We start from the raw sequence: 144,179 nt of genomic DNA, 5'->3' as shown, positions 1-144,179 counted from the left end.
GCTCTGAAAACTCAGCGGCGGCGATAGCAGCGAACGTGCTCGGCGGTCGTCGACTAACAGAATGCCCGCCGCTCTTAGCCGTGCTCGATTTTAAAGGCGGCAAGGAAAGTTCCAGAGATAACTCTGGTCGCGTCTCGCGTCCCAGAAAATTGATAATGCGGCGTGCCTGCCGCGATAAGAAGATCCCCCAAGCGAAGCAGCGCCGGGGGGTGACTGAGCCAAAAGTTCGCCCCGCGAGCGAGAGCAGCAGGTTCCAGACAAAAAGCAAGCTTCGCGGCAATATGCAGGCTTCGGACAGACAGACAACCGCTTTTCGGCAGAGTGGGAGCGCTAGGGCACTAAAATAGCAACCACAGGATTTGTTCATTCAAGACTCGTGGAGTTGATTATTACCATTATTCAGCCCAATTGCTGCATTTAACGAACCATTTGATTCTGAAGTGGCCTGAATAAAGTTTTACTTTACGCGACAGCAAAACATGAAGCCTCTCTGCAGCGGAAAGCCGGCATCACACTGGGAAAAGGCACTAAACAAATAAAAAACTTCATAGCTGGGGGAGCAGGATCCGAATCCGTGGCAGTGCTAAAATATCATTTCCGCTGGCCACTGCTTCAGACCAATATGCCATCACCACAGCTTTTTTTAAAGCATGATATCTATTACAATGAAAATATATTCCATTTACCTTACATTAGCCGCCGCGGTGGCTCAGTGGTTAGGGCGCTCGACTACTGATCCGGAGTTCCCGGGTTCGAACCCGACCCCGGCGGCTGCGTTTTTATGGAGGAAAAACGCTAAGGCGCCCGTGTGCTGTGCGATGTCAGTGCACGTTAAAGATCCCCAGGTGGTCGAAATTATTCCGGAGCCCTCCACTACGGCACCTCTCTCTTCATTTCTTCTTTCACTCCCTCCTTTACCCTTCCCTTACGGCGCGGTTCAGGTGTCCAACGATATATGAGACAGATACTGCGCCATTTCCTTTCACTCCAAAACCAATTATTATTATTATTATCCTTTCCCTCACGGCGCGGTTGAGGTGTGGATTGAGAAGTGAGAGAGTTACTGCGCCATTTACTTTCCTCTAAAACCGCATTTTTTTATCTCTCATGCTGCCTCGATAGAGCATCCCTTTGGTAGGATGGGCGACACTGATCGATCGGGAGGCGCCATTCTGAATCACAAGGATTACGCCAATTCCAATAATGAAGGCGCTTCTAAATTTAATCTGAAATAAGATTTTCATGTCTGGAAGAAGAACTGGACGCTTTGCTGAGTAAAAAAATTGTAGGACGCTTAAGCTTCGCTTATAAGAGGAGGATGCGACAGCGTGTTGCAGCATTGCCAAGGAATCCACGGAAACGCCATCGTCTTTCGGTGCCAGACCTTGCCCGCACAATTTAAGGAAAGGAAACATATCTTGGTAGACAACCGAACCGGGCCGTAAAAAAAAGAAATTGAAATTAAAATTGGTTTTAAGGAAAGGAAATGACGCCCGTCTCACAATCCTCGTTGGACACCCGTACCGCGCCGTAAGGGAAGGAAAATTTATTCCCTTACGGGGCGGTCCAGGTGTCCACCGAGATGCGCCATTTTTCGCTCACGGTCAAAGACGCCGACGACACCGGCTTGTGTGCGACACGAGCTTCTTAACGCTGTCACGTTAAACATTACTTAAGCTCCACGTTAAGGGTATGACGCGATAGCGTAGTATGTTAGGCTTTCCATCCTGAGCAGTTTGACACCTTTGGACGCATTTTTCATTCCTTAAAATTGTTTCAGTTAATTAATCGATGAATTGCACACACTAAATTTTCTTAATTAGCATCATCAAGCATTGGCTTTTCATTCTGACCATATTGATACCTTTGAACCACCTTTTTTCCAATTTTGCCATTTTCTTATTTCCTTAATTAATCATTAAATTACAATGATTTCATTAACTCGTCATTGCCAATCCCGCACCAATCAATCCTCAATCACTAGGACCACAAATTACCATGCTACGATTTTTTTACGTAGCCCCCGATTGTTTCCGACACGCTGTGCCGACTGCTACTACGCCGACGGCTTTTAGACCGAACGAGCTGTATACGCTATCGCGTAATGCGCGAATATGATGTTAGGCTCACAGCCTCGAGGGTGTAGGAGAGTGGAAGGCACGGCGAAAGGAGAGACATACGAAAGCGAAGTGAAATTCTACATTGTTGAGCTGAAAGCACTGAAACGACACTAAGTTCCCAAGCCGAGACATGCATGTGTCGCTTCGGAACGTTAAACTCATATATACAAAATTACTTATCTTTCCCATGCGGAACCATTTGGAAAGACATAGCGAGGAAAGGTGAGTTCAGCCGAAATCACCTCCATTATTCTTAGAAATACGAGACATTTATCGGGTCATTGGGTTTTCAACCCTAAGATGTGGCGTTTCCGCTCTCGTCGCCAGGTAAAGAGGATGAGCACGCGGGCAGCTTACCTCTGCAGTTTTATAGATTAAGTCGCTGATATATTGGCAGCGCGTGTTTGGTAATAGGGACAGCGTAGAGGGAGTGCGCGCACGGGGTAAACGGAGTGTCATACATCGAGAACAATACGGTCATGCCACTCCTTCCAGCGACTGCATTGCTAGGAAATTACATCATTGAAATGTTCTTGCGGTATCGCTTAGTCTATATATATATATATATATATATATATATATATATATATATATATATATATATATATATATATATATATATATATATATATATATATATATATAAAGGAAATGAGGGGCTCGTTTGACAAACATATTAAGGAAGCCAACAGTCACGGAAACCAAGGGGCATAGGGGAATGTTTTTAATCTTTTTTATTTGTAGTGCCAATCAATTCTTTAAACCGATTGATTGGCACTACAAATAAAAAAAAGATTAAAAACATTCCCCTATGCCCTTTGGTTTCCGTGACTGTTGGCTTCCTTAATATATATATATATATATATATATATATATATATATATATATATATATATATATATATATATATATATATATATATATATATATATATATATATATATATATATATAGCATTTACCACCTAAGAGCGTAGCACTTTATCAGCAAATGGATATTGGTCAGAGAGTAAAGACAATTTATTCCAGATCATGAAACAATAGGAGACGTTGTGAAACGATGATGACAGGTTTTTGATGTAGCACAGAGTACACACAAACATAAACACAGTTTTAAGACATTGTACACAACGTGCAGGATTGAGGTCTCCTTCAGTACTGCTGGTCCTGTGAGGTTTGTAAGACGACGGTGTTTGTCCTCCGGCTACTGAAATCCGACAACACTGGCCTAGCATAGAACTTGCATAAATTTATCTTCCTAACGAAACGAAGGACGATGGACATTATTACTAATGAAGGAATCGAGTTGTATATCCCCAATAGCACAAAGTTTGTGAGATGTGGGCAGAAGCATATCATATGATAAGGGCCTGTCAGGAAAATTCGCAACTAAAGAGAGTAAATGAACCAAGGAGAGAAGGCTGGGAGCAGACCTTGTCCGGCTGCTTGGACCTGGAGTCCCAGAGGGCTCTGGTTCAAAGAGCGCGGGCAGCGGCTACCGCCAATGGTGTCCCGGAATGAGGACTGCCACCCAGACAAGGGAGAGGTGAAACACTCCACTCTCCTCTAAAACCCGCCCCATTGCATCCAATAAAGCTTTACCGCTTACGCCGCTTCACAAATATCCTCCAGCAAGATTTTTTTTAATGCGTTTTGCGGAAGTTGAGTTATCTGTAATAATAATAATAATTGGTTTTGGGGGGAAAGGAAATGGCGCAGTATCTGTCTCATATATCGTTGGACACCTGAACCGCGCCGTAAGGGAAGGGATAAAGGAGGGAGTGAAAGAAGAAAGGAAGAAGAGGTGCCGTAGTGGAGGGCTCCGGAATAATTTCGACCACCTGGGGATCTTTAACGTGCACTGACATCGCACAGCACTTAGCGTTTTTCCTCCATAAAAACGCAGCCGCGGTCGGGTTCGAACCCGGGAACTCCGGATCAGTAGTCGAGCGCCCTATCCACTGATCCACCGCGGCGGGTAGTTATCTGTAGGCAAAATTTAAATTTCCGCGTTTTCTCGCCTTTCTCTCTCCTCCCGTCACTTGTGCGCGCGGAAATGTCGGCGCTCCTCCGGCGGTCTCACCCACTCGGCCCTTCCGCTACATTACCTCCGCCGACTGCCGATGCTCGCGGGAGCAGTTTAATTATAGATCCGCGGGAGTTCCCCGAGGGGTGGAGTTTCCGGCCACGGCCATGGTAGCTGCTGCGTGATGCCAGAAAGAGTTGGCACGGCGAACCAATGATAGCCCTCCGCTGCTGACGTAACGAGCGCTGCAGGGACCCTCGACCACATAATCTGGGAATGCGCTAGCTCCCCAGGGGCTAAAGCAAACATAAATTGTAGAGAAGCCTGGGATCCCTGCTGCGGAGCGAGGTCTCTGCTCAACAGCAACAAGCCATCCGGCTGGCGACAGAAGCCGCGAAGAGTCAAGACCTCTTTGCCTGCTTGTGATCGCGGAGGTCCCCGCCCCCGTCCTCTAGGCCTGGGTCGGGGGGTAGGGGGCCTCCTTATCTGGTGGAATATTAAAGTTGTTATCATCATCATCATCATCATGACGCATTATGCCGTAATTCGGGCGAAAGCCTGGGACCCGAGGCGTAGAAGTGCGAATTTTCAAAAATATATTGTAAATGATTGGCTCGCTTTTGAGGTCTTGTACGCGGCATGAACGCTGGTGGCCTACACTCTAGATAATGCAAACGTATTATAACCAATCTCAAACATCCCTTTCAGGGACCCGTTAAAGGGGTCATGACGTCTTATTTTGACCAGTTGTTCCGAGATGCATACTGAACATGCAACAAAAAGCTTGTCTCAAAAATTATAATAATGAAAATAATAATAATAATAATTGGTTTTGGGGAAAAGGAAATGGCGCAGTATTTGTATCATATGTCGTTGGACACCTGAACCGCGCCGTAAGGGAAGGGATAAAGGAGGGAGTGAAAGAAGAAAGGAAGAGAGAGGTGCCGTAGTGGAGGGCTACGGAATAGGGGACACAACCTGGGCCAGAGGGCGCTGCGGATGCCAGTAAACAGCGCCCAGATCTCCGAGCGACTCCTCCTAGTTGATCGGGCAGGACGACGAGCTTCGCCACTGACTTGTGTGCGTTGCCTCGCCCGCACGTGAAGGAAACTAGTCAAGTTCGCGCGCTCGTTCTTTCTGGCTCGCGCTTCGGCGTCGTTGTGAGAGGAGCTTGCTTCGCGCGGGCTATGCTCTCTCCGCTCGTGCATGGACGCCGTTATGAGAGAAGATCGCGCCTGCTCGAGGGTTTTCCTCGCGCTTTGACACTGCTGCGAAAATTTTGCGCGCGATTTCGTCCTTTAGAGAGGGAGCAGCTAGTGTGCGCGGCGTCAAGCAAACAGTCCAAAAGGGCGCTGTTTTCGTCACGCCCTAGTTTAGTGCCCAGAGCGCATAACCACGTGGTGTACGAAGTGAAAACTGATATTTAGCCTACCTTCGAACGAAACTGCGGCACGAATGCGCTTCGCGTTTTTTTTTTCTTCGTGTCTTCAAATTGTGCTAGCTCGGCTCGATCTGCTTGCTTCCGCCGTGCGTGCTGGCGGCATGTTTCTGCTACCTTTTTCTTTTTCCTTTCCGCGGTATTCCAGTGGCTTTGGCGCTAGGCTGCTCACCCCAGTGTCACAGGCCGAATCACGCCGCGTTTAGATTTGTGCGAAATACGAAAGCGTATTTCGCGATGTCGCTGCGCATTAATGGATCCCATTCTGTTGAGCTTTAAATTGAGAGTGTTAGCGTGGGCGTGCGGCTGATGCGACCAATATAGTAACACATTGCCGTTCCTATCGGTGTCGCGCTTGCCTAGCCGCTTCTGCGATATGGTCATATTTACAGCAGATGGCGTATTTACCATACGGATACCTAAAAATAATATCTCTTATTCCGGAGCCCTTCAAAAACGGCTTTGTGCACAATCTGCGTACATCCTTAGGGCGTTAAACTCACAAACCACTGGCACAACTACGTTCTGGTGCGCATCGACGGGGCCCGTAACACTATATTGCGCGGCTGCCCGAGGTCTACAGTCTGTAATTTGCAGAGCCACACTGCTATGCGTGTGTACGACAGAGACACAAGGTCAGTTCACATGTGGAATCGTGTCTGCCATCTTCGCCTTCGCAGTTGTATGCGCTGCCACTTCACATGGTGTCGGCCGAGTAAGTGCACATATATTAAGTGCCCGCCAGCGCTCTCTCCTGTTGCCGCCGATGATGGATAAGTAGTACTATTTTTAATCAATACTGCAGCGCGCGATGATGCACCGGTACTTCGCATTGAACGATTCCTGCCACCTGGGCAATTTCTGTTGACAGCACACACGTCAGTAAGCAAATGCGTCATTCCATAGAAGTCAAGCAAGACGCTTCCCCACCTTTATGCAACCACGGTGCCACTTCGATCACCGCGTAAAAACCGCCCAGTGATGGACATGAACGGCGCACTGTGCAGTCGCCAGGCTGTGCTCGCATCCGCCGCGAGGAGAGGAGCACGCGGGGGGAGAAAGCGCGCGCAGCACACGAACACGGCCAGCCAGAGCGCCCCGGCGCCGTCGTGCATGTGGTGAACTAGAATACTGGTCTAGTGGCGCGAACGGAGGCGTGCGGCAGAGGGGGCTTAGAGCTGATAACTTCGAATTACAATTTCTAGCTCAAATGCGCGTGTACAGCTCTCCTCCTTTTTTAAGTACGCATAATAAGTTCGTGGCTAGTAGCTGCAATGTCAAAGCACGATTTGTTGGTACACCATACCATCATCCCTTTAAAAGCGGAGCTTAATTGTCTCCTCAATCTTTTTTCCTTGATCGGTCTGGTGTATGAGTCGAGAAGGAAAATGTTGAGGTCGTTTTAATCGGTGATATCTCTCCATGGTTATATATGCTAGATAAAAGGTTTTTGACCGAGGATCATAGGCGATGCAATATCTATCAGAAATTCATCTTTTTTTTAACCCTTAGTGGACAGCGTTTCATATGCCCCTTTAAGAGAGTGCGCGCCATTCCAGGTGCGTGCACCGCGGGTTGGCCGCAAACATGGCATGGCCGCCTGTTCGCGTCGAGACAGGCGACTGCCCACTGAAACAGCCCGCCAAAACTTCTGTCGTCTGTAAGGCGCCCTCAACAGAACTCATCTTGTGAAGTGCCCTTTTAACACGATATATCGTTAAGGGTTCCGTGTCGCAGAAAAACTGGCGCCGTCGCCTGCGTCGTTGGCCGTGAGCGAAAAATCTCCAGAGAAGCAACCCAGGTGGCAGGTGGGCCACCTAGGTCACGTTACTCACGTACAATCTTTGTCAAAAATATACAGCCCAAGGGGTTCGCTTGCAAGCCGTGTAGATGGTAGTACACTCTGGGGACTTTGGGTTTTGAAAAAAAAAAAATTGTAAGTGAGGGCATGCGCCACTCCAAAGTAATCGACTGCTCCACTGAAAGAGATCCCCCAGTTCCTCCTCTGGCTTGGCGCAGGCGAAAAAAATTTTTCTTCCTTTGCGTCGCCGTGGCATGCAAACTTCCCCGGCGCGCGCACTATCTCCGTTTACATGGGTCATATGCTCGTCGCACGCATGTAGTTGCGTGCCACCGTCCGCAGTGGTGCCCCGCAAGAGAAATGTGGAGGAGACTGGGAGGGAGACTCAGCGAAAACAAGACATTTCTGTTTGCACTCATTCACATCATGGTCTATGCTCTTTCACAACAACGTGCTCTTTTGCGTTGAGCGTGGTTTGGCTGGTGTCGTTCTAGCTAACGTTCTAGCTAAAAATAAGCTAGAACGACACCCCCTAGATAAGCTTTGCTGATTGCACGCCAGCTCGTGAGTCGCGAAGGCTGCTTGATGCATGGTACTGCGGCCATGATAGTTAATACTGTGTATATATTTATTTTTATAGCCTTTCTGTGTTTGAACCAACCAATACAAAGTATTTTTGGTTTCCAAAGGTTAACAGGTTGTAAACAAATACGTACGATGCGCATGTAAACGTTTTAGAGCGATGTCTATAACGACAACAATACGACAACGATCTGCGCTGCCGCAGGAACATTAAACTTTGCTGTTTTAGATCATAACAATAAAAACATTCAGCAAAGCCTTCAGCGGAAGCAATAACAAGCATTCAAGCAATTCATTCGTTGGTTCAAAGAGGCTGAGAGGTGAGCGGCTCTCCGCGACATGAAGCCCGATCACGTGTTCGTGCCTCAAGTGATCAAATTAGTGTTCTAAAATGTCCTTTTAAGTTTTGGTCAAACCTCTTCCCACTCGTTTACAACGCACCATATAAGCCTAAGCATTGCCTGCCGCGGAACCGAACCATCGGACGCAGCAGCCGTCACGACGAGGAAGGAGCCGAGCAGTCAGGAGGCATGTAATGGTGGCGTAATCACGTTATCGAAGATGGCAGCCCCCCGTGATAGGATGCCCTACCCATGATACGGCGCTGTAAATTGTCAGCCCGCTCCAGATGATGTCTTCTAGGAACCAGGGTAGTGCACAGGACAAAACTGCAACCCCCCGTGCTACCCGGCCCCGTCAACGTCTATTAGGGAAAGGGGTGTCCTCATCTCTTTGCTCGCCGCGTTTCAGAAGTTTCGAGAACCAGATTGTTTCTGCCTGAATACTTCTTTCTCCTTGAGAGCTGAACTTGTTTCGACCTACGCAACAGTAGGGCGCCCGGCGGGCTGAGAAAATTTTGAAAACGCTTAATTACGTAATGAGGTTTCGGTGCATGTAAAGGAACCGGACTCACTTGGAACTAATTTGAAATGGTCCACCATAGCGTCCATCAAAGCCATCAGTGTTGCTTCGGAACATAAAAATCTGCGAATAAATCATAAGTGTTGTACAAAGCCGCTTTTTTTTTCAACTTCCCGCGCTAGGTACTGTTGATGTCGTAGTGACTGCGCATTTGTCGCGAGTTGCAGAACGGAAGAAATTTGTTTCACCAAATCCAGGAAGGTTTATATTCACATTGCAGGCACACCACTCCATCTAGATAACGTAACGTTGCAGTGGCTGCAGTGGGTAGCAGGGTGCTGCTAGCATAGCTATATGCCGACATCCAGGCCAGGCACCCCTGCATACCATCATAATCGCTGTTATGCTTGCTAATGATCACAAATCCTGCAAAAATATCTATCCTACAGCAGTACAACCATTAATACATACTGAATACAAATATCAGTTGCCACAGCATGCTGTCATCTTATCCGCTACCATCATCATCATCGTAGAGAATCCGCAATCAGGCGCTATTTGTCGCGTTGTTTGCATGGTGTCGTGCGTGGTTGTACTACTTACATGCGCCGAGCCCCGCGCCCGCGCTGCAGTTCGTGCTTTCGGTACTTGCGAGTTGCGCGCATAGTTGCACTGCAGGGTTTACAAGTATTCATTACCAAATTCTCACCGTTGGTATTCTGAGACATGGGGGAAGTGGCACAAGAAAGCGAGTCGACGCCAGTTCAAGAAACTCAAGAGCCGCGGGTAACCGCAAAGACTGAGAAAAAGAAAGTACGCCGGCGCAAGAAAAAGCTTTTCAAAAGTATACGGGATCAGGTGAGTTGCTGTGAGCGGTACCTCTTCGTGAAATGTAAAGGTTTTGCCTCTTTTCAAAGTTTTCTTCGATAAAGTTTCCGAAATAACGCCGAAATCAGACAATTTTCTCCATTGTTCTGAATTTGCAGATGGAGTTTTATTTCAGTGACGCCAACCTTCGTAAGGACCGTTACATGAACGAGCTGGTCCAGAAGAACAAGAAAGGATGTAAGTGAACGCATCCAAACATAACTGAGAGCTCTATTTTCGCTCGTGTTTTCTTTTGTATTCAGAGACATCGTTTATGGGTGGCGAAAATGAAAGGGAGGGGGGAGGTGTAAACAGAGTGCGGAAGATACAAATTTAACATGAATTTGCCACAGCTAACTTTGTGGAACTATAGGGTATGTAAACTAAGCGTGTGACATAACTTGGTATGTCCAAGGTATCAGTTTCTGCCAATTCCGAGGCTTTTCCCGCGCAACTTGCGTGATTTCCGCTCGCTGACTTTTCGTCTGTGTTTCTTTCGTTATAGATGTCGATCTTGAGGTTTTCCTGACTTTCCACAAGATCCGGGCTCTTACTGCGGATGTCAAAGACATCGCAGGTGCCATAGCCACGTCTGAGTTGCTCCAGGTGAAAAAGTTATTTCTGCAGTTTGATTTTTGCAGAAGAATATTACGTTATTACCAGAGTGCTTTCAACACAACTTTGTGCCTCCTCCGTGTCCTTTCACATATGCATGAGTCAGTACTGGACAGTAACAAAGGAGTTGCTGAATTCCCCGTCTCTGTTACAACACTTCATATCTTTGCGAAACTTGTGCATCATCAGCATTAATGTAAGCAAACCCTGATGCCAATTTACTCAACCGTAACCTCACAGGTGCTAGCTTCTGGTTATGTTAAACAATGGTGCGTTACAAAACTTATAGATGGGTCGTCTTGATAATAATGACGCTAATACTTTATCCTGCATTTCTGGAAGGTGGGCTTGCCAACCGAAACCTGGAGCCCAGAAATAGTGTGTGAAGAAAGGGGGAGGAGGAAAGAAGGGGTGGTAAAGAGATTATTTTGTGGGAGGCGTACATGCTTTACTTAAATTATCGTAACTGTTGTGCAGCATTCACAACAGCAGGGATATCACAGTCTTAAGGAAATGTCCAGGTGACTGTTGCAGGCAAAGCTGCTGCTGGGAGACTGCATGGGGTAGCCAAGAACTCTCATGGTGCACTGTGTATGCCAGAAGGGGTTGCACATTGCCAGTCCAACAGTTTGGTCATGGATCATCAGCCAGTCTGATGACGAGGAGTAATAAGGTGGAAAAGAAGACTTATGGTGACTGTTCGCATCCTAGAGAGGAGTGGTGACCATGATGAATGCCGGAGAAAGGCAGCAGATGAAATTTGCGCATATGGCAGTCACCATACAGTTTACTGAGGCAGTAAGCTGTATATCGAGCACAACGCTCAACACTGGTTCATAAAATATTATGGCTTATTATATCTTGATTAAATTTGGTTTCTTTACCTGTTCTGTTTTCTGCATGTCTGCACAATGAAACAAGGAGCTAAGGCTCTAGCTGAAAATTCAGTCATGGGGCCTCGTGATGATGAGGCAGGTACTAAAATAATGAACTATGCAGTTCCTCTAGCTTCATTTTTGCTCTCATGAGGGTGCAGTTCTTTGATTTTTTTTTCCACACTTTCATGCTCAACTTGATTACAGAGCGCTTTTCAACAAACCACGTCACTGTCATTGTGCTTTGGGTGACTGTTATGCTGATATGCATACTGAGATTAGAATGTGCAGCTGTTGTTCTAAAGCGGTGCATCATTTTAAGATGAGATCAAGTGGTCCTTTTTAATGTACCTGTTCTGTGTATGCTTTGTGAGTACTTAATTGACATCCTTCCGGTGACTGATGGTTGACTGGACTCTGGGTCACTTTACAGTGTCTTAGAATAGCTGTGTACACCGGTGATCCACACTGCTTGTGCTAATTGCATTTCTGCACAACTCTTTCTCAGCTTGCCTTATGTGCAGGCCGAGTGTGTATTTCTGTGCAGCAACCACAACCTTGCCATAGTTGTACGTGCCACCTATTTTTAATGTTCTGTATCAGTTGCAGCAGTGTACCCTGCCATTTTTACGTTGATTCTAAGCGTGTCTACCATTTTTTGCACATCTCTCATGCCTGGGCACATTAGTGTTTTTGCCCTGTCTTGGTGCATCACAATGCTTGAATGGCAAACCCTGCTTTTGATCTCCTATTGGTATGCTAGAGCACGGATTGTTGCTTTTCGTAACGGGGAACACTGTGTGCCACCCTACAAAAGACCCATACTATCTCGTGTTCGTGTCTGCGAGGATGCAGCAACTCTATTCTGTTGTACTGCATTTTCCACCATGCACAACGATCTGGCATTAGTCATCGTACTTGAGCACCTTCTGTTTCTGTCCTGTACTAAGACTGCATTTTTCTATAAGTGCACATTTGTCAGCAGTATGACGAATGTGAATTATCATGCATTAGTGTTGCACAGGTAACGCGTGGTCATAATAATCAGCTGAGCCTTGCTTAATTCATGAGATTTGTGCATTACACTTACCTCCTGTGTTTGCTTTCCACATGTAGATTAAGTTGGGCTGGTGCCTGGATTAAAAATTTGTATTCAGTTGGCACTCAGATTATATGGCTTGCACTTGTATTATTTGAGGCGAATTAGGTTCGTTCCATTCACCTGCACTTGCCGCATGAGTTCTGTCAAGTTGTGTGGCGGTGCTGTGAGCGTGCAGTGCCAGTTCTGGGAAAGTGCTGCTTGGCTTTGGCTGCTTCCAAAATGAACGAGTGCAGGTCTGGTGGTCTGCTAGTCTTGGCATCAAAGTAAATTGCAGCCAACTTTGTGCCGCCCACCTCTACAGCCACCAACATCCCGAACCACGTCAAGAATTTTCAAACAGCACATCGCAGCGAAGGGTTGCCATGAGCCAGCCTCGATGAAAGCTCACTGCAACTGACGTGAAATGCACGTGTGTTCTTTTACTGAACATACTGAACAACTAAGGTGTGCGCGCACCAAGTTACATCACATTATGCGGTTTTTGCAACAACGTGCACCATGATGCATGCACATGTCTGCTTTTTAGTTAACTTGCCTGGTGTTGAGTATTGTTATAACTTTATTGTTTCTAAAGGAAAGACACCAGTGACGGGTCCGTCGAGAGGTTAAATTTGCCGGTGAAGAGCACAGTCACCCTCCCTCCATCGCCGCTTAGTGAGCCCTAATTAACGAGGCTGCAATGACGTTCTGTACGGGTCAGGTTTGAGTGGGGCACCGTTCTTGTCGATGAGTGGAATAACTTGAGTCTCTTCGGCCTTTATCGTAACGCAACTTGTGCAAACCATCGTCTGCTTCCATGGCTGCTGCAGCTGCACGATTTCGATATAGACCACTAAAGAGATGCAGTTTTCCTAAACTTTTCCTGAACTAGACCTGCACGGCATCTGCACCTTTCTGAAACTAATTGTGTCGTTCAAAGGGGGCGCCATGTTGCGCTGCCGAAACAAATGGTGAAGTGCAGCACTGCGAGAACTAGTTCATGTTGTGCAGGCAAATCGAACGAACGGGCCTATTCAGGTTAAATACATTAGCACTTGGAATAAATGCTTGGCAATCAGATTAAAGCGACCGGTTTATAGATTAATGTGGCTCCCACCCAGATTATTTTAGCTGGCAACTTGGATTGAGAAATTTTTCTAATTCTTGAGTTGGTTTCTTCGCAGTGCACTGTGCTCAACCAACTGCAAAGCAAGCAGTTTCCAAGCACAAAATATAGGCATAGTTTGTGTGCTTTTCAACACAACAGATGTTCGCATGGTTTCACTAAGGACACCAAGGGCACTCCTTGGGCACTGGCATGTGTAATCAGCATTTCATCTCAGTCCGACTTCTGACATTGGTGCCATTAGTTGGGCGAAGTGCATTGCAGAGAAATCAACTTAACAATTTGGAAAATCTCTCATTAATTTTACACAGTTCCATAAGAAACAACCTCAAACGGAACTTCAGCAGAACTTGCCATTCAAGAAAATATCAAGAGTAAGAGAAAAATATGACAGCTACACCGAGTTTTATATGGATAGCTTGAAAACCGCAGTTAACGTTGAAGTGCAGCTTAGCTTCCTCAGCTTCCTCATGTTAAGCTGCCTTGGTGGTCTTTGTAGAGAAGATAAATGAGAGTATCGAAAACAGTATTGTCTACACAGATTCCTTCAGCATACTTGCAGCACTGCACTCCAGAAATGCAGTCATGTCACTACAATAAAACCTTATTGATATGTTCCCGGTTCATACGCTCAGAATTGCGGGCAATAAAACTGTCCCATAGAATTTCACTATTTCTCTTCTGGTTAATACGTTCTCGGATAATGCAATTTTCCAGCTACTTCATTCAAAATTTTGGCAAATTCTGGTCATGTAATGCATTTAGCAACCAACTGCACATGTGCAGACACATGAGTGGGCCGAACCTGGGGGCACGCAGAATGCTGTGTCATGCAGTGGCAGTCCCCCTCCATGGTGGCTTCTTTGCAGATCCCTGATGCAAAGGGGCGAAGCATGGAAAAAAAAAAGCACTGTGTTTACATTTGAGTGGGCTGTTCCCATAAGGATGCGACATGAAGAGGAGAAATGCAGCAGCTTCTTCGGAATGTTTGGGGCAAGGGGACAAAGCATCTGAGAACTACAACGATGCGCTTACGTACGAGCCGGCCGGGTTGGGGGAACAGAGCTCAGAAACGCTGCTACAGCCAGCCACAGCCACGGCTTCTCCGCAGTTCATTAATGTAGGAGGGCGAAGCATCCGTAAACTAGGAAGAGCGCTAATTTTGTCATTGCCGTAAACGAACCGGATGCATATTGCAGTTTCTTCCCTGCCAAGGACAGCACAAATGTGGACAGATTTCTGTGAGCACTGAAAAAGGAGCCGTTCTGTCCTTGTGCCAAGGAATGCTAATCGAGATTTTTATGAAGTGAATATATCTGTAAATGCCTTTGTATCTCGTTCAACAGTAATTTTTCAAAATTGGGCAGTTTATGTCACATGTTTTCCTGCTTAATACATTTTTTTTTTGGCATTCTTTAAAAACGAATAAATGAGGTTTGTGGTGATTAATACATCATATAACATGGTTCACAACATAAGGAATGACATCAAATTCTGCTGGGTCCCAAGCCATATTGGAATTGGTAGCAGTGAGAGAGCTGACGTGTGCACTGCACAAGGTCACAACAAGGAAATCAAGAAAGTAGACATACCTTATAAATAATGCGTGAAGTTAGTACACTATGGACTGAGGGATAAATGGCAGTCTGTGTGGAATAATTAAGTAACTAATAAGCTACACGTGGTAAAACCCATCTTGGGAGCATGGAAGTCATGCACACATCAACAGAAAGCCACATTCTAATTACATGCTCCAAACTTGGGAAACTATGAAAAAAATATTTTACTGTATTTTACAAGGCTTACATTCCATGCCATGCCAGCTTACTCTTGGGAGAGAATGCAATTGTAGGCATGTCATATGTGTTTCGATTCCTAAAGGAAGGGCAGTTTTAAACTAACTGCAGTCGGGCTTCTTTAATGTGGGCACTTTGTTTCCCAAGCAAAAGTTTCCACAAAGCGAGTCATCCATAATAACTAATTTTAAAAAAATGTTCTGAAAAAAAAAACACCACTTTATTGCTACCGACTGCTCCTTTGCATTGTAGCAGGCAGTGAAATGGAATTTGGGCAATCTGGGAAGCTCCAGGTGATTCTTCAGGTCGCCATTATCTTTAAGGTGATGCGTTGCAGGTTTTAGCACGTTTGGAACGCCTAGTGACCCATCAGATGCGTGATGGCACCTCTTGTTGTGATGAAGTACCTCCTGAACTGTACACATCCCAAGAACTCTGTACTCACTTGGCTGACAGGTGGTGAACATGGTTTTCAACGTAGCGCGCAGAAAGAGTTTTTTGTAGCAAGTGCTACACTTGGCTACCTGTTGAACATTTCGCTGTGGTCCGGAGAGGCTAGTTGTGCGCATGTGCCGTTACCATGGCAACCGGAGAGGAGCAGCAGGTTCGGCGTGTGCTTCGCCGTCGCCGCGGCCGCGCGCCCGCTCCACATCTGAGTTGTGCGTGACGTCACGTGGATGAGCAGTTGTGCACTTGCGCCGATACCATGGTAACCGGAGAGACCCCACTGGTGCGCTGCGCGCTTCATCGCCACCTTGCCACACGCCGCTCTATCACCCGAACCACGCGTCGCATGCGCAGCATTGCATATAAAAGGCGGAGATGTAATGGGTGGCTGTATCACAACGTTTGACATGGATGCAGAGGAGAATCCAGTCGCTGCTAAACGGCGGTATAGACAGTAGAAGATTAACTCTTCTGATCCTGAGGTTGTCGCCTGGCACTTGGCTACTCAACAAAGAGAGAATGAGCGTAAGAAGGCAAAGAGAGCAGCGGAGACACCCGAACAGAGAGAGGAATGGCTTGCCAAACGGAGATGCCAGACTGCTGAGTGCAATAGATGGCGCATAGCCACCAAGATGGAGCCCAATGTCTCTCATTGCTAAACGTACAGTGACCACGACAAGCTCGGCCAGGGAAATGTACCTCTCGCTACGTATATCTTGGCATAACCAAGCTAAGCCACTGCCAATTTTTTTTTCGCAACCATTCATCCATTGTGACAAATGGCAATCTGTGTTGACCAGGCGCCTTGCCACTATCAAGCATGAAACCAGTCGCACACAGGCCGTTACTACGGCATTTGCACTTTTTCACTGCCTTTCGCTGATGTTCTGCACTCAAAATACAAGGGGTGGAGCACCTGGCAGAGGCACTTGAGATTTTGTTCTCATAGCTGTCCATATTAACTGGACAAAAATTTATACGTGTCCCATGGGCTTCATACCTTTTCACCCTGTCCATTTTCCGGATGGCAAGTTTCCATATTAACGAGGCGTAAATACATTGAAAAAGTGTGGCCCTTAGAAATATTGTCCATAATTTAAGTCATCCATATTAACGGGGTTGTATAAGCAAGGCATGACTGTATAGCTTTTAACACTTTCAGTTCCTTTTTTTTAACAAACATACATTTTAACCTCATGTTTCGTGCATGTTAGCCTTAGTTGCTTATGTGTCAGAAAACCCAACACAACACACACAACAAATCTCCTGTTAAGTAAGAAATCCTGTTGTGTTTGCATGCCATCATAGAAGAATGAGGATAGCTGTTGATGAAACCAGTGGCTTTTTGCATCGGTGTCAAGCATATAGCATATTGCCACCTAGTGTTGCCAGGTGGCGCAAGCTGTCCGCGAAGACGATGAGGTTGCGATCGTGCTATCGTGGATCGGCCGCCATTACCGTCTCCTCTTGCCGACTCCAGCTGTTGAAGCGTCTCTCCGTGAGAACTCCGTGACAATTTGGTGGAGGTGCGGGGTAATGGGTAGACGTCCTTTTTAGTCACATTGTTTAATTTACGGTAGTCCACGCAGAATCGAAGTGTTCCATCCTTCTTTTTAACAAGGACAACAGGCGAAGACCACGGGCTTTGGGAAGGTTGAACGGATGATGGACACTGTCCTCACCGGCCTCAAGTGGCAAAGTTGTCTTGTATACCTGGACGACGTTGTCGTTTTTTCAGAAACTTTTGAACAGCATCTCGTGCGCCTGCGAACTGTCCTCAGAGCCCTCCATTCCGCTGATCTTACGCTGAAGCCCCAGAAGTGCCACTTCGGTTACACAGAGCTCAAGTTCCTCGGTCACGTTGTGAGCGCCGACGGAGTTCGACCCGACCCCGACAAGACAGCCGCCGTCGCCAATTTTCCTACTCCGACTGACAAGAAAGCTGTCCAGCGTTTTCTGGGTCTGTGTGCATATTACCGACGGTTTATTGCGGACTTCTCAAAGATTGCAGAGCCGTTGACGCGCCTCACCAGGAGCAACACCTCCTTCGTTTGGACAATAGACCAAGAGCCGGCTTTCTCTTCGCTCCGCCAACGCCTTCAGACATCTCCCGTTCTTGCACACTTCGACGAAGAGGCCGACACCGAGATCCACACCGACGCCAGCAATATCGGTCTTGGAGCTGTCCTTGTCCAACACCAAGAGGGCATTGAGAGAGTTATAGCCTATGCTAGCCGTACTCTCTCCCGCGCCGAACGCAATTACTCTACGTCAGAGAAGGAATGCCTTGCTGTCGTGTGGGCCACCATGAAATTTCGCCCTTACCTTTACGGCCGCGCATTCAAAGTCGTAACCGACCACCACTGCCTATGCTGGCTGGCTAATTTGCGAGACCCGTCTGGACGATTGGCCCGCTGGAGTTTACGGCTCCAAGAATTCGACATTACCATCGTATATAAGTCGGGCCGTAAACACGAAGACGCCGACACGCTGTCGCGTGCACCACTCGACTCTTCCGGTCCCGAAATCGACGACGACAGCGGTTTCCTCGGTATACTTAATGCATCGGACATAATAGCCCGGCAGCGGGCTGACACGGACCTCCGACCGCTGATTGACAACCTTGAAGGTCACGCCATGCCTCTACCACGACACTTCGCTCGACGTCTCGGCTCTTTCTGTTTGCGCGAAGGTATCTTATACAAGAAGAACTCGAGAGGCCAAGAAAGAGCTTACCTTCTGGTACTTCCGGCCGATCTTCGCGCCGACATTTTATTGGCATGCCACGACGAGCCCACTTCAGGCCATCTGGGTTTTTCCCGGACGCTCGCCAGGATACGCAACATGTACTACTGGCCCGGACTCTCGGACGATGTCCAAAGGTACGTAAAAAGCTGCCGTGAATGCCAGCGCCGGAAGACGCCACCGCTTAAGCCGGCGGGTTTTCTCAAGCCCGTTACTACACCCCGCTCTCCGTTCGATCAAATAGGAATGGACCTTCTCGGTCCTTTTCCGTTGTCACTCTCAGGAAACAAGTGGATCATAGTCGCTACTGACTATTTGACTCGCTACGCCGAGACCAAGGCGATACCCTGTGCCACAGCTTCAGAGGTCGCCGACTTTTTCATGCAAAACATCGTCTTGCGGCACGGAGCCCCTTCGTGCGTTATTACCGACAGAGGCACAGCGTTTACAGCGCAGCTAATCGACCATATATTTACGTTGAGCTGCACTAGCCATCGCAAGACCACAGCTTATCATCCGCAGAGCAATGGGCTAACCGAACGCTTAAACAAGACCATTGCGGACATGCTGTCAATGTACGTAGACGTTCAGCACAAAACTTGGGATGAGGTGCTACCGTACGTCACATTTGCGTACAACACGGCCCTCCAGGAGACTACACGCTTTACTCCCTTTCGTCTTGTATATGGACGTGAAGTCCAGAGCATGCTTGACGCGATGCTACCATGCCTCGATGACGACCAACTCGCACCCGATGTTCATGAAATTGCCCAACGCGCTGAAGAAGCCCGTCAGCTTGCCCGCGTACACATCGGCCGGCAGCAGGGCACTGATGCGCGCCGTTACAACCTTCGACACCGACAGGTCGACTACAATCCCGGTGAACAAGTTTGGGTGTGGACACCTGTCCGCCGCCAGGGCTTGTCCGAGAAACTACTCTGCCGGTACTTTGGCCCCTATAAAGTGCTACGGCGTATCAGTGATGTTACCTATGAAGTGGTTCCCGACGGTGCCGCGCAACCGAGACGTCGACAGCCCAACAGCTCTGACATTGTGCACGTCGTGCGGCTCAAGCCGTACTATGCCCGATAACGGCTTAGCGGCCCTCCGTTGTGACTCTGTGTGTGCTCCGTTTTCCTCGCGTTCTTAGCGCGCCTACGCTGCTGGCGGCACCACTGCGATGCCCTTCTTTTTCGGAGGGGGGAATAATGCCACCTAGTGTTGCCAGGTGGCGCAAGCTGTCCGCGAAGACGATGAGGTTGCGATCGTGCTATCGTGGATCGGCCGCCATTACCGTCTCCTCTTGCCGACTCCAGCTGTTGAAGCGTCTCTCCGTGAGAACTCCGTGACAATATACTCGACCAATGTTCATCTTCGAAAACACCTGGAAGTCCTGTGGCGTTAGTTAAGGTGCACCTATGTGCCATTCAAGTGGCACCGAGCGCTGGGCAATGGAGTAGTGGTTCACTCACACAGAAACATGCCCTGATCTGAATGCTAGCAGTAGATGCTCAAAGGCAGTGAAACTCTTTGTGAGGTACTTGAGGATGACATTTATTCATCCAGTCTCATCATAATTGACATTCATTGCTGCTGCTTCTACTGCCAATGTTGAAACGGCTGACCCTGCAATTTGTGCCCAACACAGCTGTAAATGGGCATTCAATGAGCAGACGTCAGGCGAAAGCAACAGCAGTGACGATGGTCTGTTCTTGTTGTTTGACTTCTGCACTGCTTTTGTACACCGTTAAAAGCGCTGTCACTGCTTTCACAGCACTCCTGTATTACCATAGCTTGGTCTTTTCTATTTAATTCTGGTATATACTAAATTTTTTTCTGTCTTGCTGACTGTATTTTAGGTCAGTAGAAAAAAAGGTGTAACATTGGCTTGTTGAATATATGGACACTTATGTTTTTGTTCTCTTCTTATGGCTACCATTTGTACAGATAGATGAAGAACGCAAGCGAGTGCGGCGGTGTGCTGAGCTTGCAACAAAGCCCGATGTGGACGAGTGTACCTTGTATGTTGAGCGGCTACCACTGCATGCTGACCACACATGGCTGAAAGGTGTCTTTAGCCGTCACGGACGGGTGGTCTACGTGAGCCTTCCACGGTACCGCCACAACAACCGTATCAAGGGATTTGCCTTTGTTGAGTTTGCCACTCCAGAAGACGTCGATAGGGCCTGCCAGGTATATCTCAGAGTTAAAGCCACACCTTTGTTTTGGGTTTTTTGGCACCTTCTGTCTTGTTGGTGAATCTCATGCCTTTGTCATGTTTTCTGTACCTTAATGCGTAGATGGCACATTGCAGCCTGCAGGTGTACTAATTGCTCCATGTGTGTTGGTCAGCAACTACTTGCATTCCAGTTTTGCCATTTGTTGTTAAGGTATTCTTAAGTTTTAACTCTATGTCAGATGGCATTAAGATTTGAATGCATTCATTGTTTTCTGCCCACCAGCTTTATATACTAAAGATGTTGTCACCTTTCTTGGGATTGCAACATCTGAGGCGCAATTGGAAACGGTTCGTAGAGTAGTGGTAACACTACTCATTGTAGCAGAACTATGAATCTACTGCTTTCTTGTCTGGTTGTCACCATCGTGTTCGACCTATTGTTGTTTTAGCATAGCATAACCATGGCACCTCTTATCGCATATTGCAAGTCAACAGGTAGTCAAATGATACAGTGTCTTTTCAGCAAAGCCAGGTTTTCATCTTATAGCAATTATATTTATAATAATTGCTTTAAGGTACAAGCTTGACTTTGCTTGACTTCCTTTCTCTGTCATTATGGATGGTAATTCATTCAACAGTCAAACCCACCAATTTTACTCTTAGGTTCTCCAAACTGTTGTCTGTATTGAATAACTGATATGTGCCCTTGAGGATGCCATTTAAAATAGGGGTGTGAAACCTCTAGATCAAACTCACATTTGCTGTTGCATTCAGTACATCAAAGTACACATTGCACAGACTCCTGTGGGGTGCATTTTCCCTTTGCATGGTGTCATATCAGGAGGCTTGCTAAACCTGCATTGGATGTGTGATGATTGCGACAAAGGCACACCACACATGGCACACATGCATTTGCTTGCCTGCAGAAAAATTGCCCGTAGCTCGGGGTTTAGACAAGCCGTGTTCATGCATCAGTGCTATGCTGATTTGTCAAACTCAGCAGGAACATGCTTCTGAAGCTGGCTCACACATTGATTAGGGCTATAGATGTGCACATGTTCTCTTTATATGTAATTGTGTAAGGAATTCCCTCACCCCTTCCCCTCCTTTTTCTCTAGATAGCAGCTTTGTGGTTTATGAAAGCCTTGTACATCAGTATTCACTTGTGCTTCTTGTTTCTGGTGTTTCATGCACAGCACTTTGGCTACAACGATGGGAATAGCAAGAAGCCTGAAGTGGCTGCAAGGTCCACTGAAAATGATGACAAGGCTGTCCCCTCAGAGGAAGTGAAGGAAGAAAAGTCTGACGACGATGGTAAGACAATAGGCTTTATTTTTTTCTATAGTTCTTGAGCAGACTTCTTTTGTGAAGCACTGAACGCAGGAATGCATATGAGCTTTGATGGTGGAGTTGGCTGCACGTTTACTTATCAGCACAAAGTGCAGTAGCTGCGGCATGACAAGGTTCTAGGTTAGTACTTGCTTGGGCGTTTAGTATGTAATAGAGAACAAGGCGTGGGCACTTTTCTGCAGGTTCATCCTCTACTTTTGAACCATAGACCAAGACTCACCTTTTGAATGCATGTCATTTTGCTTTAGCCCTTGCAAGGGTGTGTATAATTTCGGCTTGAATGAATGAGTGTTGAGCACATCAAATTCAGTCGTGTATATAATAAAAATTGTGCTGTGAATGTAGATGCAAAGAGAGCATTGTAAACAAAAAGAAAAGATGCCCAGCCAGTCTTCTCGTGGAATATTTTGCAATCAATCATTGGGGTAAGTGATATAGAGCCAGAATACCGTATTTACTCACATAATTTGCACACCCCAAACTTTTTACCCAAATTTTTGAAAAAAAAAAAAAAAATTTGCACGTTTTGCACTTTCTACTATGCCGGTGATCAGCATGTACGCCGGTACGCGCAACGCAGGCTTGGGAAAGTCGGCATGGCCATGTGCAGTTCCGAAAGGTGCGAGTGGCGAGAGAATGAATTGTGCAGCATTTACCCAGCTCGCTTGCGCTGGCGGTACTTTCCTGGACGAACAGTTGCCTATGTGCCTGAATCCGGAACTACAGAACCCCGTTTGCTTTCGGTATGCCACTAGTCAGCTGGGCCGCATGTGAGAGCACTGTTTTATCACCAGTTATCTCCTTTGCCTTCCACTGCTGGCTTCGCGATTGTATCATTGCACGTTTATTGCTTTGAGCTGCGCACGCACTGTCATGCCATCCCGCAGGGAACTACATAATGTGGAGCGGGTGAGAGAGGGTGTGCATCTTACGTTTGCAGCCGACTTTTTTTTGGGGTGGCCAGCGAGGGGTGCGAGATTGGGGGGTCTACGTATAGGTGGCAATATACAGTATATATTGTGCGTTATGACCTATGTAGCGGTTTTTAGGACATGTTCAGAAAATTTTTGCATAATTTGCGCACCCCTTTTTTGAAGCCTTAATCTAAAGAAAAAGAAGTGCGCAAATTATACGAGTAAATACAGTAATTAATCAAGTGCATCAAACAGGCTAGATCAAAATATGAACCCAAGAAAGGCATGCATCACATCTTTCTTCCTTGATGTTTCTGTGTAGCTTTTTCTTGGGCATTTTTTTGCATTATTTTCATTTCCATGATTATTTAATAATTCTGGTGTGTGGCTGGCAGAATAGCCCTTGGAGTGGCAAACATGAGGCTATTTCTGGTCACTTTCAGTGGGTGGTGACAGGTTATGCTGACCAGTTGTTTGAGCACACAAATCCCTGGAAGTGTGCAGCCTAATTTGATCTCCAGTTTTTTGGAGAATACTCAGTTTTATAAATTAGCTTGTTGCAGTACCAGTTGTGGAGTTGCCTGTCTGGGAGCATGTAGTCTGTTTCTAAGGAGTGAAAAATGGTTCAGGGAGTTTTTTTGTTGCTGTGGGATTATAGTAAGTGGACTTCGAGACATGCTTAGAAAACAAGTACAGCATTTGGTATGGTCAACAACTCGCATGCTACAAGTTACTTAAGTGCATCGCACCAGAGCCAAAGAGAAAAACTACAACCATGTTGTTGACCACTGTATATAGTAAGAGTATTTCTGTATTTTGATCTATTGCTCAGTATTGGCAGTAAGACTGATGTGAGGCCATTCTGGTTCTCGGCAAGCTCATAGGAGGTCAAGCTGTGAACTGTGCATGCACAGACTTGAGAACCACAGCATGTGGGACGATGCTTTTGGCAGTTGCTTCGCCTGATGCAGTGTCATGATTCCTGGCTACGCTATAAGAAATTTTATGATGTCACTGTGTTTCTGCTGCTCTGTTCTGTCAAATTCAGCATGCCTAGTGTGTTTTTCTGGCTGTGCGGAGTTCTCATTTCATCATCAAAAGCACCGTTGCAACTTTTCTCTAGGTGTGCCAAACAGGTGTAGCTGCAATGAAAATGTCATCCTCTTAAACAAGGCGAACATGAAAGCAGTGATGTTTTGTGCTGTGAAACCTCGTTATAGCGAACTGGTATAAAATCGTAAAATAGTTGGGTATAGCCAAAATTCACAATATATAATGTCATGAAAAAATTAGCTATGGAGAAGCTAATTAGTCGGCAAAAGAACCGCAGCTGGTAGAGACCTTTTCCGTAGTTTTAGCACCGTTTCGAAGCCGCACAGCACCGCAGCACACGGCAGCTGATCAAATGCCAGCCAAAGGTGACTTCCTCGCATTACAAGTGTCGCATAAAAAAAAATCAAGCCGCCAGGACGAAAGTAATCACCGTTTTCACCACCTCTGTTCGTGATAGTCGACGTGAGCAGAGAATGGCTGCTGGAAAGCCACAACCGACCGAGTCGCTGCCTCCGGGGCACTATCATCAGGTGCAAGAGGTGCAAACGGGTTCTGACTGCTTGGCTAGCAGCTTTTCTTGGTGCTATATCTTGGCGCTTTGGCAAAGCGTGAACGCTTGCTGCTCCACCACCACTCACCTACGTAGTGAGGAAAAGCCTGCTGCCTGCGATCCGACCGGACACAGATTGGCGCTCGGCAGTTCGATTATCCATTCTGTGGCAAACCGCATTTGATATGTAGAGTAAGAAATGCATATGTTTGTTGAGAGTATTTAAGAACAGTTCGATATAGTCAGTAATATTCCGAACTTTGACAAATAGTTTGCAAATACATTAAACTCTCGTTAGTTCGAACTTCAATGGACCAGAGAAAATGTGAGAATTATTCATATTTCCCAATTAATGGGGGTCAAACTAACAAGCTTTTACTGTAGTATTTCTTGTTCTATTTGATTCGTACCACACTTCACTGTTCTAAGTATTCGAACCTTCTAAACATTTGGAAATTATAAAATTCCAGTTCATCTGAACTCGTGGCCAAACATCACAGCATATACAAACGACGCCCACTAGGTACAGTAACTCACCTCTGTCACATTTCCTCATAGAATCAACGCCCAGCACGTGACAAAAGTCTTGCGTAAAATCAATGCACTGATACCACCGTAGTGCAGCACTGCGCGACGCGTCATTGCGGTGTGCCAAAACGCAGTCAACGACAAGCTGTGAACGTGTCGAATATGAAAGAAAACAGGCACCATCAGTCTTCTCATTTTCGATCAAACAATTAAGAGACGCAGCACACACGGAAGCAGGACTTGCGGAGGATAGCAGAATGGTCAGAGCTGTGTCCTTCGTACCTTTCTGCACTTGTTTCCCGGTGACCGCTTTTACAATTTTCATCTGTCAGAATCTAGACACTGCGTATCTTTGGCCATAGAGAACAAGAAAGCTTACGAGTAAGGCCTCTAGCATTTTGCAGATTTTACCATTTTTCGCGGAATTGTGTGTTAGGAGCCACATTCTTTTTTTTTTTTTAAAGATATTGTGCTTGTTGTCATTAATAGCATTAATAGAATGATGGTAATTTTATTATTTTAGTCATCTCAGTTTTCTCAAGAGGGAGAACCTGGTAATGAACGAAGTTCTGCCGATGCCTTGACATGCTTTGCTCCCCCATTCGCTCAAGTAAGCTAGCATATCAAGCGCTGCGGCTCTCAGCAACATACTTGCATGCTTTTATGGGAAGAATCACTATCGTGTAGCGCCTGCCGAAATCACTCCTACCGTATTGGCACGAATATGACGCTAGTTTTTTTTTTATCGCATTATTCAGAAAGTGCCTCGCATTATATTTAGAACTGAGCTACGAATATTGCAAAAAAAATTTTGCGCTGCTCTTTGGGATAATCTGAGAGACTTCACCCACCAGACTCATGAGCTGCGAGGAAAAGAACTTCTTGACAACCTTGGGTCATGGAGGCAAAGCGTGCGACATGCATTGGCGGGAAAGAGTTGCTATAAACGTGAAAAGAAGGCGGCACGAGTCGTTGAGAAAGAAAATAAGGCAGGGAAAGAGCCGCAGAGAAGGTGAAAATGGACGAACGGGCACAGAACTATGCTGCACAAAACACAAATTATCTAGACAAGAAATGGTGGCGCGACACCGCTGCTTCTTAAAATGCTTCCCATGGAATATTGCAGATTCTGTTTTCACTTTGCAGAATTTAAAATTTTCTGCTGCAGAAAATGAGGGGCCTTACTTATGACCACGGAGCAAGACTATTTAGGAGGTGAAACTCCCGTCAGTGCGAGCGAGCGCAGGCGATTAGATAAGGTCACAAATTGTATGCGCCGACAGGGCCGTATGTAGTGGCGGCGCCATGCAGCACGTCGTAGAAGAAAAAAAATGTAGCGCTCGGGCAGGCAGCTCCGGCGCGCGCTCCGGCAGTGCGCGCTCAAAGCAGACGACAAGCAGGCGACACGGGTGTTTGCTTCAGCGGGCACGCCATGACGTTGTATTTCTGTGCCCTTAAGTCAAACAGCAACAGTTCTTGTCGGAGTCTGTTCGAGGGCCGTGACATTAGCAGCGCTGCTACACGCAGTGTGGCCTCCTTCGGAATTTGCTAGACTAAGATGGGACGCAGGTGTTTTGTTCGAAATTGAAAAAACGGTTACAAGTGTTGCAGGGAGAAGGTGAGCAAAATGAGAAGTTGTTGCCGCTTGTTGCCTTCTCAGCTGACGTGTAGTCATAAACGCTGCACCGTACGACGCCCGCGTTCTCCTTCAGCAGATGAAACTTAGCGTGGTCACATACTCGACGAACGTGAAAGCATATTTGCCTTCGACGAATGCCAGCAGCGCTTATAGTACCCATTCAATCAAAGTCATCGCGCGGGTGTCAAACAAAAGCCCTGCGTACAACGAGAAGTTACAGATCATCTTATGGACCTCCTTCACCCCGCGATGTCACGAAGATGCGGTGGCGCTGATGTTAGCAGCGACTTTCGCATGGTAGGCAAAACAGGTTCCGCTTGCCCGTGCCTACCGCAGCTGCCGCAGCTACCGCGGCAGCTGCTTCAAGCCTGTGCACTGCAGAAGCAGCATGTATTGACCAGCTGCGTCACTGCTGGATCCGCGTAGTAGCATAAAAAATATTAAATTAGCCTCGATAGGTTTCTCGCGCATAAATGCCGCATTCGGAAACTGGCCAACAGGCATTGGGCCACGGTAGTAAAGCGCGAAGTCTGGGATTCGATAGGCACTGCCACTCAATGCACCTATAGCATGCAAGTTACTGCGTTCATTCACCTGAACTTCAGGATAGTAGGCTAATAATTGCTCAAGGAAAAAAAAGACATGCAGCTGCACACGTACTTATCACCTTGAGCCGGAGTGCACGGGGCGCCGACAGGTTCATTCGCACCCAAGGAATGCGTTTTTTTGTTAATAGCACACCATGTTTTAATGGCGCGTTTTATGACATTTAATATTTACTTGAAACTGTTTCTTGATATGACGACGTAATTATTTCATTCGAGTAGAAAGAAGTCTGGTAAGTTGTGTCAATCTTGCGCGGTCGCGTTGCTTAGAATAGCGTACCTTAAGTGTGCTAAACGCCATATGTTTTTTCATTGCATCTTGCATGTGTCATGTTTCATGAGGTAGTACATGATCGCGAAGGTTGTTTGGAAAGAAGCAGCCGCAGGCGTGCTACTAAGAGACACGTGGCGAGATTGAGAGGGGACGCGGCAATGAAAAGTGTTTTCGTTATTCATGCATGTGATATGTAACTAAACTTGGTGCAAATATCAAATTCCTACGCTAGTTTCAGTAATTCCTTTTATTTATAGCTATACCTGGTGCAGTTCTGGGTAATTATAATTAACACCGTCGTCAAGTTCCCGCAAGGTCTCAAATAATTGAGTAGATAGTGCGCAGTTTTTTTATGCCAGCATGTACATAAAGCCCTGTTCTGTACGATGACGCCATTAGTTCTTTTTCTATATGATCAGTACTTATGCATGCATAGTTACATGAAAACGTTTCTTACAAGAAATAACTAACACAGTACTGCACGTGTAGGGAAAAAAATCGAGAGGTTTATTACGCTCCTCAACGTCTCAGGAATAGTTTGCGACAAATGGAATCATTTGATTTTCATGCGAATTACGAAGGTGAGTGATCCAGTCGCAGAAAATGTGAGAGGTCACAAAACGAACCTTAAAGTTTATGGCATTTTCGCTTTGGTCAAAGAAATGCGGCACTGAAATCAAAGAAATTACCTCACAATTTTTGACGACCACACTTCTAAAAAGCTTAATTTATAAATTTGTACTCAATATTTTGCCATAATTTTTCGTCACGAAACTAGACTTCAGGGCTAAGAAAGAAATAATTCTAGAAATCAAAAATTTTCACCAAATCGACCAGCTTAACAAGAGGACAAGTCGGCCTGGCTGGTGCGTGGTCATGCGGCTAAAAACAGCGCTAAGCGAGACAGAGGAGATCAGGGACACGACGCTGTCCCGGCTTTTCGCACAGCGCGACACGTACATATGTCAGCAGACGATGAGCGCACGTCTGCTCCGACGAAACAAGGCCAGCACTTCCCCTCACTATTGTCCCGAAGTAAAATCATTCTGGCTAGTGCAGAGTGTCAAAACTTGTTTTATTCAATGCCTGGCGCATAAATAAACGGCAGGAACGCTTTCTACATGTTTACTACTAACCATATATACAATACAGTGGCAAACTATTTCTCTTTATAGGCCGCACGTGGCCGACGCGAGCTCGTGTACTTCAACAAATTACTAAGTTGGAAGCATCGACCATTGCTATGATTCGCAGAAACTGGAAACGCGCCTACAAGCCTTGAAAACCCGCGCTCAACACCTACCCGCGACGCCACTCCCCGACCTTTTGCCTACCACGAGCTCGCTAGCGACTGCAGCGCCACCTCGTTTGTTTACAAACATGCAGGAGGTCCATAGCGGTCATGGAAAAGAACGCATTTTATTTTTTACTGTGCTCAAACGGTTGAAGCTTAGCACCAGTTGCTCTTCGGGCTACCAGCGGTAAAGAAGCGCACGAGAGTGCCCTCTATAGAAGTCAGGCGCGCGGCCGAATGGGAGCAACACGCTCGACCGGTTGCCTTGGCAACCGAAACGGCGGTAATTTCTTTCCAGGCCACCAGGCGCCGCCAGCATGATAGTGGCTCCACGGGCTTGTGACCTTTTCTGGTCGCTGCAGGCAGCAGAGTTTCCACCCCTAAATAGTCTTCCTCCATACTTATGACAGAGACGAAAACCTCAAAGCCAGCCTGCGCAACTGTACATTGTACACTGCAGCCCGCACTCAGGGGAAACGAAACTATGTCAACCATGAGGTTGCATTCCATTTGCATACACTTGGGATCGTTAGGGTACTGAAGGGGTCAGATCTCGATTTATATATTATGTCCAGCAAATGTCGCTGTAGCATGGAACCAACGTTTGCCTGAGTGATTCCGGCCTTTCTGGCTGTAAGAAGAGTTGTATCCAGCCCGTCTACACTTGCAGAGGAACTTGGCACAGACTACATTTATCTGGTGGCCGCATCTTGCGACACTGCTGAAAACTCTTAGGTAATACTTGGTGGATCGCTTGAATGTGTTATCATTTTCTGTTGCTGCTGATTCTCTTGTAGCTAATGGCTATATATAAGGAATTGGTCATTCTCTGCTTTATATTGATTGCTGGTTGTCGTCATTCCAACCCAGGTGCAGTGGTTAAGCAATGTGCCACTGCCCCGGCAGATGGCTGTTTCAAACGCAGCCACCCATGGGGATTGTGAACCCAGGTTGCTCTTCCTGAGTTACCTCTCGTGACTAATCATTAATTTAACTGCCACCTGCCATGGTCGGCAGGTTGTGATGACGTCACGTGTGATGGTGGTCGCTATTTCCACTTGCACAGACCCTTCTAATGCTAACGCATTAAATAAAAAATGCTAGCAATAGCTAGCGCTATTTTCTGCAATGGAGGCATGCGAAGATGTAGCAGCTGCAGCCACAATGGTGTCATTAATGGCTCAGAGTCTGATTTTTTCAACAGCGACTCAGACTAGATGAAGTGTAGGTGTTCTGTGAAATAAAGTTTGCTCGTGGTATGAAGCTTGATTTTTTTTACATATCTATCGTTTTATATACGAGTTGTGCATGGTGACCTTTGTGGACAAGTTTTTAGGATATTTTCATGGAATCTCCACGTAATTTGCGTGCCTAAAAAAGGAAATTGTGCAGATTGCACGAGTAAATACAGGACTTATTCAAAAATATTCCATTCAGTTGTCAAAATTGGTCATTGTTTGATTATTTAAAAAAGAAGTTTTGTCCAAATTTCTCTCCATTCTTTCTCTCATACTTTGATTCCCGTCAGTGCTCTTGACTGCAGCATGTTGTTGGATTGATGCCAGGTGAAAGTGTGTCAACCTGTGTATTTCTTTAGCCATGCCTGCTTGCAGTGTAACAGCCATTTGCTGCATTCTGAAAGTGATATTCTCGAAAGTTATGCTTCTGGAATGTCTCCAGCATCATTCTGTGCATGCTTGCAGAGCCCCCACCAGCGAAGAGGAGGAGAGAGGTCAGTCCAGAAAAAGCAGGGCACGGGGCACCCTCCAAAGACGCCAAGGCAACGGGAGAGGGGGAGAGGGTGGAAACCACTTCAGATGCTGAGAGCTCTGATGCTGCAGTGGACAAAGCTGAGAATGGGGACTCGGGCATGGAACTTTCAATGTCTGTGCCATCCAAGAAAAAGAAGAAAATGCGCAAACGCAAAAAGAAGACGCAGCATTCAGAGACCAAAGTGCAGCACTCCCTCCTAGTGATGCCCAAGTGAGTACTCGCCACTGATCAGTTCTGTACTTTTATAGCATATGAGGGACTTTTGTGCGGGTTTTACTGTGTCGTGCATTGACATGGCATGTCGTCATGACTGAAGATGAGGATGGAAAAGCATAGAGGCACAGGGATGACACCAGAGAAGTGGACAGGACGAGCGCTACTAAGAAGCCCAAATTACTACTCTTCTGGTTCATGACTGATGCCTCCCATGTTCCTGCTCTCTTGTGAGAATGTGCCTTAGGGATTCCTGGCCCTTGTTGGCACTCTTGCAGAGTCCCCACTCATGCCAGAACATGGTTCTTAAATCTGACCTAGTTGGTACAATAGAACCTCATTGGTACATTTCGGTTGATTTGGTTTCCTAGTTCATATGCAGAAAATCGTGAGTAGTAAAAGTAAATGACCCATAGAGTTACACTGTTTTTCTTCTGGTTAGTAAATTTCCAAATAATAGTTTCTTGTTAAATGCATAGTTTTGCCAAATTCTGGTTGAGTGATACATTTAGTGACCACCCATAGGAGCTTAAACATATGAATGGGCCGAACCTCGGTTCATGCAACATCAGCAGAAGCCCAGTCGTAGTCAGCCACCAAATCAACTTCTTTGCAGTGTATAAGTGTAATGGGGCGAAGCATCTGAAAGCAGCACCGATGACAACGTGGAGATCCTAGTTATACATCCTCCCTTGCCGTCACCAGACTGGACACATAAAAAGATTTTTTTGCACTTAAGACAATAAGAACGCGGACAGAAGCTTACAAGCATCAGAAAAGCTTTTCAGATCTTATGCCAGCAAGCACTGACCAGCCATTGAGGGAAGTAAAAGTGCTTGTTTTTGTGGTTGTCACATTCTTCAAAATCTTCGGGGTTTTGGATGTCACATTTTCCCAGGTAATACATTCCCCCCCCTCGGCATTGTTTAGAAAGCTTATCAACGAGGTTTTTACTAGTTGTCGAATGCATTTCCCAGCACAAATATGAGCTCGCCGGAGGGAGTGATATTTCATGTTTGCTAAATATGAAACCCTCACTTCTTTCATGTGCACTTCTTCAGCGTACTGAGCATCCGGTTCAGCAATAAGAGGCAGAACCACTGTGTCTTAATTGCTTGTGGTTTATGAATGGACTACAGAAATGTGACCAAGAAATGTAAACATTTGGGCAAGTTGGCTAGACGTTTCAACAACTGGTGTAACAGAAAACAGGAACATGAAGACTCATAATCAAGTCGCACGAAGTTGGCACTGTATGTGTAGTCTTCATGCCCCTTTAATTTTCTGCTGTACCGGTGGTCGTTGCAGTCAGTAAAAGAGGTGCTCATAGGGCCATAAAATTCCTGTGAAAGGTGTACATTAGACGTAAAGGTTTCTGAATACTATTCGTAACTTATGAGTTGACATAATGTACAGATGTGCTGTTGTTTAGGGGGAACATGTGAACACATCACGCAGTGCAGTTCATGGAGTGTAGCGACGGCGTCATTTTTGCTGTGAGGCTTGAGCTGTTCAGAGGCTTGGAACATTCACAGCTGTTTTTCGCTATGGTAGCGCATGGGGCATCACAGTAAAAAGGTGCATGCAGGATGCAGATGGCCCAAATTCCCCACACTTGTTGAGCAGTAGGAATCGTGTCTCATCTCGTCATCATCTTCAATGCTTTTGTCATGTTTTGATCATCTTTGAACGTCTTCTAAAGCATTCTTTCTTTACCTGTCTTCTTACTTTTGTAAATGTTATAGGCACATCTCAAAACAGCCACCACCATTATTGCCGTAGACATGTCATGCTATCATCTTGTGGGTTGTGCTCATTGTTGGATTCGAATTGCTTGACATGCTCAGTGTTGCAATTTTGGCAGTGTCATTGTGCACGCACTGGCAGCATGCAAGCAAGGAATGTCTCTAGACATACAAGAGCCAAAGCCCCATTGTGAGGACATTGGCACTGTTACTAGGTTGCATTGATTGTACTTAGCAGCATCCATTCGTGTGCTTCCTCTAATGAATTGTTTAACTCTGTAAGGTTATAAAACTCGCCGTTTCATTGTTCAGATTTTTCAGAGTGGTGATGAGTATGGTTTAGCCTGTCGGGAAGCATCTTTTAAGACAAGATTTTATGCAGATTTCACAAACATTACGATCGTACACAAAGCCAAAACCAAACTATGAACAGTCCGGCATCATTACCATCACAGTATGCTAGTTAAGCCTTTGTGCACTGGAGTTCGCATGGTTGGCATCTTGGAGACGTGGGCGGAACTACCTACTGTTGTGATCGGAGGCCCCGACAGCGGGAACAGACGAGCCCGGCAGGCGCCATCGAACTATGTTTGACCAAAGGTGCTGTCGTCTTGAGAAGAGGATTAGGAACGGCTCCTGGCGACGGCGAGCTGTGACGAAAGGCCTCTAATCCCTTCCTCCGGAGTATGGAATGCGGCGTTTCCCCCGAACTGCGCCCTCACGTGGACCGGCAGAAAGACCCGAACAAAGGCGCCGGAACCTCTCCGCTCGCTTGCACCTGCGCGGCCAGACAAAGCTGGGGCGGACACGGCTGATTCATCTTACCCTCTGGAATTCACGGGGCCGTCAGGACGCATCTTTCCCACGGAGGGGATCACCGCCTGCAAAGCCAATGACCTTATGCACCTGGTCAACCCGTCAGAAACAGCATTCCAGGACCTCAAGGCGCCAGGATTCCTTATCGCCTGTGCACATGTTTGTGAGGGCGGAGCGGTCACGGAGTTAGGGCGGAGACTATGAAGAGTGTGTCTGCCCATTGGACGCTTGATCAGCCACCGGTTTCCCTAGCTAGGTGCCTAGGGAATATCCACTGTATTTAAGCCGCAATTTGGCTGGTTTCACAGCACTTCATCTCTGACTTTTGGTCTCCCTGCTTCTCTTGTAAATATGTAAATAAACCTTTAAGTTTACCAACCCTCCTGAAGGCTTCCCTCCGTCGTCTGCAGAGTTCATCGTCATGCGGTGAAGACCTCGGTCCCGATACCCAAGCATATCAACGTACTATATTGCCGCGTATAAGTCTACCTGCTTTTTTCAGAAATGGCCATCCAAGATTGGGAGGGGAGGCAAGTCGCGGTCCCACCAGGATGCATGGAGCTTCATGTCTAAAAAAAAAAAAGTAAAGTAAAGTAAATTCATATGCAAATCGGTTCCTCTAACGAAAGTTCAAACCGCATTACAGTGGAACCCCGTTCATGCGTTTTTCACCGGACCGCAAAAAAAAAAAACGTAACAGCCAGGAAAACGCAACAGTGAGGAAAGGTCCGAAAATTAATTAAAACAGTGCAGCTTTGCCTTGAAACAACTTATTTCGACATCAAGTGAGCTTAGGTCTTAAAAAAGTCGAGAATGGTCGATTGCCGTTTTTTCCGCTCGCTGGAAAACACCACGCGTTTCTCGATGGCCTGGAAAGCCGCATTGCTCTCAGCGTCACTTTGAGGTGCGACGTACCTGCGGAGGTCGTCCAGAGCCGCGACGGCTTCTCCAAAGCTCAGGTCCGCCAACTCCCCGGAATCATGCGGCTCATGCTCCTCGTCGTCATCACAGTCTAAGGCTTCACTCGCGACCAAGTCTGCAACGATCTCGGCGATACTCTTACACTCAGACGTCACGACAGCAGCATCCACGGCGACGTAGTCGTCATACGTGACTCCCGTGGCACCCAGCGCATTCAAAGCTTCACTCAGCTCTTGACCATGAGAGGCTGCTTCCGTCTCTTCAACTTCTGTGACAGTTTCCTCTCCACCGTCCATGCGAAAGCCACACCACGCGAAGCAGTGCTGTACAGTTGACGCACTTACTGCAGTCCATGCTGAAGCGACGTAGTGCATAGCGTCCAGTATTGACTCTTTCCGCGCTGGCTGCCTGTCGACTGCGTTGAGAACATCCAGCTTTTCCTCGAGGGAAAGCGCCTTGCGCTTGCGCGACGCCATCAAAGGACGACAAATCGCTCGCGGTGTTAGTGAGGCCCGACGAGGCGTAGGCAGCGTAGGTGTTGACGGAAGGACACGGACGACTCGGATGGGTTGAACCGCACAAACAAGAAAGACTGGATTGCTGCGGGCCCGCGGGTTTTACTCGCTTCTGCTGACAAGGCAGTGGCCATCTAGTGGCAATCTCTCCAACTCGCGTGCGGCTTTTTATGGCCTCCGAGATTACCCACGCGCGTGCAAGGGGGTGATCACGGAGGCCATGGTCTTGTAGCCAATTCCGTAGCCAAGCCTGGCCAAGACTCGTCAAAATGGCAGTTGGCGCGCGTTGCCCAGCAGGGTTCGGGGTGCCAGGTTGCGACGTATCATGCGGAAATGTTTTCACAGCTACAACGTAACAACGGGGTACCCAATACATTGGGTCCTATGGGAGCTATGCCGGGACCGGACGAAAACGACGTAACAGCCGGGAAAACGCAGCAGCGAGGAACGTAACAGCGGGGTTCTACTGTATTTACCCAGCTTGCTCGCAATGGCAGTCACTCTCCCAGACGAGCTGTAAGTAGCGCAAGAGAAAACTTCCGGTTAGTGACTTTACTTCCAGTAACAAAGCATGTGCAAATAGCGGTTTTTTGGTTTGAAGCAAATTCGAAGCGAATAGTAATTTTCTTCAAATAATTTTGAAGCGAATATTTTTAATACTTCTGGCACGTAAAAAAGGTTGAACAGCAAAATAAGCATTTTCAAAATCATGTATTTTTCAAACACACAAGGTCATTTATGAAAAAAAGAGAGAGTGCATTGAAGCTTTGTCAAACTCATTGAAGTAGTGTCGACTTCCGACAAAAATTTCCATAAAAAACTGGGGGAGTTGATCTGTATGCAGAGTCGGTGTATTTGTGAGTTGTGAGACCGCCGACTGCTGGTCTTAATTGCGATTCCGTTGTTGCACAGCTATTGCTTTTAAGCGACAATTCCATGAACACCCGCTAGGCATACACACCGCACGCCCAACACCCAGCACCCCGAGTCAGGCTTAGGGAAGGGGCACCCATTTCTATGTGCCTTGTGCTAACTCCCCTTGGTACTCGTGTCATCGCACTAGATATGCGAATTTCACACAAAGAAGAGTGACTGCAGCACCTGCCGTCAGCTCAGACTCGTTCCGCGAAAGTCAAGGGAGCCGTGCGTCCTCCGATAAGAGAGATTTAGGATAGCGCGATCCACTGCCGCTATTGCGATCCGGTTCTGCGGGGAGCCACTGCACATGCGCAGATCGTCTAAGGACACCACAAGGCACCAGGCGCCGGCCAGCTGTTTGCACGCCTACTCCGTCAGGACCACTCAGAGTCTGCACACTGACGGCACGCAGAAGCGGATCGCACTATGCTAAATCTCTCTATTGGTGCATGCCGCCGTGCTGGTTATAGAGCGTGCGCACCGCGGGATGCGCGGCCACAGACTTCTGGCAGGTACAGATCTGGGCGTCATGCTTCTGCCTGCTTGCGTCCCTTGTCACGAGTATGCACAGATCGGCTCTGGCATATGCGCGGGAGTTTAGACACGCAGCACAGAGTCGGGGCTTTGGTTGTGCGCGTGCCTCAGTGCCATCCTAGAGCTGTTAGGCTGAACCGAAACCACACAAAGCAAGCGTTCCAGAAATGTTTCTCTCTTGAGATGAATACTTCTAGATTCCGAATACCAAACATTCAGATCAAATATTTAAAATTATTAAATATTCGCACATGCCTACCAGGAACCTCCAGAGCATAGCTTCTTGCCGTTGCCCAAAGCTATGTAACTGTTTGGAAATCGGTTTGTCTCTTAATATGCTAGTCAGCCAGGCTGCAGGCGAGTGTGAAAGGCATAGAAGCTGCACTGTATTATTGCTGTTGATATCCATATGCCTTCAGCTGCAGTCCTTGCAATTGTGTTGTATTGTGTCTGTTGATTTGAGGTACACTCGCTGTGAAGGCAGCTAAGAATCGTTTGGAGCAATGAGAAGCAGCGCAGAAGCAGATATGAGCGTTGCTTCAGGCATCTGTACAAATTCTGCTTTTTCCATTTTCGCGAATATGAAAGTCAGGTGTGCGTTAGTCGGGTAATTACGGTATACGACCTTGCCACCAGGTACCCCCCAATTTTCGAATCAGTACAAGGTTTCCCACTGGCCTGATGCTTGGCTTCTGTAGGATTAGCCAGGTTAGCCATGGCACCCTTTGGTCAAGCTGCCCTTGCATTAGAATCAAATCAATGAAATCACTGCTCTGGCAGGTGGCTGTTTGGAAGCACCATTGATGCTTGTGGCCCAAGTTGTTCTACCAAATCAATAAAAAAAAAATTATGCAAGCTTGTTGTTATGGTCTTTTGCGAGAAGTGCTCCCTGTGTGTTACTATGTTTGCTGTATTGTTGTATGTACATGTGGTAAGCACAGAGGAAGTGATAGTGCAAGTATTTCACATGTTTTGATTCTTGTGTGTAAATGTTGCAAAGGTCTGTGAATTTTTGTATCTTTATGAACAATCATTATTTTCATTGCACTGTAGCCTGTTGACTGTTTGCACTGTGGCATTAACTGGTCTGTTGCCATCCTTCGTGCAGGTGTGAGTGGAAACGGCTGAGAAACAAATACCTGGCTCTGCAGAAAGCCACGATGGCGCAAATCAAGCGTTCACTGCTGCTGCCGCCATCAGGGGGCACACCTTTTTCGTCCCCAAGCCACACACTTGGCTCTCCAGCCCATTCAGTGACAGTGGATGACACTGACAGTGCTGTTCCTAGTTCAGAAAACAGAGAGTGCACTGAGTTTAGCCAAGGGAATGGGGAATTGTGTGAGAAGGAGACACAAGCTCCAGTATTGCAGTTCCAGCCCGGGGTCATTGTCAAGATGCTGACCGAGAAGCCAGTCTCCAACACATCAGAGTTCAAGGTGCCCGTTCCTTTTATTTTTAGTTATTCCATTGGAAGGTCCTACTGTGTTGAAAATAATGGGACAAACAGAGTGCTGTGTGTAGAGATTTTGCAAGAACATAATACTCTGAACCATTTTGTTGTAATGGACTCACTATGGTTAGAATGAAATTCCAAAGTGTCATTGCAAAGTGACTAGAGTGGTTCCAAGAAAAATCGTCAAAAGAATTCTTAAGTGAGCTTCCTAGTGACATGACATTGGTCTGAAAACAACTGTTATGTGTGGTCATCGCAGATGTCTTTTCAAGCACTGAGTGGAGTTTTGAGCGGAGGTCACAGTAGAATCTGGAGGCTATCTTACTTGTTTAGTCTTGTCAAGCAGTGTTTACCAACAGGCAGTGGATGAGTCTTATGATCAAGTCATGACAAACCAAACCCTTTTATTGATGCTCTGATCAGTTAGACACAGTTGGGTACATGGCATTGATGAATACATTGAAAAGCAGTCTTCAAAGGTGTCAATAAAAGGAGGCTTCCTGCTCGTACTCAAAAATAGATTGCGGTGTAGTAATGCACTGAGAGCCCCGAGTGGCGGTGCGGAGCCTGCACATCACCAACGGCTCATCGCTGGTTGTTGAGTAATGTATTGTGAGCATAAAACAGTGGTGTGCAGCTGTAAATGAATATCATCAGTCTCAAACAGATTAGTGAATGCATATCTTGTGCTCCAGCCTGTGGGTTTTGCTCATTTCATGGTACAACAAAAACGCTTCTGCATGCTACTAGAAAACAGTCAGTGCTTTCTCATATTCACTCCGTAACAGTCCTTTCTCTTAGGTTAATAATTAAAAATACGACATTTACAAGTATATAACGCACAACAAATATAACGCGAGAGGGGAGATTGAGACTGCATGAAAATAAAAAATAGTATTAATGCTTTCAGCCAATTCAACCTAACTACAGCCGAGGACATGGAAAAAAAAAGGTACGGAAAATACGGAGCCAATAGATGAGTCGTTATTGCAGTCGCCAACCGATTTTTCAGACTCAAAGGGGCCCGAAAAATGGTCCGAATAATTGAACAGTCCGAAAAATCCGTGAAGAACAAAAAAATCACTTTATTGAGATGAAATCGTCTTAAAGTCACTGATTTTACCTTGTGGAAAATTTCTCTTGCTGGCGACGATTTGCGCCAAAGTTTTGCTTTCACTGTACACTCTAGACAGCAAGGTCACGGCGTTTAGCTGAATACTTCCCACGCTTCTTTGAAGGCACCGGCGGGGCCATGTTGTCCAGTACTCGAGTATGCAAGGCACTTTTCGTTCAAAGCAGTGGAACCGCCGGACTCAATCACAAAACGGCAAACGGATGTAACTTCGTGAAGACGGAGCGCCACTCAGTCGACGCGGTTGGAGAAACCAAAATGACGAAACGGCGAAAGGCGAACTTTACCCGCCGCGATGGCTCAGTGGTTAGGGCGCTCGTTTACTGATCCGGGGTACCCGGGTTCGAACCCGACCGCGGCAGCAGTGTTTCGATGGAGGCGAAATGCAAAGGCGCCCGTGTGCTGGCTGTGCATGTTAAAGATCCCCAAGTGGTCGAAATTATTACGGAGCCCTCCACTACAGCACCTCTTTCTTCTTTCAGTCCCTCCTTTATCCCTTCCCTTATGGCACGGTTCAGGTGCTTGCCAGGTGTCTGCAGAGATGTGACATATACTACGCCATTTTCCTTTCCCCAAAAGCCAGATTACCAATTTTCAATGTGTGGGACAAGCCATAACTGCCCGCAACAACGTTGGCAACAAAAGCAAGTTGACGGCGATGACAATCTGACTGCCACCTCGAAGTGGCAGAGATCGCAGGGACCTCTACTGGCAAAAATGAGGTACCAAAAGTATGTCAAGCCAATCCAACTGCAGAGTAAATCCACCTAAATCCAAGATGGCACATTTTGTCCCGGCGAAAAGTCGATTAGATAGCCGATTTTGGCCCCCAGGCGACTGAAATTAGTCCGAAAAATCGAACTTTCTGACTTTTAAAGTCCGGAATATCCGTCGCGAATATGTATGTGCTTCTATGGGATGACTGACGGTGCCTCATCGAAGTCCGAAATATCCTACAAGTCCGAATTGTTGGAGTCCGAATTATTCGTCGGCTACTGTATTTTAAAGGCAGCACTGCAGAAGTGCGCGCGACATTATCAAGTGCAGCAAAGCCTTCGACACATTAATGCATGCAGTCTCCTATTCAGCAGTGGCTACCATCACCACCATGCCACCACTGATGATTTGCCCTCCTTTCCTCCTTTCCTTTCCCTACTTCGCGCAACTTTTCAGTGCCTTCTATTAACGGTCCGTGTCACCTTTTTCCACGTTTATAGCCACCCTGTATACTTTCCCCGCGTTCGCCACGCAGCTTCAAGCCTTAGCACAGTGATGTGATTGCTGCGGTAATTGTGCCAAACTGCGCCAAAAGGCGAAGCCTGCTACATGCTGCTACATTATGACAAATTACAAGTAATCTGTGCTAAGCCTGCGCCAAAACTCCAAATTTGCTTAGGAACAAAATTCTAGGGCGCCACCTTATATCCTTCATGAACGCATGTATGCTGCGCATCATGCTGGCAGGGCACGTTGTCACCCCGCTTAAGAAAACAGAAAAGCGAAATAGGCCTGCAGCACCTGAGTCGCAGCCCTGTCACCTTTTAAGCAGCAGCACACCGGGCAAATGATCTGTTTGTTCCTACGCAGAACGTTTGAGAGCACTGCAATCGTGGCGCGCTAGTGGATATGTCACGTGGTATTTTTTGCATTTCGTGGGCATCTGCAGAGAGCGGAAAAAAGCCAGAACGTAATAGATGGAAAGTCAAAAACTGTTCAGTTGGACGTTTCGCAGACTGTTCTACAACTTTCTGATTGGACTTTTTCACCTATCTTCACTGCTTGCGAAGTTGGTTAATTGATCTCAACTAATTATGCAATTAAGCACAATACAAAAAATATTGTGAGTTGCTCCATACAATAGCCAGCAGCATACATTTGGTCACGCCATTTTAGAGTGCCGCGGCATATTTTTAAACCCTGACTAAAGTTAGCTGGGACGCCCTGTATATCTGATATTTGCGTGACAGCCCGTAGAAAACAGTGATTCCTGAAAAGGAAGCCTTAAAGTGTGCCACTTAGTACAAAGATTCTAGGTTACAATGCATGCATAAAGTCATAACTGGAATATAGTTGGGCCTTGTGGGACCCGTATTATAGTAAGTATTGTGCAGCTTGAAAGCATTCAGAGAAAGGCAGTTTATTAATTTGCTTGTTTCCTTGTTTTTTGTCTTTTTGACATACTGCAGTCTAAGAAGACCAATCAAGTGGGAAGGTACAAATAAAAATACAACGTACTACCAATGCTTAGGGAAACATACTTGAAATGTACGCTTGGTTACAGAGAAGCAGTCACTAAAAATGACAATTTACCAAGTGCAGCAGAAAAAAACATTCAACAAGAAAAAAGTTTCTCAGATCAGATTTCCACAACAAAAAAATGTAAAGAAATGATGAACAGTAAGAGCCTCAAATACGGAACTGCGCTTGCCCAAGAAGGTTAGAGAAGTGTCGCAATGAAATGTCAAGCTAGTATCAGGATTGTAATGCACTGGTCAAAGCATACTCAAAGTTTTCTATAGAAAAAAACACTGGAGGCAGGTCATTCCGCTTGCTTATGGTGCGTGGAAAGAATGAATACTTCAGCAAGTTTTTGCGCGTGGCATATGGGAGTAAGTTGTGGACATGGAAGGATGCAACAAAAATGGCTTAACATAAATGTTTTAGTTAAGATGTTCAGGCTTTTTGCAAGCAAAAATTTAAGTCATGGGAAGTACAAATGCCTATATTCCTTTTTTCATTTTAATGAAGCTGAATAATATACAGATGGTAAAAGCCTGAAAAAGCGAGTTGTCTTATATCCCTTCATGACAGTCTTTCCAGAAAAATAACTTGACCTTCCCAGAAACGAGGACAGTGCAACATAATCATGACTATCCATTAGCCCCAGTTTTTGCTTGCACAAACACGTTTAATTATAGTTTATTTTTACACACATTCTTGGAATGGGATTCTTGGCCAGCAAACATTTTAGGTTTAGGTGTAATAATTTTTAAAGAATTCCAGTGCCTTATTTTACATCCTTCCCCTGTCATGTTTTGCCTAGGCACTTGGCAAGGGGAATTATTTTGCGATGAAATTACGTTCATATCGTCTGCGAGATGTGTTGTTGTCTTTTAATGGGCAATAATTTTGTAAATTGTCTGTGTTGTCATATTGCGCAATTTTGTTTTTCTATACTGTGTTCCCTTTGTGTTCACGTCTTTGTGTTTGTTTGTATTTTTGTATGTTTCACACCAAGTCCCTCCTGCTTGGCCCAAAACATTGTGGAGTATCTCCAAATAAATAATGTGAATTTTTATAGGTACACTTATCTTGTACTATCCCATGAGATCCGTATCATCGAGATTCCACTGTGATGATGCTGACCTACCCGGTGCCATCACTAGGTAGTCACTGCTGATGGCAAACATTTGGATGATTTACTGAAAGCCTTGGCTGTAGAATGCTTCCTTTCATACGTATTAGTAAAAGATTGTTCTGTGTTCCTTGATGATAAGCAGAAACAAAATGTATACTTGCTCTGACCCACTTTTTTTCTTTTTTTCCTCAGCAGTTCTTGATACTGAAATCATCATTTGTTTCGAGTTCATGAGAGCAATAAGCCCTGTAAATAGCACCTGTTTGCTTTTTGAGTAGCAAAATAGATTAAATAATCCTTTTTTTTTTTTTTTGGGGGGGGGGGGTGCAAGTTTAGTTGGGAACTAGTGCTTTTTTTGTTGCTTTTAATTTGTCTATTTCTAGTTGATTTATTTTGCTGTTTAGATTGAGAAATTGATAAAATTGGTAATTTTTTAATGCAAGCTTTACTGCTGTTGGAAATCATTGCTCGCCTCGTTGCCTTTTTTTTTGTGCTACAGGTTTTGCAAGCAGGTGTCTGTACACTTACACGGTGACATTGCATGCTGAAAGAGCTGGGCTTTGTGTATAATAAAGTGCATTGTAATTGTAAATATGTGCGAACATGCAGAGCAACATCCGGCAGCTGGCGAATGTGGCATATGTGGACGTCATGGAGGGAGACAGTGTCGCCTATGTGCGCTGTGCTGATGCTGAAGGCGCCCGCCAGTTCATCGAGAACCAGAAGGAGTCCTTCTGTGGCTCTCTTTCCCTGCTTTCAGGTGCAGTACCACGTCATTTTTACTCCTTCTTTTTGAGTATGAATTGGTTAGAGGCATTGCTATGCGAGTGAAACTGAAGGAGGCTTTGCAGCGAGGCTTAAGAAATCTCCACCCAAGGTTCTGCGAGCTGGGGGCATTAGAATGCTAGCCTGTTAGTAAAATTGTGACACATTTGACATTGTACACTCGCCACAGTGGCTCAGTGGCTGTGGCATTTGGCAGCTGATCCCAAGGTCGCGCAGGGGTTCGATCTCGACCGTGGCAGCCGTACAGTGATGGAGGCAAAATAGAAAAACACCCTTGTGCTGTGCAATGTTAGTGCACATTAAAGAACCCCAGGTGGTCTAAATTAATCAGAACCCTCCATTACGCCATCCTTCATAGCCCGCGTCTCTCTTCAGGACACTAAACACCACAGTTTACAGTTTATGTTGGACATTACTGTTTTAATGTCAGTCTGAGTAAAGAAGGTGTGGTTGCTTCATTCAGAGTATTGATATGTCATGTGATGTAAAGGAGCTAAGCTTCTCTGTGTATGATCCCCGCAGGGGGGCAGCTGCAACTTGCAGGCGTTGGTGAGTGGCGACACCACAGGTTTCCGAGCATCCGTAGGGACATCCCCGCAGGGGATGATGGTGAACAGTGCATCACCACGGACCCGAGCACCCGCGCCTCGCCGTGCGTGGCATCGCCGTGTCCGGGGAAAAGGGGATCCTGGTGGTTGAGCCGATGCCGAGCGTTTGGACCTTTAAGGCCGCTCGGCGGAGGCAACACACCACTTTGGCCCCAGCTTCCTGTAGACGGCACCTCCGGCCTGACCCGACCGGCGGAAATCGGCAGTCGCCTTTTCCTGTCCTCCTCTACATCTTTTACTTTCCAATCTTCTTTCTGACTACTGTCCTGTCTCCTCGTCGTTTCTTGGTTTTTTCATTTCTTCATGGGCGGCTAGGGTTAACCTTGTGTGGCGAACTACCCTGGGTATCGTCATATTTGGTTATAGTTGAGGTGTACAGCTGGCATGGGCAGGACTTGCGTGCAAGTTGCTGTCCCGTCCCCATTGTTGGGCTCCGTGGTGGGTGGCTGGCACCGTGGCTGAAAAATTAAATTTTTTTATGGCTCCCCTCCATTCCCAACCTGATTGCTCTCTAAAAAGAGGGCGGAACGATGAAGATTATTTTCAAAAAAAAAAAGTGTCATTCCCAAAATTTCATGTCATTCACAGCAAAGCTGAAGAACAACAAGCAAGACTGATTTCCCATTCTTGGTAGCAAAGTGCCTGACAGATACCTTGGGGTTTGGGTACAAGGTATCAAAAATGGCTAGTGGCGACTTAGTGCTCGAAATACGTGACACCGTCCAGCACTCGAAACTTGCAAACATTGTATCGATAGGGGAGATTCCTGTCTCCATCACGTCACACCGATCTTTGAACACAGTCCGAGGCGTCATATCAGAAATTGATTTTGTTCACCTCTCTGAAAAAGAAATGCTTGAAGGCCTCATCGACGAAGATGTCGTAAATGTTCAGCGGATAAAGATCCGGAAGGATAACAAGGAAATAGATACGAAACTCATGATCCTCACTTTCAACACCAGCACACTACCTGAAAGCATTGAAGTCGGCTACCTGAAAATAAATGTAAGGCCATATATACCCAACCGATGCAGATGTTTCAATTTCCAGAGGTTCCGCCGCGGCTCATGGAGTTGTCGAGGCTTCAAAACTTGCGCGAAATGCCCTTCAAAGGACCACCAATCCAGTGAATGTGTTGCTGCCCCACGGTGTGCAAATTTATTCAAGTTACTCACAGGCTCCTTTACATTGGAGCATTGTGTGAGTGGGGCAGTACATAGAAGTTAGAGAACAGCGCAAAAAAAAAACAATTGTGAAGGAGACCATGCTGCATACTCCAGGGCTTGTCCGTCCTGGAAAAAAGAAAAAGAAATAATTACTCTGAAAACCACTGAAAACATTTCTTTCAAGGAAGCGAGAAGGTGATGCGCCGAAACAAACCGATTCTCCTTCACTGCGAAAACAACCTTCGCTGATGTGGTGTGTGGGCGCGGCGCATCACACCAGGCTTCAGCACCTGTCCAGGCCGCACGCAGTGGGCCTATGGCAGGGCCATCCGCGCCCCCTGGTGGAGTAGCTGATACTACTCCGCCAACCCCAAAGCAGGCTGCGCAGACTCCCGGGTCAGCGGGCCTCAAGACCTCTTCCCACAGGTCGAGGTCTAACTCAAAAGTCAGCGTGCATCCTGCACGGTCGTCCAGCGCCTCTGCTGAGGCGATGGACACGACCCAGGGCAGCCCCGTGCCGTCCACATCGGACGGACGGCGGAGGTCTTTGGATCGATCAAAAAAATGTGAGGCTCCGAGTCAAGGGGCCAAATCAAAGTTAATCTAATTTTATCTGCACACACGCACACAACATTAAGATGGCTTTCATAATACACTGGAACTGCAGAGCTCTCGTAAATAACTATAACGACATAAAAGACATTTTAAACACAATTTCTCCTGTTGCTTTATGTGTGCAGGAAACCAGTCTAGGCCCTCAGCACACAAAGGTGCTAAAGAAGTATACTGTCTTCCGCCGTGACCGAGAGGGGGCGAGCAGACTCTCGGGAGGCGTAGGAATCATTGTGCAAACTGGTGTAGCAGCTAGCGAGATCAAACTCAAAACTAGGTTCGAAGCCGTAGCGGCCACCATGGTTGGTTACAAAACCATTACAATTTGTAGCGTATATCTTCAACCACATCTCGAAGTAAGACAGCATGAATTAGAGAGCCTTTTGCAACGGTTACCGGAGCCATACTTGATAGTTGGCGATTTTAATGCACACTCTTGTTTCTGGGGCAGTGAGAAAACCGATAGCAGAGGTCAGGTTATTGAGGATTTTATACTATCCAACAATATTTGTTTATTGAACACCGGTAAACCTACTTATTGCTTCCCTAGTTCAGGAAAAATGAGTGTTTTAGATTTGTCTTTTAGCTCTCCTTCAGTTTTTAACGATTTTAAATGGGATGTCTTAGACAACCCGTACGGAAGTGATCATCTCCCTGTTAAAATCTGCTTGTCATCCCCACCATCAGTCACCCAGACAAAACCACGGTGTTGGAAGCTCAGTTTAGCAGACTGGCAGCTGTTTAGAACAGCAGCCACGTTAGAAAATATTACGTTAAAAAATCTCAATGTAAATGAAAAGTTCACAAATTGCATTCTTTCTGCCGCACGCTTGGCTATCCCCCAATCTTCAGGAATAGTACAACGCAACCATAAAATGTGGTGGACACGAGATTGCAAAGAAGGAAAAAAACAACAAAATAAAGCTTGGGGTATATTTCGCCGATACCCCACACAGGAGAACCTTATAAACTTTAAAAAAGCAAGAGCAAAAGCGCGGTACATACGTCGAAATGCCGAAAAATCGTCCTGGCAGCGTTTCATTTCCTCGATAAACAGCCAAGTCTCTTCGAAAAAAATGGGGGAGGCAGTACACAGAATGGTTGGTCGCTACTCTCCATTCACAGTTCCTCTTCTGACCGCCCCTGGTGTACAGACAAATATAAAAGAACAAGCAGACATATTAGGCGAACATTTTTCCACTGTATCTAGTTCCTCTAACTATACAGAATCATTTTTAAAATATAAAAACACAGCCGAAAAAGAAAGACTGCCGATAAAGGGCAGTGCTCACGAAGCATATAATAGCCCATTTACACTACAAGAAATTAACAGCACACTTTCTTCCGGTAAACAGACTGCACCAGGACCAGATGAAATTCATTACAAAATGCTCGCCCATCTATCTGAACCCACTGTAGACTCACTTCTGAAATTTTTTAACAAAATATGGGTATCAGGAGAGATACCGGAGGCTTGGAAAGAAGCCATTATTGTACCATTGTTGAAGTCGGGAAAAGTACCTACCTCCCCTGGCAATTACAGACCTATAGCCCTAACAAGCGTACTTGCCAAATCTTTCGAAAGCGTCCTTAACATTAGATTAATGTTTATATTACAATCCCGTGATCTTCTTGACATCCATCAGTGTGGGTTTAAAAAGGCGTGCTCTACAACCGACCATCTAGTCCGCCTAGAGAACACAGTCCGAGAAGCATTTATACACAAGCAACACTGCCTTGCGGTCTTTTTCGATTTAGAGAAAGCCTATGACACCACATGGAGGTTTGGCATACTGCGGGACCTTGGAGACCTCGGAATCCATGGTAGAATGCTAAACCGTTCATTTCAAGTACACCTGGGTGCCACTCTTTCTAAGAATTTCATTCAAGAGAATGGCGTGCCTCAGGGGTGCATTTTAAGCACCACGCTTTTTATAGTAAAAATGAATTCCCTAGCAAAAATAATCCCAAAGTCTATCATGTATTCTGTCTACGTCGACGATCTCCAGATTGCTTGCACATCCTCTAGCGTTACATCGTGTGAGAGGCAAATACAGATGACAGTAAATAAACTAACAACATGGGCAGACAGAAACGGTTTCAAGTTTTCCAGGCAAAAGTCAGTAGCTGTTCTTTTTTCGCTTAAAGGAGGACTGCACACTGATCCCCCCCTGTATTTAAATGAAGTCCCACTACCAATTAAAGATGAGCACAAATTTCTAGGAATGACTTGACAAAAAGCTCACATTCCTACCACGCAAAAACTTACTCAAAAAGAAAGCTTCTAAATCTCTGTATATACTAAAAGTACTTTCACGAAAACATTAGGGTTCCGATAGGACTTGTCTTTTACGGATTCATCGCTCTGTAGTATGTTCTACATTAGATTACGGATGCATTGTTTATGGATCAGTGAGGCAATCGTACGTTAAACGGCTAGACCCAGTACACAATTTAGGCTTGTGTCTTTCCACCGGTGCATACAGGACGTCACCGATAAACAATCTTTATGTGGAAGCCAACGAGCCGTCGCTTACAGAGAGAAGAACCATGCTCACTTGCTCGTACGTTTTAAAAATCCGTTCACTACCTAAACATATCTGTCACCAAATAGTCACAAAGTGCCCATCTAGAACACTATTTAACAACAAACCATTAGCTATAAGGCCACTTCTCCTGCGTTTTGAAGATATGTGCAAAAACCTCGGCGTAATGGATGCATTACCTGGCGTTGCTCGAAGACGTGGTCCACTGCCTCCATGGTTCAATTTTCCTGTAATCTGTGACCTCACTCTTGCACATTTCCGTAAAAAGTGAACTCCACAGCAACATATATTACAAGAATTCCGTGCCCTTGAAGAAAAATACAGTAGTTTTAAAGAATTTTATACTGATGGATCAAAAACAGATAGTTGCGTAGGAAGCGCAGTGGTGCGAGGAAATTCGGAGCAAATAGTAAGACTACCACAGTGTTCCTCCATCTTCACCGCGGAGTGCTACGCAGTATGGATGACCATAGAAAAAATACTAAGTGAGAACCTCAAAAATGCTGTTATTTACACAGAGTCCTTAAGTGTACTTAGAGCTCTCCATTCTAAAAATGCAAGCTCCCCTCTGCTTGGTGACATCATACACAACATAGTAACTGCCACAGCTCAAGGACAAAATATAAAACTGCTGGGTCCCGAGTCATGTGGGAATAAAAGGCAATGAGAGAGCAGATGTGTGTGCTGGTAAAGCTCGTGGCAAGGAAATAATGAAAGTAAATATGCCGTTTAATGATTGCATGAAATTAGTAGCAAGGAAACTAAGAAAAAAATGGCAGTCGGCTGGAACAATGAGGTCAAAAATAAACTACACTTGGTAAAACCAGTTTTAGGTGAATTTAAGTCGTGTGTGCACCAAGAACGTTTAAAGGAAGTGATCTTATGCCGTCTCCAAATAGGCCACACGCACCTTACGCACAACTTCCTACTAACAAAACAAGACAAACCTGTTTGCCAAGAATGTGGAGATGAACTCACGGTTAGCCACATTTTATTCTCTTGTGTGGAACTGGAAGAACTAAGAAAAACGTATTTTACTGAATTTTATAATAAATGCATTCCTTTTCATCTCGCACTGCTTTTAGGAGATGATGCAATTGTTAATATATCGTGTTTTTAGCTTTCTTAACGAAACGGGATTTCTCAAGAGACTCTAAATTTTTACCCACTGGTTTGTTTGAATTTTAACTACACCTCAGCCAATTTCTCAGGCCTGAGAAGAAAGCTGAGGCTTTTATTTTGATTGGTTGGGAGCCTCGATGTCCTTCCGCAGCCAAGGAAGGCTACTGAGGTTACCTGGCCCTCTTTAAAGCTTTTACTTGTAGCCATTTATAAAATTTGTGTATGTGTTCACTGCGTAATATTAATGTTTGAGGGCCGCTAGAGCAAGGATGATTCTTGTATTTCTATAATATTCAACAAAAGACTTTTCCTATACCTTGTTCTTGGCGCATGATGGCCTCAGTTGCCTATGTGCCATAAAACACAACAACAGCCGCCGCGGTGGCTGAGTAGTTATGGCGCTCGGCTGCTGGCCCGAAAGACGCGGGTTCGATCCCGGCCGCGGCGGTCGAATTTCGATGGAGGCGAAATTCTAGAGGCCCGTGTACTGTGCGATGTCAGTGCACGTTAAAGAACCCCAGGTGGTCGAAATTTCTGGAGCCCTTCACTACGGCGTCTCTCATAGCCTGGGTTGCTTTGGGACGTTAAACCCCTATAAACCAAACTAAACCAAACCATAAAACACAACACAACACTTCTCTGTGTATGCCACTTACAGTCGAACCCCGCTACAACGAAATTCACGGGGTGCGCGAAAAATTTCGTTGAAGCAGAAATTTCGTTGTGGCGAAATCAGCCCAAAAAACTAAGATCTGACTGCACTGTTCAAAAATATCATTTATTTCCAAAAAATTCGGTCATCTTGGCTTGCATCTTTTTAGTGGACATGAGCGTCGTGGTGCGAGTCTCACACTCCGCCAACAACTGCATTGCGATGTTGTCGTCATACGCACCAATGAAAGCACGAATGGTGTCATATGTGTCCATCACATGCAATGCAGATGGCAGGGCTGGTGCATCTTGCACGTCGCTCTCATCTTCAAACGAGGCGTGGTTGTGGTGGGCCTCTTCAATTATTGTTTCATCGATTAGCACCTCTTGTGTTACCACGTCGGCATCAACGGCGATGTATTCATCGAGGTCGACATCCGCTGGCACGTTTCCGGTGCCCCAAAGTGCTGCCCACGCCGCATTGCCCTCTAAGGAGGGAGGCTCTGTTAGGACGCAGTCGTCGTCCGTTGAGCTGGACGTTGATTCAGCGCCATGATATCGAATGGCGCCGCCCTTTCGCGATCGGCGCACTATTGGGTACACATTGATTCCAGCAAGCGTTTTCGGTGAAATTGAACGCCACGAACGTACAGACTGGTAACGTTATGCTTGTTTTGTCGTAAAATAAATGCTAAACCCATCTGCACTTAACAAAAATTTCGTTGAAGCAGAAACGCACCTGTAAAGATAATTCGTTGTGGCAAGAACTAGCATGCATAGTTTTCTATGGCTAGCTGACTGGGAGTCTGAAATATTTCGTTGAAGCGGCGTTCGTTGTAGCAGGGTTCGACTGTAGCACCAAGCTGGTGACTGTTACGTGTTTTATGTCTTATACTTGCACTCAGCAGTAAAATGCATTTTTTATATTATGTTTTTCCTTGCATATTGGTGTAAATATACTGCTGCCAAAGGGTCAGGTAGTGTAAGAGTTCTTCTGATGGTTTGGAAATACGGCCACTTGAAGAAAAAAAATTCGTTTTTTTTTTTAGTGCAAGTGCCTGGCAGGCATGTAAACGTGATTCAGCAAACACATATAAATATGTGCTACCAGTCATAATGACCAAAGTTGCAAGATAAGTTATAACATTAAGTTCATGCATTAAAGGGATAGGGGGGAAAAAATTTTCAGGCGAGGTTTCTGGCCCAAGCGATAGCCATGGCTCAGAGAGTGATCAAAGCAACACTCTAAAAAAACAAACAGAAGTGAGCGGAAAGCAATTATAATAATTGTAGTGAACATTTCTCAAACACCACACCTAGCGGCCGCCTGTGAAAACTCCGAAAATATGGAATGGGGCGTCAACCCTGCCTGCCGCAAGCGGTCACCAGCACGGACTGTACGAAAGGACACATTTTATGTGCTTTTGCTTCATTGCAGTCCATTTGATTTGGCTTCCTCGGGTCCACGCCTCAAGGTTCTCTGCCTTCATCTTATGGTTGTATACTTTGAATGACTACTTGCCCGATTCAGTCAGAATTAATCAGAGATCTCCCTGCAGCTGCAGCGAACCAAAAAAGTAAAAATTTCAAAAGTAAAATTTCACAGAGACTGTACTGATAGCGCCATCTCACATCAACCAGAGGAGCGAGCGCTGTCTTGTTCTGGGCAGGATCGAGCTTGCAACGCTTTGCCCAACTCACAGAAACGGCATTTATATCTGGCTTCTATGTATGATACGGCACTGAAAGCACTGTTTGATTTTTCGGAGTCACCGTGCATTCATGCAAGATTCAGCATAAACACCACATCGCTGGTCCCGGCTCCCTTGGCACCATGTGGGGGACTGCGATAGATTTCCGATAAGTGCACCATTATCGTGCACACTCGGTTAGGTGGCCGCTCATCAGAGTTAGAGTCGTAATCTCTGCTGCTCATGCCGTCACTGTCTCTTCTACTTTGTATTCATCAACGCTTGTCGCTTGGAATCGTCAACTGTGCACTGTCAGCCAGCTGTCTGCGGCACTGATAGGGCAGGCACGACTCCATTTCCGTCAGCTCGTAGCCTGGAGCACGCTAAGTACAGCCCAACATCCGCTCTAAAAACATCAACAATATAGCCATCTGCCAAAAACTAACCGAAATGATGACTGTATACGTATACTAGGGTAATTGTATCTTAAGACTGAAAATGGGGCGTTTCCTCATTATTTTCAGATTTTTGTTCAGTATCTCTTTATCCCTTTAACACCTTGTGGGGTGGTAGAAAATATGTTTTTGCAGAGGAAAAACGTTGTTCGCAACAATGTTGAGTTGCAAATATACACTTTGGTTCACCTTTATTTTGAGGGTATGCGAATTGTGAAATACCAGTTCAAGCCAAACAGTGCTGAGCGGTACTGGGAAAAGTCAAATGTTCAGTCACATTTGACAACTGCACATTCCTAATTTGAATGTTCAGAAACTGTATTATGCTGGTTGCAGACATGGTGATGCTCTCAATTTTTATTTTAGCAGCAAGCTAATTAAGATCAGTCACTGCTGTTAGTGATATTGAGCTAGAATTGTTGAGGACGTGAAGGGCACCTTAAATCTGAGACGATGTTTGAGAAATTTGTGCATGGCATTTCACTTGCTCATGGTCTCTGAGCACATCTTTTGCTCTTGGGGTATAGAAGTGAATAAATTTCACTGCATTAAAGCCTTGTTAATTCGGACTTCAAGGGACCGGGAAAAATTTCCAAAGTATCCAAAGGTTCAAATTAACAAATGGCCCACAAAAAACTGCTGGAAACTATTAGCATCATAGTAAATTTATTTGGTTAAAACCCAGGGTGGTGGTTTGCTTTTGAGGGTAAACTGCACAGCAGCGACCATATTTTGCAGTTTTGTTAGATAATTTACATCTTTATTGTGTGCGCATAGTATCCGCACACAACTGCCCCAAAATGGTAAGGCCTCCATGGTGAGATGTGACATTCACCGTGGTGTGACGTGGCAGTAGTTGAGCTTCCTCACAGGCGGCGTTGTCGTGTGTGAAGAAGCTCCATCGCACAAACTGCGAACAGCACAGGATGAGCGTGCAGTTTTGATGTACAGGAACAACCATCGGTATGGTAAAGAGAGAAACATGTCGAAGTCGGGACGGCGAGATGCCTTCTGGTGAGAAAATGAAAAAAATCAGCAACGTGCCAATTGCTGTCCAAAACTGCACAAAGCTACTCATATGGCTGGGTGATGCACAGCCGGGCCTCCATTGTCGCAGTCTGGAACGAAGTCCAGAAAAATAAAGCCGAACTTTGTGCCCACACAATTTTCTGGCGACTAGATTCTCTGAACTTCGTCATGCCTGCTGCTCTCTCTGTGACCTGATATTTGATGTTACACGGGATATTTAGATTCACTATGCCATTCATACCGTGACTTGGCCTCTGGTCAAGAGCCTGTCCAAATTAACTGGTGGCAGCATAGCTGCACCCGTATTAATGAGTGGCTGATGCCATAGACTTACATAGCTGTTGGCACACTTACATAGCTTTCACTCTTAATTAGCACATAGCATGGTCTGCGGTTAGGCAAGTGTAGGGGCACATCTCGTAACTTATATGGCAGCAAGTTGCGGGCTGTGGTAGCAGGCTGTGAGGGAGGAACAGGAGTCCGTCATTTATGCATGCAGCTTCATTGTCTGCTTCAGAGAACGTATGTGCTTAGTGAACACTCCTACAGCTGAAACCAAGGAGATATTTAAAATCTGCATCACAGATTGATATGGTCTAACAACTGTGCTGCTAAGAAGGAAATACTATGTGGACGTCTTGTGCTGCACAAGTAGGACTTTATTCTGATTCCTGCACCTGGATGAATGAAGTTTTATAAAATCATGTTAAACCTTATCACCCGATCTATATATACAAACTGCCTTTTGGAAACATATTTTTCTACTAATAACAGCTGAGCCTATGTACAGGTGTGGACGCCTTGTGCTGCATAAGTAGAGTTGTTTGTTTTCAGGTGCAAGCCACTTTTTTCTGATTCCTGCACCTAGATGAATGATGCTTTATAAAATCAGGTTAAACCCAGTCTATATATGCAAACTGCCTTTTGGAAACATATTTTGCTACTACAAACATCCGAGCCTATGTACAGCTTGCCAAAACATTGGCATGCTGCTGGAGTTTTATAGTGGAAGGAAAATATTTCTTGGCAAATCAAGTACTTTTTTTCTGCACTCAATAGGTTTTGTGAAGGCACGTGTGTAACGATGCCCAATTCACTTGCAGGGGATGAGGAAAAGTCATACTGGGACAAGATCAACCTGGACCGGGATACGCGCCGCAGCCAGAAGACTAGGCAGAAGAAACGAGGTGTTGAGAAGGTGAGGCCGCACAAATGCAGCACAGGGCCAAATGTAAAAGAGGTCAGGCACCTTGCTAGCAAGTGTGCATTCTGGTATATGGCTTGGCTGTCAGCAGGACCCACTGGAGAACCTGGCACATTGAAGCCAAGGTGACCAGAATAATATGCAAGATATTATATCCTACTAGAGAACAACGGCACAATGATGCTAACTCACCTAACAGTCTGTTATTCGTATATGCTACATGCAGTAGTTCATGTGAGTGAGCTGTGTGGGGGCAAGGGGTCTTTTCGCATTTCATACAAATTGGTTGGATAGTGTCTGACACAGCCTTGCCTAGCACACATCCATTGTCACTATTCACTTTACTATCTTTTTAACCTTCTCATGGGAAAATTTTTTTGCAGTGGAAAATGAGGCCTACTTTTTGACTATTCGTTTAGGTGTCATTTGAATAATCTTCCATGATAAATTTATTGTTATTATTGAAAAAAAGTTATAATTTTTCATTGGAAAGTATGACTTTTTATGGCCCAGCAGGTGTGCAAAAGATGGATGAATGGGTTGAGGTTAGCCTTTAACGAGGCATGTTGTAGAACATTGAAGCCTAGTTTGCCAAAGTTGCTGAACTGAAGAAACACTACGGGAAGAAAGCCGGTGATTCGCACTTCCTGTAATACTAATTAAAGCACCAATCAACACTAAAGTCATGTTGCAGGGGCAGCAAAAATTTGTGAAATCTATTTTTTGGTATGATATGGTCTAGAAAGTCCTTAAGGGGGGCGCGACCCATGAAAGCCAAATAATCACAAAAAGTCGATTTTTGAAAAAGTGCATATTCTGACTGTATATGTCATAAACTACCTTCTCTGTAACTATCAATGCCTAATTCGTCGTGAAAGGACTTCAAATTAAATATCTAACCAGACGCGGCAACTGCTGAGCTGCGAGAAAGTGCCGAAAATACCCCAAGTTCACGCGTAAGCTGTTGTTCAGCCAGCGAACCAAGTGCCGTCATCTTGGTCCTTCCCCCCCCCCCCCCCCCCCCCCCCCCCCCCCCCCCCCCCCCCCCCCCCCGCCTTCAGTGGCGGAGGCATGATGGGAGTGTGGCTCGCTTGTGATTGGGGCCCTTAAAGCGCCTTTCGAGTTTCTCGCGTTTGAAATGTGAGGCTGCGATTGGGCAAAGGGCGCGCTCCTTGAGAACACGGGGGATCGCGCTATTGGCTGCTGCACACGCTGACTCGGCGGTCCCCTCCAGCGGCGGCCGGCGCGCCGTCTGCCCCAGCCGCCCTGGCTCTTTCCTTTTCTCGTTGTTGGCGGTCTTTGTGGTTTGTGCGTTTTTTATTTATTTGAACCTCAAGGGTCTCTGGCGGCACATTACATGAGGGGTGGGCGCAAGAACGGCGGTTAACAGTGAATGTTATGTGGGAATCGTGACGATGACATGGCTTCCTTGATGGCAGTCTTGAAATGGGCAGGATCAGGGATTAGCACTAAGCCGCAGGGAAGGTCATTCCAGTCGCGAGCTGTGTGCACAAAAAAAAATACTTCTGGAATGTAGTAGTGCGGGCACGATGCGGGATGACGCTTTTAGGATGGCCTGTGCGGGGTGTTCGACGTACTGGTAGAATGAGCTGACTGCCATGGGATGAACAATGGAAAAACCTGTGATAAAGGCAGAGACGTGAAATTCGTCAACGGGAAGCGAGAGAAGGAAGTGTAGTTGGAACTTTTAGGGCGGATATGCCAGCGTATCGCAAGTAGTTTGAAAGAATAAAGCGAGTGGCACGATTCTGAACAGATTCAAGGGCTGAGTTAAGGTTAGACTGATGGGGGTCAAATATTGTGCAAGCATATTCAAGTTTAGGTCTCACAAGTGTATTATAGGTTAGTAATTTTTAGGAAGAAGGTGCCATGTGCAGATTATGATGGAGATACCCAACTGCTCGATTAGATGAATTTATTATGTGGTTAATGTGGCAAGACCATGATAAGTCAGTAGTGAGGTTAATAGCAAGATACTTAAAAGAGTTAGTGGAAATATGGCGGTATCGCTAACTTTATAAGTAGGCGGAGTATAATTTCGGCGCTGGTGAAAAGAAATTTGCAGAGTCTTTGTAGTATTTAGGGACATTAGCCACGTAGTGCACCACTGCTGTATGTTATCCATGTCATTTTGGAGGATGTAAGCATCCTCGGCGTTAGTTATGGGGCAATAGAGTACGCAGTCATCCGCAAAAAGGCAGATGCTAGATGTTACTGTAGAAGGCAGGTCGTTAATGTTTGTAGAAAGAGCAAGGAGCCAAGAACTGTGCCTTAGGGTACTCCTGAAAGAACGTGTGAGTAAGATGATAAGAAGCCATTAGTGGAAACAAATTGCATGCGGTCGGTTAGAAAGCTTCGAATCCAGTTCAAGACACTAGGATGAATGTTTAACAGAGGCATTTTAAGTAAAAGGCGGGAATAGGGTATTTTATCAAAAGCGTTCTCGAAATCTAGAAATAGTGCATCAGTTGGGATATTGTGGTCAAGATAGGAATGAATGTCATGCAGAAACAAAGCTAATTGGGTTTCACATGAGTGGTCTTTCCGGAATCCGTGTTGGTTTGGATGAAAAAAGTTGACTGATGTTAGAAATGTGGCAACATTAGAGTAAATGATGTGTTTCATGATCTTAGAGCATATACTGGTTAGCGAAATTGGTCGGTAATTACCTGGGGATGATCGGTCACCATTCTTGAAAACTGGACTGACGTTTTCAATTCACCAGTCATGTGGAACGGAGCCAGTATCAAACGACTGTTGAAAAATGAGGGAAAGAATAAGACTGCAAATATTTTTAGTGTCCTTTAAAACTTTGGAATTAATTCCATCGATACCGCAGGAAGATGAACATTTTAGCGAGTCGATGATATTAACAATACCATGTGTGTTGAAGGTGATGCCGTCCATTGGTGGATGCGGCAAAGGCGGTGGATCAGGAACATCATGAGTTGTTTCGTTAGTAAAAAACTGAAGAGAATGCATGGTTCAAGACATGGGGTACGTCGGATACGCCTACTGGTGAGCCAGTGCTGTCAATGAGAGAAATAGTATTATCTGTATCAGGGATGATTGTTTTCACGTTTCGCCATTTTTGTGATCGCCGCTGTCGTTGTCTTTACGATCTCTTGCCGTGCCGTTCGAACAGTTTCCTGCAGACTGTTGACTGTTGCGCGGTCATTCACAATGCGTCCAACAATGGTAAAGACGCTACACGCGTTCGGTGTGCGGAAGCGTGCTATGAAGTTTGTTTGGCGAAGCGTGCCGCCAACAAGGACTCCGACTGTGTCGATGCTTCCAGCCACGTAGCTTCTGCTACATCGCTACATTGACAGCAATTGCATCACCGCTTCCAGCGACGTACCAGCAGCTTCATTGGTGCAAAAATGCGTTGCTTCGGGCATGCCTTGTGTACCGAACACATCAACCCCGGCGATTGCGGCCTGCGCATGGGCAAGGCTGAGAAAAGGAATCAGGTGAAGAACGAGAGGCGGCAAAGGAAGAAAGTGCGCAAGGACACCTCCAGCTATTCTGCAGGGTCGTTTTAGACCTAGGAATACTGTTGCAACTTTCTCGAGGGCCATGTTTAGAAATGACTTTTTTCCCTTGTGTGGCTGCTCATTGTGGCTGCATCTCGGGAACCACTTATCAGATTTCAATGGGTTTTTTTTTATTCCGTACCTGAATAAATTTCTGAGGGCAAGGCAAGCTCGTTTGTTCAGAATATTGTGTCTGGAATTTGTCATAAGCAATTAATATTGGCTGATGAGGCCTAATCAATGACACTAAATTCAGTGCTGTGCTAAAATTTTCCAGCAAGGAAGTTTAGAAAAAGGGCTCTCTCTTGCCCTGGGGCACCTATCCATGAATGACCATACTGAATTTCACAGTGCCAGCATTATTTTAAAATTCTGCAGGCCTGGAATAAGCGACCTATGTGAACCACTTTGATATACTCCTGTAGCTTGTGAACCTGTGCTCACAGCTTAATGAAAATTGGTATTTCTCCAAATGTTAGTGTTGTGACCTTACCCTGAAGATTTTATTCAGATATATCAAGAAACAAAAAAGTTGGTGTTCAAGGGTAGCCTCCCCCCTTAAGCTTATCAAACAAGCAGTTTCAAAATTGTCACGCACATTTTCAGGCTCCGCAAGAGCAAGAAAAAGACTTTCTACACAGAACCACTAAAATGCTGACATTATTCACAAATGTCTTGGTGTATGAAATGCCCTTTTAGCCCTACAGCATTTTATTTCTAGTTTGGAATGCTTCTTGAGAGATGTCAGTACACTTCAGTGGTGGGAAGTGAGCATCCTGCTGCCTCTGTAGTGGCATAAGAGTTTTGTGGGAAGTGACTTTCTGCTACCTCGTTAAGGGTTAAAGCCATTAGAGTGAACATATTGGCCTGTTTAAAACATAGTTGCAGTTCAAATGAGCCACCATGAATCCCTGTCTCTGCTGCCGTTGAAAATAATATATTTGCTGACCTACTCTGTCGTGACTTACATTGTGCCTACCAGTTAATGCATACCATTTTCACTCACGTCAAAGTGTCTGCTGGACAGGCAGCATTACTGGCACCATGCTAGTCCAGGAAACATTTTCTGCCTTTCTGTAGAGCGAGCGAGTAGATGCAGAGAAAGGTGATTTTGCTGCCATGGAAATGATAACACAGCGCAGAGGTGTATAGAAGCCAGGACACTGGCCAGCAGCCTCGCATTGAACCAGCTGCTTAATGCTGCCAGCCTTTATCATAGGTGCGATCAGGTGCTGCTACAGCAAAATCCGCCTGTACACATTACTACAGATCTGACAGTGTAATTGTGGCCTGCAGGCCTTGTTTTTTTATAACATTCGTTTTAAATTCCAGCGTGTTACTTTTAAAATGCCAATAGCTTGTGTGATAAAGGACCTCATTTCCCACACAACACTAGATAAAGGTGGTTCTTAACAAAAGTTTCAGGCTGCTGTAAAGTGGTTTGTGACAACATGAGGCACCTTTTCATTCTTGGAGAGATTTCGTCATTGTCATCCCACTAGGCATTTGAACATTCGAGTGTGAATGCAGATCCTTTGGTCACTTTATCACCTGCTAGTTGCTGAGGCTTTTTGTTTGATTTATTCTTCTCAGGTCATGGCAAAGGCCCAAAAGATGATGGAGAAGAAGAACCTTCACATTCGTTTTGATGACCTCTGAGTTCACATCTCGCTCCGGCAACACTCAAGCATGAGTACTGATGCCGAGTAGACTCGTTTGTTTAATACTGTAAATGAAAACCACTTTTGATGACTTTCGAGTTCACTAGGGCAATACTCGAGCATTTGTGGGTAGTAATGCCGAGTAAACCCTTTGGTCATTGCTGTAAATGAAAACCATGAAATAAAATGTAAATGAAACTTCTTTTTTTGTTTTCAGTGACCTGCATTATTTGTTAAAAGCCTGGCATTTCAAAGAGATGTGCTCGTGTGCTCTGAGTTGTCATTATTCTTGCATGTTTTCTAAATAATTTTTGTGTACTTTTTCTGCTGTGTGATGAGTGCAGAACGAGAATCTGCACGAGGTATTTTGTTCACAAATTGTATGTACAGTACCAAGTTTGTGGTCATAGGAGGTGCTGTCTAAGGCCTTATGTATGCCCACTGTGAGGGGGCATGCTCTTGGGTGGAGGGGGAGCTGAGGAATTTATGCAGGAGTAGGATAAATAAGACCAGGTGGAGGCATGAGGGTGGAAACCAGTTTGGGTGTGTGGGGAAAAAACACTGGGTTCAATGTGGTCCTGAAAAAGATTGCAAGACTATCCTCTCCATTGTTTTCACCATGCATGATGTTTGCGTGATGGGGCATAAGTTTTATATACAGTATTGTGCGTTTTTATCGCTGACACTTTCAAAAATTTCCCCGCCTCAACCGCTGGCTCGTTTGCGGTGAAACTGCACACAGAGCTTGCGTATTATGGTAACTTTTGTATCGTAGCAAGTTTGACAATCGTACTTACATAGTTCAGGCGCACATGATGCGAAAACGTAAGCGTCTACGAGAGATCGGCGAGCTAAAACCCGCAGACGCTTTTTCGCTGAGAACCGCCAGTGGCGCCATCTGTTTTCGGCAGCGGAAAGCGTCACGACTAGGCCGCCGAGGCGAGCGTTGCAAGGAGCGCGGGCCCTTTGAATATGCCATTCGGCATTTGCTTCATCATACGTATTTTCAAATTATAGCACTGAAAAACAAACCAATTCCAGGTGTATCTCATCATTTGCCCTATAACAACGATATACACACATTAGGCCGGAAGAACGGCTCTTTTTCTCGCAGGACGCTCCGTCGTCGGAAGGGAATGGTGTGAGCTGTTGAAAGAAACAATACTAATTAATTGGCAGTACACGCCGTACGCTCGTGTGTACGTTCCGTCCATGTGTCCGTATCTTTCTGAACTGTTTTAAGAATGATCTGCCACCGACTCACCCTTGCAGCTGCATTGGTTGGAAAGCTGGCAAGTAAAAGACGTTCAGGCTGCAAAGCAATCAATCCTCAAAGTGGCCTCCTGCAGCGTCTATGCATCGCTGCAACCTGTGAGCGTATTCGCTGAACACTGCAGTTCTCATGTCGTCGCTTATCGTGTCGAATTCTTTTTTTATATGCTCCTGAAGACGCTCAACACTGTGAAGGCTTCCAGCCCTGTAGACGCGCGATTTTATGTATCCCCACACGAAAAAATCGCACGGCGTCAAGTCTGGCGATCGCGGTGGCCAAGACATATTGGGCGACCCACGCCCCATCCACCGGCCCGGAAATTCTTCATTGAGCCATTGTCTAACTTTGCTTGCGTAGTGAGCAGGGGCGCCATCTTGCTGGAAGATGCATAGCTGCTGCTGCATGTGGTACTCCACCAGCTCCGGCAGAAATCGTTCCTTCAACAGGCGCAGATAAGAGTCGGCAGTCACTGTGTCCTCAAAGAAGAACGGGCCGACCACTCCCTCTCGCCAAATTGCGCACCAGAAAACAGTCCGTGGCGAGTTCACGGCCCTGGTGTGAGTGAAATGTGGGTTGTTTTTCGACCAGAAACGTGTGCACTGCCGGTTTACTTGGCCGTCCAGGTGAAAAACAGCCTCGTCGCTGAACATAAAAAAATCGAGGCGTCCAGGATCTGCTGCCAGTCTCTGCTGCTCTGAGCGACAGAATGAGACCCGCTGGGCTTTGTCTGCTGGGCTTAAGTGCTGGTGTACACGCACCCTGTACGGACGCCATCCTTTAATCAAGTGCTCGGCTCACCGTCGATGGGGCTACGCCGAAAAGAAGCCCGGCACGGGTGCATGTCATACGAGGGTCGGTTTCAAAGACCCCCTTAACCGCATCACCGATTCCACGGTGTCCCTTTCCTTTATCTTTTCTTGCTTGCCTATTCACGGATCCAGTGTCTTCAAACTTATGGCGCCATTTCGAAACGGCTGTGTGAGACGGTGGCCGCCGCCGAAACCGCACCATAAATTGTTTGCGGACGTAGTGCATTGAGTTTCTCTCAATTAGCCACACCACTGCCGCAGCTTTCTCTTTCGCACTGTAAGTTGGCATACCGCAGCTCAACACACAACACAGTGCAACGAAGACGTCTAAACAGCAGGGAAGAATAAAAAGTTCGCACCACACAACGAAATTAAACGAGAACAGCAGCTCAGGACTTCGTGGTGTCACCCTCCGATGCTTTCAGAGAGTCCCGAAAGCAGACGAAATGAGCTGAATTGGATAAGGCAGAAGAAGAGATCAAACAATATTCTTATTAAGGTAAAGCCTCTTTAAATCAGTTGTTTTGATATTTTTCCGCTCAATTAGCCGAAAATGTTGTAAGCGCTTCAGTTGAAGCAGATTGGATTGGATTGGAAAACATTTAATTCGTCAGAAAAGGCAGAATGCAGACGATCCGTGCTAGGTGGCTATCAGTCCACGGGTCCACGGCTGATAGCGACCTGGGTAGCCCATTCAATGCAGATGCAAATGCCGAACGGCATATTCAAAGGGCCCGCGCTCCTTGCAACGCTCGCCACGGCGGCCTAGTCGCGACGCTTTCCGCTGCCGAAAACAGATGGCGTCACTGCCGGTTCTCAGCGAAAAAGCGTCGTCTGCGGGTTTTGGCTCGCCGATCTCTCGTAGACGCTTACGTTTTCGCATCATGTGCGCCTGAACTAAGTAAGTACCATTGTCAAACTTGCTACGATACAAAAGTTACCATAATACGCAAGCTCTGTGTGCAGTTTCACCGCAAACGAGCCAGCGGTTGAGGCGGGGAAATTTTTGAAAGTGTCAGCGATAAAAACGCACAATACTGTATAGCGCGAGTGTTTGCTAGGTATGGGAATCGCTATTGTTGAGGATTTCCACTCTGAAGGGAGGGTGCCCTCTTACCAGTTGTGATTGATGTGATAGAGGAGGGCTTCTTTCTCTAAGTCGGGTAGACTCCCAATGAGGATGTAGGTGATAGCATCCTCCCCAGGGTCTGATTTGAAGATGTTTTGAGTGAGACCCCATTTGAACTACACTAAAAAGGCCTCACCCAGGGAACGGTTGGGGTCGCCATGATGAGGGGCATAGAGGATGGAAGGGGCTGAGGGATATACATGTCCTGCAATATTCGTGCCAATTGTTTCGGACCCTGAAAAGAAATTTGCCGAAAGTGGGGTAGTAGGTGGCTGAGGACTGAGGAGAGAGAGGCAAGTGCAGTGATACCCCGCTGTCACGTTTTTCATAGGACCGCAGAAAAAAAAAAATGTATCGGCTGTTTTTTTTTTTTTCTTTTACTTCTAGTAAGGGCAGCATGCTTCTCTGGAATTTGCTAGGCTGTGGCTCTCACGATTGTTCGCATGCACAGAATGTCATAAACGCACAGCGATGGCTGTTCCTTTGCCTAAGCAGCTGTTGGTGGAAGGGAGGCAGCAGCAAAAAAGGACGTGTGCGTGCTTAATGCTTAAGACATCCCGCGCTGCTACATTTCTCTGGAGTGAAATGATTAACCTTTTCAGGGGCCATTTTTTGTTTCAATTGAAAAAAAAAATATTTTTGTGCCTAAATAGTATATGCAGGCCTCAAGAAATACAATTTGTTTGTCTTCCGGTGGAAAATCCCAGCAGTCGGATTTTTACAGGGATGTGCAAAAACTCCTTACAAAATGTCAATGGTTGGAAATAGTAACATTTAAATGCCAGGATTTGCCAAGTAAACACCCAAGGGATCGTGGAATCACTTTCTGTTTCGAAGGTGTACAATACTGTCAAAACTGAGGGGAAAAAATTGATGTTGTTACTTTACTACAGGCAAAATATGTACACATAAAAATGCCAAAGGCCACACTACCAAGATTACTGTTTTGAAAAATATTATTTACTGCATTAGTTAGTGGGCCCAAAAAAGCACCATATCTGCGATAAAAAGGATGCTAAATTCGCCTGAAAGAAATCGCTGCTAGGTTCAGTGCACTTTGAGAAAAGATGCAAGTTTCCTCTCTACACAATTGTATACAAAGTGCCTTAGGACTAGGAAAGGGGTTTTTGATAAAACTTGCTTGCACACAGTGGAATGAGGTTATCAGAAAGTAAAACAATTCAAAGATTGCCAGAAATTATCAGTTGGCTGTGACTTCATGAGGAACCATTTCTGCCCATGTACAGTTGTACGTGTCTTTCATTAACCTTTCAAATGCCACATTATGCAGCAGTGTTTCAAAGACGAAATTTTCTATTGACTATTCTCATATGCCTTCTAAAATAACCATGAAAAAAATGTAGCCACGTTTACAAAGACTGCATGTTTTTTTTTTTATGTTCCACTTTTGGAACATTGGCATTTCCCATATACAGAATGCTAATGTCGTCTGAAAGGTTTTATGGTCTGTGCAGTCCGAATTTCTTGTTATCTGAAGATAGCGTCATAGCTGCCTACAACATCTTTGCAAATTATATAGAGCCAATTATAGAGAAAACTACTATGCTTGAATAATGTTTCCTTTCATCGTGCAAGCTCTATTGCAATTGGAGCTTCAGAAGCTGCGGTAGGCAGGAAAGCATTTCTTGCAGCATAGTTATGATACGTTCCATGACAACCCACGCATGGCTCCATTTTTTGATCACTGGACCACCCTATGCACATACCTCGCAGTGGTTTCATTGGCTGGGGTGCAATGAGGCGGTGGGCGGGGGCATGACTATACACCTATCATGTGCCCCGCCTTTCGCTTCATGCAATCTTTGCCATCATCGGGTGGGACTGGTGGTCTCAGGTGGCTCAAATGCTTCAAAGACTTCACGACACCGCACATAGCCGGGAGGCGAGAGCCCAAAGGCATGCAGTAGGTCCAACATATGTAGCATGTGCTTGGGACGCCGCCCACGAATGTGCTGCCCAGTCCGCACAATTAACACACAGAATGGGACAGGATTTATGCCAGCCAGCTCAATGCGGGACTTTAATTAAAGGGGCTCTAAAAGCGGCTCTAATAAAGTTGCGGTATGCCTGGGATTTTAAAGCACACCACTTCACGAATATTGTCCAACAAGAATTTTTTTAATGCACTTTGTAGAAGCTGAGTTATCTGTAGCCAAAATTCGAATTTCTGTGTCTTCGCACCTTTTCCTCTCCTCTTGTCACTTTTTGCATGCTGGAAGGTTGGCGCTATCTCCGCCAGCCCCACCTCCGGAGGCGGAGCTTCCCGGCCCGCCAGAGCTACGTGGCTTATTGGCCACAGCCATGGTAGCTGTCCGACTCTGACGTCTGAAAAAATCTAACCAATAGCCAACTCTCAACTTGTATACGCAGGTGCGAGCGACGGAGAAGGGTGCCAGCATGAAAAGGTCGCCGGGAAGGGCTCACCAACTTTTGCGCGTGATGTGGGTTTCTCTGCTGCGTGTTTAAGTGTATTATTTGACTCTGGTTTTCATGACAACACACTGCAGTGATTGAGCGAGTTGATATGCTCTCCTCGGAAGGTGTTTCAGAGCCCCTTTAAGAAAGGAGTACTATTGCTAGTCTTTGAACTTTATTATTACTGTCAAATGCCAATGTTTCAAAAAAAGAACATTTGCATAAAAATTACTGCCAGTGAAAGACACATAGGCTTTAGTTGTTTAATTTTCACAAAATCGCCCAACTATTTGTGATTACATCTGCTCTGTTCATTTCAACATATTTTTTTTTTCCCCTGCAAAAGGGCTCCACAAACACTCTGCTGTGACAAGGCACAAAATATGCCCGTTTCCAAGTAGTAATTCAAAGTTCTTAAAAAGTTGAAAATAAATACTATAGTTGCGATGTTTTCCACAATCACCCTAGAGTATACGAAAAGAAAAATGTCGAATAAGGGTATCTTTTTAAGGGAAATAAAAAACCGAGTATTATGTGTTCCAATTTTAGAACATTGGGAAGTAAAAGGTTAAACATGGGATTACGAACGAGCAGAAAAACCATGTGATGACTCGAGCCTTGTAGAATGGTGGTGCATGTTTCGCTTGTAACTAACTTTAAAAGACACAAGAATGGGAGGGGAAAAGAGACAGGCTAATGAATGGATGGGGAGAAAAACACCTACTATTGGAAAAGGCACAATGCTCATCAGTCTCATGCTTTCTTCCTTTGTATCGTAGGCACGAAGGGAAATTGAATGGCAGGAGAGACACAAAGAAAAAAACTTGAAATAAAGAAAAATGTGTGTACATGCCAAACGGAGAGAGATCCTTGTAAGGGGCATTAAAGTCCAACTGTGAAAAGAAAACAGGACTGTCGAAAGAAGCGCAAAACATCAGCTGCCACCAAACAACAGAGGGCTACAAGCAGACTGACCACCTAGCAAGTGGCTGTCATGTCCAGATGTTTGGCAATATAAGAAGAGCTCAGTGATTTCCTTGGTCTCAGCATAATGCACAGGGTATTTGGAAACAGTGTCCTCCAGAGCAAAGCAAGAATTGTAAATTGTGAGGATTAATGTCCTGATGTGGCCCATGGCTATGAGAAACACCGTAGTGGAGGGATTCGGATTAATTAAAATCATCTGGGGTTTTTAATGTGTGCTACTGCTCTGCAAAGCAAGAGTACAAAGCAGTAGCAGCATTACTAGTTGGTGTTTTAGACCAAAGCAGGCATTAAAGGTGGCACTACCACAAAAGATAATGCCTGTCGACAGCAAATTACTGCCTAGATATGTTACACTGCTGTTTTGATATGGTTGTTTCATTGTAAATAACAGAGTGCAAGTAGTTTAGAATAAATTGAAGTACACCATCCTCTTATAGGTGCACTCTTGAGCAAAGATGTAGTGGTGCTTTCCCTAGCAGCTTTTAATGTGAAAGCACTATTCCGATGAGTCAACCCCGAACAAGATCTTGGGGAGTTAGTATGCTTGCAGAGTTTGTGGGATTATGCCAAGTGAAAGTAGTAAATAAGAAATGAAATAAATATCCACTACTGGGATTAGAACATGCTGGATCCTTGATTATTGTGCAGAAGGCATCTTACTGCTCTTGTGGGCATGTAATGTCTGAACGAGTCTTTCAACATTAAGGGTCTCTTTAACCCAGTGGGGGGGAGGTAAGCATTGATCAGTGAGGGTTTTCTTTGGTAGCTGGAAACATTACTGAAGTAAAACTGTCTTCTTACGTGGGGCCTTTAGTCACTTTAAGTTATTTTGAGCACCGATGCATATTAGCCGAATTGTTTCCCTTACAATACATTAATAATACCTTTCGGAGTTTTGCACTCATCTCAATTTTTTTTTAAATTTTTCTTGTGTACAACAACTTTACATTTAGTCTTTAAAGGGCTCTCCTTCAGCACATTTATGTTAGTTGATGTGTGTTGTGTTGGGTTTTATGGCACATAGGCAGCTAAGGCCATCATGCGCCAAGCTCAAGGTATAGAATTGGTTTTCTGTAGAATGTTTAGGAGTATGAAAAATCATCGATGGTGTAGACGGCCTAAAAATATTGAACTGCCTAGCAAAAAACAGTGAAGAAGAAATCTGGAAATAGCTAATGGTAAAAGCCCCAGAAAAGGTCAGGTAGCCTCAGCAGCTATCCTTGGCTGGGCAAGGATCCTGAGGCTCCCAACCAATGAAATAAAAAGCCTCAGCCTTCTTCTCAAGATTGAGAAAGTGACTGAGGTGTATCATGTAATAAAGTTAACCAGTGATTCAAAATTTAGTTTTTCAAGTACCCCTGCTTCTTTTAAAAAGCTATAAATAAAAGGTATGCTAACAATGGCATTATCATCTAAGAGCAGTGCTGGATGAAAAGGAATGCATTCATTATAAAATTGAGTAAAATACTTTTTTATTAGTGTTTCTAGTTTCACACATGACTTCCTTAAAACGTTCCTGGTGAACACGATTTAAATTCACCTAAAACCGGTTTTACTAAGTGTAGTTTATTATTCACTTCACCGTTCCATGCTGACTGCCAATTTTCTCTTAATTTATGCTGTACTAAGTTTATGCAATCCTTAAAAGGTATATTTACTTTTTTCATTTCCTTGCCATGTGCTTTAGCAGCGCAGAAATCTGCCCTCTCGTTGCCTCTTATTCCGACATGACTGGGAACCCAGCAGAATTTTATGTTTTGTCCTCGAGCTGTGGCTGTTGCTATCTTGTGTATGATGTCACCAAGAATCGGAGTGACTGCATTTCTAGAGTGCAGAGCTGTAAGTATACTGAGGGAATCTGTGTAAGTAATACTGTTGGTGAGGTTTTTGTTTTCTATTTTTTCTATGGCCACACAGACTGCATAACATTCTGCAGTGAAGATGGATGAGCACTGTGGAAGTCGTGCTGTCTTCTTCGACTTCCCTCGAACCACTGCGCTTCCTATGTAAATGTCCATTTTTGAACTATCTGTATAAAACTGCGTAAAACTACTGTATTTTTCTTTGAGTGCAAGGAATTCTTGTACTATATGTTGTTACGGAGTTTGTTTTTTATGGAACTGTATAAGAGTGAGATCACAGATTGCAGGAAAATTGTACCATGGAGGTAGTGGGTCTCGTCTCCGAGCAATGTGAGGTATCTAGTATGCCAAGGTTTTGGCACACCTCTTCAAAACGCAGGAACAGTGGCCTGATAGCAACGGTTTATTGTTAAACAATGTTCTAAGTGGGCACTTTGTGACTATTGGGTAACATAGGTGTTTGGGCAGTGAACGGATTTTTAAAATGTATGAACATGTGAGCAAGGTTCTTCTATCTGTAAGTGACGGTTCGTTGATTTCTACATAAAGACTATTTATGGGTGACGTCCTGTAAGCACCAGAGGAAAGACGCAAACCTAAATTATGTATTGGATCTAGTCGTTTCAGGTATGAAGGTCTCTCTGACCCGTGAACTATACATCCGTAGTCTAAGGTAGAGTGTGCCACAGAGCGATAAATTTGTAAAAGACATGCCCTGTTAGCACCCCAACGTTTACATGACAGTACTTTGAGTATGTTTAGGGATCTGGAGGCTTTCTTTTTCAGTGCGTTTATGTGAGGCAGGAAATTGAGTTTTTTGTCAAAAGTTATCCCTAGAAATTTGTGCTCATTTTTGACGGGTATCTGTGTTCCGTTCAGGTGTATGAATGAGTCTGCTTGTATGCTTCATTTCAGCGAGAAAAGGATGCCAACTGTTTTCTGTGTGGAGAACTGGAAACCGTTCTGACCTGCCCATGTCACTAGTTTGTTCATTGTCAACTGTATTTGTCTCTCGCATGTTGCTATGTTTGAGGATGTGCAGGCTATTTGAAGATCATCAACGTACACTGAATACAGGATGGACTTGGGGATTATTTTATTTATGGAATTCATCTTTACAATAAAAAGTGTTGTGCTTAAAATACACCCCTGGGGAACCCCGTTCTCTTGAACGAAGCTCCTGGACAGGGTTGATCCCAGGCGTACTTGAAATGAGCGGTCGGAAAGAAAGTCATTGAGGCAGTTTATCCTACAGCGGATACCTAGGTCGCTCGGGTCGCGGAGGATCCCAAACCTCCAGGTTGTATCATACGCTTTCTCCATATCAAAGAAAACAGCAAGACAGAGCTGTTTGTGTATAAAAGATTCTCTTATTGTGTTTTCGAGGCGAACTAAATGGTCTGTTGTTGAGCATCCCTTTTTATAAGCACATTGATGGACATCAAGAAGTTTGCGGGATTCAAGGACAAATGTTAATCTTATATTAAGGACACTTTCAAAAGATTTCGCGAGACAGCTTGTGAGGGCTATCGGCCTATAGCTACTTGGGGAAGTCGGTGGTTTTCCATGTTTCAGGAATGGCACTATGATGGCTTTCTTCCACTCCTTAGGTATTTTTCCTTCTGTGAATATTTTGTTAAAGAAATTCAAAAGTGCCTCTATGGCAGGCTGGGAAAGATAGGCAAGCATTTGATAGTGTATCTGGTCGGGTCCTGGAGCAGTTTTTTTTGCCGGCAGACAGTACAGTATTGATTTCTTGGAGAGTGATTAAATTGTTGTATTGTTGGTTTGCACCTCCACTTGTTGGAACTCTTTGTTTTTCGGCAATACTTTTGTATTTCAGGAATGACTGCGTATAGTGAGATGAACTCGAAACTGCAGCGAAGTGTTCCCTCAAAATGTCTGCCTGTTCCCTTATGCTTGTTTGTATGCCAGGTGTTGTCAAAAGAGGAATCATGAACGGTGAGAAGTTGCCATGTAATTTCTGAACCTTTTCCCACATTTTTTTTTATGTTATTTGACTGCTTATAGATGAAATGTAACTCTGCTATGAGGCTTTCTCGGCACTGCGACGAATGTACTGAGCTTTTGCTCTTGCCCTTTTAAAACGTATGAGGTTCTCGTGTGGGGTACCTGCGAAATTTGCCCCAAGCTCTATTTTATTGTTTTTTTGCTTCTTTGCATTCTTTTGTCCACCACACTTTGTGTTTTTGCCGCACCACTCCTGAAGACTGAGGAATAGCTAAGTGTGCGGCAGTAATTATACAATTCGTGAACATTTTGTTTATCTCATCGATGTTCAGGTTTTATAAAACTATATTTTCTAAATTTACTTGTGCTCTAAAAATTTCCCAGTCTGCTAAATGCAGCTTCCAACGTCGCGGTTTAGTTGGGATAATTTCTGGTGGACATGTCAATTATTAATACAGGAAGGTGATCGCTGCCATATGGGTTGTCAATGACATCCCATTTAAAATCATTAAAAGCAGATGGTGAACTAAAAGATAAATCTAAACCGCTCATATTGCCTGAGTTTGGGGAGCAGTATGTGGCCTTTTCGTGTTTAAAAGACATGATGGTCCCCGTGCAAAGTGACTCGCCCGGTGATCGAGACGTTATGGCAGAGAGAAACGTCAGCCTTCTACCCGAGAAAGGAATCTGCGCTGCAAGAGGGCTTGTTCGCTTACGGGATCGCTCTGCGACACTCTTGATCACCAACTTCGGAACAGAGTTCCAGCCTATTGCGAAAGGAACGGCCGTCGCATACGTTACCGACTTCGTTGAGCCCGCAGAAATATGTGCTCTGGAGCTACCGTCGCGGGACGGACGCGATGCAGCAATTGTTCTGTCTACCGTGGACATTAATCCCGGCTTGTCAGTGGGTCAGAAGCAGCGCTTGTTAGAGCTCCTTCACGATTTCGCAGAGTGCTTCGCCACGACATCAAAGGTAGGGCGCACCCCGGTAGCCAAACACCGCATCATCGTCAATGAGAAGACTAGCCCCATATCCCAACACCCGTACAGAGTGTCGCCGGTGGAACGGGAGGCTATACGATCCCAAGTGCAAGAAATGCTTGCAGACGACGTAGTCCAGCCGTCCACGAGCCCCTGGGCTTCGCCTGTGGTATTGGTAAGAAAAAAGATAACACCTTTCGATTCTGCGTAGATTATCGGAAGTTGAAACGTGACGTTTACCCCCTTCCACGTATCGACGACGCCTTGGATCGACTGCGTGACGCTAAATATTTTTCTTCACTCGACCTTAAGAATGGCTACTGGCAGATCGAAGTGGACGAAAGGGACAGAGAGAAGACAGCGTTCGTGACACCTGACGGCCTTTATGAATTCAAAGTGCTACCCTTTGGACTCTGTTCTGCGCCAGCAACCTTCCAACGCATGATGGACACCGTTCTTTCTGGGCTGAAATGGCAGACATGCCTAGTGTACCTTGATGATGTTGTCATTTTTGCTCCTAGCTTCGAGGAACACCTCAACCGGCTGCGAATGGTGTTACAGGCGCTCCGTTCGGCACAGTTGACGATAAAGCCACAAAAGTGTCACTTTGGTTTCGAAGAGCGGTTTTCTTGGTCACGTGATAAGCGCTGACGGAGTCCGTCCGGACCCGGAGAAGACTGCCGCTGTGGCACAGTTCCCGCGCCCAACCGACAAAAAGTCCGTTCGTAGGTTTCTGGGCCTCTGTGCCTATTACAGACGTTTCGTTGAAAACTTTTCCACAATTGCCGAGCCCCTTACAATGCTTACTAGAGACAATGTATCTTTTGTGTGGCATGATGATCAGGAATCTGCCTTCAACGAGCTATGCAGCCGCCTACAAACTTTCCCAATACTCGCCCATTTTGATGAACGAGCTGCCACTGAAATTCATACTGACGCCAGCAATGTTGGTCTCGGCGCTATTCTCGTTCAGTGGCAGGATGGCAACGAGAAAGTCATAGCGTACGCCAGCCGCTCCCTCTCGAAAGCAGAGGCAAACTACTCTACCACAGAGAAGGAATGCCTTGCGGTAGTGTGGGCGATTAGCAAGTTCCGACCATATCTCTATGGTCGCTCGTTTCGAGCTGTCAGTGACCATCATTCGTTATGCTGGCTAGCCAATCTCAAAGACCCTTCGGGACGGCTTGCGAGATGGAGCCTTGCTTCCAGGAATACGACATCACAGTAGTGTACAAGTCCGGCCGTAAGCACAATGACGCCGATTGCTTGTCACGTGCACCTGCCGACGTTGCTCCGGCCGAAACGGAGGACGACTTCCCGTTTTTTGCTCTCGTCACGTCGTCCGATATGGCCCGGCGTCAACGGGCTGACTCAGAGTTGCGTCCGCTCATCGAGCATCTGGAGGGCCTTAACGTCGCTGTTCCGCGGCTTTTCGTTCGAGGTTTGGGTTCCTACAGTCTCCGAGATGGCGTCCTTTACAAGAGGAACTTCGCCCATAACACGGAAACCTTTCTTCTGGTTGTGCCATCCGAACTCCGTCCAGAAATCTTGCACGCCTGCCACGACGAGCCATCGGCTGGCCATTTGGGTGTTACGCGGGCGTGTGCCCGCATTCGTGCGAAGTATTACTGGCCAAAGTTGCTCTCATCAGTCCAGCAATATGTGAGGACCTGCCGTGACTGCCAGCGACGAAAGACACCACCAGTTAAACCCGCAGGGCTTCTCCAGCCCATCCCACCGCCTACAACACCTTTCCAACAAGTGGGCATGGACTTGCTGGGCCCATTCCCATTGTCTTCCTCTGGGAACAAATGGATTGTTGTGGTGACGGACTACTTAACGCGGTACGCCGAGACACAGGCGCTCCCCCACGCTAGTGCTGCAGAAGTGGCTCAGTTTTTTGACATCAATCGTCTTGCGTCACGGTGCGCCATCAGTCATCACGGACCGTGGAACCGCCTTTACGGCGGCATTAATGCAATCTCTCTTCGAACTTACCCAGCACCTCCACCAAAAATGTAACGAAGACAGGACCGGCACAGATCACAGTCTCAGCGAAGTCCAGCGCACAGCAGGGAACTCACAAGATGGCTGTCCGAACCACACACACACTTCGTCTTTGTCCACAGGCACACGCACACTTCATCTTCATCGTCGGCGCGCTCCCATGAGCACGCACCAATATTATTTGTGAGAATAAAATCTTCAATTGTTTGCCCCCTAGAGTTGCAGCGCTCGCTTCCCCAAAAAGGGGAGTGAGCGTTAAAATCCCCCACTACCAGATATGGCTCTGGGAGTTCATCTATCAGTTCTTGTAGATCATGGAGTGTGAATGTAAAATGTGGAGTAATGTATACAGAACAGATTGTTAGTGTCTTGTAGCTGATGATGCTGACTGCAACCACCAAGTTTTGTTTTGAGTTTGATTTCTTGAGCAGGGACGCCGCTTTGAACGATAATCGCGATGCCTCCCAAGAGTCTATTTGCCTGCTCGCAATTGCGTCTAAAAATTTTATAATGTTTCAGGATGTGCACATGTTGTGGACCAACATTGGTCTCCTGAACACATAAAACTGTAGGTAACATTGACCCTAAAATATGTGTTATGTCACTGTAATGCCGCATAAGTCCTACAATTCCACCGAATTAAAAAAGCCATATTTATTTTTTGGGGTGAGAAGGCTAAGGCGTTGCTCTGGGCCCGTTATGAGGGGTCTGTCTTTTTTTCGCTCAAGAGAGCTGTTCCGCCGCTGAAAAGCGGGCGGACTGGGAGTTATATCCATCACTTCACCAGAGGTGCTGGAGGACCGCGCAGCCGCGGTTGTGTTAGTTTCAGGCCTCCCCTGACAGGGGGAAGTCCTGAGGGATGCCGACTCACGGACCGGCACTCCCTGCTTTGGCAATGGCACGGCAGCTTTCGCAGACCCTGCCTGGGGCGTGGATGGCCCTGCCATAGGCTCGGTGGAAGTGGCTTCGGCAGGTCCCTGACTGCTGTGTGGTGCTACGCCCCTGCACACCACATCAGCGAAGTTTGGTTTTGGTGTGGAGAATGTGTTCGTAAGTGCAAAACACCTCCTCGCTTCTTTAAATGAAATGTTTTCTTTGGTCTTTATGGTGATGATTTCTTTCTCCTTTTTCCGGGACGGACACGCCCTGGAGTACGGAGCGTGGTCTCCTGCGCAATTTGTGCAGCGCAGTGCTGCATCACATTCCCCTGAATGGTTGTCCTTAGAAGCGCATTTCGCGCAGGTTGTGTGGCCGCGGCAACTCTGTGAGCCGTGCCCGAATCTCTGACAATTGAAGCATCTGCGTGGGTTCGGAATGTAGTGCCTGACGTTTACTTTAAGGTATCCGACTTCGATGGTTTCAGGTAATGTGCTTGTGCTGAATGTGAGAACCAGGTAGGTGTTTAGTATCTATTTCTTTGTTGTCCTTGCGGATTTTAATTCGATACACATGTGTGACATTTTGGTCGCTGAGACCTTCTACCATTTCTTTTTTGGTTAGATGAATGAAATCGTTTTCTGAGATGACACCACGGACGGTGTCGAGGGATCTGTGTGCTGCTATGGAGACTGGGATGTCTCCAATAGATAGAATGTCTGAGATGTTTGAGTTTTGGATATGGTCACGGATTTCTAGTAATTAGTCGCCACTGGTCATTTTCGATATCTTACATCCGGGGCCCAAGGCATCAGTTAGGCACTTTGATGCAAGGAAGGGGGATTTAATTCTTGCCTGCCTTCCTTCTACTGTACTATGTATCACATGAAACTTTGGGAACGTTGTTTTCTTTTTATAGAAAAAGTCTGTTGCTTCGTTCCGCCCTCTTTTAAGAGAGCAATCTGGTTTTGAAAGGGGGGGGGGGGAGCCATAAAAAAATTGTTTTTCGGTCGTGGTGCCAGCCACACACCACGGTGTCCAACGAGGGGACAGGACAGGGACTTGCTGGCAAGATGTGCACCCTAACTATAACCAAATGTGACACAACTCAGGGTATTTGGCCACACAAGGTTAACAAAACCTCGCCGCCTATGAAGAGTGAAAAAACTGAGAAGAGAGGAGGAAACAGGAAAGTTGTAAGAAAGAAGATAGGAAAGTGAAAGATAGAGGGGAGGATAGGAAAAGGCGACTGCCGATTTCCCCTGGTCGGGTCAGGCCAGAGGTGCCGTCTACAGGAAGCTGGGTACAAAGTGGTGTGTTGCCTCCGCCGAGGGGCCTTAAAGGTCCAAACACTCAGCATCGGCTCAACCACCAGGATCCCCTTTTCCCCGGACACGGCGATGCCACGCACGGCTAGGCGCGGGTGCTCGGGTTCATGGTGATACACTCTTCACCATTATCTCCCTGCGGGGATGTCCCTGCGGATGCTCGGGAACCCGTGGTGTCGCCACTCACCAATGCCTGCAAGCTGCAGACGCCCCCCTGCGGGGCTGTTAGTTGATGTGTGTATACTTTCTACACTTCACAATAAAAATATTTAGATATAAAAGTAGCTACTGGAGCACCTCCAAGGAATAGCTTCTTCCTTAGTGGCAGCAAACATTTTTTTGTTCCACGCAGTTTTCATCAGTTTGTATTAGTCACATTACTGCCTCATATTCTAATTTTAAATGCATACTGTAAAATTCTTAATTTTCCTTCATTTTGATGTGCTACATGCTAGTTTAACGAATAATTTTCAGTCCAAAATAATAAAATGAACCTAAAAAAATCATTTTTGCCATGGTAAGGAAGGAGTTAAGCACTTTCATACAAAGTCGCACCATTGTTGAAGCACTAACAGATTGAGGGGCATGGCACAAATAAATGTTTTGCAAGTGTTCATGCATAGCAGTGCTATTTCTTTACAATGTCTGAAATTCGCAAAATTGTTCCTGGCCACAACTGTATGAAGTGGGCAAAGCTTCATGACCACAGCAGGTTAAAGGGGCCCTGAATAGTATCTTGGACGTTATAAACAGATCAGCCCAACTGTTAGATCGGGGCCGACAAACATACGAGCCAGATACAACTGCTAAATGCACAGAAGAGGGCTTACAATTTTGCCCTGAAAAATCAATGCCATTTCCTGCACCTGCTTCAAATATCACCAGCTTTCATTTTGCTTACTTCATTTCTCTTGCACATCACGGTGGGCAGATGGCAACTATGTTAGCCGGATTCCTTCAGCGTTACAACTGGCAAGTGCTGATGAGAGCACAGTGGCAGAGAAAGCAGGCTGAGCAAACATGCCAAGCTGCTTATAAACCAGCAGTAACTAGTTCGCCTGCACAAGAAAAAAAACTCGCAGGATGGTACAAGTGTGTAATGCAAACGTCTGAATGTTGGTTGTGGTGCGAGAGCAAAGAATTTTTATATTATTCTGGCCTGAACTACTAACTCCCCTCCTACACTATGTTGCATGTACAACTAAACGCATCGCTGCCCCTTCTGCACAGTTGCACCGGTTTTCTTATTGTATATATATACAGTGCCGCAGAAGGCTGCAGCAGCATCCTGGCTCGCTGCCTAGTTCACTGGGCAAACTACCACCGCTGGCGCTCCACTCTCCCAAATCCAGTCCATCAATCACAGTGCGACACCCCATACTCCCTCTTCACTTTCCCCACCCCTCGACTCTGATTGGCGACCACGGTGTCCCTCTCGCCACCTGTCGTCTCCTACCCTCTTCCTTAAAAGCAGAGAGGGGGATTTCCCTCCCTTCACTTTGCCACCTGCCAGCAGAGGCAGGTGTGCTGTGGACACCGATGGCTCGAAACTGAGGAGCGAGCAAATAGCTAACACACTAAAACAAAAACATGTCCCACCTGGATCACATGACCACAGCTGACACTATTTTTCCAAGCCTACTCCCCAAACCACCACATGTCCCTTGTGGCTCATTCCCACCAGCACTGCATTTCCTTTGGCCAGCAGGAAAACGCTGAGTTTTTTATTACGACATGCTACACCGATACAATTTACTCTCTGGGACATCATTAAGAGTGACAAAGGGAGATGAGAACCTCCAACACACGCACTAAAGGCTAATTTTTGTTGTTTTTGGCTCCACTGATAAAAATAATCTTTAAAATAAAGTTCTTGGAGTAGGATATTTCACTGGTAGCGCTCCTACATACCCGGTAGGTTTAAAACTATTATAAAATGTGTTTTCGAGGCACTAGTAAAGCTTGGTTCAAATCACATTAGGCACCCCGTACAAGCGTATGATTGGATAACATTTTGGGCAATAACAAGCAATAGTGACATTCATGGTTCAACCTGACCTTGATTCTATCTCAATCTGGTGCAAATCATGGCTAATGAACCTTAATGTTAATAACTGCAAATTTAGGCATGTGCGTCGAGTGATTAACAATTTGCCCTCATCCCACCTTAATGGCATCATTGTAGACTCCATAATCATTTAAAAATTTCTCTGTGTTCACACTGGTAGCAACATTATTTGGACTTTTCATGTTGAACATGTCACCAACAACACTAACAGAACAGCCAGGATATCTGCGCTGTAACTTTGACAACGCACCTTCATCTCCAAAGCTTCTACTGTGCACGCTCATCTTACCTAAACTCAAATATGCAGCATCGATATGAGACCCATATCAGCAGAACTTAATGCACTCACTAAAAATGATTTTTAAAAAATTGCTGAAGATTTAACTCTTCTAAACTCAGTTATACAAAGCGACAAGTGATATCCGTGGGGTGGTCAGATGTTGCTTACTGAAGACATTGCAAGGTCCTCTGCATAACGTTCCGAGATGGCCCAGCTTCACTCAGATCCATGGTGAAGCGCGCACTGCCTAGGCGAGCGGTGTGCTCCTCTTTAAACCTCCGCCAAGCGCGCGATGAGTCACGCGGTCTGACTGTGGGAGAGCACATGTGCTGCGGAGCCACTGCGCCGAGTGACGTGGCTAGCCACATGGTCGAGCCAGCGCGGCTCTGGAGCGGCTGAAGGTCGCTGAAGGTCAAAGCGACGGAGTCGGCGAAACTCTCGGAACATGGCGTAGTAAAGATTTCGCTTTAATATTTGTTTGGTTTATTCAAACTACAACAAAACTGTGAGCATTACCTTGGTCTACCATCTGTTGTCTATTTCATCACACCAACCTATGCAATGAATTCAGTCAGCATTCATTACAACGAATCTGGATATAATGGACAGTGTCAATTATTTTGTTCGGTCCACATACATTTTAAATCGAATGCGATTCAGTTTTAACAGACGTGGTTATAACAGACTATCAGCCACAGTGGACTAAATTTGGGGTAGTTTGGTCCAGAGCAGAGAGATATTTGCTGCACGTTACAACTCATCACCAAGGCTCAACAGTAGAGCCGTGTTCACTGTTGAGCGTGGAGCCCCAACAGAAGGTCGCCTCCTTTCCGCTGTGCCGGTGGACCGCATCATTCACAAGTAGCTGACTAGGGTGCGTCAAGTCTGCTGTGATCCCAGCTATCCTGGTGCCTGCGGTCTTCTATTCAAGGGGGAAAGAGAGTTTCCTCTTCTTTCATCATCATCCAGTCAATTTTATAAGTAAAGCTTTATGAAACTGTGAGGAAACAATTCTTTTTGTGAACGTGAGTTTACACAACTTCATTCAGGGCATCGAGACGATCAAGGGATCCTTAGGGCAGCAAGACAACTGCTCAGCTGAAGTTCTGCAACTACATACTAGAAATGCAGTGAAAAGTTGCTGAACAACTGAGGCAGTCCTTCATCCCTTGAATTTTCAAAATAACCAAGCTTCGTGAAGGTGTGTTGCAAAGGGCCATTTCATTTTTGAGCGTACTCCGGAAAAAAAAAAACGGATGCTTTTGGCTGGAACATGAGAGTCCACTGCAACGAGCTTTAACTGTGTCCCCCCCCCCACACAGTAGGTGTCACCTTGACTGGATCATGCTCAAGTTTGGAATGCCATTTTGCAGAAACAAGTTAACACTGTACAATTAGCAAGCACATTTTTGTATCATGTTCATTTTATGTTTCCAGAAAAGGGTTGTAGCGCCGAAAAAGACAACACATAGCAAGTGAGACGGGACAGGAGCAACTTCCAACTGTTTATTCACTGCGAATGCAAATTAATATAAACACAACAATCAATATGGGTAGCAAGAACCACACATGCGCGTGAGGGATTTACAAAAAAAAAAGTGTATAAAATATAGGTGAGGCACACACATCTCACCCCCGTGTACCTAAAAAAGCAGTTTCATTCTTATAAATAGTGATAGATGGGGCACTAACACGATCGCTGCAGTTTCTTTTAATATAGAAGGCCTCCAACAGTTCACGGGCTGTCTGGTTCTTACTTCTGTTGGAGGCCTTCTATATTAAAGAAACTAGCGATTGTGTTGGTGCCCCATCTATCACCATTTATAAGAATGAAACTGCTTTTTTAGATACACGGGGGTGAGATACGTGTGTGCCTCACCTATCTTTTATCCACTTTTTTTGTAAAACCCTCGCGCACATGTGTGGTTCTTGCTACCGATCTTGATTGTTGTCCTTATATTCATTCGCATTCGTGGTGAATAAACAGTTGGAAGTTGTGCCTGTCCCGTCTCGCTTGCTGTCTTTTTTGGCCCTACAACCCTTTTCTGCAAAATGCACCAACTAGCCCCCCAACAAGTATTACTCATTGTATGTTCCTTTCCCTTTTATTATATATGTATAACCACTCCCCTCTTAAAGCATTTTTGGCCCTGAAGGTATGTTTAGAGAAATAATTAAAATAGTCTTTAAGCAATGTCCGCATACTTTCAACCTGTGCTATCAATGAATTGCAAAGTAATGCAGCGCATTACAAACTCTTAAGCAGCCCTGCTGCTAGGCCTTGAGTATCACAACTGAACGTTAAGTGCACCAAGGCATGCGTTTGGTTGAATTGGCACAAAACAGGAAAAACTTGACAGCATGGAAATGATTTCAGCAAAAAGACAGAAAAGATGCATATACACAAGTGCTGGCCAGTACTTATTAAAGGGTCTTTCCCGTCCTTTAGTAGCTGCTTAGGTTTTTGCAGCGATGCCAAATGAACAGGAACAAAAGAAAAGACAGCAGACATCCTCAGTGGCTCAAAATGGTGGTGGTGACAGCACTGCACATTTATTTGCAGGTGCACTGGCCAGAAAAATAAAATAACAAAGCTCAAAACAGCGTGTTGCTATACAATGGCATGAGTCACTTGCAGCAGAAGCATCATGACCTGGAGAAGCCTCTGCCTCCAAATCCTCCGCCGCCTCGGCCTCCAAATCCTCCGCCACCTCGGCCTCCAAATCCACCGCCGCCACCTCGGCCTCCATATCCTCCGCCGCCACCTCGGCCTCCAAATCCACCGCCACCACCTCGGCCTCCAAATCCACCGCCGCCGCCACGGCCTCCGAAGCCTCCACCCCGACCACCAAACCCTCCGCCACGTCCACGGAAGCCACCACCACCTGGACCTCCTCCGCCTCTGCCACCACGGCCTCCACCTAGATAGAGGAAAGGAAAACCAGGGCACAAGCAGTAACATTCTGCGGTGCTGGACTGTTCCAACTTTTCCTCGAGGTTATCCACTCAAGCGTTTTTAGCAGTGTGCTTTTGCTCTTGACAGCAGATGTTTGATCAAACACTTTATTTGAAAGTTGTGCACCAATACTGGTTGTGCCTAATTTTCTTCGCAACCCTTGTACAGCAGAATCTCGCCAATACGAATCTCATGAAACTGCAAAAAATACTTGTTTCAGTCGAAATTTGCATAATAAAAATGAGCTAAATGAGTCGCAAAAATCTATTTTTGGCTAACAGGATTTATTTACGGGTGCCTGCTACCGCTCAGTGCTTGCGGTGATACTACATGATTGGCCATTGAGGCGTCGCAATGTGTTGGCTGGCCAATGTTCCAGCTCCAGTGTTCACAGTTCCCGTACTAGGGGCACAGGCGAGCGTTCAGAACACCATGAATTTCACACATTGTACACAATACATTTTAGCCAGGGAATTGCCAAATTTGTATTATAGCGAAATCGGTATTGGCAGTGATCTTATCCCTGATATTATATTGTAATACATGCGGCCCTAGTGCACTACAACGTAAACTTCACATGTAACAGTTCACGAAAACCAGACCAACGGCCTGCACCAAGCAAGTTCCATAACCATAGCCACGATGCTCAGGCTAGCAAAGGTCAGGACGCAGGCAGTGGCCTTACCTCGGCCGCCAACACCTCTTCTGCCACCACCGCGGGTTTGGTTGCCAGGCAGGAACCTTGCCAGTGGCATCAGCTTGTTGGGGTCAATGTAGAACTTTTGAGAGAACAGGAAAGTCGGGCAAGCACACATTAGATAGTGGTTGCACAGTGTGCAACACGCTTGCGCAAGGGGCCCACTCAATTCCCCCATGCACTCTGAAAAAATTCACTACTAGTTCAGCAAGGGTCCTTACACCAATTTAAACAGCAATAAGATAAGCATTTCTTGAGACTTGCAAACAAAACTGCAGCTACGAGTCTTCTACACCTCTTTTACTAACAAGCACATTGCAAGTCACACATAACAGATGTAGTTTCTGCATGTGGCTCACAATAATAATGTGGTCCACTACAGCCTCATGTAAATTTGAGCGCAGTTTCTTTCAAGTATTACAGCGCTAATAATGGCAGTGAACATTCTGAAGTGAGCTTGTAGCGATAAAGCTGTGGCACATAATGAAACTAACAAAGTGAAAGAACTATGCAATGAACAGGTGTATTCTAATAAAAACAAGCCCTCACAGACATACCAACGATCGGAAAAGCTAGCTGTAATATTCTGATAATACTGGCTGCAGCAATGGTTGCTTTACTGAGTTTTAAAAGCGAAGTGTACACATACCGCATCAGCGCATAAACTTGGTAATGAAATCTAGCAGGACCATTGTTTAGGGGGAATCCCCCCCAAGGTGGAATATTTGTAACAAGGGAGTAATTACCTTTTAGCATCCACCAAAGTGCAACCATGCAGCTACAAAGAAAACCTATGAAGAAGGGTGCGTGGATATTCAAAATTTCGAATACGAATCAAATATGTCTGATATTCGGCACTTACATTGCACAGTACATGCCTCTAGCATTTCACCTCCATCGAAATGTAACTGCCGAGGCTGGGATCGAACCCATGTCTAAGGTCAGCAGCAAAGCGCCATAACCATTGAGCCACCGCAGCGGTTCATTCTGAAGGACTGTTAGCATGCTAGGAGATGAACGCCGAAACAGCAAAATTTAGATGTTACAGAGTAACTGTGGATTTTACCGACTTCATTAAACCGAGATTTAACTGTAGGGGGTCTGGGAGACCTTATCAAGGCAACGCAATAAAATTCTATAACTATCTCATTCACGCTGCACATCCAAACCGCACTATGAAAGATGGGTCCGTGGAGGAGGGGATGAAAGGAGGGCTAGGACTGGGTCCCATAACCTCGAGCTCAGCAACTGAAAACTACAACCACTGAGTCATCGCAGTGGTATGTGTATATAATTAGCAAGTTACCAATTCAATGCGCCATTGGTGCCATAAATGGCTGCCCTCATTCTTAGACTCCTTGCAGAGACTAGAGCACCAGTGGTGGTGTGAGGACCAGATCAAAAACTGACAAGCTCTTGGGAAGGAGGACATTCCAAACTTTCTTTCTGCATTCAATTCCATCACTTAATTAAAGGTTACAGTCCAGAAGGGAAAACTTATGAACCCGTCTCGTGTACAGTGAGCATAAAAAAAAAATCAGGGGAAGTGCTGACTCACCTTTTGCTTTTTGCTGAAGGAACTCGCCTTTACATCATCCTGCAGCTTTACAGAGACAAACTGTTGCATTAAATGTCAAGGATTAAGCCCAGGGCTGGCTTAAGGGGGGACGGGACATTGGTCTTAAACCAATTTTCCTTATTTTTAGTCAAATCCAAATAAAACAATATTACCTTGCTCAGTTTTTGATGCTGACCTCAAATTTTAAACAGCTTTTTCTATAAATTAGTTAGTTTCGAAGATAATTCACTTTATTTAGTCATTGATTAGTACCCTGGTGCAAAAAAAAAAGCAATGGCTCAAAAAAATTCATTTTTAATGGACGGCTATGCCGTCTAATGAGTTATGAGTGCTATAATCAGAGCAGTTTTTCCATTTTAACCTTATTAGTAATTTTACAGCACTTGAAATAGCAACATTCAAGATTTGAATATCATGCACCGGTAAACTTTGCAAAATCACAAATTTTTGATGCTGGAACAAACAACTGCCCTTCGATTATTGCAAACATTGTGCCTTTGGCTTCCCTTCGCAAACAAAATGACATCTTTATCTGTCCTAGATGCTAGATATTGACATCCTAAAACAACCAGGTGTCCAAAATTTTCAATCCGTTGTATCATCTGCTCCAGCACACATTCAGCACACACAATGATCTAAATCAATTATTATGGTCAGAATACTGATTTCTGGAAGGCAAAAATTGGTAGAGTTGGAGAATAATACCTGTAGATCTTAAGAATGTCATTTAGAAGATCGAGTATTGGGTCATTTTTTGGTCCCAAAGGCTAGTATCCCCTCTTAACGTGGATATAATAATGTATGTTCAAGGATCCCACTTAACTAAAAATGCTGCCACAGCTTTAAAAATTAGCAGTTAGAACATTAGCAAGCCCATGCTGCCCAAAAGAAGAAGGAAAAGTTCATTACAGTGGATCCTGAATACACTGCACCCGGATACATCGAATTATTGCTTATATCAAATAGTCAGGGCATCCATTTGAAAATCCCATGCAAAAGTACAGCAATACTGTTTGCGTTTATCGAACTCTGGTTCACCAGAACATTCCGATATGTTGAACAGTAACGTGCCCCTGCAAGTGGCGCTTCTCCGGGTAGCACTCCCACGACCACTTTTTGCGTGCAAAGACAGGTCGACTACATAACCTTGGGCACCCACTCGCACCACTAGTGCTGTAAACACGTGAAGAGGTGAACGTGGGGTGTAGAGAGTAGCCTTTTGGTCTCTCGTACTCATTTTCCACATGACAACACTGTCATGCGGAAAAGGCAGCAATCAGTGCACATCTTGTCATGCGGTGAAATCAGCCTGACTGCAGCCTAGGAGTAGCTTTTGCCCAGTGTGCTCTGCTGCTGCGAAAGACATTGCAAAACCAGCTGTACCTTAATTTTTAATGAAAGATTATTCATTGTGTACTGGCAGCATGAATAGACCTCGGCAGTGGCTTGTTCCAAAGCACTGTCCCTGCATCACTAGTGTGGGTGCAATGTATTCTTGCTTCTAGGTTACAGACAAGCTTATCTACTACCATTTTTATATATCGAATTACTGATATCTCGAACTGTTTTATGAGCCCTTTTGACTTCGATTATACCTGGGATCAACTGTACTATTATTAATGAGCAGGCAAAGTGCTTAAATTATTATGCACTTGAGTATGATAATGCACCTGTTTATGGTTTATGGGCGTTTAATGTCCCAAAGCGGTTCAGGCTATGAGGGACGCAGTAGTGAAGGGCTCTGGAAATTTCGACCACCACCTGGGGAATGTGCACTGACATCGCACAGTACACGGGCCACCTGTGATGTCAATGATTGTCCTGATATACAAAAACAAAATACGGGCCTAACGGAGTGTCAGCACCGAGTTTCAGCTGTTCAAACAAAACAAGGATAACCCAAGATCAGACGGCTCCAATCAATGGAGTTACACATCGCAACAAGAAGGTTAGAGCACCGTAGAAACTATGCAATGATAATCTTTTCGTATTTAGCTTCACTGCAGGTCACACAATGCTCTTCTGCATAAATGGATACACAAAATACAATGAAAATGTACTGGCTAGGCAAAGCACAATATAAAAAAAATTAAACAGGAAAAAAGTTATTTGGTGATCCACTCATTTTCCAAGCATTCCACTTGCATCATACTTTTCCAAAAATTTCTATCTTTTTTATCACAACGCTGAACTGATTTACGGCCAATGAGCCCACAGAGTGATGAAACTCTCTTTACATACCTCTTCAATACTAGCCAGACAGGTATAATTTTTTTCTGGTGCAGATTAAACAATCCATTGAGTGAAAACTCCATGCACCAGTTAGTATTCCACCAGGATTCATTGCTTAGACAGTTGAACATTTCAACCAGAGAGGCAGCCATTGCATGCAGTGAAGATACAAACACAAATTCATTCAGACGAGGATGGGCAGACAGAACAGAAACAACGGGAGTAGCTCTTCACTTAAATCTCTCCAACAGCGACTCCAACCACCACCAGACAATGGGTTTAACTGTTAAGGATACATAGTCCCGGATGGGTCCAAAGATTTCATCAACTTTGCCAATTTGCTGCTTGTTCTCCAAATAAAGCGGGGCATTGAAGAAGGGCACTCGGTCGTCAGTCACCTTGGCCACCAGGTCATCCTGGCACGGGTGGCTTAGGTAAGCGAACTCTGAAATAAAATAGCAGTGCAAGGCTATGGTGCCATTCTGTCCCAAATAAGCAAACTAAGTGGTGTAAAGTGAAATGATAAGAATACTGCTTGCAGCAGTGACACACATAAGTACATTCTCTGCACAACCAAAATCCCACAACAGGCAACTCTACTACAACACAATAGCTCCCTGCTACACTGCGACAGATAAGGACACCCATAAGGGGGAAAAAACACCCATTGTCTAGAGTTTTTCAAAGGTGATCAGTATTGATAAAAGTTGCCCCACAGTGCTTTCAGGGCCTTTCCCTCTTCACTGTTGTAAGAAATTCCGTTGGAGTTATGAGGGAACGAGGCCTTGAAATCTCCCAAAAATGGCCAAAATATTTATTTTTATCAAAATTGTTTGCCTCGTTTTTCTTACTGTCTCAAAGTTTCATTGCTGAAATCAACTGGCAAGTACTCAAAACGGTTGTTTCGTGAACCACAGTGGCTTTGTATTGCGGGGAAACGCTTAAACAATGGCCATTTTTCTCCGCTACGGATTTCTGCCTAGATGTTCACCTTGTAGAGCAGATTTCTTCACGACGGTTTTACCTATTTTTATTCCCTTGTTTTGTTGCACTCCTAGGACCGTAGTGCAAGTCAATACAAATCAAATTTCTAAATTTTAAATTTCTTGCACTAAATTTTTTTCTCTCTAGATATGTCAATGGATACTGTACTGCAATAAATGCAAAACTAAAATTTGTACACTGCAATGCAATGAATGTAGAACCAGCCTTCTGCCACATTTTCTGAACTCTGCAGCCAATTCACAAGATTCATCAGAGGAAAAATATATAGTAAAAAAATAGTTTTTCTTGAGATAAAACTTGAAATTTTGTGAGTAGTCAGTTATTTCTAATATGGTCAAAAAATTCACGAAAATATATAAATAATTTTTTTTAATATGCTGAAAGCTGCGTCCCCCTTAAGATACTAATGCCAGATGCTCATTTTTTGAGCACTAAAATAAGCTCTCAAAAAAAAAAAAAGGAATCTGGACTAAAAAAAAATCACAGGTGGAATTTTATAAGCAAAAGTAATAATAATACTATGATCAAGATGGAAAGAAACGTGGTGTTTCTGAAACTGAAAATAAAATCCAGCAGTCCACCTCTTTGCTTCTACACCTCGCTAGTTTACATGCACGCACGCACGAGCGCGAGCGCGCACACACACACAGCGGAACATATTTGGCTTTGACAATACAAGGTGTCACTATCAATGCCTATTAAACCTGCTGAGCTCTAGCTCGCCTCTCGACATGTATTACACAGCCCTTCTGAGTCAACTGCATGTACATGTGACATTCAGAACCCTTGATTTGCAGTGTAACAAGAATGTTAAACTTTCACAGTATTCTGCAACATGTTGGAACAGTGTTCCATGGCTGCCCATCCTGCTATATCAGAGCAGTTTCTTTTTTCTGAATGAGCATATGTTACGCACAGATGATTAAAACTGGAAGTGCTGGAAAAATGCAACAGCTATCACTGGAAACTTCCTCTAAAGCAGCAACTTCAGTACAGTGCTGAAAGCAATGTTAGCAAAGAGTGAACACTCTTTGCAAGTGCTCGAAAATAACACATTGGAACTCAATATCTCAAACTCTACACAGCTCAAAAGCTTCAAATATATCGCACTTAGATAATGAATGCACTCTTTATCCCCCAAGAAATTCGTTATAATTTGAGGAGTGCATCATTACAAGGGACGATACATAAAAATTTTCATTTTGACAAAAGTAGAAGGTGCATGCATTTATTATGCAAGTGCACGTATTATGCATGTAAAAACAGCATGTAGTCCTTGTCAAAAGTAAAGAGCCCAAGGGGTTTTGCTTATAAGCCGTGCAGTGAGTCTCTTGTATAAGGCATAAGGACGGTAGTCTTATCCTCCTTTAAAAGATTTGGATTGGAATGGAAGCAAAGCATGGTGAGCCACACAGCATGGCCCAGAAGCACACCCTTTGGGCTACCTACTTTTGAGAATGGTTGTATATACATGTTTGTTTGTACACACCTCATGCAGAAACAGCAAGAAACATGCAAAAGCTTTTCAAACATGACTTTCAAAGAGGAGGCATGTAGTAAAAGGCTGCAGAAGGGCATGTAAGTGAAGTGAAGTGGACTCTAATTTAAGTTGGACCACTCTTGCTGACTAACTGTGTTCTCCCCCTAACTGAGAACATCACCTGCTGCTGAGTACTTCCAATACATGTGATACAATGCATGGGTATCACAAGCATGGGCATGCAATAACCATAACTGGTGCAAAGCAACTGATGCAGCACAAGTAAACACCAAAAAAATCACTGCCGAGAGCATGACTACCATGAACAGCAGCTAGCAGAAGTGGTGATAGTAGTAAGAGGCAGGTATTGCACCAAGAAGCCCCAGCTCATGGAAATGAAAATGGGGAGAGAATTCGAGTCAAAGGAAATGACAGGAGCTGAATATTGTACCTTAATTTTTTTTCAACTTTAGTTCTGTCCACAAAAAAACCTCTTTAGGGACAGCATTGCTTGCAAGGTGCCTAGCTGATTGTGAAGGTATTTCTAGCAACCAATAAAGACAATGAAACAATGATGGAAACCACTTCAAGTAGCACACGAAAAGTATTTTGTTTGACAGTGCATGCAGGATTAATTGGAGCGATATCGGAGAGGCCTGTGTCCTGCAGTGAGCGCAGTCAGGCTGATGATGACGATCATGCAGCAGTGCTTGGGAACTGGGCAACGAAGCAGCTGGTTACCATCTGCACACACCCTGCAGCTTTGACGCAGCTGAAGGAGACTACTCAAATGGCATACACAAAGCCACAAGCCAAAAACACAACACTGAAAAAGCATTACGTATAAAATGCATAGATGCATACAACAGGGTTCATGCTGGTGTATATGACAAAAATTCAAGGGTTTTCAAGGACTTTCAAGGCCCTGTGCGTGGATTTTTAAGGACCATATTCCCTATTAGAAATCCAAATAGGACAGATGTACAGGGGTAGACAGAGGCGTGAAATGATGAGAATTCACTGTAAAAGGGGATTGTCGCTGGAGCCAACGTTTTAACAAAGAAACTTGTCTTCAGATAAAACGATGGCTCCAGCGATATTTCCTTTTTCGACCACTTCTCATTATTGTGTGTTACACGGATGACCACTTTCAGTGTGTTAGATGATGCAAACATTTATTCGCTAAAGAAGATCAGCCTAGCAAACACTCACTCAGTCCTTAGGTGGCCTCACTTTGCTTCTCCTGAATTTTTACGTCGATGTCCAAGATCTCCTGCTGCTTGCTCTTGGCAGTCTTCCTTAGGCTGTTTGACTTCATGATGCAAGTCAGGTCACTGGTTACCTCTGCTTTTTCTGCCTATCAGTCTGCTGATGCTGTCAATTCTGCAACTGCGGCTTCTAGTTTCTTTTTCTTCCTTCTGAGAGTTTCAATCTCTTCATCAATGCAGCGTTTCTTCCGCTGTTTCGCGTCTTCACGCTCCTGCTTTTTCTGTGTTTCCAAAAAGGCACGGTATTGGCTCCTCGCAGAAGCCACAGATGCTCTCAATTCCTTTGTGATGGGCACATTGAAAATTCCACCTGCTACGTGTACAGCATCACAGATAATCCGCTGTGAAATGTGAGATACTTCTTTCATGTTCTCTACTGAAACCTGGCGATTCACACTGAATCCTCTCTCTACACTTGCTTGGCCATGACTAAGTGTAAGCAGCAGTTTTACAACCCTCCAAAGCTCTGCATATGCTAAGCCAACCTTTAAAGTTCATAGAAAAACTTGTCAAGTGTATGCGAGCTCCTTTCAAATAGCTGCAACTCATGTTAGCGCTCCTGTAGCAGCTCAATGAACTTTGCAAGCACAGTATCCTTTGAATGCTCATGGATTCGCTCTGCTGAAATGAGTGCATCCAGAACTTTCTTTAAGCCTTCCGCACACTCATCCGCCTTCGATGACATCTGCCTGGGGTCTAGTGAAGAGAGGCCTCTCACAATGGGATATCGCAGGGGGCTCTTCTCCAGGATCTTTTTTTGTGACACTTAGAAGAAACTGCTTGCACTGCATGCGAAATGCAAATGCAGCTTTCACACTTTGTGGTTTTTAAGAAGCCGCTCGGCTGTGTGACCAACATCTATCTTCTCGAGTGGCACATGGTTGTTTAAATCTTCAAAGTCAATCTTCAGGAGGCCAGTGATTCCCACTGATGAACAGAGAACAGAAGACTTGAGAAACTTTGTTAGCAGTTTTCTCACAATATTCTCAAGGTCCTTTGCCAAAAAGAACATAACTGGCTTATCTGTCTGAAAGTGTGTCAGAAATGGCTGGAGGGTCATTGCAATAGCAAGTGCAAACTTGAGCTTTGCTACCACTAGTGGGTCAAAGCAAAAGTCACAAACATTCTGAAAAGAAGCACACCTGGGAAGGTTCACATCCTTGCTTCTTGCCACTTCCACATACTTCTTGACGTCAGGCCAGAGAAGCAGAACCCGCTCTATCACTGCGACGTTCTCAATCCACCGATGTGCACAGAACTTCAGAGGAAACAGAGTTTGCCCAGTGACAGCTACAAAGTCTTCTCTCCGGGCAGGTGCATCAAGAAACAGCCTACACACACTTGAGAGTAAAATGTCCAAGCTCCATTTGCTTGCTGTAAGACCTGCCTTGTAGGCATTATGCACAGTGTGCAAGCTACAGCTGCCCAAGTCTAAGCACCTCACCTGAGAGTTCTTCTGTAGGTGCTCCTGCAGGCCTCTGAATGCCTTGAGATTCACATTGGGTCCGTCCATTGATATTTGCACTATTTTATGTAACGGAAGTGGTTTTAAGGTGCCAAGCAGTTTTTCTTGCAGGTCTTCAGCCCTGGCATGGCCCATAAACACAGATGTGAAGTAGCGTACGGTGACCGACTGTGATGCATCCCAGTACCTTAGATGAACGTCCAGTTGCTTTTGCTGGCAATTCTCATTCAGAGACTCGTCGAACAAGACAACATAGTAGTCGCTGTTCTCTATCTCCCGCCGGAAAGAGGTAAGAAAGAATGGCCTCAAACCATGGCACGCGATATACGAGCACTTCTGCTCAGCGCATGTGAAAGATTGTGCCACCTCACTGTCTGGAAACATCCTCTTAAACAATTCATTCACCTGTGATGACGAATTATATGAATAGTGCGATGTTATAACCTTCAATGTCCACAGAATTTCTGCGTCTATCACAAGTTCATGCTTCTTGCATGTATCCATCAAGTTGGACGACTGCGATGGCGCTGGCTGTGGTCCATTCGCATGACATTCAGATATGGTCAGGAAGCTCCTTATTATGCAGCTGCTCCCGGCGGCTTGCATGTGCTCTCTATGCTTTGCACTTTTTAGATGGCTTTTTAGTGCCGACTCCCCCATGGCAGTGATGTCGAAACACTTACAGCAAAATTTGCATTTTGCCTTGTGCGGATATGACATGTCCGGCGCAAGCCACTCTCGGTAGTTGTCGTTGTTCAGCCACGACCTCTGAAATTTGCATTTTCCGGGCATTGTTTGCACGCACATTGACTGGCACACACTAACGCTGCAGATGCACAAAATGTCACGATACCGCCGTACACGTGCAATAAATCTCGCGATACAACCGCACATACACATCGCACAAAATGTCACGATGGAACCAGACACGCTCGCATAAGCGTTACACGTGCACAAAACGTGACGATACAACCGCACACGCAAGCGCTAAAGACACGAAATGTCACGACGGAACCGCACACGCACGCATAAGCGTTACACACGCACAAAACGTGACGATACAACCGCACACGCACGCATAAGCGCTACACGTGCACAAAACGTGTCGGTACAACCGCACACGCAAGCGCTAAACGCGCACAAATTATCAAGCTTCGAGCGCGCAATCACACACACACACAGCGGCGGCCATTTATCTACTCAACTGGAAAGTACACAGGAAATGGTTGAGCGGAAACGGTGGACAAGCCAGCGTCATTGTGGCCTGACGTTCACGAGCGTCCGCTAGGCACGTGCTTACTTCACTTTGTACGAAACTCACACTCTATTTTTAACAATATCACAGCGGGATTGCAGGTTGGTTGATATTTTATTAAATACAATCACTGGAAGTTTATTAAGAATAAAAATTTAGGAAATTCAAGGATTTTCAAGGATCTGCGTAAATTCAAGGACTTTCAAGGCCTTGAAAACAAACTTTTCAAATTCAAGGGTTTTCAAGGGTTTCAAGGACCCGCACGAACTCTGATACAATATGCATGCGAATACATGCTAAAGCCCTTTCTGCTCATTTCTGCTTTCTAACAACTGGGTTAGAAATAGAATTGAAACAATTACTGTCCATACAGCCTCACTGTAACTGCCCTAAAGATTTTGGGTCGTGGTAGAAGAAACCAGAATTTAGACACTACTCTAGACAACCCTCTCCTCGCTTTGCCTCTTGGGCTAGTAGGGCAATATGGGAAATCTACTTGCCTACAACTTCTTCAGGAGGCCCTTGGTCATAACCACCACGGAATCCACCTCTGCCACCGCCAAACCCACCCCGGCCACCACCTCGACCACCAAATCCACCTCGATCCCCGCCTCGTCCACCGCGGAAGCCACCGCCACTGCCACCACGGAAGCCTCCACGGCCCCCTCGAAAGTTGCCACCCCCTCCTCTGTTCATGGCACTGCGATGAAAAACCATGTACTACTATATTATGAAGACATGTCTCAGAGAAACAGAATGACAAATTCTAGCTATAGATTGCTAACACTGATGTCGCGCTGCCATGTTGCTCAACTAGGAGCACGAAAAAAAACCCATTTGCCTAATCCACTTAGTGCTACCTGTCCTGTGGAAATTTAGTGGAAGCTATTTGTGGTTCAGCATCATGGCACTCCTGACATCACATGCAAGCCATCTATAAGGGCACCATCCTTTCCATAAAGAATACACAGGCACCTCAAAAATTCCTAAAAATGACATGTTTGAAATAGAATGAGAACTATTTTAGGAACATGCTCTCAGCCATGGTGGCTGCCAGTTACTTTAAAAGCATACTAATTAAATAGTTTATTAACCAAGACTGTCTGATTAACACCTAATTAGCACAATTTGGTGGTTGGTGCTAATGGCGAGTTCGTAGCCTTGGGCAAGACAATCCTGTATCAATTTTTGAAATTAAGAAAAAGTTGTTCTCTACACACCTGCAGCATGAGAAAAGTCGGTGCTATTTCCCCCCACAAAACTGAAACTGAGTGCACGAGGCAAGCAGGAAATCCAGTGCAAACACAACATTCTCTAGTGGTATGCTGCAGTGACTACGGCACTAAAATCAAACGACTTGCTTTATTTTTTTTTAATTTCTTACTAAAATTCTTTAAATTCGAACTACTTGCAAGCACTCCCTTTTGCCTCGTCACTGTCAAAAAAACAGCCACTTAGTTAATGATACAATAGTCCTTGTACCAAGTGACAAAGCAACAGAAAGTACATGATGTGGCACATAGCATAGGCAGTTCGGAATTGGTGCCACACACTGCAACACTGCCACCACCAGACATTGTGTTTGCATTGGGCTCCTGCATGCCTAAGGCACTCAGTTTCAGTTTTGTATGGGAAAAAAAGCTTCAGTGCTGACTTCTTCGTTTCGAAAAGTGATATCCCATCACTGTCTGTGTCTAGGAACTTGCCAGTGGCACTAACCACCAAACTGTGTTAATAATAAAGGTTAATTACCTAGATAATTAGTACAACTTTACTGGTAACTGACATCTGCCATAGTAGAGTGTGTGTTCCTGAAAAGTTTTCTTGCCATTTCAAACATCTATTTTTAGGGATTTGTTAAAGTGCTCGCTGAAACAAGTATACTTGCAAAGAAGGAACACAACTGCAATTACTAAAATGCAAATACACAGTTCAAACAAGATGCAAGGTTACAGTTCATGCACTACCATAAGATATTGTGGTAAAAACAGGGAGTACGGAGTCGATCACACTTGTCTAGAGAGCTCGGGCGGTGTGCTGCGGAGCAAATGAAGCGAAATTTTTTCGCAACTGCTTTGCTAGCGTTAAGGCGCTGATGCCTGTGCGGTTCACGTGTCTATTATGGTGCTCTCCAGTGCAAGCATTATGAGTGAAAGTCAATACCTGCTTTAGAATGTCGCCTCATTCCCCCCAGATGGCACCTCTCGAGCACTCTAGACAAGTGTGATAGACTCTGTACAAGCAATACCAAGGAAAATCAACTGTCTTTTCTATGTCAAAGCAGTCATGCAAACTAGCATCCCATTTATGACACCAAGCACAGCTAGCGAGCGTCAAAAGTTTATGAAAAGGGGGAAATAGCATCGATTATGTTTTTTTCTGTGTAGATTCCGAGCAAAATAACATTTTCTTCAAACGCTGCCCTATCTGCACATATGTTTATAAAAGCAGGTGCCAGTACAGTTCGTAACAAAACTCGCAACCTAATTTTTAATACAATATATATGTCTGCCAAGTGATCGGCAAGTACTGGCACGGTTGCCTGGCGCATGAAAAACTTGCCGTTCTTTTTTTTTTTTCACATCATACGAGAGAAGAGGCATGACACTGACAAAAACATTAGGAGATATGCAAACGAATGCAAGCTGAAACAGGTCTAATGGCTACTCGAGTGCTGTCGGCGAGATTTTGCTACGGAGGGAAAACGCTCCGGAGCGAAAACACGCCAAAATTTCGGAACTCTAGAACTATTTACGATATTACTTCGAACAATGAGTTGCCAAGCGAGTACTAGAGATTTCAATGTCCGCGTGCGTATTACATGACCACCCAAAGCGTAGCGATTCGCCCCAAACAAGCGTGTCTTCAACAACACTTCAGTGTCACAGCATTACAATAAAATACACGTTATTCAAGGTGGTTGGCGGTTACAAACACTGCTCTGCTCTATGGCCAGCTTTGCACTTCCACAACAGCTGCTGCGCTCATTTTTGTTGCCACTCGTGGTGCTTGAAGCTGGCATCAAAGCTATAACGGGTAAACTTGCTGTGTTAATTCAGTGTCCGATCATATCAGAATTCGTTACCGGCACAGAAATCAGCCAGGGTCTTCGTCTTGTAGCGGCGACGAACGATCACCACGTGCCAAAACACATGGAAAAAGAAGCGGCGGCAAGCGAATGAGTTTCTAGTTGCCAGACTCTCCACGCTTCTGCGCTTTCGGAAGAAAGCATGGAGGGCATCCACTTAACAAATAGCTTGTATATCTAAGATTAGAAAAAACTACTATTTCTTGATGAAGAATTGCTCATTTAAAGCATTTTAAATTAATATTAGAGGCGGTGCTACGCCAAGACAATTTTGGCTAAGTTTGGCTGCACCGACTGCGCTGCGAAATTCGGCCCTATCCAGCCATATCGTGAGGCAGGCAGGAGAACCACGATTTTGGAGTTCGCGCAGTTCTGATCATCGGCACTGAGCGGGCGCATTTGGCTTGAAGCAGTAAAAATACAGGCTATTCTGATGGTATCTCCCAAACGTCCTGTAATGGAGGAAGGAAAAACTGTTTCTTTTTCCTTCCTCCATGGGATAAGTGGCTTCCATATGCCTCCCTACGCACATTCAGCATGACGTTTCTTTCTAAAAAGCATATGGCCGGCGAAATGTTTCGTAGAGAACATTTTAAACGTGAGCATGCGATGCTTTAAAAGTTTCGCTGAAAGTTACGCCACTGAAAATTGGGAAAATTGAAAATTTGTTTTTGGGGAAAGGAAATTGAGTATCTGTCTCGCATATCGGCACACCTGAACCGCGCCGTAAGGAGATAAAGGAGGGAGTGAAAGAAGAAAGGTACCGTAGTGGAGGGCTCCGGAATAATTTCGACCACCTGGGGATCTTTTTCGTGCACTGACATCGCACAGCACACGGGCGCCTTAGCGTTTGAGCACAAAGACGATTGGGAAAGTTGCTTCCCGGCAACGCTGTTCGCCCTGAGAACAGTACCGCACGAAGCGACGGGCTTCACTCCTGCAGAGCTAGTGTACGGAAGGGCTCTTCGTTCCCCGCTTAGGATGCTTAGAGAAATGTGGGAGGGGACAGGAGAGAGTCAGTCAGTAGTGGAGTATGTGTTGCAGTTACTAAACCGCCTGAGTGCCACACTGCAGCCCTGGGCCTCACCTCGGACAGTAGGAGAAGGGGGCCCATTTATTCTAACCTGCTTAATATATGAAACCATGGGCAACGGAACTTCGAGCGACATGTATGAAGCGAGAGAACCAGAACAAGCAGACGCACCCCCACCTAATGTAACAGCATGCATTTAGCCTGATCATTTGGGGAGAGCTTGTCGAGCTGCAAAAACAGGAATCCCCCGCCACTCCGGCGGGGCCCTCTTTCTTACGAAGCGAGGTGCGTTTGCTTGGAAGAGTTTTCGTGGTTTCCTGTCAGTCTGTCTGTCCAGTGCTGTCTGGAGAGGAGGGGCAAGAAGGAAACACCTAAAACGTACTGTGGAATGAGGACCTAAATCTCCCTTGCCCCTCATCACCACCACGCCACCCTCCACCTCTCAAATAGTTTCGCTGCTGTCCTTCTCATAGAAAGGATGTGCTGCAGTACCCAACAGTGCCCCATTCGACTTCTTTATCGTGATGGTAATTTGGGTGGAGGAGGATGAGTACGATAGCAGATGATGATGAGTCTGATATGGCAGAGTCTAGGCAGGAAAGGAAAGAAGACGTCACACGTGCTTTTGTCCGCATGACTTGGGGCACTGTTCGGCCAGCGAGCGGCCAAACTCAGCAGTGCCCTGGAATAGGGGCGCCGACCTCTGCAAGACGGAGGAAGACATCTGCTTGAAGATGAAGACCTCTGTCTGACCGAAATACCTTGTTAGAGCAATAAAGTGTATCCTATCCTATCCTATCACTGTTTGGGCTAGGGTTGTGGAAGAGTGAAGGGGGAAGTTGGAGAGCTGGACACAAAGGCCTGTCTCCAGGGCCCATTCCTGCCTAGTGGCTGCGCACCCACGCGTGCGCTCGACGGAAGAAGTAGGTCAGACTGGCCGCCAAACTTTCCAGAAAGAAGTAGAAAAAGATGACTCGGAGGCAACGGAGGGCACGTAACTTCGCCCACGCTAGGAGTCGCCCTCTCCCCTTCGTTTTCGCGCTCGGCGTCGATGGGGCGAAATAAAAATCGAGAACCTCCCAAAACGGAAGATTGCTCCTAGCCAATACGAGACCGGAACGGGAGAAGGAGTGCGTTTGTACGAAGAAGGAGGGAATTTGTACAAGGAACTCTATGCGTATGTGAATGCCTGCTTTGGCGCTAGTAACAGACAGATGCGGCGCGCGTCTATGAAAGGAAGTTGATTGCGGGCTGCGATTCAGCCCCGGGCCGCCGGTTAAGCTTGCATAAGCCAGCCCGCTGAGGAGCTCCCAGGGGACACACCACTCTCGGTCAGCCACGGACCATCCAGGCAGCGTGCGCCAGTCATTGGGACGACCATCACTGGACACCTAGCTGCGGTCGCGTCAGACTGACGAAGTGCCCGGTGCGGTGAACAATGAGCATCCATTCATGCGAAAATGCTCGGTCGGAAGCATCAAAGTCATGCGTCTAGACGAAAGGCGAAGTTAGAAAGAGAAGAGCGTGAAAAGAAGCTACCAAAGATGACAAAGTACCTACTGAATGCAGCTTCCGCGGAGCAGTATAATCGCTTTACCCAGAGTCCGTGTCAAACTCCCAATAGTACACACTGTGCTTCTGTGGAGGACTTGCCAACTCCATCACTACGGTTTCCTGGCAAGAAGCAAGGTTTGACCCATCTTGGTTGTCTGGATCCTGTGAGAATGGTACCAACCTCGGTCATCCATATTTCTGAGCAACCGACGTTAACCAAGCCCTGTCCTGTTCCTGAGTCAGCAACGTCTATGCTACTCGGCCGGGCCCCTGCCACAGAGCTCCAGGTGTCCGGTCCGCCACGCCCAATTTCTACTACTGTTCATCAACAGGTGCCAAACCTCCCCGATGAGCCTCCTTCTACTGACGTGCGTAAGGAAACAATACTCCCAAGAACCGACTCACTTGTTTCCTGTTAGTTTGGCTTCAAATAATCATGCTCCCACCCACAAAGTGTGCCTCGAAAGGACGAATGAGACGGCATCTCGTTGCGGCAACAGAGAAGTACAGACGCCCCCGCAGCAAGAGGTACGTTGCAGGATTCTCCGAAGTGACCCTGCTAAGTGGCTGGACATTATTACTGGCAGCTTTCGGAGTGTATGCCTTGAGAAAGGGCCATTGTAGTTTCAAAATCGGGCAGAAAATTTTCCGTCTTCCGAAAGGCAATACAAAGCTCAGAAACGCTATATGTCACCTCATCTTTTCGTGTGAAAGGCTGTATATGATGAGGCATACGAGCGACACTGGTTAATGTACTCGGAGTCCAAAGGTTCCGTTTACTGTTTCATGTGCAAACTAATTTTCATTTCAAGCAACCCCAGTGCTTTCACCACGCACGGCTTTTCTGATTGGAAAAGAGCAGAAGAAAAGGTTTGCGCACATGAAAATAGCGTCGCGCACCGGAACTGCGTGGCAGCATGGCTCGCCCGCTCTAACTCGAGCAGCACAATTGACAGGGAGCTGGTTAAACATCTTGTCACTGAGACCGCTTACTGGGCAGAAGTGTTGAAGCGCGTAGCTGTTGTAGTTAAGCTTCTAGCTGAGCGCAACATAGCGTTTAGGGGCAGTGAAGAGATTTTTGGTTCACTGAGAAAGGCAATTATATAGGAATACTTGAGGCCATTGCCAAGTTTGGTTCCTTTCTAGAGGAGCACATCAAACGCTACAGGAACAAAGGAAAAGGTCACCCATCGCATTTGTCAAAAACCATTTGTGATGAATTAATCAAGCATATGGCAAAGGCTGTCAAGGAACGTCTCATTGACAAAGTGAAACTCGCAAAATACTTCTCTTTAATTGTCGATTCGACTCCAGACCTTACTCACGTTGATCAGCTGTCAGTTGTTTTATGGTACTATTTAAATGGGAAAGTGTACGAACGCTTTCTTGGATTTGTTCCAATCGAATCGCATACCGGCTTGTATCTTTTCGATACCGTGATGTCCCTCTTGACGACCAGTGGCATCTCAATTGATGATTGTAGGGGCCAAGCTTATGATAATGCGAGTAATATGTCAGGAAAATACAAAGGATTGCAAGATCAAATCAAATCAAACAGCTGAACGAATTGCCAGTCTACGTCCTGTGTGCTGGTCATTCACCGAACTTGGTCGGCATGTGCAGCGTTGACGGTTGCCTTGAGGCAGTCAAATTTTTCACTGTAATTCAGAGACTGTATGTGTTCTTTGCTGCCTCACCTAAGCGATGGAGGTATCTTTTAGACAGCATGGGTGGAACTGGCCTGCAGCTTGTTTTCAAAAGTCTCTCCGAGACCAGACGGTCAAGACACGCTGGATCATGTAAGACCATTCTGAAAAATTTCAATGCAGTCTTGTGTTGCCTTGAAGCTATATCAAAAAACGAGGAAGAAAACGGTGACACTAGGAACGAAGTGCACTCTCTTTTCAAGAAAATGACAAAACTAGAGACTGCATTCATGGCGATTTTCTGGAGTGAAATCTTGGAGGGCTTTGACAAAACGAGCGTAGCACTTGAGAAACCAGGCCTAGACATTTCAACTGCTGTAGACCTGCTGAGCTCTCTAAAAGGCTTTGTTAATTCCTTGCAACCTCTCTTTGATACCTTCGAAGAGAGAGCACGCACACTAAGTACCAATCAATGTTATCAGGATGAGGGCACACGCATCGTTTTGGGTAAGCACCCGGACAGAAAAAGCGATAGTGCGCTACAAGGTAGAAAAAAGTTAATCGTAGAGACCTACAATGTTGTACTTGACAGTCTAGGCTCCGCTTTGCGAGTGCGAAAGGCTGCCTACACTGAACTCTGTGAAAGGTTCGGATCCTTAAAATTGCTGCCAGAAGTTGGGAGTGAGGCCTCTCTGGCACAGTAGACTGAGAAGTTGGTGAAAACCTACAAAAATGATTTGGAGCCAGCATTTTCCGCTGAAATCGTTCAGTTTGCGAACTTTCTGCACAACTATGTGTGCCAGGACACGCGTCCCCTGGAAATAATGAAGTTGCTGCACGAAAGAAAGCTTATTGATGCGTTTCTGAACCTTTCTGTTGATTTGCGAATGTACTTAAGCATACCCGCGGCAAACTGTGAGACCAAACGATCGTTTTCCAAGTTGTCGCTGATAAAAAATCGCCTTCGTTCGAGCCCCCTTGACGACAAGGTGAACTCGCTTGCTATCACATCCATTGAAAGACCTCCTCCACGATCTACCCTTCGAACAAACTATATCTGATATCACCAAAGCCAAGGGGCGAAAGATGCCATTTTAAAAGAGGAGTGCTTGTGCTAGACATGAACAGTTCCAATAAGTTTGTTGTGTCGCCTCCCAGCATCCACGTTGCCAATGAAACGCTGAGCAGTGTAATTCAAGATATGCAAATCTTTGTTGTTCGTCTCTTGTTTGTTTTTCTTGTGATATTTAGCATGCTATAAAGAACTGTATTTTTGTTTTTGATAGTTTGACGTTTATTTCGTGTCATTCTTGCTGGTCTTACCTTTAACGAAAATATTTTCAAATAATGTTTTGTAATTACAGTTGGTAATTTTCATCTATATTCTAGTGCATTTTTATGGTGTTTGTATTGCCTTAAGTATTGTATATATCTATTGCATATTTATAGAGTAACGTGTATAACGATTACTGCAGTCTGATGCTTCAATTTTAATGAAGAATGTTTTGGATACAACCATGGATCTCCTCACGGGATTAAGCTTAGTGATGCAAACAAAGCCTAGCTCCAGAAGGATCGACATCTGAGCTGTGCTGTCTTTTCTACGTTCTGTTCGTCTTGAGTGCACTAAACTTTTCCTTAAAGCCTAGCTTTTGCTGAAAACAGAATGCAGGTTAATCACAAAGTGAACATATGTGTTGGTGTTTACAACAGCACGCGTTTCAAGCAAGTTTTTTTGTTTTCCTTATAATAATAACAATAATAATAATCCCGTTGATCGCACTGCGTTATTTTTAATTTGGTGGAATTAAAATGAAACAGCATATTTCCAGTAGTGTAGCAGGCGATAGGAGGTGGGGGGGGGGGGGGGGGTCAGTATAGGGAAATTGGGGCGGGGGCCTGCATGCGCATTAGCCCAGGGCCCCCATTTTTCTTAATCCGGCCCTGCTGTAGCCTTGAAGTAATAAAGTGAGGTCAGTCATCGGCTCTACTTCACAAGCTGCATGACAGAGTGCCTCATATATATATGTATGTTGCTGCGCAGTACCTTATTTGCAGAAAATAATGCTAGCATGGACCATGTAGACTAGCGAGACACGCTCGCTTATCGTATGCTGTGCATTTCATATCTGATGGTATGTTACATTAAACATGTATTTTCGAAGTAAAAGAAAATTTGCCGAATAATACCTTTTGGGCATATGTGCAATAGGTTTCACCCAGTGTAGTCAGCAGTGACTGCAACTTACCTAGTTTCCTGCTTGTAAACTAAATTTTAGCACTGGAGTGACTCTAGTTTGATTGCACCAAATTATAGAATTATTTTGCAATGATCTTAGGAGCTGCTGATGAACCATTTGGAGCACACTAATCAGCCACAAAAGTGTTATATGGTCCTTAAAAGAAAAAGGTTGGCCACAGTTGTGGCAAAGCCATGTTAAAAAGAAAATAATTAAAAGTCATTGGAAGCATAAAATGTAGCACTGGAAACTGTGTAGAAGGTAAGGTTAAACTAGTTTTAATGCATAAATAACTTAAAAGGCAGCTTGTGGGTTTTCAAGGTTACCATATTCTAATGAAACTTGTACTGCAGGTTTTTCTCTCATTCCTGATTACTTCCACCAAATCTGGCACCCATGCAACGTTTCATTCTGAGTCGATTTTAAACTTTGCCATTTTCATGGCCTCAGTTCAGATTATGTCTATGGACAACACTGAATTTTTGATGTTGCAAATAACCTTCCCCGCACACTAATACCTGCTCCGTGCTTCACTAACAAAGTTTTGTGGCTTGTATTAGGCTGTTTCAAGCATTTTGTGAGAAGAGTCATCGTTATCAGTGTTAAATTTCTTGTAATGTTTGTGACATCACTTCGTTACTTGAAGAATCATCCCAGGCCACGGACTGAGTTTCGGTTCCAGTTTGCAGCTTTCACTGTTTTAAAATGGTGCCTCTTGGTATTTTGAAAGCTCTTTTGTTGCGATAGTCACATCACACCCCTTGGAGTCCCCTGTCTCCCTTGGAGGGACAGACTCCAAGGGATCCGATGTGACTATTAACTCAAAACAACTAATTTTTAAGGACCCTAACATTTTTGGGTGCAATGGAAAACAAGGTGTCCAAAGTGCCCAATCCTGGAGTGCTTGTGCAAGAAAAGCCTGTGGGATATCTTCAAAGATATATTTTTAATTAGTGCACACTCATTTCCATTCATAAATTCAAATGCTGGAAACAAGTGAAGACAATATGAATTTCTCTCTGGCAGAGGCAGTTAAAAATAAATGTGCCAGGAAAGTAATTTTTCATTAAATGAAGCAACTGCCATCTTTGCCTTCATGCCTTTAGAGCTGTTGAATCACTCATGCCAATATATACATACATGGTTTTGTTACACATGAATGCATATAAAGGCACAAATGCACATCACCACGCTGTGAACTGCCATTGTTCCACTATCACAATTGGCACCACTTTTATGCGACAAGGTGCACTAAGGAGAGAAACATTGTTAATTAAATATCACAAACACTTTATTTAACAAAAAACAATGTGCTAACAGCCAAGTTAAGCAAATGACATGCACTCACGTGAAGAGGGATGCACTGAAAATTAATTCTAGAACGTCAGGCAAAATCCTTTCTCCCTTAATGTTGTAACATGCTTTGCTAAGCTATTGGCCCCTGTAAAGAATGAAAGGGAACTTCAGCATGTTTCCACAAACTTTCCTTCTGGGACTTTGGAAAAATGCCTGTGTGTGTGCAATGTCATTGCATGTTAAAGAAACCCAGGTGGTACAAATGATTCTGGAGCCTTCAAACACGTTTCTCACAGCCCCTGGATATGTAGCTCTGGGACATTAAACCCTATATATTATACCATACCCTACCACAAACTCTTTCCTTCCTACGAATGAAGTAGCAAGATCAGAAGTGGACTTGTTCAACAGTTGGTCAGTTTCACTAATGCACTCAGCGATGCTCAAAATGTGGAGCCACATTTCTGGCACTAACTTTGGCGAAGTGCAACCTATGAAGAGAGATTTTGAGGATCGACTTTTCACTCTTGCCAAACAACCAGCCTTGTGCCATTTCAGTAAATATGTTCCCACAAACCTTTACTCTCTCTTTCCATGCACAAAGAGCATCATTCAGAGTGCTCTTAAGCACCTTCTTGAAAGAAGTGAAAACAAGGATATCTTGAGCAGTGCATTCAATACCCTTTTTTTTTTGTCTTTTCTTATGGTGTTTCATGATTTAATCTCGTCTTAAAATTTAGTCATTAAAGGAATACTGAATAAAAATCTGGAAATAGTGAGAAAGTGTCAGATTGTCACTCGTAACGTAAGATTACTCAAGTATACATTCATGGTTATTTTTTAGTGGATGGCTGTACTTTGGAAGATTTGTGAGCAGCCGCCAGGCCGTACTCAATGCACACCTGCCTATGAGCTGGCCCACATGATGACAAGCCTGCCCTCTTCTAAAGCGCCGTAGGCAAGCTGGCTTGGCAGTGTGCAGTTCAGGAACCCCTGCCTGCTCATTCCTCTGGCAGGTGTGAGATGACGCTACCAGAACCGTCTCTGCGAAATGCTGGTTATTATTATAGGAATTAATTTCTGCTCATATCTGTTTCAAAAGAGCATTGTTTTGGTCACTCTCAGTGCCATAGTTAGCATTTGGGCCAGAAATCTCTACGGCAAAATTTTTTGTTCAGAATTCCTTTAAGCATTGTGTTGGTGTGCCTCTGTCTGCTGGCGGGTGTACTTTACATTGTTGCTTCACTGTTCACAAAATGGTGCGCTTTCAGTTTAGAACTGGGTTGGTTGGATGTGGCAAGGGAGACATTTTCTCCTATTTGATGCCAGTGCTGCTTGCACTTGAGTCCACAATGCCCTTGACACAGAGCTGCATTACTACCGCTTCACAACAGAATACAGAAATACAGAATGCTACAACAGAGCAGTAGGAGGCAGCACTGTCTAGCAAGAGCCTGGAAAAGCAGCGAAAACTGATAGAATGCCAAGGCTGCTGCAGCAGCCACAGGGGCCTTGGATTAAGACTCGCCCATCCGCGACTAAAATTTTTGCCAAATTTAAGGTTTTCTCCACCCCTTAGCTGCAGCACAGTTTAGGGAGCTCAAAGTCCTCAGGCCAGCACACTCCACACATTGTACTGTGTGGCAAAGAAAAATGATTCAAACATCTTCAGTTCAGTCTTTTTCTTGGACTTCATATTTTATTTCATATCTACTCCAGATCACAAACGTCAGAGCTCTTAACAGACAGCACATGTAAAAGCTATACACACGTGCACCAACAAATAAAAAGTGATTAAAATGCCTTTTTTTTTGTCAAGAGAGTAAAAAAAAAAATGGGGGAGGGGGGAAGCTAATGCTACAGCACTTTTTTTATCTATGTCTTAAAAAAAATGGGGGGGGGGGGGGGGGAATCTTATGAAGTGAGCCTCAGATGGGAAAATGAACTTCACTACCCTGTACTATCTGAAGCCCATTATGCCAACCGTAGTAGAGCAAAACGAAGGCTCAAACAAAAGCAGACCTCCAAAACTCTGGACAGATATAACTTAACAAGGTTCAGACTGAACAGAAGACACATGTTGCTAATATAATCTTCAGCGACTCCAGGAGGCAGCACCACACATTCTATTTTGGAAGACAGCACTGCCGCACTTTCACGTGCTTGTAGTGCACATCTGCTGTTCCTGATACAACTCTGACAAATTCACTTAAACTTGCTAATGTCAGCTACTGCATGCTAAGGACATCAAGAGCCTGTCCTGAAGGCTGCATCCAGCCGCTCTCGCAGACGACAGGCAACGTCTTTGAAGGGTGTTTGGCTCTCGGACGCTGTGACGGGAATGGAGCAGGCCCGACGGAACCTTGGTGCTGCCATCAGCATGTTCTGGCCCAGAGCAAAGCCGCTTGAACAAAACCAGTAGAGGGCCACATCCTAGACGAAGAAAGAGAATGAAAGCGTAGCTGCACCCCTATTATTGCAGTGAGTTCAAGGAGCTTGAATCTCAGACACTGCCAGGGCACTCAGTCTTCACCCAGGGTGCAACGCGAACCATCAGTTGCACTAGAAACAGAAGAAAGGGCTCAATTCATACCCAGCTTGCCTTCATTATGAACTAAATGAAATGGTTTCCACAACTGCATACCAGTAAAACTGGTGCAAAAATTACTGGTGAAAACGTGTGCAAACTGTGCCAAATAAGACAGGCAGGTGTCAACCAATGACAGCCACATACATTAGGCTCTTATGCATATACATGCATGAAGCATGAACAAAAATTCAGCACAACAGACAAGAAGACTCCAGCAGTTGGACTAGTGAGTAGACATTTTGTGTCCCACCCTGACGCCGATATTCTAATTGTTACCTGGCCACCAAAACTTACCCACCTACTGAATATTGCAAAGCCAAAAGAGAGACATAGACAATTCAGCAGAGAGACAATTCAGCAGTCTGAGATGACACACCAAAGTGCACAAGAATGATCAAATGTTGATGCATTTTCTTGACTGCCCATTGCTGTGAGTGATGAAGTGATGAAGCTGCAACTGCAAATAACCTCAAATGTGGGGAGCTCCAGAGCAACTGCTGAATGAAAATGGATAATTTCATGCTCCAGTTCAATTAGAAAGAAAAGTTAATTAGCTGTACGACATCAGCCTAAATTTAGGAGGGTACAATAAGTTTTGTCACACCTATTGTGCAGAAGCGCTAAGGTTTAGGTGTTGTGTTGTGTTTTATGGCACATGCACCAAATTCAAGGTAAGGGAAATTATAGATGGTGTAGGCGGCATAAAACATTGTTTTGCATTACCTAATGATAAAGGAAGATATGAATGGTTAATATAAGAGCTTTAAACAAGTTTGGACAGTCTCAGCAGGCATCCTTGGCTGTGCAAGGATTTTGAGCCTCCCAACCAGTAAAACAAAGTCTCAGCCTTCCTCTCATTAATGAGAAGGTGGCTGAGGTGTACCAAAAAATGAAGTGAATCAGTGGGTAAAGATTTACAGTTTGCTGAGAAAACCTGCTTCTCTTAAAAAGCTAAAAACACAAATTGTGTCAACAATTTCATCTTCACTCAAAAGCAACACTGGGTGTAAGGGATGTGTTCATTATAAAACTCAGTAAAATATTTTTTCCTAAGTTTATCAAGTTTTGTGCATGAGTGTAAAATGTGATTAATTGTTAGGTCATCTCCACATTTTTCACAAACCGGTTTGTCTTCTTTTGTCAATAGAAAATTGTGTGTGATGCGCGTATGGCCTATACGGAGACGACATTAAATAACTTCAATGAAACACTCTTGGTGCAAACATGACTTCCATTCACATAGGACTGGCTTTACCAGATGCAGTTTGTTGTTCACTTCATTGTTCCAAGCCGTCTGCCATTTTTTCCTTAACTTCTGTTGTACTGACTTTATGCAACCCTTAAAGGGTATATTTACTTTTTTTTATTTCTTTGCCATGAGCTTGAGTAGCGCACAAATCTGCTCACTCATTGCCTTTTATTCCCACGTGGCTCGGGGCCCAGCACAGCTTTACATTTTGTCCTTGAGCTGTGGCAGTTACTATGTTGTGTATGATGTAACCAAGCAGAGGGGTGCTTGCATTTTTAGAATGGAGAGATGTAAGTACACTTAAGGAGTCCGTAAATAATAGCGTTTTTGAGGTTCTCGCTTAGTACTTTTTCTATGGCCACACACATTGCGTAGCATTCTGCAGCGAAGATGAATAAACACTGCGGTAGTCGTACTATTTCCTCCGAATTCCCTTGCACCACTGCACTTCCTACGCAACTATCTGTTTTCGATCCATCAGTATAAAATTCTGTAAAACTACTGTATTTTTCTTCGAGGGCAAAGAATTCTTGTATTATGTGTTGTTGTGGAGTTTGTTTTTTATGGAACTGGGTAAGAGTGAAGTCACAGATCGCAGGAAAATTGTACCATGGAGGCAGTGTATCTCATCTTTGAGCAATGCCAGGTAATATACCTAGTACGCCAAGTTTTTGGCACATCTCTTCAAAACGCAGGAGGAGTGGCCTTATAGCTAGCAGTTTGTTGTTAAACAGTATTCTAGATGGGCACTTTGTGACTATGGGGTCACATAGGTGTTTGGGCAGGGAACGGATTTTTAAAATGTACAAGCATGTGATCATGGTTCTTCCATCTTAAAGGCGCACTAAAGAAGAATCTGAACTTGTCTTTTTACCACGGAAACTCTATCTGCACGTTTCAGGCACTCTTAGAAACTTTGAATTATTGTCCTGTGCGGCCGACTGCCCCAATTAAATCGGATTAAACATCCCTACTCCTGCCTTTTTTTTTAACTCAGCGCAGTAGGTAGGCGGAGTCAACCAAAGCGTGGAGTACCTTTCAGCCAGTCCAGTGGCAGCTTCCCTTTCGATTTTATTTTGTTTTTTTAGGCTTCTGTGAATAAACAGCTTCAGACACAGACAATATCACCGCAAAGTAGGCCCACGGAAATAAAAATACTACACGTGGACTATTCGATTTATGTATCACTCCGCTGATGGCAGAGCGGCAAGCCGCCACGGGACTGGCTGACGCGTTGGTTGACTCCTCCTACCTACCGCGTTGAGTTAAAAAAAAGAAGGCGGGAGCCGGGACGCTTAATCCAATTTAATTAGGGCAATCAGCCGCACAGGACAATAATTCAAAGTTTCTAAAAATGCCCGGAACATGTAGATCGAGTTCCCACGGTAAAAAGACGAGATCAGATTCCATTTTAGTGCACCTTTAAGTGATGGTTCGTTGGTTTCCACATAAAGACTGTTTATGGGCGACGTCCTGTATGCACCGATGGAAAGACGCACACCTAAATTATGTACTGGATCCAGCCATTTAAGGTACGATTGCCTCTCTGATCCATAAACTATGCATCCATAATCTAATGTAGAGCGTACTACTGAGCGATGAATTTGTAAAAGACAAGTCCTATCAGAACCCCAATGTTTTCGTGAGAGTACTTTAGTATATTCAGAGATAGAGAAGCTTTCTTTTTGAGGGTGTTTATGTGTGGTAGGAATGTGAGCTTTTTGACATAAATTATTCCTAGAACTTTGTGCTCATCTTTAACTGGTAGTGTGACTTCATTTAGATACAGGGAAGGATCAGTGTGCAGTCCTCTTCTAAGCGAGAACAGAACAGCTACTGACTTTTGCATAGAAAACTTGAAATTATTTTTATCTGCCCATGTTGTTAGTTTATTTACTGTCCACTGCATTTACCTCTCACACGATTTAACGCTAGAGGATGTGAAAGCAATCTGGAGATCGTCAACATAGACTATTGAATACATGATTGGAATTATTTTTGCTGGGGAATTCATTTTTACTATAAAAAGTGTCATGCTTAAAATGCACCTCTGAGGCACGCCGTTCTCTTGAATGTAATAGAAACATTAATCTAATTTTAAGGACGCTTTCAAAGGATTTGGCAAGTACGCTTGTTAGGGCCATAGGCCTGTAATTGCCAGGGGAGGTAGGTACTTTTCCCGACTTCAACAATGGTACAATAATGGCTTCTTTCCAAGCCTCCGGTATCTCTCCTGATACCCATATTTTGTTAAAAAATTTCAGAAGTGAGTCTACAGTGGGTTCAGATAGATGGGCGAGCATTTTGTAATGAATTTCATCTGGTCCTGGTGCAGTCTGTTTACCGGAAGAAAGTGTGCTGTTAAGCTCTTCTCGTGTAATTTGGCTATTATATGCTTCGAGAGCACTGCCTGTTGTCAGCAGTGTGTTTTTCAGCTGTGTTTTTGTGTTTTCAAAATGACTCTGTATAGTGAGAGGAACTAGATACATACGAAAAATGTTCACCTAATATATCTGCCTGGTCTTTTATATTTGTCTCTACACCAGGGGCTGTCACAAGAGGGACCGTGAACGGGGAGTAGCAACCATCTAATAGTTTGTGTACTGCCTCCCACATTTTTTTCGATGTGATTTGGCTGTTTATGGAAGAAACGAAGCTCTGCCATGATGCTTTTTTGGCATTGCGATGCATGTACCGAGCTTTGGCTCTTGCTTTTCTTAAACTTTATAAGTTTCTCCTGTGTGGGGTATCTGCAAAATATACCCCAAGCTTTATTTTGTTGTTTTTTGCTCCTTAGCAATCTCGTGTCCACCACACTTTATGGTTGCGTCATACTATTCCTGAAGATTAAGGGATAGCCAAGTGTGCGGCAGCAAGATTCAGGGTCTCTACCAAGTTGACGTTTCCAAATTCCCGGAGTTTTCCAGGTTTTCCCTGAGTGCATCTGTATAATTCCCTGAGTGACACAGTACTTGTTTTATGCGAAAACAAGCTGACACAAAGCCACCTGATGGTATCACTCTCCAGTAAGCATGTTAAAAAACAAAAACAACGATTTAATCCTATTTTAATAGTAAGGAGTAGTGTTTATTTAATTTTAAAAAAAGGTGAGAGATTAGCAAAATGCAGAACAAATCGAATATCTTCGAAAAAATGCTAAAACAAACTGCGAATCAAATTGAACATTTTGAAATATGAACTAAAAGGAAGATGCATGCGGAAACAAATATTTTCAAATATAAGGTATTTCTATCTACTGATAGTAACCGCAATGGTGTGGGACCTGAACTTTAGCGTCACAAGTGCGATTCTCTCTCGGCAAGTCTATTCAGACAAACTGCAGATTATAGAAACCTTAGTCTGTATAAGTGAAAGAGCGACAAACCTCAAAGTAACACTGGAAAGTCAGCCTCAAGTTCGTGCACAACGCTTCAGTGTTGTTTCACTGCTTTGGAGAGTTTATTTTCGTTTGGATAAGGCTCCGTTTTTCAGCTCAAGCTCTTTCACAGAAGCGGTGGCATGCTTCCTTTCTCGTTCCTTCCTCAGTGCATCGGCCCTTTCTGCTCTCGTCCTCTCCAGCTCCTCTTTCCACCGTGCGTTCGCCCCATGGACCATTTGGAGCATCCTCTTGGTCAGCTGAACGTTGGCAACTCCTCCTGCCGACATTAAGGCGTCATACACGATTCGCTGGGCGACCAAAGATTGCTCCTTCTGATTTTCAACAAGGCATTCCTTGTCAATAAAAAATCCCCGCTCGAGACGCAATTCCGTGCGTAAGAGACAGAATCACCTTCACAAATGTGAACAGTTCTTTGTTCGAACCACAGATGCCTGCCCGAAGGGCATCCAGCCGATGCATGCTCCTATTGAAATTTTTCATTGCCGCTTGCGTCGAGGCTAAGGAGCATACATGCTTGTAGGACCGCATCGCCCGGTCAGCTTCTGTACCTGTCATCCATTGGTGCCGTTCCCCAAGAGCGGGAATCAGTGCGCATGCGGGATCCAGAGATGACGATCCCCTTGCCAGCTTGAACCTCAACGGCGACCTCTCCGCAATCTTTTTGGCGCAGTTCTTCACGAAAGTGGCGCAGTCCCTTCTGAACCCCAGGATAGCCAAATCTGAAAGTTTCGGGGCCTTTCAGAGTGCATTCTTAGTAGCAAACCGAAGGTCAACCTTGGGCGTCGCAACTACGTTCTCAGTAAGGTCCATGTCCAACCTTGATCAACTTCAACGGACTGTCTGCCACCATTATTACTTCTTTCTTTGCTATTCTACTCATTAGTGATCGTAGAAGGTTATCCAATGCTGCGCCAAGAAATGGAAGCATAGCCGAATCGGTCTGGGACTGAGCCAGGAACGGCTGCAGTTCCTCCGCGATGCCAAGCATAAAGGTTAGCTTTACAGACAGCAGAGGATTGCGAATGGCTGTTTCGACCACGCAGTAACTGAAGCGGGTCGGTCGGTTGTTCTCGTTTCGACACGACTCGACGCACACTTTTAGGTACGGCAGAACCTCAATAGCTCTTGAAATCACACGAACATTTTCAAGCCACTGCACAGTGCAAAACTTCATAGGGTAAATGTTACTGCCGGTTATGCGTGCGTATTCAGCGCGGCAGGCAGTACACATTTGAATAAGTTGTACAAAGCACAAAGAAATTCCACGAATTGCCAACCTGTTGCCGCGTGTCCAGTTTTGAAAGCACTATTCACAACATGAAGGCCACAGCTACCAACTTCGAGAATACGACGACCGTCGCTGGATTCACAAAGTTCTTGTTTGATCGCACGGAGAAATTTTATATTTACATTTGGCCCATCTATTGAGAACTGAAGAATTTTTGATCGGAAGAGTCCATCTATGGAAGTTTTAAAAACGGACACCAATTCTTCCGCCCGTGTGCGCCCCAGAAAGCATGACGTCAAGTAGCGCATTTTCACGCTCTGCTCTGCTTCTGACCAAAAGCGAACCAACACGTCCATTTTCTCTTTTTGTGCAACTTTGTTTAATGATTCATCAAACGCCACGACGAGGTGGGAGGCTTGGCTTACTTCTGACATGAGGTTCTCCTTGAAGAAAGGTGCGAGGCCATAGACAATAGTATATCCTGCCTTGTCTTTGCAAAGCTGCATTTCCTTGGCTGTAGCTGATGATGGGAACATCAAAGGGATCAGAGAAGCCGATGACGCGGCAGCACAAAGTGATGTGTGCGTCATAACAGCGTTGAGGCACCACATCACTTCAGCATTTATAACCTCAAAGTCATGCTGAAAGATATCCTTTGCTGTATGATTGGGTTGGACGTCCGTCGCGGTAGTTTGCACTTGAAGGATGCGCAGAAACTGACGGCACTGGCCCGGCATTGGTCACAACGGTGGTCGGCGGTGTCAAAAATGAGGCTACAGAGGGTGTCCCGGCATTGGTCACAACGGTAGTCAGGGGTGTCAAAAATGAGGCTACAGAGGGTGTCCCGGCTCCTGTAATGGCCAGTTGGTGCTTCTTACTTTCAGCGTGACTTGTCACCGCTCTTCTTCTCACGTTGCTGAGCGAAAACTGCTTTCTGCATAGAGCACAGTACGCTGCATTTGGGTTACTTTCAGCGGGCCTCATCCAGGCTGCAAACTCGCAATGTCTCACATTCGTCCAGTCCTGAACGAAAGTGCACTTGAAGGCCATCATGCTTGACACATCGCACAAAGCTTGCCTGCGGCACCACAGCAGGCATTAAAACTAAGTCTGTTCAAACCGGCGTAGCTAAGTAAGGTCAGAATTCATTGCTTTGCTAGCGTCAGCAGGTCGCGAAAAGGTGCGAAACTATTTCCCTCTCTCCCAAAGCTGCGCCGCCTGCATCGTGTGCGTGCACCCCCTGCGGCAGAAATGGACGCTTCCATTAAGGAGATGCACAGGGAGGAAGAGTTCATTTGAGACCATCGCAAGTTCTCACAACGTTTTCTGCCGCCTTGTTGGAGCTGTCCACTCGGAAACACAAGAAAACAAGGGGAGGCCGCCGGCCGTTGAACAGCGCATGTGCGAACCGTAGGAAGTGCGCACTCTGCCGTCTGCTACAGCGCGGGAAAGTGTCCGCTTTCAACGCAGTACGCTTCGAAATTAGAAGCGTCGCTGGCGCCGCAAAGCTTTTTGCCGCCTTGCTGGGATGCTCCACTTGACAGCACAATGTTGGAGGCCAGCGGTCGCTGAGGAGAGGACGCGTAACACCGCACTGGACAATCCGTGCAATGCCAGTCCGCATTGTTTACACAAGGAAGCATTATCGCGACTTAAGTTCCTTTTATGTAGAAGTGCAGCTAATTTTCCCTGATATAAGCACAAATCACCCGAGTTTTTTCAGATTATTTAAATTCCCTGAGAATTCCCGGTTTTCACGGTTTTCCCGGTTGGTAGACACCCTGAAGAATATAATTTGTGAACTTTTCATTTATTTCATTGACATTAAGATTTTCTAGCGCAATATTTTCTAACGTGGCGTCTATTTTAAAAAGTTGCCAGTCTGCTAAATTGAGCTTCCAATGCCATGGTTTTGTCGGGGTGACTGATGGTGGGGATGACAGGCAGATTTTAACAGGGAGCTGATCGCTTCCAAAGTGGTTGTCTAAAACATCCCATTAAAAATCGCTAAAAACTGATGGAGAGCTAAAAGACAAATCTAAAACGCTCATTTTTCCTGAACTAGGAGAGCAATAAGTAAGTTTACCGGTGTTCAATAAACAAACATTGTTGGACAGTATAAAATCGTCTATGACCTGACCTCTGCTATCAGTTTTCTCACTGCCTCAAGAAAAAAGTGTGCATTAAAACCTCCAACTACCAAGTATGGCTCCGGTAGCTGTTCTAAAAGGTTCTCTGAATCATGCTGTGTTACTTTATTGTGTGGTTGAAGATATATGGAACAAAGTGTAACGGTTTTGTAAGCAGCCACAGTGGCTGTTACAGCTTCGAGTTTAGTTTTAAGTTTGAGCTCGCGAGCTGCTACTCCAGGTTGCACAATGATGGCTACGCCTCCCGAGAGTCTGCTCGCCTCTCTCGGTCACAGCGGAATACAGTATATTTCTTTAGCACCTTTGTGTGCTGAGGACCCAAATTGGTTTCTTGTACAAATAAAGCAACAGGAGAAATTGTGTTTAAAATGTCTTTTATGTCGTTATAGTTACTTACGAGTCCTCTGCAGTTCCAGTGTATTGTGAAAGCCATCTTAATGTTGTGTGTCTTTGAAGATAAAACTAGATTAACTTGTATTTGGCCCCGTGACTCGGGGCTCCAAGTTTTTTGACCGATCTAAGGAGCTCTGCCGTCCATCCGACGAGGACGGCACCGGGCTGCCTTGGGTCGTGTCCATCGCCTCTGCAGAGGCGCTGGACGACCGTGCAGAACGCATGCTGACTTATGAGTTAGACCTCGACCTGTGGGAAGAGGTATTGAGGCCCGCTGACCCGGAGGTCTGCATGGCCTCTTTTGGCGTTGGTGCAGTAGTGTTAGCTACTCCACCCGGGGGCGTGGGTGACCCGCCACAGGCTCACTGCATGTGGCCTGGGCAGGTACTGAAGCCTGGTGTGGTGTGCCGCGCCCACGCACCACATCGGCGAAGTTTGTTTTCGCAGTGAAGGAGAATCTGTTTGTTTCAGTGTATCGCCTTCTTGCTGCCTTGAAAGAAATTTTTTCAGTAGTTTTCAGAATAATTATTTCTTTTTCTTTCTTCCAGGACGGACAAGCCCTGGAGTATGCAGCATGGTCTCCTTCACAATTTGCACACCGTGGGGCAGCAACACATTCACCTGATTGGTGGTCCTTTGAAGGGCATTTCGCGCAAGTTTTGAAGCCTCGACAACTCTATGAGCCGCGGCGGAACCTCTGGAAATTGAAACATCTGCATGGGTTGGGTATATATGGCCTTACATTTATTTTCAGGTAGCCGATTTCAATGCTTTCAGGTAGTGTGTTGGTGTTGAAAGTGAGGATCAGGTGTTTCGTGTCTATTTCCTTGTTATTCTTCCGGATCTTTATCCGCTGAACATTTACGACATCTTGGTCGGTGAGGCCTTCAAGCATTTCTTTTTCAGAGAGATGAACAAAATCAATTTCAGATATGACGCCTTGGACTATGTTTAAAGATTGGTGTGGCATGATGGAGACAGGAATCTCCCCTATCGATACAATGTTTGCAAGTTTTGAGTGCTGTACGGTGTCACATAGTTCGAGCAGTAAATCGCCGCTGGCCATTTTTGATACCTTGTACCCAAAGCCCAAGGTATCTGTCAGGCACTTTGCTACCAGGAATGGGGAAATAAGTGATGCTTGTTGTTCTTCAGCTTTGCTATGAATAACATGAAATTTTGGGAATGACACTTTTATTTTTTGAAAAAAGTCTTCATCGTTTCGCCCTCTTTTTAGAGAGCGATCAGATTTGGAAAGGAGGGGAGCCATAAAAAAAATTTTGTTTTTCGGTCAGTGCCAGCCACCCACCACGGAGCCCAACAAGGGGATAAGACAGGAGCAAGCAAGTCCTGCCCACGACAGCTGTACAGAGTCGATCACACTTGTCTAGAGCGCTCGAACGGTGTGCTGTGGAGGAAATTAAGTTAAATCTTATTGCAGCTGCTTTCCTGGGGGTAAGGTGCTGGTGCCTGTGCAGTTCACATGTCTATTGGGCTGCTCCAGCGCAATTATTATCAGTGAAAGTCAACACCTACTTTAGAATTTCGCTTCATTTCCGCCGGATGGCACCCCCGAGCACTCTAGACAAGTGTGATCGACTCTGTACACCTCAACTATAACCAAATATGACGAAACCCAGAGTAGTCTGCCACACAAGGTTAACCCTTGCCGCCAGGAAAAAAGGAAATACCCAGAAGTGAACAGAAGATAGGAGAGTTGTGAGAAAGAAGATAGGAAAGTGAAAGATGAAGGGGAGGACAAGAAAAGACGACTGCCGATTCCCTCCGGTCGGGTCAGGCCGGAGGTGAAGTCTACAGGAAGCTGGGGCCAAAGTGGTGAGTTACCTCCGCCGAGGGGCCTTAAAGATCCAAACGCTCGGCATCGACTCAACCACCAGGACCCCCTTTTCCACGGACACGGCGATGCTACGCATGGCTAAGCGCCGGTGCTGGGGTTTGTGGTGATGCACTGTTCACCATCATCCCCTGCGGGGATGTCCCTGCGGATGCTCGGGAACCCGTGGTGTCACCACCCACCAACATCTGCATGAAGCACATGCCCCCTTGCGGGGCTCTAAAGGTTTAGGCTAATTGGCTTGGTATTGTAGGGATGAAAAAGCCTCCAACAGGCAATGACATAGAAAGATAGACAAGTTAAGCACACTGTGTACCTGCCTTTTGAGCACTTTTTATACACCCGTTAAAAGGTGAACAGGTTCGCAAGGCTGGAGATGAAAAGATGTTCTTTCTTACCACAACCACTGTCCACTTACTACTGTCCAGAGAATAATGTAAAGTATGCAAGAACAGACTGCACAACTTTCCAGCCACATTTATGTGTGTCATTTCCAGTGTTGGCGGTAACGCGTTACAAGTAATGGCGTTACCGGTAGCGCGTTACTTTTTTCGGTAACTTAGTAACGTACTCGTTACCATTTTGGAACTGTAACGGGTAACATACTTCCGTTAACATTTTCGGTAATGTGAGGTGTCATGTTACTAGTTACTTTTTGTTCAAGTTGTCCTCCACTCCGCCTCCTTTTTCTTTAGAAAAAAAAAAAGCACAGGGCACCTAAAGTGATGTTGCAAATAAACAGGTGCTCTCGATGACCTTTGTTGCGGCTCGCATGCATGCCAGAAAAAACCTGCCCTTGACGATGCACCCAACTAAAAAAAGAAAAGACAGCATATCCATAAAGCACGAAGCACGTGCACGAACACGCATTCACACACTTGCCTTTACCTACCTCCCCTTCCCCAACCACTCACACACACAACTCTCTACAGAGTGGAAGCATGCCGAGCATTCTGGAACATCACATTTTTCAGAATTACTGTAAATTTGTTGAGAGTTCAGCGATGTTTTCTTTGTGAACTTAGAATTGATGATGAAGTGTCATTTTGTGTTTAATGTCACATTCAGAAAATGGGTTCACCATGTGCCACAGAGTTAGAATCCATCACATGTAACTCTACAGGCAACTTTGGGCCACTATAATATTGCTAAGCTCCTGCACATTTATGCAAAGTATTCTCGTCAAATCAGGATTTTGCATAAAATGGTTGTTTGGGCTAGCAGTTTTATGTGAAATATGAGCTTTATAAAATTGTTATCGTGAGTTCTTAAGGTGAAGATGCACTAATTAAAATTTATGGCCATGGAGTAATGGCAAAGTAACGTGCGGTACTTTTATCGGTAACGGTAATACGTTACTTATTTTTTTGTAGGTAATGTAAGGCGGTAACGCATTCCTTTTCTCTTAGTGTAACGAATAACATATTTACAGTTACTTTTTTTCGGTAACACCTACAACATTGGTCATTTCAGACATTCCTAGATGATTTTGCAGAGCTAGAAAAAGAAAGTAAAGTTTCATGCTGTTGATTTTGGTCAACATTTGGTGAATGCTCTAGCATGAAAGCTATCAAGCTCGGTACAAAAAAAAAAGTGTACACTGTCATAGTTTTCTGAGCAGGCCATGCTTAAGCTAGTTAAATATGCTATATCTCTGATAATAACTGGCAATCATGTGCTGGGTACTTGCACAATGAACAAAGGAATGGTGCATCCCCTTGATATCTATGGTCCCATATTATACAGCTACCAATAAGCTCACAAACCAACTACTAGTTGTACAAGAACATTAAACAATATGTACCCAGGATACTAGGGAAATTTGTGTGTTGTCCTGAGGTAGCAGAGCCATGCCCCATTGATCATATTCATTAAAATACCGTATTTAATAAACAGTACGTATTTGACAAGCTGGCACACTTGTAAGCAGACAAACAATTGAAGGAAGCTAAGGAAACTGCAGAAAAGCAAACTACAATGCACAAGGAGGTGATAAAGTTTCCAGTGAGGATTACAATACTCACTGTTTCACCATTGTGCTGGGTGAGTTGATGCTAGTATGGAAAGGTTACAGCTCACCGCTGGGGTGGCTCAGTAGTTGTGGTACTCGGCTCCTGACCCAAAAGATGCGGGTTCAATCCCGGCTGCGGTGGTCGCATTTTGATGGAGGCAAAATGCTATAGGCCCGTGAACTGTTCGATGTCAGTGCATGTTAAAGAACCCCCAGGTAGTCGATATTATCTGGAGCCCTCCACTACAGCGTCCCTCATATCCTGAGCCACTTTAGGACGTTGACCGCCCCCCCCCCCCCCCCCCCCGAAAAAGTTAGTGGCCCTGGCATTAAACTTATCATCATCATCATCATCATCATCAGCCTGACTACGCCCTGCAGGGCAAAGGCCTCTCCCATGTCTCTCCAATTAACCCTGTCCTTTGCCAACTGCAGCCACCGTATCCTTGCAAACTTCTCAATCTCATCTGCCCCCCTAGCTTTCTGCCGCCCCCTGCTATGCTTGCCTTCTCTTGGAATTAAACTTGTGGGCCCATTTAAACAGGTAGAAACCGCCACTGTAAATATTGAAAATACTGGTTACAGAAGGTCCAACAGTGATTGCATGTGTTCACCACTGGAGGCATGAGGAAGGAAAAGCCTGAGAAAGTGTTGTGGTCCAAGAAAAACAATGAAATGAGTTGCAGGAGACAGGAGGAAACAACAGAGGCAAGTAAAATTAGTTGGAATCTGCACATGTAAGAGCTTTGGAACATCATCTGTTGATCAATCAGTCTATGTGTCTGCTTGCTGACTGTGTCCAAATAGTGAATACATTTCCAGCCAAAAGAAAAGGGAGCTTTGGCATGCTACTATTCTCGGTAAATATTACCCAGTAAAAACCACTCTTTCTTTTCTCACTACACATGAAACTATTTGGTAAATTCTGAAAAAAAAAAAAAAAATTGTTGCCTTGCAAAGCAGTATAAAACATTTAGACAAAGTGTCAAAAGTAAATTGTGCCTGATTCCTGTATGCTAGAATAGAGGAAACCTTAGTGTGATGAAGATGTGCCATAAGAAAGAAAGATCATGAGAAGATAAAGAAATGATGGACAATTTAGCGTGGTAACACCAAATGCGAATTCTGTGCACTAGCACATCGGTTTTAACTTTGGTTTCGGTTTGAGGCTCGGTGTTCAAGGTCACAGGCTTCCAACAAAAATCAGCGAAATCAGTGAGTGGCGGCCTTAGTGCTAGTGCTCTAAAAGTGGAGGGGACTTGACTTCGATAGCAGTATATACAATCACCATCACTCTGGGCCCCATTCCCCCCCCCCCCCCCCCCCCCATCAATTTCCACTCTAGTAATCCTGCCAATAGTGGCTGGCCTGCTAGATTCCATGACGTTGAAGGCCAAACTACGTGGATACACCATGTACTCACATTCTCAAGCAGCTATCAGAGCCATCCAAACAGACAACCTTTCATCTCACCTTTGCGAACAGATGATGGATGGACTGAGTGAACTCTCCCCAACCCCAGTTTAAATTACATGGGCTCCTGGCCATGCCAGGATTGCAGGTAACAAGCTGACAGATCAGTTCGCCCACAAAACTTTACCCTGGGCCCCTGTGATTTCCTGGCCATATCCTTGTCCAGATTGGTGGCCTTTCAGTATCAGGAGCAAATCAACATACACTACGACAACCTTCCAGAAAATATACAGACCATTCCATCAGCCCGCCTCACACTCAATATCTACATCTAATCCATTCGTGTGCCATGCAAAATTCAGGTTAACGTCCATTATACACTGGCCATGGGATATCTATACAGTCATCGAGCCGCACCTTCATGTTCCAACTGCCCAGAACACTATGTTAACCTCTCCCATTGTCTCTCTGAATGTCCGTCAGCCATACAATCACCACATAATTCGTCCTCATGGCGCGCTCCTAGTTCATGGAGCGCTTAACTCATCTCGGATCAGCTGCAAGACCAGCTGGCCATCGTGCAGCAAACCCACCACCAACTTAGCGACTGACATAAAAGCTACAAATGAAGTGTTCTCTCTCTCTCTCTCCCTCCAAAAGAAAACATACAAAATATAGAATGCATTCATGGTGCTGCTAAATTGTGATGCAGTAGCATAGCACATTTGCACTGTCTGGTAAGCACTGAGTGCCAAGGGTTGCAACTGCAGGAAACAAAGCCTTACCAAATGTAATATAGCTTCACTAAAGTATTTCCAACTGCTTCTCTGTACTCCATGCTATTGGTGCACTTGAACACTTTTGTTTCTGCTAGCTACATCAAGCACTGTGCTTAGTTACCACTGTAACATTGTCTTCACTTTCCAGTTAGAGCGAAATCATAGACTTGGTGGTCACTTTTCAGAGTAACTTAATTTCTCTATTTTACCTAGCAAATGGACAGCACTTCACTTGTGGCTACACCTAGAGCCTACATTGTGTTCCCTGCAGCCAGTCAGCAAAAGGGGTAATCCAGGTATGTGAGCTTTGGTCTTCATTCTTTGGGGGCCGGTGGTTAGAGCGAAAAAAATTGCTGGCTAAACTATGCTACGGCTTAGTTGAAACATTCGGTGAGAGCCATTGTTTCCCTCCATTTTCTCCCCTTCACTTCTTTCTCTCTTTTTCTCTCTCTTGGCTTGGCATGCCTTAGCTCGAGGATTTCTATGACAATTGCAACTACAGCAGGCTTCAGTTGCACGACAACTCGGGGTGGGCTCGTGTTAATGGCTCTTGCCACAAAAGCACCCACAATGCTTTGTAACAACATCGCTAAATTTTTCTGGGGCACTGTTCATGCTTACCTACACAAAAATCTTCAGCTTTGCTGCAATTGCCCTTTCTCATATGCTGCCCATAGAGGAATCTCCTAAACTTGGCTGTGTTCCCAAGCTCATCCCAGAGCGGCAACATTATAGCAGTTTAAAACACTGCATTTTATGGCTCTTCAGCCATGCTTGCTCCATGACCTGACAAGCCGGAGTCACCGCAATGCCAGAGGTGACTGCATGTTGTGTCAAGCTAGACAATGCACTAACGACACTCTTAATCGGCAACAAGACTCAATACCACAGTTGACGGTAGTTCCCCACTCATGCTAGGATTTTTTCAATGCTTTCTCCAGTCAAATGCAGCATGTTTTGCCTTTTCTCTTACTGCCGTGCTTTGGTTCATGGTTTGGTTTATGGTTTATGGGGGTTTAACGTCCCAAAACGACTCAGGCTATGAGGGACGCTGTAGTGAAGGGCTTCGGAAATTTCAACCACCTGGGGTTCTTTAACGTGCACTGACATCACACAGTACACGCTTTGGGTCACAGATTAAAAAACAAAAATGCAAGGTAATGATGTGCTACATGCCAGCCTGCAAGACACTCCGGCTATCATGAGTTCAATGAGCACAAGTTCCTTCTTTTTAATGCCCTGAAAGATGACTCTCTGAGAAGACGACAGAAAGGAAACATGCACAGCTAATCCTGTAATGCCCAGCATATTGCAAGCGCAAAAATGTGATTAATTTACATTTCTGCTTGCAAAACTAAATGAATTATAATGTAAATAAAGAAACAAACTTGAAGAAACAAACTTTCCTAACATATATAGTCAGTTGCCAAAGATGCAGGAGGACTGCTGAAAGATAAATTTAAGCAAAAGTTAACCCGACTGGCAAAACAGCCAAAAATTTCCATGGTTATATGCTGCACTGGCAAGTGATGGAGGAATTCTGATCTTGGTTTATATACTTTATGTGCCTACGTATTTGTTCCCAGTTTCATTGCCCTTACACGTTCAGAAATTAGCTCAATTTAGTTATGCTGTAATGATATTTTTCTAAACAAACCTTTAAGTTTTTCACATTTACTGTAATGATGAGACCATCAGTGACGAAATTCTCGAAATTCATAAGTTTTATTCAAAGTCTTAAATGCTGACATTTTAAAGGCGTTACAGGTTAGGAGAAGTTCCTTTCTCAAACCTTAGCAGTCTGCAAAAGACATTTTGAGCATGATATTATTTTTCATGATTATGCACCTGCGATTTCCAGGCAAGAGATGGTGATTCTTAATTTTGGCTCCCAATGCAAATCCTCCTTGTCTTGCCAACTTGTTAGCCCACATTATTGCATTATTATCACTACCAATAACTGTTCAGTCTAAATCTACAGATGAGATCCAGAGAAACAAGCTGGGCTTGTATGCAAATTGCTTTAGTTTCTAGAAAATTGCTACATTCATTACAACATTACCTAGAGGCTTGCATAGCTTCAGTGAGCAAGCTTGCTTGTCTAGCAATACAATTGTTGGAGCTAGACTTTCTGGGCAGAAGAAAAGTACAATGTTCGGCTGATAAAAATGGACCATGCACTTAAGATAGTCTTTTCGGCATCACATTTGTAAAGGTTCCACACAAGTGCTGCTTGGTTGCATGTTTAACATTTCTAGCCACTGCCACTCAGGGAGTGGCAGAAGCACAATTCCTGTTTTCCATCATTTACTGAATGTGTGCTCTTAATCGTGCTACTAATCCTCCAGTAGGGAAACAAAACAGAGAAACGAATTTACACCACGCTCTTGATGCAGTAAGGAAGACAAGGAAATGCAGCATGCATGCATGGCTGCTGCTTCATCAGTAGGACGACCCCACAGGGGTTGTAGCAGTAGTACTCCCTTCGTTTCATTTTGTTCAAAGTGCCTTGGCTGAAACAGTCACTTCTCCTGTGTCCCGCCCTCTTCATCTATTTAATTTAATCTAGTGGTGGGCCAAGAGGCAGTAACCATGGACAAGGGCATGATCTACAACAATGTGACATACAGGAAAGAAAACAGTGAACAGCAGACTCACAGCAGGCATAATCCAAGCCACAGGAACACTGATGAGCGCAAGACCCCTCATAAAGCTTGTGATCCATCTCCGCAGCCACGCCATGTGTTTCTGCCTTTGGAGTACGTGGAACTGCACAAGCAAGCACAACACACAAACTACCACCATTACAAGCCATCTCTTCAGTTTCCAGCTAGCAGATCTCAGATGGATGTAGTATCTTTCAGAAACAAAATTTCACACTGCCTGGCAAACAGTTTTATTTATGCAGCTAGAAAACGCTGGCATAACTGCAAGAATTGTCATGAACCTGTTGCCTCATCTTAAGAATGTCTGAGTAGCTAAGTCCAACTTGCATGCAATGACAAAACAGTGAAAGGCTGTTCCTAATCTGGCATGCACCAGGTTAGTAGGCAGTTAGGAGAGCTGCCCATTGTGGCAAATCAAGTCCACTACTGTCCTTGTAAACGTTGTGGTTCACAGCAGCATGTCTATTTTGAATATGATGCGAACGCACTTTATCTTGAATTTACTTCCAGCTGCAAAATGTGCACCAACAGTAGGTAACAAAAAAGAATTCTTGTTTTCCAATAACTGCTCCATTTTTGCAACAGTGATAAAAAGGAATTGAGCATGCCTTTACAGCTTTATGGTGCATATTGAAACACTTAAAAAAGGAAATAAATGCAATTAAAATAAACTGAGAATAACTATACTATTGCAACTGTAATCCTTTCATTTCTGAAACCTGCTATATATATTAAGAGAATTCCTCTAAAACACAGTGGATATTATAGCATTCCAGTTTGTACAAAAACATTTTTCTTACTACATTTCCCTCTGCAATATGTGTAAATTTAAAAAAAAAATTATTTTCTTTGAATGAAGAAAAAAATTTTAATGAAGCATGAAAGGAGATTCAAAAGGCGAACCATGCATAGAAGGCAGCACAATGAAATCTCCCAGGCATTTCTAATTATTCGGTACAGACTTTTCTTTTAAAAGCAATGAAACACACTTCAGTCCATTCTGTGCACATGGACTGTGTGAAAAGGCGGACATTATTAAATTAATAAAGTTAAATTTAAGACATTATTTATCTAATAAAGTTTTTAATTTTTTGTTCGAGGACGCAAGACCATATTGCAAAATTGAAGGCTGTCAATATCAAGGGCGAGAGCTCAGATTTTAAAATGTTAGAATTAGCCTTGTGGTTTCAAATGTCGAAGGCAAAAAATTCACTTTTGAAAGCTTATTAAGTTGGCTTTCCCACACTGCATATTGTCACAAATAGGTTGCGGAACCAAAAGGGCTAGGCACAGGCCGCAAGCAGTGAAGCAGTGTCCCAGCTGCAAGAGCACGCACGTCTCTCACTTCTTTGTCCTCAAGGCGCCGCCCAGGGACACCTGGCGGCATTATTCTCCCTCCCCCCAAAAAAAGGAAGCAAGAACATAGGCGCACTTGGAGCGAACAGGAGTAAGTAAAAGAAGCAAACAAACGATCACGGGCCGCCGAACGGCTTCAGGCAAAAATAAAACAAAAGAAAACGCGGAAGAGGCGCCTGTTACTGCGCAAAGTAAGACTTCATAAGCAGTATGTGCACGACCTCAGGCTGAGGTCGATGGCACGAACTCGGCAGAGTGCCATCGGGGAGGACTTCATACGTCACATCCGTGATGCGGCGCAGCACTGTGTACGGTCCAAAGTAACGGCTCAGGAGCTTCTGCGACAGGCATGGGCGACGTACTGGAGTCTACACCCACACTTTGTCGTCGGGGTGGTACTTGACGTGTCGATTTCATTGGCTGTAACGTTGTGCATCCGTTGCCTGCTGCCGGTGGATGTGCATACGGGCCAGTTGGCACGGTTCCTCTGCGTGCCGGGTAAATCCCTCGCCATCTGGCGTGAGCGCATGGTCGTCAGGGGGGCACGGAAGCATGGCGTCGAGCATCGTTTGTACATCACACCCGTAAACGAGGCGAAACGGCGTAAAGCGAGTCGTTTCCTGAATCCACGTGTTATAGGCAAACATCACATACAGGAGAATCTCGTCCCAAGTCTTGTGCTGTACGTCGAGCATGTCCGCTAAGGTTTTGCCGAGGCGCTCCGTGAGCCCGTTTGACTGCGGGTGGTATGCAGTAGTCTTGCGGTGGGTCATGTGACTCAGCTGGAACACCTCGTGCATGAGCTGCGCTGTAAACGCGGTGCCCCTATTGGTGATGACGGAGGACGGGGCACCATGTTGTAAAACAATGTGGTGTATGAAGAAGTGAATGATTTCAGAGGATGTACTGCGCGGCACCGCCTGGGTTTCCGCATAGCGCGTCAAATAATCAGTCGCAACTATAATCCACTTATTACCAGAAGACGACACAGGGAATGGGCTACAAAAATCAATGCCGACTTGGTCAAAAGGTGTGCGAAGTGGCGCAATTGGTTGGGGCAAACCTGCGGGATTTAGCGGTGGTGACTTACGACGCTGGCACTCACGGCAACCTCTGACAAAACGGTGGATGGTCTTTGCAAGTTTAGTCCAATAATAGGCCTGACGCACTCGAGCAAACGTGCGTGCAAATCCCAAGTGGCCAGAGGTGGGTTCATCATGACACGCCGAAAGGATGTCGTCGCGGAGGTCTGATGGCACGACTAGGAGGTAGGTCCGGTCACCGTTGCTGGAGTTTTTTCTTGTACAGTACGCCATTGCGAATGCAAAAAGAGGACAAGTGGCGGGAAAAGTGTCGAGGTACGTTGGAAGCATGGCCCTCCAGGTGATCCATGACAGACCGCAGGTCAGCGTCAGCACTCTGCCTTGCCACCAAGTCCGCACAGCTGATCACGCCTAGGAAATGATTGTCATCCTCTGCGCTGTCATCAGCTTGCTTGGCAGGTGCGCGTGAGAGCGTGTCGGCGTCTTCGGGTTTAAGTCCGGACTTACAGGCAATTGTGTAATCAAATTCTTGAAGGCAAAGGCTCCAGCGTGCTAGGCGGCCTGATGGGTCCCGGAGATTAGTCAGCCAGCACAAGGAATGGTGGTCTGTGACCATTTTGAAATGACGACCACAGATATAAGGCCAAAATTTCATCGTAGCCCAGACAACAACGAGGCACTCCTTTTCCGAGGTGGAGCAGTTAATTTCTGTGTGCGACTCGCATACGCGATCACACGTTCCATGCCTTCTTGATGTTGAACAAAGACGGCATCAAGCCCGATGTTGCTAGCGTCAGTGTGTATCTCAGTAGCAGCCTCCTCATCGAAGTGAGCCAGCACAGGGGTAGTGTGCAGCCGTTGGCGCAGCTCTGTGAAAGCAGCCTGTTGCTCGGCAGTCCAGACGAACGGTGTATCGTCACGCGTTGTTTAACGCATGACGATCAGAGGTTCAGCAATCTTGGAGAACTCGGCGATAAAACGGCGGAAGTAGGCGCACAAACCCAAGAAGCACTTGAGTGTTTTCCTTGTAGTAGGACAGAAAAACTAAGCTACCGAGGCAATTTTCTGTGGATCGGGTCTTACGCCGTCGGCGCTCACAACATGGCCGAGAAACTTGAGCTCTTTGTAGCCAAAGTGGCATTTCTCGGGTTTAAGTGTCAAGTTGGCCAACCGCAGGGCATCCAACACGGTCCGCAGGCATTCAAAGTGTTGGTCGAAGGTTTCTGATAACACCACCACATCATCTAGGTAAACTAAACAGGTTTTCCATTTGAGGCCAGCCAGGGCACATTCCATGACAGTGCCCGCTCCAAAATGCACAAGAGCCAGGCCCATGCAGATCACGACCACTCAGCGCAAAATTCCTGAAAGCGCAACTGCCTAGACCTCATCAGCAACATTCTCATTAGCCAGCAAAATGAGCATGCAAGTTTTTGGTGAAAACATGCTGCGATGAAACGACACCAACTACCATAACTACCATGCAGAGCTATCACTATGCGAGAAAGAAGGGCTTACTAGTACACAAGGAATCAGTACATTAAAATGACATCAAGTATCACACAGGACTCACCTCTATGTTCATTAGGTTGGCAATGCCCACAAGAACAGGAATGATGTGCAGTGGGTCAGGCTGTGTCAAGTTGGTGAACCAAAGCATGCCACCTACGCTCAACTCAAGATATGTAGCTTGCGCAGCTGCAAAAAGCAACATGTCAGAAAAATAAACCAAGCATGGAAATGATCCTGCATTACATAGTATGTGAAAAAATTGTCCCTCTGCACACTTTACTCCCCCAAAATAACTCCCAAATGCACACTTTAGTCTCCGAAATGCATGGTGCATGAAGGTAACTCTGAAAAGTATTAAGTTAAATTATCTTTCAATCTGCTGTTCTTTTCCACTGTTAATGCAAATGGCTCATCCATATCCTGTTCCTTGTTAGTTTCAATGCCAACCAGATAAGATGGTTTTGGCAGATCAAGCCTTCTTTTGTTACCTTTATATGCTCTCCCATTCACTAGCCTTTGTGCCTGCTCCACACATACAGTGAAAGTGAAGAGAATAGTCCATAACAAGCAGCATCTACTCTTTCTTTACTAAGTAGTGGTTTAAAGAGGAGCATCCGCCAGCCATGCTAGCCGCTCGCACTATGATGTAAGCCACCATTCCCCATAAGTGGTGCCACACTGCCACAAGTACAGGAAGAGAGGCATCCAAATTGGTCCCATTGCAAATCAAGCAAAATGACTGGTACTGAAAATAAAGGAAGCACTGTCACAGCAAAGGGCAAAGCCCTTCACTTTAGTTTTATCTTGAGGACGTTGCTGGCAGCTGAATGGACTGTCCTTGCAATACACGGTCAATAGATTCTCTTCCATGGTTATTTGTCCTAAGGATGACTGCTTAGTTTGAAACTGTACAACAGATTTTCTTTACAGAGCAGTCACTTGGTACAAAACAATTTGTGATACAAGGCTTCTCTGCAGTTAAGATACAAAAACTAGATGCAGTGTAGATAGTAACACCTGCTGTTGGGCTAGTTAGTAAGCCATGATCTCAGAAGAACCAGCGCAAAAGGACAACGGACAAGAATGAAGGAGGATGACATGAACCGTGTCATCCTCCTTCATTCTTGTCCGTTGTCCTTTTGCGCTGGTTCTTCTGAGAGTGCAGATAGTGTAGATACAAAAACTCGTTTATAAGAGAAGCAATGTTAACAGGCTTTCTGTAATGAAAGTGAGCCAGTGAGTTTTAATATAAACATAATTACATTTCACTAGTTTGTCTCCAGTGCATGCTTGCTCAGAACAACAACAAAAATAAGAACAATCAGTGTTGTAATTGGACACAACTGGACACAGTACTACAGTAGAACCCTGCCACATTAAAAATTCGGATATAGTAAAGTGAAACTGCGGTCCCATTTCACCTCCCATAGACAACTATACATTTTTTTTTAGTTTATAGTAAAGAGCATCTGGCTGTGGCAACGTAGTTCCAGCAGAATGATGACATCACGGCACGCATGAAGTCAAAGACCGCAAAGCTAACGTTTGGAGGCAAATGGATATCGAAGATGATAGAATGGTGCTTTCTGAGATGGTTTAGTCACCAAGCTGGAGAGCGCGAGGAGAAACCAACTTTTTAAAAGCTTTGCGCGCAGTGCTTACGGGGGGACAAAAAAAGTAAAGCCGGCTTTGAGCATAGAAAGAAAGCGCCGAGATTTGCTGAGAAAGGAAAGCTAGTAAAAGTGCAGTCAAGAGTAGAGAAGGGAAGAAATGGGAAAACATTCACAGCATGGCAGCTGCGGCACTGCATGGGAAATTATGCTGCCCTTGACTGTCACACGTGTTTCAAACTATATTGCCTCTTAAATGATGCTGAGGCTACGGAAGATGCTGCCGTGTTCATGCAAAGCTTTGTTTTTTACATAGAATCAAACTGGCATCGTATTCGTACTTCCATACGGCACAGAAAAAATCAAAAGCATGACACAAAATGTGATAACTTAAAATAAAAATTATCACATAGAGGGTCGATAAGAGCAGGATGGAATGTATTTCCGACTTTCTTTTATAAGCCAACACTTTGTACTTCAGTAAGCAGCCAGAGCGCATCCTTAGAGCTATGCCATATCACCAACAACTGGTATAGTAAAGACCCTGATATACTAGTAAAGATTTTTGCTGGTCCAAGTGACTTTAATACAGAGGGGTTCTACTTTATTTAAAAGTGTCATTTTTCACTATGGTATAACTGCGTTAGGTATAATTTGTAGCTTTAACAATGTCAAGATTGTCACCCATATAAAAAGAAAGCATGGGGACTTGATGACAGAGCAGCAGCAGAAAGGGCAAGCTGCCAATAAATAGCACCACAGGAGGGGAAGTGGGAGTGTGAGGTGTGCAGTGGCTTGCCATATTTGAATGATGTTGCCCTTGTTGATTGATCACAGCACGTCTAAAAAGTTCATGTGACTTCCTGAGTGCCAAGTACGGTGGCCAGCTTACAGAACCTCAGCAAGACAGCACCAAGAGCGGAGAACGCTGGGCTATCTGCACTTGCAATGAGTCTGGTGTGGGTTTAGCATACTTAATTTAAGCTCAGAGGAATGCAATGCTACTTGGGCCTAAGGCATATATGCAGTGCGATCTTTGCATGCTCAGTTAGGTGTAGAGAGAAGAAGAAGACATCTTCATTTCAGCTTTGTCTGGAGCAAAGGAGTGGTGAAGAAAAATGCAGTCACTGTGGTCAGTGTCATGTCACTGGCCGTGATGCATAGATTTACAGTCAGTCAGTCGAAGTCAGTCAAAGCTTAGAACACCAGCATTCCTAGGCCTGCAATGTGTTGGCTACGTGACCTTAGCAGACATCATTAAAGTTTGATGGAATGTGACTTTACTTGAGCTCACGGCGAAGTGATGAAACTGGCTTGGTAGACTCAAATGATATACACATAATTTGTTTCATGAGCATATGGGGATAACACCAAGCAAGTTTAGATCATGGACACTAAGTAGAATGTCATTTAATATGATTTTCAGCACTGGCCGGCGAGCGGATGGGAGATTTCTATCCACATAAAAATCAACACTGAGTGACAACAATCCAAGCTGAAAAAAGTCATGATGTCTCTTCATCTACCTGTCAAAAAAAGGAAAAAAAAATGAAATGAAAATTGGTTTTGAGGAAAGGAAATGATAGGCGGTGGATACCCAAGCCATGCTGTAAGGGAAGGGATAGAGGAAGGAGTGAAAGAAGAAAGAGGGGCCGTAGTGGAAGGCTCCGGAATAATTTTGACCACCTGGGGATCTTTAATGTGCACTGACATCACACAGCACACGGGTGCCTTGGCGTTGCGCCTCCACTGAAACGCGGCCGCTGCAGTCGGGTTCGATCCCGGGTACTCCTGCTCAGGTTCAAACCCGACAGGCTGCTTGCTGACATGTGGTGGAGGCACAAGCAGATGGACTTCTCCTTGTGTCAAGAGATTTCCCATCCCATATGATTAACAATGCTGTTGCAGGTAAAATGTGACATCACACAAGAAATGAGAGTTGGTGCTGGCCAAAACTATCTGGTGCTGACCAAAAAAACTATTACGGTCCACATGACTTGCAGGGCACAGAAAAGAGTCCCAGAGATTTCTGTTCCTTTGCAGCGAAGACACATAGCATGGTAGTGTAGTTTGTTCTGAGACCAGGTTGCAAACTTTACTAAAAAAAACAACACCATATGGCATGATGTGCTCACAACATTTTCGGTATTTCTTATTTATACTCAAAGTGCTGGCTACGCATATGCCCACTCTTTTTCCATAAAAGTAGGCATCAGTTTGGGGGGAGGATTCATTATGCGGGGGAAAAGTTCCGACATACTTTTTTGTAAGTCTGTCCGTCCGTCGATCGAACAAAAGTCTGTGGTCGACAAGTTGTGTCCCTGCGTCACCGGTATTAAGCATCATTCACTTCAAAAGATGTTTACTGTATCATGGTGTGATCCGACGATTTTGAGATAGTCGATGGTGCCAGCCAATCGTGGCAAGATAAAAAAAAGTAAATTCTCAACAACAAAATTGGGGGTGGGTTTATTGTTTCATTACTCGAGTAAATGCAGTATACGCATATGCAAGCACAAAGCAGAAGAATCAAACACGATGCTGCTGCTTGCACCTTCCTTCATGCTGTGCTGGCAAGCTGCTAACAAATAGTACATGCTGCAGCCAATGGGTCCCACAGAACTTGGGTTTCGAAAACCGCAGGTGCCACTGAAAGATTGGTAAAAGGGTGCAAACTTTTGGCACAGCCTACTTGCCTAAGTCCTGGTATGGCATCATGAAGGCCATGTTCCTGAGGGCAACCGAGAGGCTGACCCAAAGGGGCAGCTGGAACAGCACCACCAAAGCTGCCTTCATTGGGTGACAGTTGTCCCGCACCACCAGCCGCTGTAGCTGTCGCTTGAACTGCATGAGCCAAATGTGCCTTTTTGAGCATACTCCTCAGGAAAGAAGTGACATTCCAGGTTCATCAAGGTTGCAAGCCAAAGCTGTTCATGAATGCTTGACACAAATAGAGCTTGTGTTCACTTATATGTGCCAGCTAATGCCAGATGGTTTTGGTATCAGAGATGTGGTTTACATTCAAAAATATTGCATTTTGGAGTTAGCTGAGGACGGCCACATATGTAAAAAGCTGATTGGCACATCGGTCACAGACCCAGGTTACATGCTCACAGCTGCAAGCCCATAAGCTCTAGCAGGAAAAGGCAGCGTTGGAGGAAAAACTACAAAGCTATTCCCTCCAGGAAGCCTTCCAACAGGCTGACAGCAAAGAAAAGCCATAAATGTTAGTAAGGTGGGAGCAAAAGAAATAGAAACCATCAAGAAATTGTAGAGGACAAGCAGAAATAAACACCTGGCTTAATAATCACTGTCAGTGATTAGTAAGCACAGCTTTCAAAGCATGACGAGGAGCACTGAATGATTACCCCTTTGTTACTACCAGCTATCAACTGAAGGGAGAACATGAGCACAAAGGAGAGAGAAGAAGGATACAGAGTTCACAAGGCTCACAATTATGGTGGGAGTAGCTGCACTTCAACTTCTTTCAAATGAGACTGATGGAGGCAAAATAACAAACTGCTGGCACCTCTTAGATTGACACCTCAGTATGTACAGTCATCATCACCCTTGTGTACAGCGCCCGGGCAGTTTGCACCACGAAATTAAAACTGAAAATGTACAGCAGTCTTGGTTTTCGGATAAATTGGTTGTTGTTCCCACCTGACTTGAAGGTTTACGTGGCTCTAATTCCACAGAAGTGTTGCTTTTAAAACCAAGCAGCTGTAGTGAGCCGTCACTTTTTTTCTGGGCAATGTACCGGTGCTCTATACATGGGTGACACTAACTGTACAGCCATGACTGAAATGATTTGCAATACAACCTTATATCAGTCTGTGCTTTACTGCAGTTCAATGCATCATGACAGCACTGACAGCAACATGTGGGGACGTTCTGTAGAAAACCAACCAGACTTTTCCAGTCAGCAGCTAGATGTATACCTTTTCAGCAAAATTGGGCTTCTATTGCTTGGTGAAATGACTGCTGACCACACATTCCGTATTGCCCGTTATATTCAGCATAACAGTACAAGCCAATAAATCTTAACAATCTGAAAGAGCAAATAGCCTACTTTACTGCTTTTGTATATTTGTACAGTATGTGTGTGAGAGCAACTCTACAAACTGAGCTGCCGCGGTGGCTGAGTGGTTACGGCGCTCGGCTGCCGGCCCGGAAGACGAGGGTTCGATCCCGGCCGCGGCGGTCGAATTTCGATGGAGGCGAAATTCTAGAGGCCCGTGTACTGTGCGATGTCAGTGCACGTTAAAAAACCCCAGGTGGTCGAAATTTCCAGAGCCCTTCACTACGGCGTCTCTCATAGCCTGAGTCGCTTTGGGACGTTAAACCCCCATAAACCAAACCAACCAACTCTACAAACTGAGAAATATACCAAGTATGCTTGAAAACAGTACTGATGGCTAACAGCTGCTAATAGATGACAAACTTGTAAACAAAATGAATGCCATAAGTGTCTTCTGAGGTTCGATACAAAAGCCAAAAATAAAATGCATAAACATGCGGCACATATCACTTTTTCCAAAAGTAACCAAGCTGTCCTTGCCTGTTCACGTGCTATCAGAAGACCCAATATTATCCCGAGGATGATAGCGATGGCGCAGGTTTATGGTACACGTTATCCTCGCAGCTGACAAGGGCTGGCGATCGAAGTGTCGCCGCCCCACCGCCAACCCGCTCTTTCCGAGTTCATGATAGCCTGGTCAAAGACAGCTCATGCTCCTATCACAAGAACAACTTTTTCCAAATACTAATTGCCACTATGGGTCAGCGACCTAGCCATGGCGGAAGCGCTTCAGTGGTGGAGAAATAAAAAAAACACATGCAGCGATTGCGGTATATGGCGAAGAACCCCATGTGAAAAATACCGACACGCAGCACCCCATTACGGCATCCCTCATAGTCTATGTGTATCCTCGAGACATATGAACTTAAATTTTTGGCAATTTTGTGTACTGTAAATGACCATGTTTCACAAGCCCAATATTTCATATTCAGTTAAAGCCAAGCGTTCAGAATGTTTCACGAGAACTAAATTTTGCGCAGAAGAAATGGTAGGGCCTTCAGTGATCCCGTCTTCCAGATAGGCATGCCAGCTTTCAAAAGTGCTGCAAAGGTGGGAACACATCTCGGTACTGGATTCTTTTTTTAACACTGTGACAACGCAAATTATTAAAAAAATTATATGACTCTGACGTTTTAAAGGCATATGCAGAGCAACGATTTTGTGAGAATTTGACTTCAGAAACAAATTTTCCCAAAATCGTCACACCACACATGCCCTAGTTGCAGCACCGACAAACCGCGCATAATGCTGGAATTAGTCATTATGACCATTGAGCACTGCGTTCAAACAAAACGTGCGCATGCGAAATAGCCTGAGAAACGCACGTTTTTCCTGTAGAGGTACCGCGCTTGCTTTTCATTGAGATTGAACATGCGCACAGCTTGCGTTGTCTCACGCTTCAACTCTTGCGCAATTCCGGACATTTCACGGTCCAGGTTGGCGAACCTGGCCAGCACATGGTGCTGGTATACGGCAAGCGGCAGCGTGACAGCCACCCGGAGGGCCAGAGACGTGACAACGATGGTCGGGCCCCACGACAACCCGCTCGCCGAGTGCGCTGCGTCCAGCAAGTCTTGAGCATACGCTACAGGCGTCGACTGCGACAAAGTCTGCGCCCATGACTGTAGCGAAAAGCACCGAACAGGGCACACGCCGTGGTAGGTTGACGGTTCTCCTCGCTGCAACAGCACTTTGGGCTCCGCTACTAGGCAAGAAAACCGCAACGACGTAGAGCATGCGTCGCGGCGAAGCCGCGTTCCTCCAAACCGAAACATGATGTTTTCCGACTACACTGACTTGTTTCGGCTTGCATTGGCCAGGCTAGTGGCTAGGTGACAAACACATTCGAACCATTTTTATTGATGAAAACATATCTGCAATTTAGGTGTGCTTTAGTTATCTGAGCTCAGTGTAGAACATAAGGCTTTAATGATATTGTCACGTAGTGGTGACGGCAGTCGAAGCAGCGACTTGCACCCAAAATGGACTGAATCACTCGGCGGCGGCGAAGCGACAAGCGTGCTCGGCGGTCGTCGAACAGAATGCCCGCCGCTGTCGGCCGTGCTCAATTTAAAGCTGATAGCGAACATTCGAGATAAAGGGCGCAAGTTACTAGAACATTCCGGAACAACGTAGAATCAGCTTTGCCTGGCTCCGATCAGTCGAGATAAATCTAGTCGCGTCTTGCGTCGCAAACAAAGCGATAAGGTGGTGTCGTGGCAGATTTGAAAAACGAACAAACACTGCAAATATTGGCGGCATTACTCCCCTCTCAAAGAAGCATCGACCCGATGCATTAAAACAAATAATGCGACTAGTAAGGGAAAAAACGGATCTTGCGAAAATAGAGCATGGAAATGCAGCGGCCTTTAGCGCGCATAATACGGCTTCAGACGGACTACATGGACAACTTCTGGTCGTACGCGGCGTCGCTGGGATGCAGTCATTGCGTCAGGGATGACTCCATAATCCAGTTCACCCAGCCGACGAAGAACCTTGTACGGGCCGAAATAGCGGCGCAAAAGCTTTTCACTCAATCCACGGCGGCGAATGGGCGTCCACACCCAGACTTGGTCTCCTGGCTTGTATTCCGCGTTGCGTCTTCGTAGGTTGTAGCGTCTGGCGTCGGACCGCTGCTGATCTTTGATCCGTAATCGGGCAAGCCTTCGAGCTTCTTCTGCGCGTTGAAGGTAGGCGGCAACGTCGACGCTCTCTTCTTCTGTAACGTTGGGCAGCATGGCGTCTAGCGTGGTCGTGGCATCCCTGCCATGGACGAGCCTAAAAGGCGTCATCTGGGTGGTCTCCTGCACTGCGGTGTTGTAGGCGAAGACGACGTAAGGCAGGATGACATCCCAGGTTTTATGTTCGGCATCGACATACATAGCGAGCATATCGGCGATGGTTTTGTTCAGGCGCTCGGTCAGTCCGTTGGTCTGCGGATGGTATGCAGTTGTCCTCCGGTGGCTGGTTTGGCTGAAGCGCAGGATGGCTTGCGTGAGTTCCGCCGTAAATGCTGTTCCTCTGTCCGTGATGAGCACATCGGGGGCGCCGTGTCGAAGAAGAATGCACTCCACGAAAAATTTGGCCACTTCTGCTGCTGTTCCGTTCGGTAGGGCTTTCGCCTCGGCGTAGCGGGTCAGGTAGTCGGTCGCTATGATGATCCACTTATTTCCAGATGTTGACGTTGGAAAAGGGCCAAGCAAGTCCATGCCAATCTGCTGAAAGGGTCTTGAGGGAGGTTCAATGGGGTTCAGAAATCCTGCTGGTCGTGTGGGAGGAGTCTTTCGTCGCTGACAATCTCGGCATGTTTTCACATAGTGTGCGACATCGGCAGACAGTCGGGGCCAGTAATACTTGTCTTGAATGCGGCGGAGGGTGCGAGTGAACCCGAGATGTCCAGCTGTCGGCTCGTCGTGTGAAGCCTGTAGAACTTCTTCGCGGAGACAAGTAGGTACAACAAGGAGGTAGGCTGTTTTGTTCGCTGTAAAGTTCTTCTTCACAAGGACCTCATTCTGCACACAGAAAGAAGACAGTCCTCGCTTGAATGAAGCGGGTGGTGAAGAAACCTTGCCTTCCAGGTACTCAATGAGGCCTTTTAGGTTGGGGTCCGAGCGTTGCTGCTGAAGCGGGTGGTGAAGAAACCTTGCCTTCCAGGTACTCAATGAGGCCTTTTAGGTTGGGGTCCGAGCGTTGCTGCTGAGCAAAAGAGCTTGCGCTGATGGGTCCCAGGAAGGCGTCCTCATCGTCGTCCAGCGGCGGTGCATCTACAGGGGCTCGTGAGAGGCAATCGGCGTCAGTGTGCTTGCGTCCGGACTTGTAAACGACGGTGACGTCAAACTCCTGGAGACGCAGACTCCATCGAGCGAGTCGGCCAGAGGGATCCTTCAACTTGGCAAGCCAGCAGAGCGCGTGGTGGTCGCTGACCACCTTGAACGGCCGTCCGTAGAGGTAGGGGCGGAATTTCGACGTAGCCCAGATGATGGCAAGGCACTCCTTCTCAGTGGTCGAATAGTTAGCCTCGGCCTTGGAAAGGGAACGGCTAGCGTATGCGATGACCTTCTCCAGCCCGTCACTTTTTTGAACGAGAACGGCGCCTAGTCCCACGCTGCTTGCGTCGGTATGAACTTCAGTATCGGCGTTTTCATCAAAATGCGCAAGGATCGGTGGGGACTGTAAACGACGCTGAAGTTCCTTGAAGGCTTCTGCTTGCGGCGCTTCCCATTTAAACGGCACGTCTGCCTTCGTCAGTTGGGTCAGGGGCTCGGCGATGCGCGAAAAGTTTTTCACAAATCGTCGGTAATATGCGCATAGTACGAGAAATCTGCGCACTGCTTTCTTATCGGCCGGCGGTTGAAATTGTTCAATTCCGGCTGTTTTCTGCGGGTCTGGGCGTACTCCTTTCTTGCTAACGATGTGGCCTAGAAACAGCAGCTCTTCGTAGGCAAAGTAGCATTTCTCTGCTTTCAAGGTTAGGCCAGACGACTTGATTGCGTCTAGTACTGTTCGAAGTCTTTTGAGGTGCTCTTCAATGTTCGAGGCGAAGACAACGACGTCATCTAAATATACCAGACAAATCTGCCACTTCAGGCCTGCCAGCACTGTATCCATTACTCGCTGAAACGTCGCTGGCGCGGAACGGAGACCAAATGGCATCACCTTGAACTCAAACAGCCCATCCGGAGTTATGAATGCTGTCTTCTCGCGATCTCTTTCGTCGACCTCAATTTGCCAGTAGCCGCTCTTGAGGTCCATCGATGAGAAATATTTGGCGTTGCAGAGGCGGTCCAGTGTGTCGTCGATGCGGGGGAGGGGGTAGACGTCCTTCTTTGTTATGTTGTTCAAGCGGCGGTAATCCACGCAGAATCGAAGTGCGCCGTCTTTCTTTCTCACTAGAACAACCGGTGCCGCCCATGGGCTGTTTGAAGGCTGGATGACGTCGTCGCGAAGCATTTCTTCGACTTGGTCCCGGATGGCTTGTCGTTCTCGCGGAGACACACGGTAGGGGCTTTGACGGAGAGGTCGGACGTGTTGATCCGTTATAATGCGATGCTTGGCAATTGGCGTCTGTCGCACCTTCGGCGATGTCGAAAAGCACTCACTGTAGTTTTGAAGCAGATTGCGGATCTGGTCTTGTCTGTTCCGGTGCAGGGCTGGGTTGATGTCGAAAGTGGGCGAGTTCTCTTGGTCAGGCGGATCTTCTGCGGAGGGGTCGGAGAGGGCGAAGGAATCTCTTACGTCAGATATTTCGTCGTAGAAAGCAATCGTCGTTCCTCTGTTAATATGCCGGTATTCTTCGCTGAAGTTAGTCAGCAGTACTTCGGCCTGGCCATTGCGGAAATGTGCGATGCCTCTTGCGATGCTGATTCCTCGGTCTAGTAGGAACTGCATGTTCCCCTCGATGATGGCTTCAGTGTTTATGGCTTTCGTGGCGCCTACGGTCACGATAACGCTTGAACGGGGTGGGACGCTCACTTCTTCCTCCAGGACACTTAGGGCAACGTGATTTTCCCGAGTTTTCATCGAAGCGATGGCTTCGTCCGTCGAAAGCGTGATCAGCTTGGATCGCAGGTCGATGATCGCCTGATGCTCATTAAGGAAATCCATACCCAAGATCACTTCGCGGGAGCATTGCGGTAGCACAACAAAGGTCGCAGGATAGGTATGTCCTTTGACAGTCACTCGCGCTGTGCATCGTCCTGATGGCGTAATGAGGTGGCCCCCAGCGGTGCGAATTTGTGGGCCGTCCCAAGCCGTTGTGACTTTTCTGAGCTGCGCAGCGAATGTTCCATTCATCACCGAGTAATCGGCTCCTGTGTCGACTAGAGCGGTAACTTTCCGGCCGTCGATAGTCACTTCTAGGTCGGAGGTCCTGGCTCTTGCATTGCATGTCGCTCTCGGCGTCGGGTCACGGCTTCGTCGCGTATGCGAGTCATGGGTTGGGCGTGTGGTCGAAGCTCCTCTGGGTGGCGGCGTCGATTTCAAGGTAGCTTGCGTCGTGGTCGAGGTTCTCATTGTGTGCGGCGTCGGTGCAGCGAGTGTCGGTTCTTCATGCGGCGTCGCGGGTGCAGCGTCTTCATGGGGCGTGGTCGGTGGAGGATCTTCGGCGTTTAGCTCGTGAGCAACCTCACCTCCAGAGGTTCCTGCCTTTAGTTTCCCCTACGGGGGCTGGGCGACCTTCCTCGTACCGCGGCTGCGTAGCTGCGGCGTGGCGACGCAAAGCGCGAGGTTGACGGCGATTGTGAGTGCGAAAAGCGGTTCGGCGTGTACTCTTCTCGCCCCGCCGCGGTGGCTCAGTGGTTAGGGCGCTCGACTACTGATCCGGAGTTCCCGGGTTCGAACCCGACCGCGGCGGCTGCGTTTTTATGGAGGAAAAACGCTAAGGCGCCCGTGTGCTGTGCGATGTCAGTGCACGTTAAAGATCCCCAGGTGGTCGAAATTATGCCGGAGCCCTCCACTACGGCGCCGATTCTTCCTTTCTTCTTTCACTCCCTCCTTTATCCCTTCCCTTAAGGCGCGGTTCAGGTGTCCAAAGATATATGAGACAGATACTGCGCCATTTCCTTTCCCCAAAAAACCAATTATTATTATTATTACTCTTCTCGACGCAGGTACTCGTCGATTTCGTGCGGACGTTGTCCGAAGAGCGGTCGTGGGGCGTTAACGGCAAATCCTCGAAGACCGATACGTCGGTACGGGCAGTGACGAAGAATATGGCTGGCCTCACCGCAATGGAAGCACAACGGCCGGTTGTCGGAAGTCCTCCAGGCGTCGCATTTCCTGGGGCTTGAGCGTCGGTCATAGGCTGGGCGGGCGGGGGCTGGGAGGCGGCGTTGTGGAACAAGTGGCTCATCTCGGGGAGGACGTGGGGGTTGTCGTTGGGGCTGGGCAGTCCTTACTGCAGCGGCGTAGGTCATGGCCTGGGGTTCTGCATCCGTCGGGGTGCCAAGTGCCTGTTGCACTTCTTCCCGTACCACGTCCATCAGAGTCGCTGCTTGTGGCTGCGGGGAGGATGGCAGTAATCGGCGTAGTTCTTCTCGGACGATTTCGCGGATAACTTCCCGCAAGCTGTCGCTGGTGGTGGCCGGCGTGTCCGAACGGATTGCACAGGCAGAGGAAGGACGATTGTACTGCCGAGCCCGGACGTCGAGGGTCTTCTCAATCGTGCAGGCTTCTTGCATGAATTCCTTGACTGTTTTTGGCGGCTGGCGGACGAGGCTTGCAAAGAGTTGTTCTTTTACGCCGCGCATTAAAAACTGAACTTTCTTTTCCTCGGTCATCCCGGGGTCGGCGCGGCGAAACAGGCGCTTCATTTCCTCGACGTAACCGCGGACGGGCTCATTCGGAAGCTGGATCCTGGACTCGAGGAGTCGTTCGGCTCTTTCTTTCCTCACGACACTGGTGAATACCTTCAACAGTTCTCTCTTGAATAGCTCCCATGTCGTAAGGGACGACTCGTAGTTTTCGTACCACGTGCGTGCGGAGCCATCCAATGAGAAGAACACCTGTCCAATTTTTGCCGCATCATCCCACTTGTTGAATTATGCCACGAGCTCAAATTGATCCAACCATTCTTCAGGGTCTTCGCCTAGGGATCCATTGAAAGTTGGCGGCACCCGCGGCTGCTGCAGTATGATCGGTGTCGACATCTTCGGCGAGGTTGTGGTGCTCGTAGCCGCGTCTTTTCGCTGTCTTGTGCGGTCCGGCAATTTCCTGAACTCAGGCTCCTCTCCCTGGAGACGTCGGCTGGCTCGCTGAGCTGCTGGCTCGTACTCGGGTGCGAAGCGCTCAGGGCTGGCTTCACGACTTGAAGGGGGCGTCCGGAACATGGAAGGCTACCCAGCACCTCCACCAGATGACACGTAGTGGTGACGGCAGTCGAAGCAGCGATGAAGACGGACGAAACGGTCTTCTAAAAGAACTGTTTATTGGGCTGACTTGCACCCAAAATGGACTGAATCACTCGGCGGCGGCGAAGCGACAAGCGTGCTCGGCGGTCGTCGAACAGAATGCCCGCCACTGTCGGCCGTGCTCAATTTAAAGCTGATAGCGAACATTCGAGATAAAGGGCGCAAAGTTACTAGAACATTCCGGAACAACGTAGAATCAGCTTTGCCTGGCTGCGATCAATCGAGATAAATCTAGTCGCGTCTCGCGTCGCAAACAAAGCGATAAGGTGGTGTCGCGGCTGATTTTAAAAACGAACAAACTGCAAATATTGGCGGCAATATTTTTTGGGCCGTAGCAAATCAAGGATGCACTTTTATGGCCTCGAGTGCTCACCAAGCTTCACATTCTGCGATTTCTTTGTTCTCACCAGTAATTCAGTTTAACACTGCCTAATCGAGTAAAAGTGTCAATTTTGCGTGAATGTGTGCATAATACGTTTATTTGAAGAATAGCACGCGAAATTATCGAGGCATACAACATATTCAAGCAGGGAAATGCATGTATAAGTACCCCTTCGCTAACACTTCTGCAAAAAGAGCTGTCACTCCTGGGGGTTGATAATCTCTGCTGATTTCTAGCGTGCTTATGTTGCTGTTGTCACATTTATGTTTTGTTTTTGTTTTTTTTGCACTTTGTAAACCTTTCCCTCATTGCCGACATCTATGTATTTATACTTGTGTGATCAGCAATAAACCCTCAGTTGTTAGTCAGCGCCGTGTCGTTCGCTTTCTTGTCTTTTGTGCTCGTCTTTGTTCGCGCTGTTTATTCAAGAAGACTAAAACACGTCGTAACAGAAGCATTTGCGTGTCGGTGGGCTGGAAACGCCGATTGGTCGGCGGGAAGCGTGTCTAGGTGACGCTTTTTTCGCTTCGCCCTCGTTCTCAACCGGATGTGGGGTCGCCGCGCCTCTCTCGGCCTGTCCCTAGACGGCCTAGGGAATCGCTAGGTCCGGCCGTCCGCCGTGCTTGCGTGGTGCGCGGGCATTCGCCAGTGCTGTGGCATGTTGCAAGTTGCGCGTCCGCGCCGTAAGTGTCGCCACGGTCGGAACGATTGCAGCGATCCTGGTATCTGGCGGCAAACGCGGCTGGAGTCAAGCCTAATAAAAAGTAAAATTTCTCGACCATAGTAGACAACACAAACATGCTTATGAATGAAAATATAACCAGTCGTAAGCATTAAAAATAGTATATCAAAGAAATAAATTGCGAAAATGACACAACGCGTCTGCGCCGCCAGCGCCGCCGCGGGCAACGCTGCAGCGCAGTGGCAGCAGACGACAGCGACCGGCGCAAGCATACCGAAACGCATTCGCTTCGTGAACCTAGGCGGCGGCGGGCGCGTTTCGGGAGCTGTCCAGGTATGGCTTTTTTGCGTGGTGCTCTCGTCGGCGACAGCCAGCTGAAATTTCTGTGCAGTTCTCGCTTACGGCTTTCGCCGTTAGTGAGAACATGCACTTTCAGCTTTAGCGGCCACGACGCAATCAGCCTAGCTGAAATGATTCGAGAGACATGCTTTCGGCACGCCGATTTTGTTGTCCTATATGTTGGCGGCAACGATCTCGACAGGGGATGACCCGCGAGAAATCGCCAGCCATATTAAGGTACGCATTTTATCTCAAATTTCGCTTCATGAAGTGCTGGTACGCATTTTATCTCAAATTTCGCTTCATGTAGTGCTGTACCGCTTACCTACATGCCTTGCGCATTCCAGGACCTCGTTTTACTGCTGCAGGAGCACGTGGCTAGTGTCGTGCTGGTGTTCAAAGTTTTGCCACGCCATTACGACGACCCACATAAGGCGCGGTTTGAGGACCACCGGCGCCGCCAGCTAAACCGCCGTCTGCCAGTGCAGTGCAGCTTTGCTTAATTCCTTAGAGACTTCTCGCGCTTTGTCGAAATCGACGGCAGCCGTGAAATTTACATATTAGACCTCGCTACAGCATTATCCCAGCGCAGCGCGCCTTTGTTTCTTTGCGTTGGCAAGCGTTAGAAGCGCGTGCCGTCTCGCGCTTTGTCCAAGTCGGCTCTAAAACTCGCGCTAGGCCTCGTTGCCGGGTTGACAAAGTGCATGGCTTTGTTCCTTTCAATGGCAAGCCTCAGCCACTACAGTCGGCGCTCTTAATTTTATGATCGCTGTCAGCTTCAACAGCAAGTCCAAGAAAAGTTATGACGATCGCGCGGTGTGGAAATCGGCGGTAGAGACAAAAAACTCGTGCTTGTAGCTAAAGACTTACCCAGCTCCAGTGCGCCTTTGTTTATTTCCGTACCGACTACTCGCGCTTTGTAGAAATCGACGCCAGCCGTGAAAATTTACATATTAGACCTCGCTAGAGCATTAGCCCAGCGCAGCGCGCCTTCGTTTCTTTGCGTTCTATCTTGTATGCAGCACACCTTTGTTTGCTCGTTACTTCTGTTCTTTTCAGTCGTTTCCTGAATCCGTCCAAAGAGCCGGGCTAGGTGGATGATTGTTCGCCGTCAGTGGAACCACATGGCGATCGCACTGCATACAGCACGACTTTGGTCCCTGTGTTTTTTAAATAAAAACATCAGATGTCGAAGGTCATGGTCGTGTCCGAGGATTGCTTCGACAGCTGGGGCAAAACCATGAGGACCGCACACGCTGTGTCGCCGCTGCCAAGTGAAGAGGCACAAAACGGCTGTCAACCTTAATAAAGGCCCTTCTCGGGGCCGCCTCAGTGTTTCCTGGCAGATCACGCGCTTTGCACCCTGTGCACGTGTTCTCCACATTTCCAATTAAATAGGTCCATCAAACCCTGCAGAAGGCTTGAATTAGGAACTGCTAATATTAAGATGGTGCATGGTACTTGAGAAACAATAGCGGCTACAATGGCAAAGGTGAAGCAGGGGTGGAGTTACACGTAAATAAAAAAAGGTTGGGGGTACCCAGATAACAAGCTGAAATGGTTTTTGACAGGACTCCTAGATATTCGACATAAGAGATTCAAATAATGCATATTCAAGAGTTTATCAAGGTTTTTGTAGAAATATACTCTGAGCACTTTCCCTTCAAGAACATTGCTTAAGCAGTCTAAACGAATAAGAAAACCATGGATCACGCCAGAGCTCAAAAGAATGATAAAGCGCAAAAACAAGTACCATGCCTTTTTGAATAATCCCTCTCTAGAATCTGTAATCTTATTTTGTAAAAAGCAAGAAATTAACTAAATGCTGAGCTTAGGCGTGCTAAGATTGTGTATCATCAAAAACTGTTCTTTGATGTTAGAATGAAATATTCAGACGCTGTCTGGAAAGTTGTAAATAACTTGTTACGTCGCAATACGAAAAATGCGCCGACTCAACGAATAATCTATAAGGGCTCTGAATTATCCGGTCAGGCTCTTGCTGACCATTTCAACAGCAATTTTTAACTACCCATTTATCTACCATGCATCTACCTGAAGTTCCTTCATCTTGTAGCCCTTTCGAAAGCCTTTTCCTTGAGCCCACCAGTGAGACCGAAGTATGTACAACCTTTATGAATTTAAGTAATAGCAAAACCTTAGATGTTGGCAATATTCAGATAAAACCAGTCAAATATGTACTATCTTTTATCATAACTGTGCTTGCATACATCTTCAATTTGTTAATTGAAACGGGAGTTTACCCGGAAGAAATGAAGAAAGCAAGAGTGATAGTTGTGTTTAAAGGGGGAGATAAAGATGTAGTGTACAATTATAGACCAATATCAGTGATTCAAATGTTTTCAAAGGGCTTGGAAAAAGTAATCTTTTCCCGTGTAGTCAAGTTTTTTAATGCAAATCTCCTGTCTGATGCTCAATTTGGCTTCCGAAGGGGCAAGTCGACGGAAACGGCTTTGTTACCACTTAAGGAATGTATCCTGCAAAACATTGAAGCAGGTATTCTCACTGTCGGACTCTTCATTGATTTTAGTAAGGCTTTCGATTCTCTAAACCGTCAAATTTTAACTCGTAAACTTTCTCAAAACGGGGTTCGTGGAACACCTTTAGACCTCATGAAATGATACCTGCAAAATCGAAAACAATCTGTCTATATCCACAACCATCAGTCTTCTTTTCTGGCGGTATGAAATGGTGTGCCTCAAGGCAGCATTCAGGGCCCGAGGCTTTTTAACATCTATATAAATGACATTGTGCATATTTATGACAAAGCGAAATTTATTATATACGCCGATGATAGCAGTATACTAATCTCTGGTCACGACATAAACAAGCTAATTGAAGAGTGCTACGTAATCCTTACGAAACTAGAGAACTGGTCCTCTTCTAATTGTCTCCAAATAAACCCTACAAAGACTAAGGTAATAATTTTCCCTGCAAGGAACAAGCCAGTCGAACTACAACGCGCTCCTAAATACGCAGGTCAAGAAATTCAAATTGTAGACAGCCACAAAATCCTTGAAGTTACTTTCTCGTCGCATCTCAGGTGGGATCGGCACGTGGAAAATATTTGCAAAAAGCTCTCTTCAGTAGCAGGTGTTCTAACACGATGTCGATGGCTCCTTGCCACTCACGTGAAAATTCAAATTTATCATGCTCTTCTCGGTTCCGTAACTCTGTTTGGGCAACCACCACCAAAACAAATGAGATAAAAATGCAGGTTCTGCAGAAGAAAATGATCCGCTACATTGCAAACCTTCCTTATCTGTCTCTCCAACGTAAACTGCTTTTAGAAATTATAACATAATTCGTTTTGAACATATGTTTTTCGCATTTTGAGGTTCTTTTACCATTCTTCTCCTGCTTATAGAGATTTCTTAATACGTACTACACATTTAAAGACCGCTTCGAATCGACTCTACACCTGAAACACCGATCTCTGGTATATTCCATATTTTCGAATTAATTATACACTACAAACGC

General features: G+C 45.6%; 3 protein-coding genes across 4 annotated transcripts; 1 reads left to right on the top strand and 2 right to left on the bottom strand.

Annotated features, from left to right (window-relative positions):
- Positions 1-9,370: 9,370 nt before the first annotated feature.
- LOC144115612 (la-related protein 7-like) lies at positions 9,371-59,433 on the top strand. The gene is made up of 10 exons (XM_077650033.1): positions 9,371-9,685; positions 9,814-9,892; positions 10,200-10,300; positions 20,327-20,572; positions 21,755-21,872; positions 30,469-30,748; positions 37,309-37,636; positions 42,753-42,903; positions 53,913-54,007; positions 59,164-59,433. Exons 1-10 carry the CDS (start codon positions 9,554-9,556, stop codon positions 59,227-59,229), a joined length of 1,596 nt encoding a protein of 531 aa, XP_077506159.1. The 5' UTR covers positions 9,371-9,553; the 3' UTR covers positions 59,230-59,433.
- A 20,322-nt stretch (positions 59,434-79,755) lies between these two features.
- Gar1 (Gar1 ribonucleoprotein) lies at positions 79,756-94,403 on the bottom strand. Of its 2 annotated transcripts, none has more exons than XM_077650032.1 (6): positions 94,264-94,403; positions 91,679-91,878; positions 85,002-85,150; positions 82,453-82,512; positions 80,883-80,976; positions 79,756-80,162 (listed from the first exon to the last, which is right to left on the bottom strand). In XM_077650032.1, the coding sequence occupies exons 2-6, from the start codon at positions 91,872-91,874 to the stop codon at positions 79,888-79,890; spliced, it is 774 nt and encodes a 257-aa protein (XP_077506158.1). In that variant the 5' UTR covers positions 91,875-91,878; positions 94,264-94,403; the 3' UTR covers positions 79,756-79,887. The 2 variants fall into 2 exon arrangements, with proteins under 2 accessions (XP_077506158.1, XP_077506157.1); XM_077650031.1 differs by having other exon boundaries at positions 91,679-91,898; positions 94,264-94,360.
- Positions 94,404-103,709: 9,306 nt separating this feature from the next.
- LOC144115609 (cytochrome c oxidase assembly protein COX18, mitochondrial) lies at positions 103,710-133,181 on the bottom strand. The gene is made up of 5 exons (XM_077650030.1): positions 132,697-133,181; positions 129,987-130,134; positions 125,742-125,866; positions 121,762-121,872; positions 103,710-104,468 (listed from the first exon to the last, which is right to left on the bottom strand). The coding sequence occupies exons 1-5, from the start codon at positions 133,144-133,146 to the stop codon at positions 104,283-104,285; spliced, it is 1,020 nt and encodes a 339-aa protein (XP_077506156.1). The 5' UTR covers positions 133,147-133,181; the 3' UTR covers positions 103,710-104,282.
- Positions 133,182-144,179: the final 10,998 nt, after the last annotated feature.

This window comes from Amblyomma americanum, chromosome 1 (genome assembly GCF_052857255.1).
Source record: "Amblyomma americanum isolate KBUSLIRL-KWMA chromosome 1, ASM5285725v1, whole genome shotgun sequence".
NCBI lineage: Eukaryota > Metazoa > Arthropoda > Arachnida > Ixodida > Ixodidae > Amblyomma > Amblyomma americanum.
The sequence above is the reverse complement of the archived record's forward strand: the minus strand, read 5'-3'. Positions and strand labels throughout refer to the sequence as shown.

Coding starts and splice junctions, on each gene's coding strand:
- LOC144115612 (XM_077650033.1), top strand. CDS start 9,554: ATGGGGGAAGTGGCACAAGAAAGCGAGTCGACGCCAGTTCAAGAAACT. Junction 9,893..10,199: donor CCAGAAGAACAAGAAAGGAT/GTAAGTGAACGC, acceptor CTTTCGTTATAG/ATGTCGATCTTGAGGTTTTC. Junction 37,637..42,752: donor CCAACACATCAGAGTTCAAG/GTGCCCGTTCCT, acceptor GCGAACATGCAG/AGCAACATCCGGCAGCTGGC.
- Gar1 (XM_077650031.1), bottom strand. CDS start 91,895: ATGGTTTTTCATCGCAGTGCCATGAACAGAGGAGGGGGTGGCAACTTT. Junction 82,513..85,001: donor TTGGACCCATCCGGGACTAT/GTATCCTTAACA, acceptor TTAATGCAACAG/TTTGTCTCTGTAAAGCTGCA. Junction 80,163..80,882: donor AAGAGGTGTTGGCGGCCGAG/GTAAGGCCACTG, acceptor TCCTCTATCTAG/GTGGAGGCCGTGGTGGCAGA.
- LOC144115609 (XM_077650030.1), bottom strand. CDS start 133,146: ATGTTTCGGTTTGGAGGAACGCGGCTTCGCCGCGACGCATGCTCTACG. Junction 130,135..132,696: donor GGTACCTCTACAGGAAAAAC/GTGCGTTTCTCA, acceptor TGGCTCATGCAG/TTCAAGCGACAGCTACAGCG. Junction 104,469..121,761: donor TGGCTTGGATTATGCCTGCT/GTGAGTCTGCTG, acceptor TTCTTCGTCTAG/GATGTGGCCCTCTACTGGTT.